General features: G+C 44.7%; 1 protein-coding gene across 3 annotated transcripts; it reads left to right on the top strand.

The window, feature by feature from the left end:
• The first annotated feature begins 5,824 nt into the window (after positions 1-5,824).
• On the top strand, positions 5,825-113,634 carry CREB3L2 (cAMP responsive element binding protein 3 like 2). Of its 3 annotated transcripts, none has more exons than XM_026511638.4 (12): positions 5,825-6,345; positions 68,729-68,945; positions 82,207-82,382; positions 83,760-83,847; positions 87,470-87,654; positions 89,656-89,802; positions 90,800-90,858; positions 92,139-92,207; positions 104,312-104,411; positions 104,699-104,825; positions 106,190-106,406; positions 108,062-113,634. In XM_026511638.4, exons 1-12 carry the CDS (start codon positions 6,244-6,246, stop codon positions 108,135-108,137), a joined length of 1,563 nt encoding a protein of 520 aa, XP_026367423.1. In that variant the 5' UTR covers positions 5,825-6,243; the 3' UTR covers positions 108,138-113,634. The 3 variants fall into 3 exon arrangements, with proteins under 3 accessions (XP_026367423.1, XP_057160316.1, XP_044244538.1); XM_057304333.1 differs by lacking the exon at positions 108,062-113,634 and adding an exon at positions 32,284-32,405 and having other exon boundaries at positions 5,829-6,345; positions 106,190-106,887; XM_044388603.3 differs by lacking the exon at positions 5,825-6,345 and adding an exon at positions 32,285-32,405.
• Positions 113,635-117,448: the final 3,814 nt, after the last annotated feature.

Below are 117,448 nucleotides of genomic sequence, written 5' to 3'. Positions count from 1 at the left end.
TTTATTGAATACTCAGATTGAAAGCATATGGATGCGCTGGGATGCCATCCTTCAAGGAGGGTTTTATTTTCATGATGTGAAAATCTGTCACGTGCCCAATTCTGGACACAATTTGTCTTAATAATTAGGATGAAGGCATAGATAACATGTAGAGCAAATTTGTAAATAGATTGGCACATGGAAATATAGTAAATAATATCACAAAAAATCAGGAAAATATCTTGTTGGCTTTGTACTTGATTTTTGTTTTGGGAAAATATGACTTCTAATCATTCAGGTACCATTTATTTATCAAAAACAGAAAGGAGGCTCTGATTCAAGATGGCAGTGCGGGAGAATCCTGAACTCACATTCTACCATGGACCCACTGAAGCTACATGCAGAACAATTTCTTCTGAAAAAAAAAAAAACCCCTAACTAGCTGAGTGACTCCTATACATTGGGCAAATAAGAGAAAACCCATATCAAAATGGGTAGAAGAGCAGTAAATGGCTACATTAAGAAACAAGGAAAATCCCAACTAAACAACCTAATTTTATACCTCAAGGAATTAGAAAAAGAAGAACAAATGAAGCTCAAAGTTAGTAGAAGAGAGGAAATAACAAAGATCACAGTGGAAATAATTGACACAGAGACTTAAAAGACGATGGAAAAAAATGAAACTAAGAGACTTTTTTTAAGATTAAAAATATTGACAAACTGTTACCTAGACTCCCCAAGAAAAAAGAGAGAAAACTCAAATAAATACAATCAGAAATGAAAGAGGAAATGTTACAGCTGATATCACAGGAATATAAAGGATCATAAGAGACTGCTATGAATAATTATATGCCAACAAATTGGACAACCTAGAAGAAATGGATAAATTCTTAGAAACATACAACCTACCAAGACTGAATCATGAAGAAAGAAAAAAAAAATCTGAACAAATTACTAGTAAAGAAATTTAATTGGTTATCAAAAACCTCCCAATAAACAAAATCCAGGACCAGCTGGTTTCATTGCAGAATTCTATGAAACATTTAAAGAAAAACTAATACCAATCGTTCTCAAAATTTTCCATAAAATCGAAGAGGAGGGAACACTTCCAAACTCATTTTATGAAGCCAGCATTACCCTGATTCCAAAACCAGACAAGGACACCACAAAGAAAAAGAAAATGACAGACCAATATCCCTGATAAATATAGATGGAAAAATCTTCAACAAAATATTAGCAAACCAAAGCATTAAAAGGATGATGCACCATAATCAGGCGGAATTTATTCCAAGGATGGAAGGATGGTTCAACATTCATAAATCAATGTGATATGGCACAGTAACAAAATGAAGGGTAAAAATCATATGATTATCTCAATACATGTAGAGCAGGCATTTGACAAAATTCAACATCCATTTATAAGAAAAACTCTCCACAAAGTAGCTATAAAGGGAATATATCTTGACATAATAAAGTCCATATATGACAAGCCCACAGCCAACATCATACTCAGTGGGGAAAATCTCTAAGATCAGGAACAAGACAAGCATGCCCACTCTCAACCATTTTTATTCAAAATAGTACTGGAAGTTCTAGCCTGAGCAATTAGTCAAGAAAAAGAAATAAAAGGCATCCAGATAAGAATGGAAGAAGTAAAACTATTGCCGTTTGTAGATGACACAATATTTTATATAGAAAATCCTAAAGAGTCCACCAAAGAACTGTTAGAACTAATAAACAAATTCAATATAGTTGCAGGATACAAAAATCCCACATACAAAATCTGTTGCATTTTTATACACTAATAATGAACTATCAGAAAGAGACATTACGAAAACAGTTTCATTTACAATTGCATCAACCAGAATGAAATACCTAGGAATAAATTTAACCAAGGAGGTGAAAGACCTATAACTGAAAACTAAGACATTGATGAAAGAAATTTTAAAAAATTCAAACAAATGGAAAGATATTTCTTCATGAATTAGAAGAATTAATATTATTAAAATGTTCACATAACTCAAAGTGGTCTACAGATTCAATGTAATCCCTATCAAAATTCTAATGACATTTTCCACAGACATAGAATAAACAATCCCAAAATAGGCAAAGCAATTTTGAGAAAGTAAAACAAATCTGGAGGCATCATGCTTCCTGATTTCAAGCTATATTACAAAGCTATAGTATTGGCATAAGAACAGACAGATCAGTGGAACAGAATAGAGAGCCCAGAAAGAAACCCATGCGTATAAGGTCAACTAATTTATAACAAAGGAGCTAAGAATATACGATGGGGAAGAGCAGTCTCTTTAATAAATGGTGATGTGAAAACTGGACAGCCACAGGCAAAAGAATGAAACAAAACCACTATCTTAAACCATACAAAGAAATTAACTCAAAAGGGACTAAAAACTTGAAGGTAAGACATGAAACCCAAAAAACCCTAGAAGAAAACATAGGTGTAAGCTCCCTGACATTGGTAATGTTTGGTTTTTTGGATTTGACACCAAAACCAAAGGCAATGACAGCAATAATAAACAAATGTGGCTACATCAAACCAAAAAGACAACCTACCAAATGGCATTAAATATTTGCAAATCGCATATCTGATATGGGTTTAATATCCAAAATATATCAAGAACTGGGGTGCCTGGGTGGTTTAGTCAGTTAAGCCTTCAACTCTTCATTTCAGCTCAGGTTATGATCTCAGGGTCGTGAGATTGAGCCCTGCATCAGGCTCTGTGCTAACTGGAGAGCCTGCTTAAGATTTTTCTCTCTTCCTCTCCCTCTGACCACTGCAGTTACACACACTCTCTCTAAAATATATCTATATCTATATCTATATCTATATCTATATCTATATCTATATCTATCTATTCGTACATACATAAAAAATGTTCAACATCACTAACCATCAGGGAAAGGCAAGTGCAAAACACAATGAGATATCATCTCACACCTGTTATCAAAAACACAAGAAACAGCAAATATTGGCGAGGATGTGCAGCAAAAGGAACCCTTGTGTACCGTTGGTGGGAATGTAAATTGGTGCAGCCACTATGGAAAACAGTACGGATGTTACCCCAAAAAATTAAAAATAGAAGTATCATATGGCCCAGGAATTCCACTTCTGGGTGTTCATCTGAAGGAAACAAAACCACAACCTAGAAAAGATATCTGCAGCCCCATGATCACTGCAGCATTATTTATAATAGCCAAGACATGGAGGCAACCTAAATGTCCATCAGTGGATGAATGGATAAAGAAAATGTGGCGTATATACACAATGGAATATTATTTATCCATAAAAAGGAGGAAATCTTATCATTTGCAACAACATGGATGGACTTTGAGGGTGTTATGTTAAGTGAAATAAGTCAGACAGAAGACAAATACTGTATGATCTCATTTATATATGGCATATAAAAACAAACACAAAAAAACTGAATGTATAAATACAGAGTGTTCAGATTGGTGGCTACCACAGGCAGGAGTGGGTAGGCAGAATGGGCGAAGTGGGTCAAAAGGTATAAATTTCCTCAGGTATAAAATAAATAAGTCCTGGGAATGTAACGTACATCACATTGACTATAGCCAGACGTTGTGGTGATTTTTTTGCAATATATACAAATATTGAGTAATTATGTTGTACACCTGAAACGAAAGTAATTAGTCAATTACAATTATATGTCAATTATATCTAAAAAAAAAAAAAAAGAAAAAAGGGGAGCAAGTGCTGCTACTTTTTAAGGATGACAGAGAAGCTGGGGGAAAAAAGTCATCACACTTGCTAAGTCCTAAGAATGAGAGGGAAAAGGACAGATGCTAGACTCAAGTGTAGAACAAGAAATGAACTGGCGAGAAGTCTTGTGTACACTGAATGGAAGAAGGAAACATTAAACAAAGGAGGATGAAAAAACTCACCATTAGGGATTGTGACAGTGTTTTTGGAGTACAGGTAAATTTCATCAAACATTTAGGGCACCAACTATTATATTACTTATTTTATGAAGAAAAAATTTAGTGGCTTAAAACAACATACATGTATTACCTTTAGTGTCTGTGGGTTGGCAATCGGGGTGCAGCTTAGCTGAGTCCTCTGGTTCCGTCTCTGAGAACGTTATAGTTATCTCCAGGTTCACCTTGGGGGTGGGGGAAGGAATCTGCACCCAGAGTCACTCACATGGTTTTTAGCAGGATGCGGTTGCTTGTTGGACTGAGGGATTCATTTCCTTGCTGGCTATTGGCTGGACGTCTCCCTCAGTTCCTTGCTATGCCGGCTTCTCAATAGGGCAGCTCACATGGCAGCTGGTTTTCCTTGGAGCAAGGAAGCAAGAGAGCAAAAGAGATCAAGCAAGTGAGAAGCCAGAATCTTTCTTGAAAGCCCATTACTTTTGCCGTATTCCGTGTTTTGAAGGCAGTCCAGCCCACACTGAAGGTTAGGGAGTTACACAAAGGTATAAACACCAGGAGCCCGCATAATTGGAGCCATCTTCGAAGCTACCACATGGGGCGTAACTAGGGGCTGACTTCGTCAAAAGCAGAAATGCTTGATAGATAAATGTTTGTATCCCAACATTAAGGAGGATGTACATGTTTCTAACTTACTCATGTTGAGGGTTATGCTAAAACGATGTGGTGAAGGAGGGAGCTGATTAAAAAATGAAAATCAAGGGCCAAGAGAAAAATGAGAAACCTATTACACAAAGAAGGTACATGCCCATAAACTGGAATTTCTACTCAATATTAAAATATTCTCAAAAGTCCCAGGAGATAGGACCAGAGAAATGGAAGAGTTCATATGACAATCTGCTGCTTAAGACAACAGAGTTCCAAGACCTTTGACTGACCCCACTCACCAAGAAATACTTACAAAGGAGAGGAATACTTAATTTCTGAATGTGCCACTGAAAGAAACTTTTAAAGACAATTGGCAGACTCCTTTATATTTAAAATGAACAAACTAATTAAAAATGCCAAAAACAAAATGAGCAAATTATATTTTCAATGACTTTGTTTCCCTTAAAGAGTGAGTCTAAAACGGAAGAAAAATCACAGTGTTGGGGGACGCTTACCTGACTGAGCCACCCGGTGTCCCCGAATTCAAGGTCTTAACTCACAGCTCTTTAGGATCTGGAAAAGCAAGCCATTGGCTTTTATCAAAAGTGTCTGCAGAGTGAATTGAAAGAAAAAAAAAAAAAAAAAAGCGAAGCCCATAAAAAAACATGTCAGGAGAAGAGCATAGCAGGAGGGCGAAAATGTGATGAACAACCTGACAATTTGCTAGAACTGTGCTAGTACAAATTCATGCACAATGGGGAAAATTTATATTTGTGAATATGTAACTTATTTTTTAAAAATCTCGAAACTCAAATGAGCTAATCTACATTAAGAAAATGGTTAAGACCATATGTAAATATATACTATTTAAGACAGTATATAAATCTGCCCACACAGCGGCTCTCTTTCCTTCCAGAAGCGCGCGCTAACTTTTGTGGATTCTAAGCAAAGGTATTGAGTTCACCCTCCCTCCTTTATGAAATGTATTCTTGTCGCTATTTGATTGGCTATTCCTCCCAGGCGCCCCTTAATCATTGGCTACAGTTCCAGTCCATCACTCCCAGACTCAAGAACTCCATTGGTCCGCTGCCTCAAAGAGCGGTGGCTGGTTTCGCTCTGGCAGGAGTTCCCCGGTGACGCCAAAGGCGCTCCCCGCCCACATTCCAAAGCCTGGGCAGAGACTTCCCGCTGCCCAGCCTTTCCGGGCGGGACGGGGCGGAAAGCCAGACTTCTGATTGGATAGGGCGGGCGAGGTGAGTATCCGATTGGTCACTGCCCTAGAGGGAGGTGGAGTCATAGTTGGGACCTGGAGCCGAACTGAGGAACCCTGGGGAGTCTCAAAGTTTGTGTCTGGAGCGGTAGTGGAAAGTGGGCTTATTGCGAAGGGATTTTTCTTGGGATGAGAGCTGATCTCCTGCCTTCATTTTGGATAAGCGCCCTGCTTTAAGCCCGTTAGCCTTCAGCTAGATCCCTGGACAGCCTGTCTCCCCCGGCAATTCTCGATTTCCGAGGACACCGGACGGGAGCCCTTGGCAGTACTCCCTCAGGCAGAGCAGAGAACGTTTTCCCTTTTTAAGTGCATAAGCTTCAGGCACACGCGCACGCACGCACACACCCCGCGGAGCCGGACCTTACTCTCCGAGGCGGCTCTGCCCGCTCCCCTCCTGCCCTCAGCATCCTCGGCCCAGCGTCCCTCGGACCAGCATGGAGGTGCTGGAGAGCGGGGAGCAGAGCGTCCTGCAGTGGGACCGCAAGCTGAGCGAGCTGTCAGAGCCCGGGGAAACCGAGGCTCTTATGTACCACACGGTGAGGACTCGGCGGGGCGGGGAAGGGGTGGCTTGCAAGGGGGAAGTATTGTCATTAAAGGAACAACTGGGGACAGGGACCTGGGAAGGAAGTATTCGGGAAGAGACAGGCATGCCCACGATGAGGAGATCTAGGGAGAGGTGTGGTTTTCCCCTCTGAACAGGTAAATGTGGGCCGCTGGCCCTTTTAAAGTTCAGTAATAGTAATGACAGTTTGTATGCCGTTGGCAGTTCATATCCTACTCCCGAGTCTTTTTCACATCTGCAATATCATTAGCTCTTGCTCTCAGTATTGTAAAGCAGAAGGGGGAGGTGGTGGAGAATAATATGCCACTGTTGAGTTTGCTACTGATTTTTTTTGGAAGGCTTTAAAAAAACTAAACAAAGTAGGCATTTTCTTTCCTTCGCTGTCATATTCTCTCTCTCTCTCTTTACTTTTTTGTTTATATTTCAGGAAGTACACGTGTGTGTGTGTGTGTGTGTGTGTGTGTGTGTTTTGGAAAAGCCCCTTTTATATTAGGAGAGAGGCTACGTTATTTGGTTTCTTTAGCTGTACAGCCAAGAAATCTGCTTCCTCTCTCTTCAGAGGAAAGCTCAGCAGAGCATGGAAAATCTGAGGCAGTTGCATATTTCAGAAAAGCTTTGGAGAAGGTGGGAAGGCTCACCAGTTCTTTGTTCAGTCTTATGCCTCAGGGACCCGTTTGGGGATTGAACTGTCACAGGACTACTGCACATTTCTTTTAGAAGTTTCAATTTCGCATTTTTGGTATTAAATTTGCAAAATGAAATTCTGTTTCCAACAGCCAGCAATGTTAATATGATTTTATGTGAGATCTGTTTGTTTCTTATAAATGCAGAAGTTTGTAATGAGAGAGTGAGAGAGAGAGAACGCTAATGGGAAAACGAGAAGCCTGGCCGTTTCCCCTTCATGATTTTTTTAAGGGGGTCAGTGCCAGGATATTTGAAACTTTTGCAAAATGGCCTGCTGGCTCCACCTCCTTGGCCTTTGCCTCTGGTTGACGTTATTTTGGGAAAAGGGATGAGGGCCTCCCAGTGATTCCCACCCGAGCATTTGTGATGGCTGAGAATGGCTTGTGGAAAAAATGCAGAGTGCAGGGCCGAGAGGGAGCGGTAGTTCATGCTGGGGCAAAAGCCAGATGTGTAGTGTGATCTGGGTTTTGCTCACTGAGGCTTTCCCTGAGGAGACCACGTGGGCTGCATTTGGACTGAGGGCCCAGATGTGCTTCCTGTTGTCAGTACAGAACTTAGAGCCCATTGGTCCTCAGATATCTTCTGGTAATTGGGTGCTCCAGGTGTTTCTACTGACAGGGACTGCATTTTAACTGTGTGTGTGTGTGTTGGGGGGAGCAGTTCTTCTCTTTTGTTCTTAAACGTACTGTGAAAATGTGTCATCCAGCAGCTGTGGCATGAATTATGCACAGGCGTACATACACATTCCCTTTCAGCCCGTGACAGACTAGGATTTGAGACGCTACCTGTGACTATGACATTGAGTCCAGACAGAGCAGTTTGGACTGGCTCTAATTAAGATCTTTATGCGCAGTTTCAAGGGTAGAGACCTTACATTCCTTTTGGTGTTAAGGGCTCAGTTTGTGTAAGTTGTTGTGATGAAGCAGTGATGTGGGATTATTTTTCTTCTCATTTTATTTAATTTTTTTTTTAACGACTTTTATGTCTACACTTAGGGATGTGTCTCTCCTCTGGGCGGCTCACTCATATAAAATGCCACTCTTCCTTGCTCCAAGTCATTGCCAACACACTGTGTATGTGAATTAGTGTTGAAAGAGGTATTGCATTTAGTAGCACAGACGACTGGATTATATTCCTTCTAAACTAAGGGGAGTTTGGCAGATTTGAAAATAGATAACTTTCCCATCTGTTTCTTGAACTCTGTGGGGTATCCAGTTGCAGAGCTGGTTATTGCAGCTATTTGTCCAAAATGTGGAATAGCCTGACCTCCAGGTCTAAATAGGGATTTAGTTACCACATGCATGATTGCTAATGCCCTGTTTTAGCAAAACCCGTCACCTGCCTGATTTTAAAAACATAGAAGGTTCAAATTGCCTGAGGCTGGGATTGTACCGTCTCTGGGACTTCTGTGAACCATCAGGAGCAATGTTTTTCTCATTTGGTTAGTTGTAAAGGAGACTTCTTGGTTCAGAAGGACAAAGGCTTAGAGGGGACAGGACAGACGTCTGCGAAATAATGAAGGACACGGATAGAATGAATATGCACTTGCTTATTAGATCCTAACTTATTAGAGTGTTGGGCTTCTTCTTGAAGCTTAAAAAACAGTTTCCATACAGATGACAACATATTATTTTAAATCAGTGAGTAGTACTTTTATGAACACTGTTGTTTTTGGAGTATGTACAGGCTAAAAGTGGGTTTAGAAAAGATGGCGGATCTAAAAATGAGGAGTGTGTCTCTTTTCTGGTTTGAAATTATTGTGAGAAAACTCGTTCCTTCCCCTAAACCTTCCTGGATGCTGGAGATTTCTAACACATATGTCGTGTTCCTCTAAGAGTCTGTGCAAATTACATTTCTGGGAATTCGTTGTGGGATTTTGTAATTTAAAGAGCAAAACAGGCTATGCATTTTATCTACTTATATATACACAGCTCATATTCAAAAGGATGCTCAAGAAATGGATACTTGTTTCTGGCAAGGGAGCCTGGGGATTGGAAGTCGAGAGAGAGAGCCGGGGTGAGGGAGTTATTTACATACTGTCCCTTTTGTACTGTTCTAATTTTTACCTCCTGAATGTATTTAGAAAACGTAAAATTAAAGCTTAAAGGCACCATGTAACACTGGACTAGAGGTAATTTTGGTCTGAGTCTCCCTAGGGGAAGAGGGGATCTGGTGCTCCATTAAAACTCAACACTTGCCAAGTCAGTGGAGGCCTTGTGAAAAGAGGAGGAAGCAGGAGCGCTTGGTGGAAAGGGGCTCTAAGGATGGAGGATTAACCGTCAGTCTGGGTCTGATAAACTTTATGATCGTGGTAACTTTCTTATATCTCAATTTAAGAATCTGGAAAATAAGGATTTTTTTTTCAATTTTTGCAGTGATTTTAATCTTTGTAAAAAAAACTCTACAATAGGAACTACGAAGTTTTCGCAAACATAATGGCAGACATTCTGCTTGTTTTCAAAGCTCTTCATATAAATCCAGTACTTCGTAAGTTTGTTTAGTGGTTATGCACTAAAATTTTATATCTAGTTGGTGCTTAAAGTGAAATGACTGATTCCAGATAGTGAGAGGTAGAGAGTTAAGGGGATGTTTAACCTGCCTGGTATCCGGATGCAAAGGTCATCTGGCTTCCACATCTGTCACTGAGTGCTGGGATGCAGTTGGCTAATGTCACAGGCTGGTGGTTTCCCCTTCCTCCTGGCTGGCTCAGCGACTCCTGTGGCTCCAGTGGGATACTGAAGCTTTTGGGTTGATGTTCCACCTTGGAGACAACTATTGTTGCCCTGGTCAGGTTCTGAGGGGGAACCTGGGCTCCTCCTGGCTTGAGAAGATCATTACTTGTCATCTGATCTCCACAAACTGAAGGATGAGTAATGAGTTCTAGTAGGAGAATTGCAAAGCAAATATACTTTGTCTTCAAGGCCCTCACTTCACCTTTCTTGACCTTTGTTTTCATGTTTTCCTCCCTTCTTGGACCCCAAGTACTCACTGTAATGGTATTCTCTAACTCCCCTTAAATTTTGCTCTCATGAAAGATTTGATGAGCTTACACTGAATATTTAAATATTAGTAAGGCTTAACATATGACCCCTAAATGGGCATTTATATTTAACAGTAATTACTTCAGCTCAAAAGGTTGGATCTCTAAATGGAGAACTTAAGGCAATACCTAGGTTGTAGGGGAAGAATATTTGGGGAGTCGAGGGAGCGCTCACTATTCTTCTATTCCATATATGTGGCCCTTATTCATAAGGCAACCAGCTACCTGTCTTGCTAATTATCTATGATCTAAAGGATTTTCAATGGCTTTGACCCATTATATTTTTGTCTCTGAAATTGTTCTCATGGTGATAACACAGGTTGGGGGAAGGTAGACTCAGGCACAGCTCTGAAAGATGAGAGGGCAGTACTGAGTTTTGTGCTTGCCCTCTTTCTTGAAAGACCCCCAAATAATAATGTTGTGTGGAAGCAGAGTTGTCTGATGAGAAGCTGATCTTGCAAGAAATGAGACATTGCTTCTAGATTAATAATTGCATTAAATTATAATGTTTGCAGCTGTCAGTAAGTGAAATTGATTCAGACTGCTATACAATATTTAAATTATTATGTCATGTCATAGGAGGCCTAGAAGTATAGCACCATGTTTGGATGATTCGGCAACTCCTCTATTTATTTTTTAAAAGATTTTATTTACTTATTTGACAGAGAGAGAGAGAGCACAAGCAGGGGGAGCAGAAGAGGGAGAAGCAGGCTCCCCACTGAGCAGGGAGCCTGATGCGGGCCTGATCCCAGGACCCTGGAATCATGACCTGAACTATAGGCAGATGCTTAACCGACTGAGCCACCAGGTGCCCCTGAGCAACTTCTTTAAATGCCATCCATCTATGGGCAGATTTCATCTTTGGGTTGAACGCAACCAGAAAACAGCTCATTTCCAGATGAGTTTTGGGTGTTGGATTCAAAATGTCAATATCCAGAGGAAAAAGAGAGGTTAAGTCTTCCCTTGTCCCTTTTTAGGGTGGAAGAAACTTTTTTCAGAAGCCCACCTGCTGATTTCTCTTTGAGCTTCAGCGGCAAGGATTGGGTCACTTGACCATCTTAAAACCAATGGCTGGAAAGGGATTTACATGATTGGCTCAGAGTAGTCATTGAGGGATTGAGGAGCTGTTGGTGGCTCAATCAGCATGTAATGATCATTAGAAAAATTGAGTTGACAGTCCTTTCTTTAGTGTGTTTAACCAGTGGCTGTTTTCCTCAAAGAGATAGGCTAGCAAATGGAAAATATTTTAAAATCCACAATAATTAGCCTTGGAAATGAAAGATCAAACCGAGTCCTGTGCCCCTTGCAAAGCTGTAAGAGTATTATTTAGCTGTGATAATAGCACCCAATGAAGGAAGACTATAGACACAGGACTGGCCTCTGAAATGCACAGAAAGGCTATCAGGGAGGAGGGTGTGCTGCGGTGTCCCAACCCACTAACTAGGAAATGTAGAATTAACTATATTATCTGACCCATCTGTATCAGGGTCAAATATTGGGGCCGGAGGTACCTAAGGAAGCCTGCAATCATGCTTATCGTGCAAGCCAAGAATGCCTTGTTTTGATCGAGGTCCACACAACCTCAGATCAGCAGGTGGAAAGCTGAATGTCAGTTTTCAAAGAAGCTGTTGTTTTTTCAGTTGCTTATGGCTATTCTAATATTGATAAGCCCGTGTGTGCTAGTTGGCATCTTGAGCTGCCTGCCTCAGCCTGGCTAGGCTCTGACCCATCTGCTGTCTTGGGCCAAATGGTCCTCGGCCTTGGTGGGGCGTCTAGTAGGGTTTTGGGCCTACGGCTGTAGGATGTCTGAATTGTCCAAGAGAGTAATTTTATGGATGAGGGGAGTGTTCATGTTCCCGGCGGCGGCAGAGTCAGGATTGAAAGAAAATGATGAGACCCATGATCTTTGGGTCAACCTTGAGCCTATTCCTCTTCCTCCCTGCTCATCACATGCTCACCGTCTCTTTCAAATGAAATTCTAAGTGACCTCGATTTTCCCTGTAATCGAATCCTATGGGTCATCTACGAGGTACATTGGCCTGTTTTATCTACGAAGAATCTGAGGCCTAGACCATTAAGGGGATTTGCTCAGCTGAAACACAAGCTCCTTGAGGACAGGGGACATGACTTTGGCTTTTCTGTATTCCCATGATGCTTAGCCATGTGCAGGATACTCAGAGATACACAATAATTCCTTGATGCCTAATTAAGTGGAGTGGAATGAGGCAGTCTTGGAGAATGGATAAGCTTGCTGGTCTTGACCTCTTTTGTTCATATATTTTTTTAAACTCTGAATTCTTGTAAATGCTTCTGGAAATCTGAAAATTTAGTGTGAAAGCGACATGGGTAATTCAGCATCAATATCTTTTCTTGTTTAGTTTATGGAGAACAAGGTGGGAGCGTGGGTGATTGTCGAACAGCCCTGGTCTCCACTGGAGTGGAGGGCAGCTTGGAGGAAAGGGTGGGCTTCGGAGCCAGGCAGATTCGGTGTCAGGGGTCACTGGTTCTCCAGTGACCTTGGGCAAGGTACCTCACATATCACTGCCTGGCCCATAATAGATTCGCTTCTCTACTGTCTCCCCTGAGTGAACTGTCTTCTCTCTGGGGAAGAGATGCCCCGACCTCAGGAGTCTGACATCACTCAGGAAGCATGGGGGCCTGTTATTAGTCTCTCTCACACATCCTCATTTCCTGTCCTCCCCAGCTCCTACCTTCTGCTGTAAACACAGGTCTCTGCCTTGAACACATGTTTGCCAGATGCTGTTGCCCCTTCTTGCTCATTTTTTCCCCCTCTTGTTTACTGCCAGGTTTTCTCAAATAAGTAGTCAATACCTACTGCCTGCACGTCCTTCCTTTCTACTTACTTCTGCACCCTGTCAGTTCTGGTTCCCACTGTTGCTAGAAGCTCCTGCAACTTCTCTCTAACCACTACATCTAGTCTTCTCTCTGTCCTAACCTGCTAGGCCTCATGGAAGTAATTTCGCAGCATTGACTACAGGTCATTTTTGCTTTGGCTTCCATGATGCTCTGGTGGGCTCAGCTTTTCCTTCTTCACTGGCTTCCTTGCTACCTGTGAAATGTGAGCGTTTGGTACTTGGCCTTTTGTTCTTTCTGTACGCTCCCCTGGGCTCCTCTATCACCTTTAATACAACTGGTTCTCAGATCTTTGTATCTATTATTTGTCTACTGATGAAAAGTGGGAGCTCTTTGGTATAACCCAAGATTCTTCTGGGCCCTCATTCTCTCTGGAAGAACTCTGACTGGGTAATCCTTGAATCTTCACGACACATCACTCTAAGAGTAGGGGACACTTTGAACCCCCTTTATCACTGCACCTCATTTATCTCAGGGAATGTTTACTGACTCAGCTCTCCTGCAGTATCAACCCATGAGAAGCTCACAGGTCATCACGGGGACGCTTCTAGAGTCAGTGTCACCCATCAGATGCGAGCTGTGTTTTGGCTGGGCTTGTGCTTCTTCTACGGGTTTGAGGAACGCTTTGTGGTGTTCCGGGGTTATATGTCCGATTTTTTCTAGGACTGAAGGTCGATGCAAACATCAGACATAACTTCTTAGAATCATGTACCATATATTCCTCTGTTTTGTATAGCTGCCGTCGAGCTCAGTTGCCATTGCCTCATGTTGAACTGCCTGCCTCTGAATTGCTGTCTTCTGGAGTAGTTTATTTACCTAAACTGTGCTGACGTTACTGAAGAGCTTTGAGGTTTTTTAAGAATTGAGATGGGTTACTCTGAGCCACCCACATTCCTATGCCTGCGTCTCATTAGAAGTTTCAATGGCGGCTCTTGGAGCAGAGTTTTTCTTTGGCGCATCAGTCATTTTGTAGTGTGAACTCGTCGTGTTGCAAGTTGCTGGACATTCTGGGTCTCCCTTTATCCGGCTGTAAAATCCTATGTTTGTATCACACGGCCCCGGAGGTTTTTTTTTAACCCCATAGTTCTGTTCTGGGTATCCTGCTTCTACCTTTGAAAGGCTCTCAGCTTTAAAAAATGATTTAAAACACCAACAAGAAGATTGAGTTGATTGCCTGTATCATTGGGGCAACTCAGTTGGCAGATGTTGTGTTGCATTTTATAGCCTCTCTTTCCTGACTCAAGACCTTGCTTCAGTAGAACCCAGACAAAATAAAGAATGGAAAAACAGAGAGGCACAGAGAGGTAGGAAACATTTTTTTAACATCAGGAGAAAAAAAAAAAGTCCTCTTCAGACTTCTTGGCAATTAAGAGGAGTCTGGGGGAAAAAAAAATCCACAAACAGTTTCCTAGTTGTCTGAGTGGAAAATCCTGGTTTTTAACATTTCATATCTTGGAAATGTCTGAATAGTTTTTGTTTAAAGGGAAATTCCTTTTGGCTGAGAAAGAGCCTTCAGGATTCAAACTGATAGGGTGATGTTTTTAGAAAACTTGGAGGAAATAAGGATTTGTGATGAAAGCGCTTTCTCACTGGCCAATTGTGTTAAACAGAAATTCAAATCCAAGGTTACCAATCATAGCATTGTAAAGGTTGAGCTATTAACTCCTTCCTTCCCGTGGCTTCCTGTCCATGCATCCTGGGGAAACTTCTCTCATAGCCGGTCCTTCCTCCAATTTGAGGAACTTAATGAATTGCTTTGCTAAACCTGTACGTGTTCTAGGCAAGAGGATATAAATTCTTGACCTTGTGGCTCTCCTGGTTGAGGGGGAAGGAAGCTATATAAACAAGTCATTAAATACCTGGTGTACATTTTGCATTAGAGCTGTATTCAAAGTATTTCTGGAGCACAGAGGATGGAATGACAATTCCAAAGGAGGTGAAGAGTGTGGGAACACATCACAGAGCAGGTGATATTTATAGCAGGTCCTGACATATAAACAGGAGCTCTCTAGGCAGTGGGAACAGCAAGTGGAGAGTTGGAATGTGGAAAATGTCATGGTTGATTCTAGAAATCCCAAATAGTTTTATGTACTTTGAGAGTACTCTATGACAGGTGTTGGGAGATATGATAAGATCATAAAAGGTCTGCATGCCTTGTTAACCATTTGGATGTTCTTTTGTGGGCAGTGGAGTGGGAGGCTGCTGGGCCTTTAAGGAGAGGGACAGGAGGAAAAATGTGTTTTAGAAGGGAAACCCTAGTGGGTATGAAGAGTGGATTGGAGGGTAGAATTAATGGTGGCAAGATGATCTGTGGCTGGCTTTTTCATCCATGAGGTTGAACAAGACACTGCGAGGTCCTTGAACCTGACAGAGAGGAGCACACGAATAAGCAAGGGCTAAGAGCTAGACTGGGAGACTTGGTGACCTTGGGGGATGGGAGGGATCTGGGAGGCCTCCTGTTTTCTGAAGTGGCAGACTGAGTTGGCCATGCTTCCAGTGACCTGAAAGGGGATATTTAGACGTGGAATGAGTTTGGTGGGGAAAATAATGAGTTTGCTTTCAGACATAGTGAGTCTGATGTGTTCATGGAACCTCCAGGAGCTCTGTTTCAAAGGCACTTGGGAACTTGGGTTTGGAGTTTGGAGAAAGGTCTGGTCTGCAGGTGTAGACTGGGATGTTGCAAGTCTAGTGGGGATCAGTGAAGCTCATAGCCCGCAGAAGCTGGTCCAGGGAGGTTAGCTGAGAGTGAAGAGTGAGGGGAAGGCCAAGGACGGAGCCCTGGGGGCCCCAGAAGGGTTGGCTGGGGACCAGGAATCTGCAGATGGGACTCAGAAAGAACCGGCAGGAAAATGTGGAGAAAATCCAGGAAAATCCCATCACAGGAACCAAGAGAAGAGCTCGTTGCTACAGAGTGGTGAAGATAAAGGCTGAGTATGGCTTTCACCTGGCTTCAAGGACTGTGTGCAGGTCGGCTCAGCACAGCACCTGTGTCTCAGGGCCACAGCAGCCTCCCCGTGGTCTGAGCCCGTGGCACGCTCTGTGGCATTGTGTTTCAGGAGCGGAGGCCTGGCTTCCGGGCAGGAGCGGAAGGCCGACGGACAGGAACTAGGAGTAAAGAGGCATGGTGGATAAATAGACAACACTGCCTCTTTCTTTCCTTTGTTTTTGTATAAACCTGAAAGGAATCCTTAATATTGGCCTTGGAGACTGTCAGGGTGCCCATGCCCTTTTATGAGGGTACTTTTTTCATTCTTCTCTCTAGGCTGAGACAATCTGTCCCTGGATGTCCTTCTGGTTCATGACTAGGAGTTTGTGCATGTGTTCCTTTGTGTACATGTCATTTCTGGCCTTGGGGCATACAAAAGGCTGGTTTCTGGACTTTGACACCTGTATGAGAGTGTTGGGATTTGCCAAATGCCTGTAAGGTTTGAGCCTTTTCCTTTCTTTATTTCTTCTGATTCTTCCCATGAAAAAAGTATCGGGTAGACCCACTGATGACCAAAGATGAGTTTGATCACAGATACACCAACAGTATTCAATAGGAAAAAAAAAAAAAGCTAAATGGCTCCATTTTTGTATGATATACTAATAGGGGCAGGTGAGGACAAATGGTTTTGTTATAAGGATAGGAGTCTGAGGGTTTTCCAGTGGAAGGAACATTAAAATAAATGATGCAGCTTCAAAGGAAATGTGCAGCTGCAAGAAGTGCCTGGGTTTCAGGACCTGCAAAGGGGACTCTGGCGGGACATCCTGCTGCCCTCCCCGGCCCCCTGCATGTCCCCTGCACGCTGGGGCTGGCTCCTACCTTTGTTCTCTGCTGTGTGGGCGCCCTCAGTCCTCCGTGGTCCATGAGGAAGAGGCATGGGAGGGGGAGCTGTGCAGCCAGGACCCAGGGCCAGCACAGGAGGGGTGAAGGAAGAGGGAGTGGGGAGGAAGGAGAATTCCGCTTCCCTGCTGCCCAGGGAGGAAGCAGGTGGTCCCTCTCAGCCCGCCATGGCGCAGACACCTGTGAGGAGACACGAAGTTTGGGAACCACCCCCAATTCCAGCTGCAGTGTGGGGTGAGTGGTCTCTTGGCTGACCGGGAAATGGATGATTTTTTATCCCATTATTTCAGTAACGAAACATCTTATGCATTGGAAGTACCAATGTGTACAAACTTAAAAAAATAGACCTAATTTTTTAGAATAGCTTTAGGTTCACAGTAAAACCGAGCAGAAGGTACCGTGAATTCCTGTACACCCCCTGCCTCCCCGCACCGCACGCAGCCTACCCCCCTGGCGACATCCCGCTGCTATGAACTTTGGAACATGGATTCGTAAGCTGGGATTACCTGTGGCAGCTTTTGATTTTAACTTGGCTTTTTAAAAAGTATGTTGACTAATTGAATTTAAGTAAAAAAAATAAATAAAATCAGTCACAGACAAGGTTCCTTTTGTAGTCCAACAAGAGGCCAGATTGTCCCACAAGGGCCTGAAGTGTGGGGGGAGGGCAGTATTTTGTTTTGTTTTAATAAAATCTTACATCAAACAATTTAGGAGCAGACCTATGGATTTCAGTAGAATACAATTAAAAAGTTAAAATATGGTATTTCCCCCACCCCCAACTTTCCATTTACAAATGGGGTAAAGGACGCTGTCCTTTGGGAAAAAGGGTGGGATCGAGAGGGGAAATACCATATTTTTTTTGTAACCAAAGTGCCCAAAGCCCATCTTTGTAGCTGTGACTTTTAACTTCCTACCCTTCCTACCCTGAAATGGTATTCATTTCTGAAGCATGGCCAGGAGTTGTTTTTCTGGTTCTGCTCTGGATTTGCAAGTTTTCTTTCCAGGGCTCTTGGCAGCCCATGACCCACATTTGGGAGCAGCTGGAAGGCCTGGCACTCTGGGCTGAAGAGGCGGAGGAGAACCGAGCCCAGGTGGACACAGACCTGCCCCCCTTGGGCGCCAGGGCATCGCTTTCTTTTGAAGGTACCCACCAACCCCAGCCGTCTTGAGCGGCGGCATTTTCGTGTGTGATGAGAACGAGAAGCAGAAAACTAGCAGCCAGAAAACCATTTGGTGTTTCAGCTTGTTTACATATTTGGAAGATGAGGTGGGTCGAAACCCAGTGTTTCCTTCTGATTTAAATACACACTTATAGGAGGAAACTGAAATTAAGCCTGGGCCAGCTGAGAGGTGGGATGCTTGAGTAACTGAGCGTGATGAATGTGCAGCTTTCTCATTCCTACCCTTCCTCTTTCTGGTGTGGGATTCTGAAGGTCCCGATGTCTGCCAATGGCTCAGCCACTGGGGACGGGGGCTCTAGAAAAGACAGGGATTTGGAGGCAGCACGAACTTCATAGCCCTTACCACCAGCAAGCCATGATTTCTTCAGTGCTTCCAAGCCCTTTGTTGGCCCGGCACTCATGGGCAGTGATGTTGTCTGCCGGGTGCACCGAAGCAGTGGGTGAGGCTGGTCACAGCCCAGGGGTCCGTCCGCTCCAGCCTCTGCCTGGGACCCTCCTTAGACACCCTGGGTGGGGAGCTACCAGAACAGTCCTGGGCACAGCTTAGGTATGCAATGCAATATCTGCTGCTTGAGTGAACGAATCCGTGACTCTGGGCTTACAGTCTGGTGCTAACACTCCTCCTCCCTTCTGAGGCTAGCTCACAGGCCATGAGCAAGGGTGAGTGACAGGGTATGAATAATGTGTCTATCTCCATGCCTGGTGTGTGGCCACTGCTTAGGAGATAGTAGTTCCCTGTGCTCCTTTTTTTTTTTTTTTTTTTTTTTTTACTTCAGTAATTTCAGGGATGCCGAGGAAGAAAACCCTTGCTGAGTTCTAAACTTCAGGGGAAAACAACCAACCAAACAATAAAGCCTCTCTAATATGACCTAATTGTATGTATGCACGTATGTGTGTGTGTGTATTTACTTTCTCCAGTTTTATTGAGATATAATTGACATCTAACATCGTGTTGTGTAAGTTTAAAGCGCGCAGCATGATGACGTGATATGTGTATCTATTCAAAATGATCACCGCGATAAGTTGAATTAACGTCTGTCACTTCACATAGTTGCAAATTCATTTTCGTGGGATGAGAGCTTTTAAGATCTCTCTCAGCTACTTTGAAATATATAATACAGTGTTGTTAACTATAGTCGTTGTCTTGTGCCCACACCTCCGGAACCTATTTGTCTTATAACCAGAAGTTTGCACCTTTGACGCCCTTCACCCTAATGTAGCCTGATGGACTGTGACCAGACATTCGGGGGGGAAAAAAAACCTCAAAGTTTTTTTTAGTTCCTTTCTGAATCTTTTTAGGCTGAAGGCCTGGTATCGCTTTGCACGACTAAATTCACACTTGGATTTTTCAGGCACCTGCTTCTGCAAAACTGAAATTGTTTGGAGGTTTTGAGGGGTGGGTTGGTAGCAGGTGTTAACATTTTTCACATCACAGGAGGGAAGGCTAGAGGGGTCTGGCCCATCCCCTGTTCCTGCCATCCCTGAAGCAACTATTTATGAGCGGGTATGAAGATCATTTGCAGTGTTTTTCTAATAGCGGGTATGAAGATCATTTGCAGTGTTTTTCTAATATAAATAACATTTCTGGCTAATTGTGAGATGCTGAGGAATACATTAGCATGAGAGTGGGAAGGGAACAGTAAGCCTGGGGGAGCAGCCCTGTGGGGCCCAGCTGTAGCACCAGGGAGAAGCCTGAAGGGCTCTCTGCTTGGCCCCTTCCCGGGGCTGAGCAATTTTGAATGCTGTTGATAAGCTGTAGCAAGTGGCATATAAGCCCCAGGCTCTCTTTCTGACCCCTGGCCTGACTGCATACAGCCTTTGACCTTCCAAAGTAGTTGATGTAAGGACAGCTGAGCGAAAGAACCTGCCCAGAGCCTTCTTGGGAAGCAGGTTCTAAGTTTGTCTTCCCTGCCTGCCTTTTATCTGGACTAACCAGCATCCTATCCAATAGAAGTTCCACAGAGATTGCGGCATATGAATGGACCCCCTCCCATAATGCCTTATTATTACTAATTTCAGTAGGGCTTTGGGAGGGAGCTGCTAGAAACCTGTGCCCAAATCGCCACCCTCTCTGGAAGTCATATGTCTTCTTTTTAAACAACAACGACATCACCAAAATTGCCGGTAATGGGGCTGAATGCCAATGGGAGAAAATCCTTAGCTATAGAGGCTAGCAAATTTGAATGAGTTACCTGATGGTTCTTCTCTGCGGAGCTGCATGACTGCAAAGCAGCTGGCCGATTGGGGGACTGGTTCGCCCTTTGCTGGTTTTTCATGAGATGCGGATGACTTTCACGACAAGTTCGTTCTCTGGTATTTGCCAACCAAAAGAAAAATATCCTGGTGGGTAGATTTATTTTTCCTCCTTGCCCTTTTGAGAAACTACTACTACCTATGCCAAATTTGCTTCTCAAAAAAAAAAAAAAAAAAAAAAAAAAAAGAACAAGAACCGAAGTTTCAGGATTGGAACCGTATATGTCTCTTAGCTTCAAAATACACTAAGTTAAACATTAGTTTAGCTTTATGAAGCAAGAAGTCCTGAGCCAGGCTTTCTAGGACCAGTGTAGTGGTTGAACAGTGCTAGTGGGTCCCAGGATTGTGTCATGTTTTCATCCTGCCATCTTTAGCAGGTAGACCTTTGTCCTTCTGGGCATTGCCTCATGATTGCAAGATGACTGCATCACCTCCAGCATTACATCAGCTTTCCTGACAGGAAGAAAGTGGGAGGGCAAAGCAGAAGGGGGTACTACCTGTATTTGATAAGCCAACGCTTGCTCTGAGGTCCCAGCAGGGTTTTGCTGGCTATCCCTCACTGTCGCAGAGTGTCCAGGAAGGTGAGTGGTTTAGCGGGACGCCTTGCTACTCTGAACAAGATGGGCATGCGATGGTGAGGAGGGAGGACAGGATGGATACTAAGTGGCCAAGCAGCAGTGTCTGCCTCACTACAAAATAACACTTTTCCAAACTTATAGGATTGTAGATCCCATAGGGTCCTTTGATATGGCTGAGCACAACCCCTTCATGTCACAGATAAGGGAACTGCTTTGTTTCCTTTCTACTTCTCTGCTCAGTGTGCCAAACCCCCCAATTGTGCTTTTTGGCACTCCTGGGCTGAGCGGCTCGTCCCAGATGTATAAACTGTGCCCAGAATGTGAGTGGGCTGTGAAGTCCCTTTCACCAGGGAGGAGAGTGGCAGGGACACAGGCGGTTTGTATGTGGGAATCAAAAGGTCTGATTATGCTTTCTCAGGAAAAGCAGCTGGCCAACAGAAATTACTGGGTGCCTCTGAGTATAGAACCTGGAATCTAGCCTCCTGGAATGATCACAAAAAAAGAGAAGCTCAGCCCTGCCCTTGAGGAGCAAAGCCTAGCAAGGCCTCCAGAACCACATGTGTAAGACCCAGCAGAGACTCAGGCTAACGATGAAGAAAAGCCGTGGCGGACGGGGGAGCCAGGCCAGGAGGGCGGCTTGGAGGAACTGGCCGTGAGCAGGGTTGTGTAAAGGCCTATCATTTGGTGGAGAGCAATGGTGTCCAAAAGCAGTGGTTTGAGAGTAAGCAGCTTTGCCTGGTTGGAGCCATTTGCTAAGGGCTGCCTGAGGCCTGCTGTGTTCTTTAGAAGAGTGGCCTGAAGGCAACCCTGTTTATGGACTCCTCACAGGGGGAGGATGAAGTTTGCCAGATTTATTGGGATGTATCTGAAAGACCACTAGCTCTGTAGCAGCTTTCCCTGGATTTTTCGGTTTCAGTCCTCTTCTTCCCTTCCCCCATCTCCCAGGACCGCCTGGGAGCCCTGATCTTTCTTTTCTGCCCTTACTTCTGTGCCCAGAATGTGAGTGGGCTGTGAAGAAGCCCACTTCTTTGGGGACCCAGCCAGTCTCCTCAGCGCTGGATCTGTGTGCCTGCTAGTGCTCTGGAGGGCGTTCTCTGCTCTTGCCTCGGGGCATGTGACAGGAGGCAAAAATGAGGGGACCGGTGTCTCGAGCTCTCCCACCCCACAATGGAGCAGGTGGACAGTGTTTTTGGCATTGAGAGTCTCTAGGAGTCTTAGCTTGGGCTGCTGCCACAAAATACCATAGACTGGGTGGCTGAAACAATGGACATTTATTTCTCCTGGTTTGGAGGTGGGGAAGTCCAAGATCAAGAGATTAGCAAATTCTTCCTGGTGATGGCCCTGTTCTTGGCTTTCTTTACATTGTGTCCTCACCTGGAGAGAGCGAGCCCTGGTGTTTCTTTCTCAAAGAACATTAATCCTCTCATGGGGGTCCCACCCTTATGACCACCTCCAGATACCATCATACATCAACATATGAATGTTGGGGTGACACAGTCTGTAGCAGTGAGGGTTCACTAGAGTTTCATGAGGCTCCCAAGTGACAAGTGGTGGTGACCAGAGCAATGTGCTCTCTGCTGAAAGAAACTTATGAGAAGTGAGCACCTGTCGAGTGGCGGTTCTGAAGCGGGGTCCGTGACCCAAGTGGGTCTGGGAACCTCCTGAAATGCTCTCCAGGACATTGAGGTATATGCAAATGTGTGTTTTTCATCACATTATGACCCCCAAAATGTTAAAGGGCTAATGTCCTGGAGATCGTGGAGGCTGAAAGTGATCCGGTGTGTGCACAGTGGTACCCCCTGCCAATATCCTGTGTGCGTGGCTGAGAACCATTGCTGTGCTGCTGTCCGTCCCCCAGAATGTTCCAGAGAGGCCCTGCTCCCGCTTGCTGCTGTGCGGTCACTAGACCCTGACCGCTGACAGGTGAGCTTACCACCCAAGCACTGAAGAGAGCTTCCCTGCAGGCAGCACAGTTTGTTGTCTTTTGTCTTCTTGGGAACAAACTCCACCCTCCACTGCCCGACGCTTTTTTGGAGATGCATAAAAATGAGTAGTTTACATCATAAGCCAAAAAAAAAAAATCTTACTTATTAAAGACATTTCGTAGTATTCTCAAGATACTGACTCAAAGCAGGCAAAAGTTGAAGCTGTCTTTTCTGACCATAAATGGAGGGCTCTGGCTCACATACTCATTCATGACACCCAGTGCTAAAGCTAGCTCACCCTTACTTTGTTCTCCTCCACTTCCTGGTCCTCCCTCATTACGAATTCTCTATGTCCATCTTGAATGTTATTTGACCTCATATTATAGGTTTCCTTCAAGCCATTGAAATCATTTTTGAAACATGGTTAACAGGAAGAAATTTTAGAAGCACAGACCTTTCTAGAATCTGGGCTTAGCCGAGGGCTGGCTCACTCCTGACCTGGGTACCGTCCCTGAAGTCACAGAGGCATCGCTTCCTTTTCCCCATCCGGGCCCCTTCTTCCTGTGTCTCTTGTTCCATTCTTGTGCTCTTCGCTCTCGTCTTTTCTTTCTCTCATCTAGGCCCCCCTTTCTTCTCTGACTGTGCTCTGACTCTGCCACTGTTTCTAGAGCTTTGCTCAGTCCTGACAGCAAGTGGACCCAAGAACTCAGGGTTTAAGAACATTGCCTCATTGCAAGGACTTGTGGACTCTGGCCAATGATGGCATTCTGGAGGGGGTCACAATAATGCTGTGCGTTGTGAAGGGTCTTTGGCCGGGGGGTGGGGGAAGTTGGAAACTGCAGAGTTGACTTTCCAAATGTCTGGGGCAGTTAGGGATCCAGGAGGGGTTACACTGTAACTGGGCCAGTGTATAAATAAAGAGCACGAGTAGCCAAGAGGCGAGCTAGTCACTCTTACACGTCACCGAAGAATTGTTTTGGTGAACAGTGGAAAACTTCTGCCCTATTTTGCCTTTCTTGTCTCCTGCCCCTGCAGTTGAAATACCGAGAACTTCCAGCCTATGGCTTTACCGGTTCTAGAGCAAACATGAGCGAGTCAGTTAGGTATTTTAGGAGCCCGCTCTCTTGTTTGGGAAATCTGATCTAGGTTTTCTATTTACAGGTGTCTGTAATGCTTGGGGGAAGCCCTGAGCACCAGCAGCCCCTCCTGCCCCTTTCTCCAGTTGTGTTTATCCAGGCCTTGGGGTGTGCCCTGTAGGCTGAGACCTTAACTAGGCCTCTGGTCACTTCTGTGGCTGACCCCGCCCCCGGGTAGCTTCAGGCCAGATGAACACCCTGGAACTCTGAGCCTCCAGCTGTGACCATCCCACTGCCTAGAGCAATGGTTTTTGATCTTGGCTACATGTTATAATTACCTGACAGCTTAAAAAATATTGATGCATGGGTCCCAGCCCAAGTGATTCTGATCTGATTGGTTCTGGGATAAGGTTTGGGCAGCAGGACATTTTAATAGCTTCCCTAGTGATTCCAAAATGAAATGAAGGTTGAGAACTGCGGCTTGGAGCTTTGCTACTCGAAATGTGGTCCAGGGACCAGTCGTATCAGCATCCCCTGGGACTTTGTCACTGACCCATTATCTCAGCGCCTGTGCTAGACTTTCTGGATGATAAGCTGAAGATCTGCAGCTCCTTGGGTGATTCCCATGCGCCTTCCAGTTTGAGAACCACTGGCAAGGTATCCTGCTGCCCTGCTGTGAGGCTGATTGGAGCCCAACCCTGACACACCGCACCAAGTGCTGATGCCAGGTCAAGCCAGATAGAGCCCAGGAAACTGACTTGGCCCCCCATAAGCTCCTTGGGGTTCAGTTCTACATCTGGGTGCAAGGGTCTGGGCAGCAATCCTATTTTGAAATTAAGGTCCAAGGGGACTGGCTGCAGCCTGTGCTTTGGGATCTCTTGGCCTGATGGCTTGACCTCGTGACACTTCGCCTAGTCTCCCTGGGAGAGTTTGCCCTGCCCTAACCCTGGGGTGGAACTAGGAAAATAAAACTAAAAACTGAAGTTTCAAGATAATGAATAAAACACGCTCGAGCTGGAATGACTGGACCAGAGATGATGGGTGCACAGCGCCCATAGTGTTCTTCCCCCTGCTCACCTCAAGCAGACACCTGCTTTTGAGCCCCACTGTTCTCCCTTCGCAGCTTGCACTTGACCCTCGCCCTTCTCAAAAGGGCATTCCAGGCAGACATTGCCAGTTCCTCAGGTTGTGCGCTTAAGATGCAACTATTCTGAATTTCCTTTTTCTCACAGTAGCATCAGTTACCGCTTGTATTGTGACTCTTCAATTTCATTGCACAACTTCTGAGTTCTCAGTAACCTCTGAGAGGCCACCAGCACCTCTCCCCTCATTTTGCCACTCTTTCTGGCCCTCACGGATGGTCAACTGAATGCTCACGTCTCTGAGATTGTAATCCATGTCTCCATTCCACACGTCTTTCTCAAGCAGCACTCTGTGCCCAGTGCTACAATGGGCTGGGACTTGGGGAAGCACGGACTAGTGGGGACCCAGCCCCTACCTCAGCTGTAATACCCCTGCTGCCCTTCTCAAACAGTCTCATTGCTTGTCATTCCTCATCATTTGGTGGGAATAGCAGTGGATTAGGTCATTCGGCTTCCTGTTCCCAGTGTCAAGGCCTGACCAGTGTCCTACATTCATTGCCTGTTCCCTGCTGTTGGAAAACAATGTGACCTAACTTACTAACCTTCATATAGCATCAGGGGTGACCCTTCCCACCTTCCTGGACCATCAGCCTTCATGTTGACTTGAGCTCAGTGGTCAGGCGGGTGGAAATCGAAACTGTCAGGGAGTGAAGCTAGTGTCGGGGGTCCTAGGGAGCAGGAGGGACTGGAGAGACTGGGGGAACTCGGGACCTGTTCATAAGAAGCAGCAGTCACTCAGCCCCAACAGGCTGACAGACAAGAATTTAGACTCAGAATTGGTAGGTACCTGACTTTAAAAGAAGCTAGAAATAGAGACTTTTGTGTGAATCTCTTGCTTTTAAAAAATTACTCCCCTACGTTCTGCCAATAAATTAAAGCTAAAAACATAAAGTTGGTATTTTTTTTAAGTTCTAATTGGCTTTATTAAGTGATTCATGAATCAGACAGCATTCCATCTAGCAAATAGAGAGATACTCCCAAAGTAGATGTCTTTATAGGCCATTCAAAGATAAATCGTGGACTCTCCCCAAATCCACAGAAATCTAACAAATGCTCCAACCTGTATCAGCTGTGCTGAGATTGTCAGATCAAGCCATGGCTCTCCAGTGTTCTGCTTTATCTGCATTTCATAGAAAGAGTACTGTTTCTGCACCCATCTGAAATGTTGCTGGAATTAGAACCAGAAATGGCATCAGGACATTTTATTTGTTGTGTCCTGACTGCTTTTTAAGCTCATCTTTTCCATTGCTCAGTCTTTTTTGAGAGAGATTATTCTATCTGACCTTGATTTCAGTTTTTCTGTAAAGTGCTTTCAGATTACAAAAATGTGGCTAGAAGTCAGGTAATTACATTTTGGGTTCGTGGAGCTCAATAGTCTCTGATTTAATTTTATTTATCTTGGCCTCATTTGCTTCATTCGTAAAGTGAAGTGATAATACCCATTGACTTCACAGGGTTGGTATGAGGATTAAATGAGATTTTTTTAAATGTGGAATCAGTTTGGAAAATGTTAAGAGTGCTCCCTGATTCTAAAGTATTAAGTTCAAATTAAAAGACACTGCGGGATATTGCTTCTACATTTCTTAAGCAACACCCAACGAGGTTTATTGGAGTTGCTACATAGGATTGATTTATCTATTTGTTGTCTTCAACATGAAATTAATATCTAGGCTTTTCTGATATTGCTACTAATTATTTGATTAGATGCCCAGTGGGTTATACCAAGGCCCTTCTCATGATCACTACTTGCCATTCCTTTTTCTGAACTCCTATAGGCATTATTTATCCCTACAGTTTTATCTTGAAATTGTTGCATCACCGACTCATATGTGGGCTCTAGGTCTCTGAGCAGAAAGGGAGATGTTGCTGCTACAGTAGCTGCTGCCACCAAACCATTCTCCACCTGGGTTGTCTGGACTGAGAAACCTAGGCAGGGTTTATTGCTAATCCTCGTCTTCTTTTTGCTAGATTTTGAGAAGACCTGCAGCCCCTCTCCCTGCAGCCTTCTGCTGTAGATAGGACGCAGTGTAAGGAGGAGAAGGAAACTGGCAAGGATGGAGGGAGGTAGCTGGTCAGGGGTGATGTCCCAGTGTGTAAGCAAGTTCAGGGAGTGTCTTTAGACCCAAATTCTCCCCCCCCCACTCCCCCACTCCCTGCTATGGCCTTGGTTCTAAGAGAATAAAAGCAAATCTTTCCAACCCCTACCTCCACATCTTTTGCCCTTTGTGTTTGTTGTGTGTGTTGGTGTGTGCATAGAGGAAGGCCAAGCACTGCAAGCTGCATAGCCTGTGAAATTCTTTTGTCTCCACCCTCTGGCTTGTCCCACTCGCACTGGTCAGGGCTCATGGGAAGCAGATACATTCTTGCCTATCCCTTTGCCTACATATTTGAATTACCTGAAGAGATTTTTTAAAAAATACTGATGCCTGAGCCCCACTTCAAGACTAACTGAGTCAAATATTTCGAAGATAGGGCATTGGCATTTTTAAAATAGTTCCCAGATCAGATTTGTATTTATACTGAGGTCTGCAGTTTATTATGTAACACATAACAAATAAAATGGGGTGATGGATGAATAGATTGGCAGACAGATTAGTGATAAGGCAAGAACAATAAAATGTTAATGGTAGAAATCTAGGACGTAGGCATATAGTGTTCATTATAGAATTTTTTCAACTTTGCTCTGATTGATATTTTTTAAATTAAAATGTTGAAGGAAAAAAACAAAACAGCCTCCCACACTTCTCCAGATGATTAATTTGGGGTCGATGCCACTCAAGGCCTGATGTTTGAGATGCGTGGAGAGAGACCACATCTGTTCTGTGCAAAAGAGTGTCGGGTCACCAGGTCTGAGCACAGGCCTGGTGGCTGGGTGGCCATTGTATTTTTAGGAAAGGGACCCCAAGAAAGCCCCAGAAAGAAAGTAGGTGAGAGCAAACTCCTGTTTGATAAAATATCCATGTTGAACCCTTGATTAATTGAAATTCTGAGTGCCATTAACTCACATATTAGCAGAGAAAAAAAAATAGATGTTTTTGAAAGATGCTGATTCTTTTGTAGGAACATCTGGTTCTTCCGTGTGGGAGCCGAATCATCTTGGAGCTGAGAAGCCACTGAGGGTCATCTGGTCCAGCCTCCCACTCTGTGTCTTTCTCAATGGCCTGAGCTGAATTGCGTTTGATTTGTGCAGCTGGGCAGAGTGATTCTAAGGTCCCTGTTTGGAGGGTGAAATCACTTTTAATTCTAGCAAATGAATATAGTTTAAAACAGCTTTCCTAAGAGGAAAATAAAAGCTGTTTTGTGCAAGGCTTGACTGCCTCTCTCTTTTCCTGCTATTTTACAATTGGACGTTGAGGCAATGGGAAGAGAACAGTGCCTCACGGAGAGTGTGCCGTGTGCTGCCCGGGGTTTTATTTCCCACTGAGTCATGGGGCCTGGTCCTCCCTGAAATGTGCAGAATGAAGTCTTTTTCTCACTTCCCTGCTCCCCAAACTTCATGCTGCTTTTACAGAGTAACAGAAGCAAAGGCCCTTCTGTCCTGCCTGTGGCGTTGGGGAACAAACAACAAAGACCCTTTAAGGGAGGGAGCTGGGGCAAGAGTCCTGCACATGTGAGGTTACAGTGTGTCAGCCAGCCCCCTGGGAGCTGTAGCCAGCGTGTTGCAGAGGCCAAAATATGGGACTTGTTTGTGGGTTCCCTAAAAGAAATACCCTGCCGATTATGAGTCACTCTCAGCCCCCTTCCCAGAGCCTCTGGGGCTCCCAGAGAACTCAGACAGTCTGTTCTCCTGGACTTTTTGAAGCTTTGATATGGATTAAACTCCTGCCCAGTCTGTCTACACAGCTAATGGCCTTGTCGAGCCTGATCTGTAACTTCTCTTTCGGTTTCTACACCTATAAAATACAGAGAAATATTAGTCTCCCAGCCCTTTCAGCTTTTATAGCAACTACTTTTTATAATGCTTCGCAGTGTATATTCTACGTTATCTCCTTGGAGTCAGACAATCTTCTAAAAGGGTTTGAGTATCTCAGGGCGTGATGCCTAAATGTGACTTCCCACTCTGTAATCTTTCCTCGAACAACTTCTTTTGCCTCAATTACCATCTACATTATGATAGGCCTATAATTTACATCTCGAGCCTGGATCTCTCTCTAAGACCTGATTGTCCAGTTGCCAGCTTGCTTGTCCACTGGGCTATCTCAAAGATTTCTCAGTGAAGTATGTCGAACACTGAACTTGTGATGCTTCTCTCCCCCAGGCTCTACGTAAAACCTGTTCCCTATCTCAGTGATGGGTGCAGGCACTCATCACATCCTTGACAACCCTTCCCTAAACCCTCATATTCGGTCTGTCACTCAGTCTCTTGTGGACCTTCCCTCCTAAATGTCTTGACTTCGTCCACTTCTTCCCATCTCCTTGGCCTCATTAGGACAAAGCTACCCCCATCTTTTACCAGGACCTACTGCATAACCTATCAGCCATTCCTCTTGCATCTATTTTGTCTTCTCCTTCCCATTATCTCCAGGTCTAGGAGAAATGTTTTCAAAATGCAAATCTGCTTGGGTCACTGTCATTCCTTAAGCCCTTCGATGGCTTTATATTGTTGTTATGATTTAAAAAAAAATCCTAAGAAGGCCTACATCTCCCTTGTGGCTTGACCTCTGTACAGCTTTTCCCTGGCAATCTGTGCTCCAGCCCTAAGAATTCCATTCCCTTTTTTAAGTGTTTAAAATCTATTTCTTCCTGCCACAGTGCCTTTACACACACTATTCCCTCTGTCCGGAACACTCTTCGCCTCTCCCTTTGCCCAGTTAACTGCTGCTTATCTGTTGAATTGAGCTTGAGCCTTATGGAAACTCTCCCTGCTCTTGGAGATCTGGTTGCCTTTATTTCAGAGGGATTATAACATTTTTGTATTTTCTGTTCATTATTTTGATTGATGGTCATCTTCTTACCCATTACTGTAAGTTCCAGTAGAGCAAGGATCTGTTTGCTTCTCATCACCATTATACCCGAGCACCCAGCATGCAGAAATATTTGTCCAGTGGATGAACCCAGTGAGGGAGATAGGACAGGTCTTTTTATTCACTTTTTCTTTTTTTTTAACGAAAGAGGATTTTTTTTTTAAGGCAGATTCTTGGCATTTTACTTTTCTTTCTAATTATTTCTATTTCTTCACTTTTATTTCTAATTTTATAATATGGATATTTCTGCCTCTCATCAGTTCCTTCCTCTATCATTCCTCATTCCTAGCTGATTCTAGCTTTGCTGCTGCAGAGTCAATGATGAGCAATCATTGGTCTGGAAATGCTCTTCAGAACATACAATGCCAACTCATCAAATGTTTTTAGATTGCCAGTCATCTTGTGAAAACTTGCATAATTAACTACTGGAGAACTAAACTGTGACTATGGATAGGAGAGTCATTAATTAAAAGCTCTGTATGGATCATTAAACAATGAAAGTGGGCTTCTAAGGGGAGGATTTTGAGACTGAATTATAAAGCCACAGCTGACTGAGACCCCTCTTGCCATTCTCCCTTTTCACCTGCTTGGCATTATGAAAAATAACCTGTCTCTGATGGGGTTCCAGATACACCATACTGAGTGTCTGAGCATAATAATGTATCTGGTGCCCATGGCCCTATGCTCCTACTTTCTTGGTCATAAGCATCTTCTATTACCTTTGGCTGCTTACTCCCTCTGAGGAACAGAGTAGACTAACTTGCCCTAGGTGTGCGTTCTTCTGGTTTCCAAGGGACACGTGGATCTCCACTGTGTTGAAAGAGAATGGGCACCTGTGGGTCACTGGCTAGGAAACCGTGTTGTGTGTTCCTTGTTGTAGTACTAAGCTGATTTAGTAAAAGCTTATCAACTTTGAGCACACACTCACTGTGAGCTTGTGGATTCAGAGAACACCCAGGATCTCTACCCATGAAGAGTCAACTCTTCTACACAAGGCAAAAAATGGGAATAGGGCTCCCTGTGACTAAGTCCGCTGTAAAGCTGAGGAATTTCAGATCATTTTAGTCTTTCATATAGGTTATTTCTTTAACTTTCTGGTGTGTGTGTGTGTGGTCGTGTATTCTCATACATAAATATTTTTGCGGAGACTCGAAGCTTCTATCCTGTGTTGGCAATTGGGGACACTCCCCAAACCAATAGGAGAACTTTGTTGCCATGGTGTGAATGTGGGAACTTGCTAGTGTAAAAATCCTTCGTGTGTTGATTGACGCACAATGTATTTATTGAATGTATTAAATGTTACGGTGTTTAATTCCCCTAGGTAACTATAGGTTCATAATCAAGGTTCACATCTGCCCATATTCATTATTTTCCTTTTTTAAAATCAAGAATAACTATTATTATTATTACAGAAAGAATATTACCCTGTTACAGTTATGGAAAAAAAAGACATCTCTCAAAAACTCATTACATTTCCCTAAAACAGCTGTAAATTTTTTGTTGCATTAGCGTTCAGACATTTTTCTATGACTATTTCTTTTATATAGCTATAATTAATATTCTTCATATAACTTTTGTGTCATATTCTCTTACATCCAGTGATAGACATTTTTCTTATTTTAATATTTACCTATTACTTTTTTTAAAAAATTCCAGTATGATTAACATACAGTGTCATATTAGTTTCAGGTGTACAATATAGCAATTCAGCAGTTCTATCCATTACTCAGTGCTCATCACCATAAATGTAATCTTAATCCCCTTCACATATTTCACCCATCTCCCCACCCCCGTCTCTTCTGGTGACCACCCGTCTGTTCTCTTTATTTCTTACTTATCACTTTGTAATGCCTATGTAGTATTCATTGCGTGTATGTTTTGTATTTCTTTTTTTTTTATGTTTTGTATTTCTTAGCTAATAGTCAAATATTAGAATTTTGGTGTTTCCTCCCTCCCTTTTTTTCTCTTTTAAAGAGGTTTGCTTAATTTTTAATTAATAATATTAGAAAGGTGGGAAGAGCCAGAATACACGTTATAAACATTCCATGGGTTTTTGCGACTATCCAGAGAAGTCCATGATTAAGGTCAGAAGAACGTAGGGTCAGGTGGTTTGCGATGGGGAGGGAGACCCTGAGTATTCTGAATGCGTAAGGCTTTCTGTTCTTTGTGCTCCCACATGTCAGAGCATTGCCCCAGAGAGAGCGGTTTCGGGTTCCACAGGGTCTGCAGTTCCCCTTCGTGTCTCGTGTAACAACCTAAATGTCTTCTAAAACCCTTTTTTTATATACAACTCAAATTCTGGGAATGCACGGGCAACTGTGGGCCTCTATGTAGACTTCATTGTTTTCTATTAAATTTGTGTGTTTCAGTATTCCAGCTGACCGAATTCGGGGACTCCGTTCCTACCGATGTTGGAAGCGTGTCCTATTCTAGGCTTTTACGAAATACAGAGATTTCTGAAGTATCTTCCACTGAGGCACACAGTTCTAAAGTAAGCGCGGCGTAGAGGTGGATATCCGCCGTATAACAGTTCTGTACGCTGGAGAAACAGCTCGAGGAGAAATCTGTTCTTAGAACAAGGCACATGCTGTTGGTTCCAGACATTCTTGCTGGAGGATACAAAAGTGGTGTTTAACGGCTGCTGGCCCTGCGCCCACTCTCCAGCCCCAAGGAATGCGCTCTGTCTGGGCCCGCACTCTCAGTCATCAAGGGCAGTTACTGTGGGGAGGGGAGAAGCCAGCCCTCCAGGTCCCCGGCCTGAGCTTTTCTTGCAGAAGAAGGAATCTGTTCTGACTTTGGGCTTCCCACCTAGCCCCTGCCCCTGCTCCGTAACGGCCCTGCTTACAGAAGGAGGCTCATTTTTCTTTCTTACAGTTGCTGTTTCTTCACTGCAAGTGCTTTACCCCGAACGTAAAGTTAAACACAGCGTTTATAGAAAGCTTTCTTTGGTAGGGAGCTGTCACCCTGTTCTCCCATCACAGACGTGATCTGTGGATCCACTCCAATATCTGCGGTTTTTGGCACATGCCATCTTTCCGAAATTGCTTCTCTGTGTTTTACATAGGAGGAAGAGAGAAAAAAAATTCTACAACAAATTGTCTATCCTTTGGGATTCTGTTTGGGCAGTTTAAGTGGGGATAGTGTTATTTTGTCCTTTCTCATATTATTATGATGATGATGAATTATCTTTTGTAATTATCATGAATGATCTCATTTAACTCTTTAACCCCTTGAGTTAGAGATTATTTTTGGTCTCATTTTACAGGTGAGGAGACTCAGGTTTGAGGAGGTTAAGGAACTTGCTCTGCTTATCCATGGTAAATGGTGCGTCCACACAGGCAGCCTGAATCCAGAGATCCATGTGCCCTCAATCCCCACGTAACAGTACCTGAGGAACTTATTGGATCAATGCACATGTCCTGAGGCTAATGGAAGTTTCGTTTCTTAGGTTGGGGCTAATTTATACTTTTTTTCCCCTAAACTTTTTATTTTGAAAAATTTTAGACCTGCAAAAGGGTGTAAAAATAGTGCAGTGAAGACATATATCCTCCAACTAAATTCACCAGTTATTAACATTTTACCATATTAGCTTATCTGTGTGTATGTGTGTGTGTGTATGTGTGTGTGTGTTGTTTTGTTGCTCACCCTTTAAAAGTTAGTTGAGACGTTATGACATTTCGTCTCTGAGTACTTTATTAGCAGGTGTTTGAAGAACAAAGACATGCTCCCGAACAACTTCCTATCACTCAAAACAATTCAATGTCGGTGCCCTGCTGGTTTCTAATGTGTCCATGTTCCAATTGCCCCGGTTTTCCCCCCAATGTCTTTTATAGCTGGATTCTTTTCCTATCCAGGGTCTGATGAAAGATCAAGCATTGCTTTTACGATTTGTAATTCCTGATATCAGGCACATTCTCTTCTCAGACTAGGAACAGTTTGCTTTGGCTGAACTGGGAAGACCAGGGATTGTGCTGCAGGTCCAGACTTTCCTGTCCCTCCTGACTAAGCAGCCTCACAAATGTCCTTATTTGACATGTGTTGTTTTACTGGGCAGCATGTAGTCGGCTTTCTTCTTTCTTCCTTCTCTCTCTTCAGTGCTATTTTTTTTAATTCTCTCTTCTCCTTCCTTTCTCTTTTCCCTTCCTCTCCTTTCTCCCTCCCTTTTCCCCATCCCGTATGATAGATACAAGACTTGTTCTCGTGCATCCTGATGACTTTGTGCTTCATCTTGGAAACTGATGATGTGGCGGGTGGGAGCTGCCAAACTGGATATACTTATAGGCTGGGACAGAGATCAGGTGATGAGATTAAGGGGGTGTACAGGGATGGGGCAGGGGCAGACCTAGCTGTGGACCTTATTGGAGGAGGCTGGGATGGCACTGCATGAGGCTAAGAGGATGGATATAAGGGTGGCCAGCTCCGGTACAGGGAAGCATCAGCTATGGAGGACAGGGAAAGGATGGGGTGTACCAAGATGGGGTGGAAATGTAGTAGGAAGACGAGGACTTTGAGGTCAAGCAGGCAGGTTAAAATAGCAAGGCTTAACTGGCTGGCTGTATGATTTTGGTAAGATTATTTAACTTTGGTTTGTTTGGTTTCTGTTTTATGTATTTATTTATCTTTATTTGGGTATAGTTGAATTATTTAATTTTTTAAGTCTCATGTTCTTCACCTACAAATGGGAAGAGTAATATCTGCCTTGTGGTGTTGTGTTGAGGATTAGGCATAATGCATGTTAAAGCAAAAATCCTTCATTTCAACACACTTGGTGGTCAGTCAACAGTAGCCATGAGGTATTTACATGGTGTTGCAACAGATGGATGGAATACTCCAGCGAAGGGAATTGCAGGTAGGTGATGGCTGTAAGTTCGTGCAGGTGGCCAGTGTGTGGCTGATATTTCAGTGGAAGAAGGTCCTTTGGAATGGAGTTCAAGTTCCTCTTACTGGGAACTTGTAGGCAGGTAACAGTGATCAGAAGCCAAACTCTAGTTAGAAGCCATGGCCTTTGGGATCTGGAAGAGAATCCAAGTGCCAGCACCAAACTATCCCATCAGGTTCAAGTGAATAGCAAGGGTGACTTGCTGCTGAGCCAAGTGGAGAGCATTTCTTGTTTGAGATTAGCATTAGGGAGGAACCAGGGTAGGGAGTGGAGCCACTCAGGCAGGGGAGCTGGAGCTCAAACCAAGTCTGGCATTTATTCTGTCTTAGATCTGCTATTGGTGTGATGATATTATATTAAAAAGGCTCTTCTTTCCTGGGTACTTGGCCTGAAATTGTCACTAGGTAGGTGATGATACCTTGATTATGAGTTCACCCAAACTGCTGGGCTGACCTACATTCACTCCCCTTCTGACTTAGCTTGAGTTGCCATAACAAAATACATAGACTGGATGACTTAAACAACAGAAACTCATTTCTCCCGGGGCGCCTGGGTGGCACGGCGGTTGGGCGTCTGCCTTCGGCTCAGGGCGTGATCCTGGCGTTGCGGGATCGAGCCCCACATCAGGCTCCTCCGCTATGAGCCTGCTTCTTCCTCTCCCACTCCCCCTGCTTGTGTTCCCTCTCTCGCTGGCTGTCTCTCTCTGTCAAATAAATAAATAAAATCTTAAAAAAAAAAAAAAAAGAAACTCATTTCTCCCAGTTGAATAGGGGGAGATGGGGAGGGTGGGGAGACAAAAGGGGGGGAGAGGGAGATGGAGGAAGAGAGAGAAAGAAGGAGAGAGAAGGTGAGAAAGAAGGAGGGAGAGAGAGAGGGAGGGAGGGAGGAAAAGAGAGAGGGAGATCAACACAGAGGGAGGGAGAGAGAAAGGGAGGGAAAGAGAGAGTGAGATCAAGGGGGAGGAAGAGAGAGAGAGTGTATGCAAAGCAAGCACCAGGGAGGAACTCTCTGGTCTCTTCTTATCAGGGCATTAATCTCATCAGGAGGACCACACCCTCATGACCTCATCTTAACCTAATCACTTCCCAAAGGCCCCGCCTCCAGATGCCATCACATTGGGGGTTAGGGCTTCCACATAGGAATTTTAGGGGGATACAGATATTCAGTCCATGGCAACCTCTTTCCAGGCTCCCATTCCCAGACTCTTGAGAGTCTGTATGTAAGGAGAGGTGTCACCTCAAGGAGGGTGCTGTTCACATGTAGCCTCTGGAAGAAGGAAAATGATCCTGAACCACAGTCCTTGCAGCTTGTCAATGAAAAGCTTTTTCAGGGGAGCTCTAATTAACTCTCAGATTACAATTTTCTTTTTTTTGCCTCCAATTTTCTTTTTATGATTTGCTAATTTGTATTATTTTTTACTCTAGAGGCATGAACCTGAGGCACAATACGTTACTGCTGATTCTTTGTGAAATCTCCACATTGAACTTTCTGTAGTTAGAAGTGATACGTTCTCCCTCTTCTCTCCGAAAGATTAGCTTGTTCCAAGCTTTCTCTTCTCTATCTGAGCCAGGATTAGAATCAACATACACCTCTTAAATATTCACATTCAACACCAAGGACACAGCCCCTCCTTTCTCCTGAGAGCTGAGCATCAGTGAATTTCCAGTTTTCTTTGTTGACTAAATTTGCTTTTGTTTTTACCTGCTTTCTGAAAGAGCATCAAATTACAACCTAAGCTTATTAGGACATGATTTTTTTTAAGTATTTAAACAAGATATATGATGAAAATAACATATTTTACAAATTATAAGCTAATATACATTAGGATATAACTTAAGAAGATGCAACTAGCCCTATGTTTTCACTTTCTGGAAGAATTTCATGTCTCTCCTTTTCTCTGGTCTGTGTCCTCTTTGGCTCCTTTGACTTGGTTGGCTGGTACCCCTCCGAACCTCAGCTCCCAAAGTCCCTAATCCCATCAGTGAATGTCATGTGCCTTCCCTGGAGACCAGTGGTTCTCAACATCTGCTCCGTGGACAGCAACAGGATCTGACAACTGGTTAGAAATACATATTTCTTGGCCTCACCCCAGATCTACTGAATTAGAAACTCAGGGGTGAGCCCCAGGCATCTGGGTCTTAATAGACCCTCCAGGTGATTCTGATACATGTTTGCAGTGGACTGAATATTTATGTCTTCCAAAAATTCATACGTGAAAATCCTAACCCCCAATGTAATGGTATTTGGAGGTAGAACATTCTGGAAGTGAATAAGATTTAGCACCTGTGTAGGGGCTCCTGGGTGGCGCAGTCAGTTGAGTGGCTGACTCTTGGTTTCTGCTTGGGTCATGAGCTCAGGGTCATGAGGTCAACCAGGCATCCAGCTATGTGCTTTGTGTGGAGTCTGCATGAGATTCTCTCTCCCTCTCCCTCTGCCCCTTCTGCTTCGTGCTCTCTCTAAAATGGATAAATTAATCTTAAAAAAAAAAAAAAGATACAGCGCCCATATAAAAGAGACTCCAGAGAGATCCCTGGTCTCTTCTGGCATATAAGGATGCAGTGAGAAGTTGCAGTCCATGAGGAACGGGGCTCTCACCATTTCCTGAATCTGCTGGCACCTTGATCTTGGACTTCTCAGGCTCTGGAAAATAAATTTCTGTCATTTGTAAGCCCTCCAGTCGGCTGTATTTTGTTACAGGGACCTGAAGGGACTAAGTGCAGAATTTCTGCCCTAGGCTAGGTGACTAGATTCAGTGGACTTACCTTCCAATTGCTGATTTTGGCATAAATAACAACATTTTGTTTTGCTCAACCTCAGCTGCAGAATTGGACAGGGTTAGGTGGAGTGAGACTTCAGAGGTCATCCTGGTTACTTCACTTCATTTTTCTGTCTTTCATGGCTTTTGTTCTCCTGTAATGAATATAAATGTATTTCTGTGCTCTGTGTGTATATGATGCGTGTTGGGAGAGAGGGAAGAGAACAGAGTTTTTCTTTTCTTTTCTTTTTTTTAAGATTTATTTATTCATTTGAGAGCGACAGAGAGAGCAAGTGAGAGCACAGCAGGGGAGAGGGTCAGAGGGAGAGGGAGAGGGAGAAGCAGCTCCCCACTGAGCAGGGAGCCCGATGCAGAGCTCGATCCCAGGGCCCTGGGATCATGACCAAAGGTGAAGGCAGATGCTTAATTGACTGAGCCACCCAGGCCTCCCTCAAAGCTCCTTTTTATAGGGAAACTGAGTTATCTGAAGAGGGTGTGCTTGGTGGAGTCAGCAACGGTCTGAGCTGTTGTGGGGCGCTGTGCACTGCAGTGTTCCCTGACCTGCCTCTGATTTTGGAGACCATCGCGTTTCCAGTGTCTTCACAAAGGCCATTTCCCTATCGATCTCTTTTCCCCTAGTAGATAATCTCTTTGGTGGAACTGGATTTTACTCACTACTGATTTGTGAATCTTTGTAATCAGAAAGGGTGGCCTTGGAAGAATTTGGAAGCAGGTTTTGCAGATAATTCAGTGTCCGACTACTTTGCATATCACGGCTGTTCCCCTCCTCCCCTTTACTGCAATGAACTGGTTTTTCTCGATGGCTTAGAATTCTTGTATTTGTCGAGTCCGTAGCCCCAGGTGCTCCAGTGTTTGCGCGGAGTGGTGAGAAGAATAAACACCCGAGGAAAACATTCCCCTGTCGACAAACATGATGGATTTGGTTGTGACAAGTGCTTTGGGAGCCTGGGTAGACAGACTTGCCAGTAGATTTAAGTGAGGGTTTCTTTAACATGGTAAATTTAAAGGGGATAAGAGGACGTTTAGACTTTCTAGGGATCTGTTTCTGCTGAAAGTAGTTTGTGGCAAATTCTTATTTAGATGTTGCCATTATTCCTTCATATTTATTTTTTCTTTCTTTCTTCAACAGATATGCCACACACAGCGAAATAGGCTTAAAAAAAAAACCTACGAAAACTAAGAGGGGAATGACCATTTGTATTTTAAGGTTATCAAAACAAACCTAGTAACACCTGAACATAATTATTCCTGGATCAGAAATTTAGGGAGGAGAATTTCAAAGGATCCAGGGATAAAAATTAGATAAGCTCTGGGGCGCCTGGGTGGCTCAGTCGTTAAGTGTCTGCCTTCGGCTCAGGGCGTGATCCCAGCGTTCTGGGATCGAGCCCCACATCAGGCTCCTCTGCTGGGAGCCTGCTTCTTCCTCTCCCACTCCCCTTGCTTGTGTTCCCTCTCTCGCTGTCTGTCTCTATCTCTGTCAAATAAATAAATAAAATCTTAAAAAAAAAAAAGAAAAAAATTAGATAAGCTCTATGACCAAGGAGTCTACTATAAATTTAGTTGATGGGGGCGCCTGGGTGGCGCAGTCGTTAAGTGTCTGCCTTCGGCTCAGGGCGTGATCCCGGCATTAAGGGATCAAGCCCCACATCAGGCTCCTCCGCTGGGAGCCTGCTTCTTCCTCTCCCACTCCCCCTGCTGTGTTCCCTCTCTCACTGACGGTCTCTCTCTCTCTGTCAAATAAATAAATAAATAAAATCTTTAAAAAAATTTTAGTTGATGAAGGTAGAAGATTATTTAAATCCAACCTATGAAAAACCATGAACAATAAAGCAAAAGAATGTATCTAGAAGATAGAAGGATTGGTGCCTATTGGAGGACAAATATAAAAGTTTCATGGACTGTTAAAAACCAGTTTAAGGAGGCGCCTGGGTGGCTCCGTCTGTTGAGCGTTTGACTCTTGGTTTTGGCTCAGGTCATGATCTCAGGGTTGTGAGATGGAGCCCCACGTCGGGCTCTGGGCTCCTTGTGGAGTCTGCTTATCCCTCTCCCTCTGCTCCTCTCGCTCTCAAATAAATAAATAAATAAAATCTTTAAACAAACAGTATAAGGATTACCAAAATGAAGCATGCATTACAAGAAAACTAGAGAGAAGTGAGTACAATATAAATTTTTGAAAAGCCAAGTTTGACATTAATTTCTGGAAAGCATCTACAGCTGACTATGGAATAGATCCTTTGTGAATAGAAAGAGAGTGGTGCTGGCCTAGCGGTAGAATAGGTTTGCTAAGAGGCATTCAAGAGAATGTAGATTCTGGCTTAAAACCAAAGAAGAGAGGAGTCTTTGGTTGTCTCTGTTCCAGTCTTTCTTATCAGCAAATTAGAAGATGACATAAGCCATGTGCTTATCCAGGCTTTTGTTGGGGTAGAAGGTTCTGGAGTGGGAAGGGGAGGAAAAGAGGGGGCTGATGTGAAGGAGGGAGGGGAGGAAGGGGAGATGGAGGGCTGAAGACCCAAGGGACTCAAAGCAGGAAGGGACTACTTATCTGTCAGAATCCATGTTCAAAATTACCCTGGGATTATTCCAGTGTAAGAGCAAGCAAGCGTGTGAGCGATGGGCATGGTGAGCATGGAAGGGGTGGGAATGTATTTATTGAATAAATATTTATGGAGCACTTACTTGGTGCCAGCTACTGTATTCTGGACTCTGGGGATGCAGCAGGGAATCAAGCAGACAAGGGTCCAGCCTTCCTGGAGCTGTCATGCTAGCGAGGGAGGTAGAAAGCAAACACATCTGGAATTTCTCAGGCGGTGATAGTGTTATGGGGAACAGAACAGGTGGGGTGGCTCATTTACCTGGGGTAGTCAGGGAAGGCTTCTCTCATACTGTGGCATTTGAGCCCGAAGACAGCACTCAACCCAGGGAGGGTGGGGAAGGTAGTTCCTGAAGGTGTGTGCTGGGCCTGGGGGAGCCCTGCGGAGGGCTGATGTGCCCAGAGCAGACTGAGCCAGGGGAAGAGGGGGCATGACGCTGGAGAAGATGGAGGGTGGAGGGCCCACAACGGAGAGCCGGGAGCCAGCTGTTCAAGTGAGTGACAAGATCTGAGAGTAAAAACTCAGAGTCCCTACTGACAGTCTTCAAATAAGTTCCAAAGTTCAAACCACAACCATCCAGCGAAAGTGATGAAGGAGGCAGCTTTTAGTTCTGCATAAGCGAAGTGATTCAAGCTGCTAAGTGTTGGTCTATGTGGTCTTTATCTTTAGAAGTGCTGTATGCAGTGTCCCTGCATTGAGACGGGTTTAAATTTAAAAACCTCCAACATCCTTTTTCAATGTGAACATTCTGCTTCTTCCCCCTTGGGGAGCAAGAGTCTCCTGACTTTGGCCCGGCCCGGATTTTCGGTGGGATGGCACATGGGGAAGCAGGGCAAGGGCTTGGCGGTGAGTGGGGATAATGGGGAGGAGGAAGGAGGGATGGAGACAGGTTCACGGAGGCATGGAGAAGCCGTCTGAGTCTGGACGAAAGCACCCAGAAAAGTGAGGGAGTCTGGCCTTGGGGGATGGGTGGCTGGCAGTGGGAGCCCGAGGAGGATGTCATCCTAAGATCAAGCAACAGAGGCCTGGATGGTGTGTTAGCCGGTAGGCAGTGGGGGGATGAAGGATGAGCTTGAGAAATTTCCAGGGACAGAGCGTAGAGACTGCAGTCAAGGTGGCAATCCAGAGGCTCGTGAGGTGTGCCCCGGGCAAGATAAGGAAGAGCGTCAGTGCTCCAGGGACCAGCTCACCCCAGAGAAAGGCGGGACCCCAGTGTAGAAATGGGGTGGAGGGGTGGCGTGACAGAGGAGTGACTCTAGAATACCAGAGCCAGAGGTGAGGCCTAGCAGCTGGGTCCACAGAAGCATCTGAATGTCCCGTTACAGCAAAGGTAGGAAGGAAGGACCTCCTCCAGAGAGGGCGAAGTAGGCAAAGGCCGAGAGACCACCCGGGCTCCCGGGCCCTTGGGTGGAGGGAGTGACAGCTGACCCTACCAGAGAATATCAGACCGTGCTTTGCTTTGGCAAAAAATGGTGGTGTTCTTTCCCCAGTTTTGATTCAGGGGACTGAACACACTTTTCCCCAAACTGCTGCCTAATTATATGCTGGCCCGATCTCAGGAACACTGGAGGAATTAATTTAAATCGAAACGATTAAGGGCAGTTGAAATTTTAAAATTCTCATCTCTCTCCTCTGGTTTATAAATAATTTGGAAGAAGGAAATGAATTTCATGAAGAGCATAAAGATTTCATTTGAACATGTAAGTTTCTTACAAAAACAGTAGGTGTACTTTTTAAGGCTACATTTCTTTCTTAAATAAAAGTCAAATAATAGTTTACTTGAGATTATATTTATTTGTTCGTTTAAATAAAACCCATGTTTGACTTTAGTAGTGGTTGTGTTGTGGGAAACTGTTCAGGAACATGCGCCATTAGCCGGGTGCTTTTCTGTGAATTTCAGGTAATTGCCCTCCTGATGCCGTCGCAAGTGTGTGCTTTGGGTTCAGAGACCATTGGTTCAATGATGTCTTTGATCAGATAATTCGATAACAAGCTAATCCTAACCATCTTCTATTTTTGCTGCTTTCTCTCTCTTTCTCTAAGTCTCGGAAAGGCTCTGGCCAACGTCAATAAAGTTCCAACTTTTTAGGCAGACTTGCAGTTGGCACAGCTGCATCTTTTTCGCTCTCCACCCTATGTGTGTGTATATTTATTTATTTTTGCATTTATTTATAGTCACTGTATTTTGAGCCTGCGCTCTCATGAGAAGTTTATGTTATGAGCTCAGCACTTACTATTCCGTGGAGGCTGTGTTACATAATGGAAAATTCGTGAGTTATGAAATCACACAGATGGCGGTTTAAATTCTGTCTCCAGCACATTCAGACCATGTGACTGTGGCAAGTTACTTAACGTCTCTGAGCCTCGGTTTACTGCTCTATAAAATGGGTCTAATTGAATTCACCTAATGGGGTGGTTGTGAAAATTCACAGTATAATGTGTATAAAGCACCCAGTGAAGGGTCTCTGTCAGCGGAAGTTGCTGCTATTCTGTTGTTTTGTTAGAGGACTACAGTGGGGACACAAAGTAATGGGAATTATAAAAAGTAGAACCCTGCAATGTGGACAAGTAGACTTCTGAGAACGGCAAGGGAGTGGAAGTGAAAGTTATTGGGGTGACGATTTTATCATTCTATTTTCTGTTGCACTGGTAAGCGCAGTCATAAAATTACTTTAAGTTCTCTAAATATTATACCCGCTTCCCTCACCCAGTGGTAAAGGATGAAATTGACCAAATGAATTGGTCTTTAGGACTTGGAGTTTTCATCATGATTTCACTTGCCCTACTTTGTAGAATATTTGGGAAATTATTGGTCTGGTTTCCTGTCTCTAAGGAGTTGAATGCCATTTGGACATATGATTATCTTTTCTCGTTCAGAAAGTTTTGGAATATAGTGTATGACTTTTTGCTGCATAACAAATTAGTGACTCAAAACATACAACCATTTATTTAGCCCACATTTCTGTGGACCGACAATTTGGACTTGGCTTGCATGGGTAGTTCTTCTGCTGATGTCAGCTGAGCTCACTCATGAGTCTGTGGTCAGCTGCTGGTCAGCTAGTTGCTTCTGATGGTGGCTGGTGATCAGCCAGAGCAGAAGAGGAAGGGAGTGGTGGGGTGCGGGACCTGGGGTCAGTCATCCTTCAACAGACTAGTTCTGGCTTATTCACATGGCAGTTCATTTCTGTGAGGGAGATTGGGAGCGTCAAAGACTCTTAGGTCAAGTTCTGCCCAGCTTCAGAACTTGGACAATGTCACTTCCCCCACAACTGTCGGCCAACTCAAAAGGTTATTCCAGAATCAGCAAGTAGAGAAATAGAGACCACCTCTTAATGTAAGGAACAGCACAGAATGGAGACCATTTCTGCAACCCTTCCCAGATGAGGACTCTATGATCTTCATCGATAAGTCAGTTGTAGTTCCTTGGAGTCAACGGATTCTTTCTCTTAGGCTTTACTTTTCATCTTTGTTTTGTTTTTTCATGAATTAATATTTTCTTTTCTTTTTTTTTTTTAAGATTTTATTTATTTATTTGACAGAGAAAGACAGAGAGAGTGTGCACGAGCCAGGGGGAGAAGCAGAGGGAGAAGCAGACTCCCCACTGTGCAGGGAGCCCAGTGAGGGGCTCGATCCAAGAACCTTGTGATCATGACCCGAGCCAAAGGCAGATGCTTAACTAACTGAGCCAACCAGGTGTCCCATGAATTGATATTTTCAAGACTGAAAAGAGATGCTTAAGTTATTACTTCCCTTATATCTCGGCCAGAGCTCATGTTTGTAAAGTGCTGGCACCACCACCATTGACCCTGACCCTCTAGGACCTTCCTTGGGTTTCATCCATGACCAGATCCACTCACCCAAATCTAGGCAGTGGGTTGGCAGTCAGTTGGATGACCTGGCCGGAGGCTGCTCAAGGGGCCCTGGCTCAAGAGCAGATTATTCATTGTCCTTTGATGCAGAAGGTATGACATTCAGAAAAAGAGCCTCCCCACTTAATTAACTGGATCTCTTGGAACATTTAGACATTGCATTGCAGCAAATGCTAGGCAGATAAGGCAGTTCCTTAAATAAAGTTGTTTTGAACTCTTTTTAATCCATCCAATGATCTCAAGTGGCTGGGTTTAAGTAGTTAAAGATTTATTTTCTGATTATTTTGAGGGAATAGAAATTCCAATCATCTCCCACAGACACCAGCGATCTTAGTGGTTTGTCTACAAGTCCCAAACTTAATGGGATCCTTTTTTTAAATATGAATGCTCTTCTAATTTGTGTTAGATCACAAAGTCTGTTAGCTGTAGCCTCGGCCCTTATGCCTTGGGTAACAGGAACTTTCGGAATTGTCTCTGGCCTATGAATTTTAAACTCAACTATATTCCCACTGACCCCAAGGAACTGCATGATCAAGGAAGAAAGTAGAAGGATCTGGGAGCTGCCTGCTTCTCAGTGACCATGGAAGTTAGGCATAGTGATAACCTGGATTTAGGAGAAAACTGACAAGTGATTGGCTTGGTTTACAGCTCATCAGTGGGTCAGGCCTCCTACAGAGCATGCCAGACATGATGCTTTCACTTTCTGGGAGGAGATGCTGTATTACGATCATTATTCCACCCTATGTTACAGCAAAAATTAATAAGAACTCCTCTAAAATGTTTTGACTTATGGATCAGTGATTACTAGAGGAAATCTGGCAGAGGAAAGAGGTAAAGGTCATTGCATTTACCATTCTTCTTTTATCCAGTCATCTTTCTCCAGGCATGTTCTTTAAGATTTTATTTATCTATTTGAGAGAGAATGAGAGAGAGAGCATGAGAGGAGGGAGGGCCAGAGGGAGAAGCAGACTCCCTGCTGAGCCAGGAGCCCAGTGCAGGACTCCAGGATCATGACCTGGGCCAAAGGCAGTCGCTTAACTAACTGAGCCACTCAGGCGCCCCTCTCCAGGCATGTTCTTTAAAGAAAAGTCCTGAAGCAGGTAAATTGAACGGAGGGAGTAGGATTTCTTTAGGTTACCAAAACATTATTCACTTTCTGAAAATGAAGAAAAATTATCCATCTCCTCATGAGTTTAAGGCTTCTTTATTCGTTGAGGGAATGGCCTGGTTGTTTACCTACCTCGTGGGAGGTTGGGCTGAACCGACATTTCAGTGGGAAGAGTGACTTCAGAGTGGTGTGACCAGGCAGTCCTGTGGACGGTCAGGATCCAGCGCAGGAGGGCAGGGGAGGCAACAGGCTGTGGCTTTCATCGATTTATCAAACATTTATTTGGCTTCTGCCATGTCTAGGCACTGGGTTAGATCCTGTAGTCACGTCCTTGAAGAGCGGGAAATAGATAAAAAAGTGCATGAAGTACGTGCTAAATGCAGTAGAAGGAGTACATGTCAGGGCTCTGGCTACACGCTGGTGCATAGCAACCTGACTCCCAGGGTGAGTGGGAAGAGGCTGGATTATGAAGTGGGGAGGGAGGGAGGGAATTCCGGATGCCGGACCTTGTGTCCAAAGGCCAGGAGGAGTGATGAGTGCTGCGTGTTTGGGGAAATCCATGTCGTTAATGTCTGGCTAGACCAGAGCAGAGGCCCAGTGAGTGCACAGGCAGGCAGAACGGAAGACACACATGCTGAGAATTTGAATGTACACTAGTGGGAAACAAGATTAAATTCACACACACTGGTTTTAGAAAGACCTCCATTTTATAAGATGAATCCTGTTCTTCTCTAAAAGCGGCTCTTCAACAACTGGGTTCATTGAGTTTTGCCACTTTCCTGCAAGGGACAGATCCCTTTTCCTAGAAAAAAGATGACTAGGTTCATCTAGCCCTGGAGAATGTTCTTTCACCTTTTGAATGGTTTGACTTTTCCGGCGAAGCATTGTGCTGTCTGTACTGATCATAACATTTAGACCCTGGATTGTGAGCTACAAATTAAAATAATTGTCATTGTGATTTTGTGCTGTTTCAGTATGGCATTTCCGGGGTTTGACTTCTCTAGAGCTACTCAGCATGGCACGTGGATAGATTATGGAAACTATAGAGGGAAGTGGCAGTCTGAAAGGGGCTGAGGAGGGCTTGAGAGCTTATGTGAACAGGAAGGAGCTCTGTTTTGATCTGATGTTTTATCATTGAAAATGTTCAATTACATTGAAAGTGTACGCTTCTAGTTATATCTTATGCACCTCATACAGTTGCTCCTTTTTGATTTCATTTCCACTTCTAAGTAGGGAACAACTGGTTTACCATGGCCATCCATCATTTGCCTCCGAATGTAGGGTAGAGAGGTGGAGGACTGGTGTCTCTGTCGGCGACTGTCAGCGGAATGCTTCCCTTTAGAGTTTGTTTGGTGTCAAAGAAGAGCCCAGGCGCAGGGATCAGGGCGGGGAAGCTCCAGCATCACAGACGCCGGCTCACTGTAGTTTTAGAGCAGGGACCTGCGGAGCGGGGTTTCCTGAGTCTGGATTCCTTGTGACTCAGGGTGTTGAATGACTAAGTATGCCTGTGTTTAGGCAATGTCTGCAGTTTTCTTTCTACCCCTTTGTAGGTTGAGCAATGGTCCTGGTTTGCCTGGGACTGGGGAGTTGTCCAAGATGCAGGACTTGGAAGGCTAAAACCAGGGACTTTGGGGGCAAACTGGGGCAGCTGGGCACCCTCCCTCTGGCCCCCTGCCTGTCTCTCTCTACTGCCTCCTCTCACACGCAGGACAGTGAGCATGCCAGACACCTTTGTGCAGCATTCCAGATGAGCTCAACACATGATGGAGCTGGGGAGCTGGGCAAAACAGAACGGTCTGTGTTTCAAAACAGAGGTACTCCTCAAGTAGTTCGGACTGGAGTTTGGCTGCCTGTCTTTATAGAGGGCGACACCACCCTGCAACACCCTAATTATTTCTTGCTGGACATTTATGAAAATCGCAGGTGGGGGCCATTGCAGGCCCCATGAGCGGGGAGCATACGGGCACCCCTGAGGTGACCCCTCCCACCCCGTTCCACTCCTGTTTCTCTTGGGTGCGATCGGCTGTCCCCACCTGGAGAGCAGCTGTAGTTGTAAGCTGTCGATTGTGTCCCTGGGATTAACTTCCTAGTCTTTTTTATCCCCCCCCCCCAGGAAAATAATATACAGTTGGAGCAAATTAAGTAGACACTGAAATCATCTACTTTTGTCCCCCAAAGTTGTTCAGTGCTACAGGTCATTTCATAATTTTAGTTGTCATTTTAGCTATCCCTCCTGCATCCGCAGAACACATGCGACCTGTATCTCAAGATCAAAGGGCAGAATTCTCATTATGCTCGTGGAACTTCAGAATCCCACACAGAAGCCTGTGCTATGGGCCTCTCAAGATTTTGATCTTCTTTCCATTAAGAGTGAATGGATTTTTTGCTTCTTATGATTCATCAAGAAAGTTCCATTTATCCTTCCATGTTTACTGCTCACAAACCCCTGCCTCTTTTTCCTCCTGGCGAAGTTACATGACTGTGTGATGTGACTGGGCTGTGTGAAAACCCGGGATCATATAAGCATCAGGCAGTTGCCTAGAAACCATCATGAAAACAGGATTAGGTAAAGCATTTTTTCTATATTACAGCTGCTTTCTGATTTCAGATGCGATGTTACCAATAGCTCAGTGCATAGACCCCTTCATGGCCTTAAAACACAGATAAGTGAAAAAAGAATTTCTCAACAGAGATAAAATGATTTTTCCATAGTCACAATTCCAGGTGCTCACCAGCAGCCCAAATCTCCCCTCCTCCACAGCCCCTCTTGTACCTCCCTTTCAGGGGGTCCATGTGTTGGGGATCGTTGGCACGGGTTGAAGAACGTTAACATAAACCAACAGCTAGTTTCACACGCTATTATTCTTCCAATAGCCCCTCAACCTCAGCCAGACTGGAGTGTGTGCAGAGAAGTTAGGAGGCTTTTGCAGTAATTTAGTCATGAAGAAGGAATGTGTGATGTGGAGTAGCAATTAATCAGCTAAGTGATAAGCAGGTCTTCCACAAAACAGCACCAGTGGCCAATGCCACTTGAAATCGACTGCACTGAGTTCGAACTGAATCTCTAACGCTGAACCCTGCTGTCTCCCAGGAAATTAGTCGGGACGGAGTCAAGGACACAGAGGAGTGTACATGGACAGGACTTATGAAATGACTGACATATTCCTAGACTCCTGGAATAAGATAATGGGTAGATAAATGATGAACACTGGTTTGGGGTCAAAGGAGAAGAAGGAATCAGGAAAACCCAAGAGTCAGTAAGTCAGTAAATATTTATTGAGCTCCTCCTATCTGGCCCTTCCAGGTGTGGTGGGGGGTGGGTGGGGGGGTGAGGTGACTGTGAACAATGAGCCACTCAGGCTCTATGTTCTAGGGAGGGAGCAGGGGTCGGGCAATACAAGATGGACCAGACGAATAAATTAGATAATGGTAAATGCCATGAAGATGATAAAACAGGGTCCGTGACTACAGTCGAGGAGACACAGGCACTGCTTTTCTGGGCTAACATTTGAGGTGAGGGGCTGAGAATCTGAGGCCTTGGAGCAGTGTCCTATCAGCCCTGGGGAAGTAGGGCAGGAGGCTGAGTAGACGGTAGGGATAGAAATCAGAGCACGAAGAGAACCTTTGATGTTGCTGGACTGTAAGTCCCATCCATGTTAGGAGGGTCATTTTCAAGTTTCTCAGAAAAGTGAATCAAACCTCGCCAGTCCCCCAGATGGTTTTAATTACGTTTGGAAGTGTTGCCTCATATTGGATTAGTCACAGAATTGACAAGAAGGACTTGTATTTTTCCCACTGATATTAATGGGGGGGATTATTTTCCACTTAGAATTTTATTTTTAAGCCACGAAAATAACATTAGTGAAGTTGGAGAGATAAAGACAAATCTTCTATAATTCTGCTAACCTAGAGGCACTATGACACTACTTTGTATATTCCCTCTCAGTCTTTTTTATGTAATATATGATTTTAGATAGTTAATCTGTGGCTCTTTAAATGCCTAGCAGGCAGCTTCCCTCACCTCCTCAAATTTATATTCTGTGCTTACAAATTTTAATGACTAACTCTAGTCCATTCTCGTTTTGGGGCAAGTTATGTTCTATAAAGTCCTTTTGAACACTGAGTCAGTAGGTACCAAATCACTGCTCGTGGGCGAAATATAGGGTTATGTTCCTATGAGCCTCTGGTCACAATATTTTCATTAACCGATTAATACCTACCTTGTTTTATGTGTGTTTCTGTATAAAGACACCTTATTTAATATTTTAAAAAATTCATTCGCATTGAACTCATGCCAACAGCACCGTAACTCATGCCTGAATGAAGCTTACCTAACACACAGGGCACATCACAGCGTTCTTGTGCTTAGAAACACTAGCCAGCACTCCAGGACTGCCTTTGGGGGCCATTTTAAATAGCAAAATTACCAACAAAGAGCATGTGAAAAATGGGGCAGTAAATAGTCTATGAAAAGGACACTTAGTTATAGTGTGAGAGGGGGAACAGAAAGGCAGAGCCACAAACTCAGCTGAGAACGTGCACTGCAGTAAACCCAGAATGTTGCCACTCTGCGCGTAGTCGCGAATGACTGCGACAGCGCCACAAGTATTGATTGGGAGATTATAAATAAATGTTGGCAAGTAGGCGAATCCGCAAGTAGGGAATCTGCCTATGACGAGGATTGGCTGTGTATGCTGTTGTACTGAGTGGCTTTGCCGTGATTAACTGAACCATAAATGACTCACTTTGGAAAGGTACCAACACACTTCTCTGGTGTTTGTGGAGCCTTCATAATCCTTCCTCACTCTCCACCCCAAACAAAACCAATCCTGAAAAAAGCACTATGAGGGAGTAGCTCAGAAGCATGCGGTAGGAAATAGCCCTCTGAGTCTCAGTGGGGGATAAGGGAAATAATTCCACCTTCCATTTATCAGGGCTTTTGCATTTGCAAAGTTCTTTGATGTGTCTATGTAATTTGATCTTTACAGTGCCCCACTGAGGGAGATGGAATTGTTACCTTCATTTTCCCAGGGGAAAAAAAAAAAAGAATGTGAATTGATTTAAGCATAACCTGACCTTACCTGTCTTTCTGAAATCACTATCAGGTGTTTTGCCTTCAGCAGAGGCCCAGAGAGTGAGTCTTGTTCCTTTCTGTGATCCCTGCCAGCTTGGTGAGAGTAGATATCCCCATTGGAAAACACAGTGGCAGTCATATGGCCCACAAATGCATGACACCATCCACCCACATTTTTACTGTGGAAGATCAAGGGGCGTGTTGGAAAGAATGTAGTTTTCACAGTCAGAGAAATTGATTTTGATTTCCTGACTGCCCCTTCCTCAGCTGTGCGACTTTGGCTAAGTTGCGGAACCCCTCTGAGCTTGCCTGTTTTCACTGATGAATTGGGGATAATGATAACACGTAACCCACATGTTTGTTGTGAAGATTGAACAAAATAATATATTCAGCCACGCTCCTCATTATGCCTCTGATGATGAGAACTATGTTGACAAGGAGAGAGATCCTTAGAGAAAATCAATAAGTAATCTTGACAGTGACCTTTGCTTCTTGGCAACTCTGCCTGGAGATAACCACCCTCACCAGCACCATTATCAAATAAACAGTGTACATTGGTTTCTGCATCAGTACGTCTAAGCTCGCATCACTATTTAATCTTCTGTGACACATTACTTTCCCCTAGTATAAGAAATATAAATGTTTCAAAATAAACATTAATGAAGTCTTCCTTAGATTTTTTCCTAATCTTGACTGGGATATTGGCAAGCTTTATGTAAGTGTCGGCTGTTGAATGAAATGATAGAGGAGGCTTGCAGATATCACAGACCCAGGTAAAGCAAGTGATGTGGGACGAGGTTAGTGCAACACGGGCACCCATTTTGTTGATGGGAAAAGTGAAACATAAAGAGGTGACTTGAACAATAAGATCCTCAAACCAGATAAGGTGTTCCCAAGCAGCCAACCTTTGAGTCTACTTCACTAGGATTGGGGGGGGGGTCTAAAAAGATCCCCTTTATTCTGATAATTTTGCAATTACATGAGAATATGTAGGTCCTTCATAAAATGTTTTGAGATCTAGTTTACACCTGTACAGTGTAGGTGTATGTTTCTGGCATTATTTTTTTTAACTTCTGTGTGACGTTAGCAAAAAGATGGAACCCAACTGCTAGAGTACTCTCATAAGGTCACCATGACCTTATGGGGGTCATGTTGGGGGTGACGGGGTCAGCAATCTGGATGTTAAAGTATCAGTCTAAGTGGCTATTTTTTTCTGAACTTTGATAGTAGGTATCTCCCCGAGGGAAAACATTTGTTTTTGCTGACTTGGCCTTTGCGATTACCCTGAGACCAGTGATCTTTGGACACAGATGTGAGCTATTGACTCATTTCTCAACTAAATAGAGGGGCACCTTCATGTAAAACTTGTTTGGGACCTTTTTCCCATTCTTGTGTGAATGTCCCATTATATTTCTGATGACTCATACACAGCCATGCTTAAGCCTAGGACGGAGTAACAAAGCTGACATGGGCAATTTCCAGGGATCGTGCTGGTTTTCACGGTCATCGCCAGAACTCACGTGAATGGCCACTTTCTCATCATGTTGTACAGGTCACAGAACAAAGACAACAAAATGCATTTGATATACCTTCTAGGAGCTGACAGTCTAAGACAGACACATGGTTGGTAAATGGTCAGCTTGTTTTCATGAAGTTATTTTTCAGTAATACGCGAATATTCATGCCTGTGAATTCCGTAGGAAAATTCAAACTAAGGAATTCTTGTGTTGAGCCCAGCACACATTTGAATAGTCAAGAGAACCCTCTTAGAAGTAATATTTACCTCTACTGATTTGTGTTGCTCCAAGGCAAGTCAGTATTCTATTTCCTTCTGTTACTGGCAGTGGGCACCTACAAACAGTCTAATAGTGAGAAGTCTACTGGGGAACTTAGACACTGAAATCCCATTACATTTGGGTTTTTTTTGCCAACTCTATAGTGTATATTTATAGGAGATAGAGAAGCTGCGGGTAAGTTTTGATCGCCACTATGCTGCTTTTCTGGCTACCAGCAAGACAAAGCTTAGGCACTAGCCGAGAAAAATAGTTTGACCATGAATTGAGTTTTGGCATAACATAGTACCAGCCTCAATCATGGACTACTGAGCATGTTTTAGGCAGCCCTAGTAGGCCTTGAGCTGCATGACAGCATTTCTGTATCTCCAGAATTCAGCGCAGTTGCCAGATACAGTGAATTTTGAATATATCTTAGCTGAGTTAAAGCTGAAGAGGTCAGGGATGACTGGGTGACTCAGTCGGTTAAGGGATTGCCTTCGGCTCAGGTCATGATCCCAGGGTTCTAGGATCGAGCCTGCTTCTCCCTCTGCTTGCTGCTCCCCCTGCTCCTCTCTCTCTCTCTGACAAATAAATAAATAAAAAATCTTAAAAAAAAACCCAAAAAACTGAAGAGGTCGGAGAAAAGGGTAAGACCTAGGAGCAAAGAGACCTAAAGACATCAAGTGACACAAAAGCATTATCTTGTGAGGTCCCTAGCGTGAAGCCTAGGAGAGGAATTGTTGAAGTCAGATGGGTGGTACCTGGTTATCCATGGAGCCGGAAACCAGAACAGGAGGGCCTGGGAGAGAAGCTGCAGAGGGGAAGGGCCCCAGAGCTAGTTAAGGTGCCAGCTCAAATGCAAGTCAGGCCAGAGGGAAGCTGGCACAGTTGTAAACCTCCTGCAAAGACAGGGCTGGGGAGGGAAGCAGATGTGGAGATGAATATTCCAGAAGCTACACCAGCCAACCCAGGCTGTGACTAGCCTTTAGTTAACATAGAGCAAGAAATAGGTTCTAAGTAAATGTGTCTATTTTTTTATTTCAAAAAACTCGTTCTCCTTCCTCCTCTTGGTTTCCTTGTAAAAGTTTCTTTAAAAGAAAAGAGTCAACTTCGTCTTGGCCAGGAAAAAGAGACTTATCCAAACCTAGATCTGTGGTCTGGGAGGCCAGGTATGAAGTCATAGCTGCCATCTTGGCCTGAGTTCCCAGAAGGAGAGAACAGAGGGAGGTGAAGCAAAGCATCAGATTCAAGAAACAGGGGTGGAGTGCCTTGGACAGGTCAGGGCTAGGGCCACCCTTTTCAGTTTGAGGCCGACTAGAAGGCTCACAGAGTCTCCAGCCCCCACATTTGTCCTCGGGATTGACTTTTCCTCCACAAAAACATCTTCAGAGATGTGGACAAGAAGAGTGTGGGCAAGGGAGTGGACAGACACATAGCCAGTGAGTGGGTGTAGTAGTTCTCTATTGCTACATAACAAATTACCACAAATTTACTGGCTTGGAACAACACCATGTATTTTTCATGGTTTCCCTTGGTCAGGAGTCTGGGCGCGACTTCACTGGGTCCCCTGTTGGCAGAATTCAGTTTCTGGCATCTGTAGGACTCTTGGTGGCCTGCAGGAAAATCTTTCGGACTTCTAGAACCTCTTTGAGAAGGCTTGCCTGATTAGGCCAGACCTACTCAGGATAATCTCTCTTTTGATGAACTCAAAGTCAGCTGAATTGGGACCCTAATTATATCTGCAAAATTACCTTTACTGGAGTGCCATCATATTCCCATGTCATACAGGCCACACTCAGGGGAAGGGGATCTTATAGGGTGTGTACACCAGGGAGTAGGAATCTTGGGGTCATCTTAGAATTCAGCCTCCCACGGTGGCTGAGAGAGAGTGATTGGCCAGTGCTGGTCTATTCTCTCCATGTAGCAGACCGTAATTTTGGAAGGGGACATGGGGCTGGAGAACAAGGATTGAAGATATTATTTTAGGGATTTTTGGCTGGTGGCCCTAATTCATGAGAAAACAGAAACCACTACTAAATACAATCTAAGGATAAAAGCTCCCATAGTTGGGAGATGTTCTGGGCCCACCCTAGTGAGGGGATGGTGAATAAAAGAGAGCTCATTTTCAGGTTTGAGATTCTGTGGCATACAGAGTTCCCCATTGAAACTGTTTTTGAAAACAAACCGTTCATGTTCACTAGTAGGTAGCCGTGCTTGTTGGAGAAAGACCCAGTTGTGGGGCCTGTTTGTCCTCAACATGGAGGACAAAATTGAAGACATTTCTGTGTATTTAACATTTAAAGTGCCGGGGCGGGGGGAACCCAAGTCTGTGAGTTGGGGTAGTACTGTTCTTACAGAGTGGTCTTGTAAGCCTGCGTCTACCAATGGGTTATTATTTTTTTTATCAGGAACGAAATAGGGAAAATCTGCCTTCTGGGCAGACAATGTTGTCTCTAGTTAGCTCTCCCCACTGTTCTTTGTTCCCTGAGGACTATTTAATCCAGGTCTCACTTAACTTGATTAAATGGAGTCTGTTTTTAAAAACAAATGCTTCCCCCCATTATAAACTCATAGATTTTCAGTGTAGAAAATATAAATAGGAATAAACAACCCACATCTGTTGCTGTATATTACTAGTTACACATCTGTTACTAAGCAGAAACTTGTCAACATTTTGTCAGATAACTCCCCAGATGTTATAGCATTTGTAGATAATTCTCTACAACTGAAAAATAAAGGGAATTCAGTTGTTATGTTTGCTCTTTGATATATATATTTTATATATATATTTATATATATATTTTTATATATATATTTATATATATATTTTAACATTTTAATGTATTCCCAAACAGCTTTCTACAATAGCATTTTAAGTACCTACTTACTTAGATTCCGTACATACCTTCATTTATGGAAACAAACTCACAGGGGCTATGTTACATTTCAGATAGATGATAAATACCAAGTCAGGGTTATCCGCCTTCGATCAGTACATCTTTCTTGGTGGTCGTGATCCTGTTGTTTTCACCCCGTGCTGCCTGTGTTAGGGGCTCCAGTGTCATTGACGGAGCGCTTGCTGCTTGCAAGGGCAAAACTTGTGCTTTATATTTACTTTTCCCCTAGTCCATCCCCAAGGTTACTTGTAAAGTTTTTAAATACCTCTTTTGTGAGCACGAAGCCCTAATAAGCAAACCACTTTGTTGAGACGGGAGTATTAGCACTGGCACAGTTTACTCATTTTACTGCGCGGTTGCAGACATCGCGAGTCAGCAAGGTGCCCCTGCCGCACCTTCGTTCCACACACAGAGTCTGTGTGCAGCTGTGTGAGCTGCTGTTTTTCTTTCCCTTGCCCTTCTCAAGGGGCTGCTGGTGGCACAAATCTGTTTAAACAAAGATGAGCCAAGGATCAGACTTTAAAAGCTGGAGATTTAGCCTATTAGAAAACTGAGCTTTGCAAATGTTGAGAGTATCGAGGATTCGTGGGGAGAGGGGCAGTCAGATATTGGTGGGTGGTTGAGCAGTGGAGGGAAAAGAACTCAATGACCCAGACAGCCATCAAGACAACTTTTGACCTAGTGCCGCATTTCCCGTGAATAATGAAAACAGACCCACGGAAGAACCCAGATGAGCATAAACATCTTTCATGATCTGGCTGAGTCTACATATCACAAGTTCTCTTCTTTGGCTTTTTGAAATACATGGTGGATTGGTTGTGTCATGATGGGGAGTGAGAAGCTCCTAGCATTTAGTGTTCGGGGGCCTTGGAAGATGTCGGACAATTCCAATCAATGGAGAATCTTTTTACCTAAAGTAACAACATGGTCTGGTTGAGAACTTCTAACCACTTCACAATGTTTGGTTTCTTATAAGGATTGGAGCAGAAAACATGAAACTACAGCCGTGAATTCTTCTGGGGCTTACGAGAAATTGTCTAGTCCTTTCTCTCTCTCCCCCATCTCTCGGAGTGGTTCTGCAGAGCTAAAGCTGGAAGGATATTGGTCCACGCGAGGGAGTATGGGCCAGGGAAAAGGAGTACAGCACTTTTTAGGTTAGATATTTCTCTCCATGTGTACTTGGGCTGCAAAAGTTGAGTCATTTTTTCTGATAAAATCCTGTCTGGTTGTTTGTCTCCTAGGCCAGCTGTTCAAAGGCAGGAATTAGCCAAGTACCGTCCAGCTGTTAGTTCAGTCATCCTCAGGGGTATGAATTCTTTGCCAAAAGAGCCTCAGAAAAGGCCAGAGAGAAGGACTTGCAGGGAACACTGACTCAGGCTTGAGATTTGTTTTCAGGCTGTTCTATTCCCCTCGGTGAGGGGAAGCAGAGGCCGCCTACATCATAACTGATCTCAGAAAGTCAGAGCTGCAGGAGGCCTGGGAGACCAGCTGGTTTTACTCTTTTATTTTGTATTCTAAGAAAAGAGACCCGGAGAGGTTAAATGACTTGCCTGAAGTTACAGAGCCAGGTTGTGACAGAGCTAGGTCTGAACCCAGACCTTTTGATTCCAAATAGAGCATTCCTTCTACTACCCCAGCAGCTGCCCTTTGACTTCTTATTTTATTTATTAATGAAACTTTGCTGGCTTTCTTTCCGAAACATTCCCTGCCCCCACGAAAGCATTGCATCATTATTACATTTAAACCTTCTGTAATTTCTGAGACCGTTGGCTTCAGGCATAAGGGAAAAGCACCTTTTATGACGAGGGAGCAAATGCTCCCTGTTTGTGACTCAGTAAGCAAGAATCCACTCCTTTTAAATAATGAAAAAACTGTAGAAGCGTTGCCCTACATTGTCTTTTGGGAGAAAAATACACAATTAAGCTGTTTAAGTTTTCACATGTGGTGTTTGCACGTTGTTTCCCCGAGGGACTGCAAAATATCTTCAGTTTGCTTATTCTCATAACAACCCTGAGATCGTTACATTCCATTCATGGTCTTTCTTAGAAAGAGAATGCAGGCTCTCTTTTTTTTACCTTCATTAGACATTCTCCAAGCCTTCTGAGGTCAAATGAAGAGGAAAGGCAGGATGGTAGCTATGTGACGGAATATCAGCCTGGTGGCCAAAGCCCATAGACGGATACCATTTGAAGCACCTGGAGTTCATTTCCAGAGCAAGACTTGAGAACCTGAAAATATCCATCTTGGAGAAGCTTTGGCTGGCTGCTGTTGGCAGTCAGGGCTAGGTGTCTTTGAACATGTCCAGGACATTTTTTCACAACCACCTTGCCCTATTTTTCTTGCTTTCTGCTGGCTTTGTCATGGCTTCTCAGTAGCCCCCTGGGTGATGATCTCTTTCTTCTCATCGGCTTACTTTGGGTTTTCCAGACCTTTCCTGTCGGTGCCCCACCAAGCGAACACTTAATAATCCAGTTTGGTGGTGACCAATTCTCTCATAAAAGTTTGAGTGAGGCGTTTCCATGAAAATTTGCTGGATTAAAATGAAAAAGCACTGAAGAAATATGGATGTAATGATGTTTCTCCATAATTGCGGTCTGTGGTGGAATATCAGGGTTTAGGACTGGAGATGTGGGCCTGGTTTTCAAAAGGGGAAGAAGAAGATATATCAGTTAGGAATTGATGGACTGAACACCGAGCCCCTTAGTAAGCGAATGAACAAAACTAGAATCTGGTATGAGATCACCAGGAATAAATGAACCTCACAATCCTTTATAGTGTTAATAGGCTGATAGATCGGAGAAATGCTTAATAATTTGTCCCAATTTCAGCAAAGTCTGTAGTAATGATAACAATGAGACAATATTTATTGAGTTCTTATTAGTGAAAGAAACTGTTCTAAGTGAATAAACATCAAGTTTTGCTTTTAAGGATGTGCCTTGGCGTCTCTTAACTTTAGATTCTTCATTTAAAATAATGGAGCTTGGGGCACCTGAGTGGCTCAGTCGGCTAAGCCTCTGACTTTTGATTTCGGCTCAGGTCATGATCTCTGGGTCATGGGATCAAACCTGCATCAGGCTCCGTGCTCAGCTCGGAGTCTGCTTCTCCCTCTCCCTCTGCTCCTCCCCTGCTCATGCTCTCTCTTTCTCTCTCTCTCAAATAAATAAATCTTAAAAAAAATAATGGAGCTTACCTTTCCAGTCTCTCTCCGATCTCACCAGTTAACAGAGAGCTAACTAACTGGTGGTTCTTCACTCCTCACTGTCCCAAGATTTCTGTCCTGACCAAGCTGTTGAGCTCTTGGATTCTAATAACATTTGGAGATAGAAGGGGGTTCATTACCTCAGGTGGTTGGGTTTCCTAAGAGGTGGGAACGTGCAGGAGCAGACATCCAACAGGTGTCCCACTCCCAATATTTGCAGTTGTTAACTGGCCGGTCAAGAGGAGGTAAGAAATAACTATGTGGGTGACTGTAGCTTTCATGTTCATAACCCATTCATGGTTCTCAGCCAATTTTTATTTGCCATACTTCCATATTATATCTGGATCAGACTATCTACGATTTTTTTTTAATCTTTGTGACAGTTTTGAAAGGCAGATTGTACTTTTCTAATTTCAGATGGAATAGAAAGCATGAGTGATTTGCTCAAGGTTACTGCTAAAAATTACAGAGCTGATCTAGAATACATGTGTTCTGACTCTTGACTCCAGTGGATGGAACACTCCTTCACATGGTTAAGAGCCTCTGGTGTGTTTCAGCAGGCCAGCATTCCAGGGAGGTGGAGCATGCCTGTGAGATCTGACAGAGCAAAAGTCTAAGTGGCTTTAAGCCAGAACTTACCTGGGTTTCCTAGTTTGGCAACCCGTGGGATTCCTCTTGCTCTTATCTGGGGGTGAAGTGGTACCTCCTGGCAGTGAGTCACTCCCTGTGCATTTGAACAAGAAGGCAGATAGTATCTTGTACTCTTGAAGCACTTTCCCTTTTTCCTAGCCTGGCATTCTAGGGATGAGATGATCTTGGGAATCTGATGGCGTATCTGGCTCATAACTAAATAAGGTTTTTTTTTTTTTTTTTTCATGAGTACTTTATGGCTCCTTTAATTTTTCACACCTGATATCCTTGGCATTGGATCTGAACCTTGAGACAGAATTGTCCTACTGCAAAACATATGTCCTATTCAAAGAATTCCACGAAGGAAGTCTGTGGGATTCTTCAGTCATTTGTTTGGTGATCCCTATGACAGTCACCGTCTTCCTGGTGACAGAATCAAGAGTGTAAAGATTTCACATGTTGCCCCAAACCTCAGTTTTCTCAAACTAAAATGACCAGATAGGCCCAGATTATTTCCAAGATTTCTTCAAGTTTCATCAGTCTTATGATTTGGAGCCTGTTGTCAGAATCAGAAGTTTTTCTGGAATGGCAAAATACCAGATTTTAGTTGTTTTAAGGTAGGTCCCAAGAGAATAGAAACAATGAATATCTTATGCCTGCCTTAGAGTTGAAGGCCCTGAGGCAATGCCCTGGGTGTTTGCTGGTGAAGACTGGAAGGTGTGTGATGGGGCAGAGAGATGGAGTTGTTTTCTGTTGAGCGTGGAAGGCACCTGAGAGGAGGAGGAGTTCTGTCTGCAGAGGAGGCAGGAGACACAATCAGAAGACACTGGCCAAAACAAGCCTCCCAGCTGGCTTATATAATGAGAACACGAAAGGGTAAAAACTGCAAAGTGGAGGTAAGGCAGAGAAGGAGGATTATCAACAAGGGATAAAACATCAATTAGGAAGAAACTTCAGAGAATTTGGGAGACGGTGAATAAGAAATTTAAATCTGCTTTAGCTCTGTGGGGACTTTGGACTTAGATTGCATTGTGTTGGGGATTTTAAGTGTGGGAAGGTTGAAAGTAAACCTGTTGGCTTTGGCATGTGGTCTAGATCAGGTAGAGAGCCCTGCCGGGTTGTCGGTGTTGCCGCTGGCAATGTGGTGGCAGAATCTGGGCTTAGGGACTGCGAGAGGGAAGTAATGGCCGTCAAGATGGCTGCCGCTCAGCATCCCAGGTCTCTGTGGCTCCACCGCGGATGGAGAGAACAAAATGGCAGATTCTGTCCTGCCTCCACCTCGGAAGGTTGGCTTGATCATGATTTTGAATTTGTTGTTGGGGAGATTCAGCTGTCTGTGGTGGCAGAAGGAAGAGGCAAGAGAAAGACTTGAGGGGATGGTTTGAGTTTCTTAAAACAAATCAAAGAGGACTACCCCATCTGATATGGATTATATGTTATTTCTGGAACAGCTCTGCCTGCTCTAAAAGGATCCGAAGAATTTCCTCCCACAATCTGAGGGGACGTCCTGGTCTCAGGCCCACATTACAATTGAGAAAGCATTTGGCAGTCAGGAATCTGGTTGCTGAGTTCTCTGTGTTAGTGTTTGGGAGGCAGCAGGCCATGCTGGAAGTCAATGGGAACAGAATTGGAAACCAGGAATCCTGAGCTACTCCCCTCTTCTCCACAGCCCCCCATCCCCACCTTCTAGATAATTCTTATCTTGTCAAGACCAGATACAATAATGATGTGGAAGTGTTTTGTCCCGTGTAAAGCACTATGCATTTGACATGGCCTATTATTATTATTATTAATTATTATATTTTCTTATAATTTTTATTCCTGTAGGGACTGGTTAGATACTGTTAAACCATAGAAAGAGAGGCCTTCTACCAGGCTAAGCCTGGTTTGGGCTCTGAAAGAACTTAAGAAGCACATTTGGGGGCATTTGCTGCTATACATATAAACGAACTAAGAAGTAGGCAGATTGAATTTCTTTGTGCTAGTTAACCCCAAATCTTTGAGCTCTCCTTTGCCAGCAGGAGCCACCCACAGGGTGTTTCTCCCTTACTCTCATTAGCTGATTTGTTTGTATAAAATGAAATAATGATTTTTTTTCACCTCAATCATTAAGCAAGAAGACTTGCTATAGACCATCAAGATTGGATTGCATTTGGAGAAAATGCATCATTACTCATCCTAATGATGAAAAATTATGTCGTTTAAAAGGAATTAGTATTGGTGCATCTCCCTGGAAACAAATATCACATAAAAATTCATATTTACATAATAAATAAATTAGGGGTTAATTTTTTTTTTTTACAAAAAATAGAATACACCCTACCAATGGATTTATAATAGGATTCCTTTACATAGACATTCCCCAATGCCTTTACAATTTGACTAACCTATTTCACATACCTTTTATTTTTCACAAAGAAAGGCACATCTGGATACTACAAACCAACGGTTGGGTGTTTGGGCTCTTTAAGAAACAGTTTCTGCTACTGCTTGTGAAATGTCAGTAAAGCATATATCACTTTACCAAAAACACTACCCCTGCCCCCCTCCACAAAAAAAAAACCACCATTTCAAACTGCCTGTGTAATAAGGATTTCTAAAGCTCAACCCCACATTTCTTTATTTAGAGAAATATGTATTATACCTTAATATTGGAACCAGCAAAAAACTGAGTGCCCTTGAAGTTTCACAGTATTAGGGTTTGATCTGTAAGCCTTTTTTTTTTCTTGTGATTTTGACAGAATAGCCAGTTTTCTCTCCTACTAGGCGTCTCGCTGTATCCTGTTTGCAGGGCAAGACCCACTCAGGTCTAAGGAACACTCTCCTTGGAGGTGGCCTCTGGGAGAGTGAAGAGGAGAGGGCGTTCCCTCCCTCCCTTCCTCTTCCCTCTTTCCCCCACCCTCCTTCCTTTCTCCTCCCTCCTCCCTCTCTCCCTCCTGTCCAATACTGGCCAACTGTGTGTTTTACTGGAGGGAAACCTTGGTTTCTAAAGTAAATTTGAGGTGTGCCCTCAAAATTATTTCTCTGCATTTCTTTGAGGCTTTGGGAGTTGTCAGCTTGCCCCTCCCACGTCCCCTATGTCTGTCCATGGCTCCAAGTCTTTGAAGCATTCTGTGCTCTGGGCAAGGCTCCTAGCTGCAATTTTTCACTAAAAGCCCTTCTTCCCCTGCCTGTGAGCAAGCCTTGAGCCAGATGTGGGCAGCCAAGGCAGCCTCATTCCAGGCAGGAGGCCTGGAGAATAGAATCTTTGTTGGGCGCATTCACTGGAGCCTGGGGCAGGCCTTGGGCCCCCTTGCCTCTTGAGGGGGCTGCCGGGTGCTGCTGTGAGTGGGTTCCTCCCATGCCTCCTCAGCCTCACTGCTCTGGGCAGGGTACCACAGGGCAAACCTTGTTTTCCTAAGTTTTGAAAAGCTTTTGCATTTTGTATTGCCGTCGTTCACTCTCCCCACCCCCTGAACACACACACACACACACACACACACACACACACACACACACACAGAGTTCACCGACAAGGAGACTGAATCCAGAAGAGATGGTGTGACAGCCAGAGAAGCCCAGGGCTGGGCCTGGCTGCTCATGTTAGCTTGAGCGCAGGAGATGCCTGTTGGGCCCACCTCGGGTGGTAACTCATATGGCATCTCAGGACAGTGATCTCTTTATAAGACGACCCTTGTTCATCTTATAAATAAGGCCAGTGCAGCACCTTGCTCACTGTATTTGTTGCCGCTCACTGTATTTGTTGAAAGAGCGAAACTTCGTGGTGAGCAGAAGTACAAGGAAGACGGCTCAGTAGCTTGATGCATCCAGTTACTTGAACTCAAGAATTATGAATCCTTTGTTTTTCTCCTCCTCCCTTCTCCTCCCCCCATGACCTCAGTTCTTGGGGCAATTGTTAGCAGTGCGAGGCCGCCCAGATTGTAAGCCACTCGTTCCTTGGGCTCTCCTTTGACAACTGGTTAATGACCTACAAACATAAGGTCAGTGCTGCAGACTTTGTTTTATAAAGTAAGTCATGTATGTCAGCTAACGCATTTCTCTTAATTTATCTGATCTGTACACGTGGATATACGTTTTAAACATTCGATGACACTTCTTTCTAATTGTAGGGAGGCCTAGGTTTTAATTGAGATTTGTTTACTGTTTACTGGGATAGAATGATAATAAATGGAGACAAGAGACAGTTGTTGAGGGCATGTGATATGTGGTCTGTACTGGGCTCTGAGTTTGCATCTTGGTTATGGAGTTTATAAGGCCCAAGGGCAAAGGGTTTAAGTAACTTGGCAATGAGAGAGACATCAAAGAAGAATAAAAATGTGTCAAATTAAGAGATACTTATTCGCAAGGACTGAAGTTGGTCAGGGAAGTAAAATATCTGTTGCAAGCTATGTCTGTCTAGGATGACTGTAAAAGAAATAGATTCTTTTTTTGGGGGGGGTAGTTTCCTAATGGATAGGAAAATCAAAGGATATTCTAGAAAGAGCACTGTGAGAAGTCAGCGTGCAAGAACAAACGCCAACATCTTATTGTTTTCATTTTTATAGTTTTTTTTTTCTTTTTCCCTAAAGAGCTTTTTAAAAAATTGATTGCTATGCCAGTGAAGTGCTGGGTGTATCACATGCATTATTTAACTCAGCCCTCACAACAGGAAGCTGGTACTGTTGTTCTGGTCACTTTACGGGGGGAGCAAACTGAAATTTAGAGACCTGAGGTCCTCTAGCACAAGCCCATACAGCTAGGAGCCAGGATTCAAACTCAGAGCTGTCTGGTTCCAGAGCTGTATCACCCAGTGTCATACGGAAACAATTAGAGTTGGAATGAAAGTATCATGGGTTAGAATCAAGGGAGACAAGACTTTACAGGACAGCTGGGGCCAGGCTGGAGGATATTAAATGTTGCGTCTTAAATAAGGAGGAGATGAGACCTTGACACTTCTTAAAGCAAGTTGCCAAGGGCCTTCTTCACTGATATGGGTGAGGAACACTCATGTCATGAGGCAGGGGTTCAACCCTGTCAGGAGGTTTCTTCCAACCTGGAGATTCTATGATGGGACCGTGAACCCTTTGGCAGGTGTGTGTCTCTGTCATCGTTACTGCTCCTGTCCCGTGGAAGTGACGTAGGAGCCTCCCCGTCTAGCAACTCCCTGGCACGTTTCTACAATGAATGTGGAAGACCGTTTGTGGTGGACGAGGGGATGGGCTGTCGGTGAAATCTATGTGAATATTTTTGCAATTCCAGCCCCCACTACATGTCAGCTTTGGTGACAGGCTTCAGCGAGGCAGCGTTCTGTACTAGAAAGTGCGTGGACTTCGGAGCCTGTGGCCCCAACCGTGGGCAACGTACCTGACTGCCCCAAAGCCTCGTTTTCTCACTGGCAGGTGGGCACATGTCTGCTTATAGGATAGCACCTCGCTCACTTCCTAAAAGTCCAGTATGTGAAGCACTTCTCCACCAGAGGAGGTGGCCTCTGGTTCTGTCCACATTGTCGTTGACGATGAGCAGCCGCTTCGTGTGTTATACCGGAGAGAACTTCTCCATGCAGTTGGATCAGGAAGCTCAGACACCTCATTCCTAGAAGAAATACCGTGGGGAAAGTTCAGTCAGTTTGGAATAACGCGACCTTAGTTCAAGGCCTAGCTCAAGCAGTTGGCAACTGAGGCCTTGTGAGCTTTGATTGAGGGGAGAGCTATGAAAATACCTTGTGAATCCAGAGAGCTTGTCTAGACTTTTGGGCAGAGTGACAAAATGCTATTATGCCATGTCAACTAAAATTTCATAACCCTTGGACTCACACGCATCGTCCTTTGCTAAAGTCTTTGCAGGATCCAGGAAGACTCCCTGTTTGAGGAGGTTCATTTTCCTCTTTGGTTTTTGGCCTCCAGGACCACATGTCCCACTCTCGCTGGCTGCCAGTAATGACGGGCCAGTTCTGGCCTTGTCCCTGCACCAGCGGTGGGATGTTGGCCTGTCCGCTGAGTTCCTGAGCCCACAGTTGCCAAGGAGACCCAGCTGGAGCTGATCTGCTGGGCTGAGTCACAGCATCTGGTTGGGACAAGTTGGGACAGTATCTTTTCTATCACAAGTATCCCCCTGGGACCTACTCAGTGCTCACCACCTTGCCAAGTTCCTAGGTGTGCATGGAGGTCAGGCACAGTTGGTCCCTTCTTCTGAGGAGGTTCTTTTTCCAGAGAGGAGGTTAGCATAATGCATTCAGTAACAACTGCGAGTTCTTCAGGACTGCTATCATTTAGGGCTACTTTGTCTGTCAACGTGATAATTACTACAAAACCCAAAGTAGGGGGAGTTCAGGGATGGTTAGCAGAGTTAGAGAAGGTTCATTATTGGTTATTCGGGGGATGTTCACGAAAACACTCATTACTGCTGCTCAGGAGAAGGAAAATGGTGTCAGCCGAGTAGCCCAACCTGGCGGCTTCCATGGGAAATCAGGGCAATCAAAAAGAGCCTTGCCTCAGGGTAGAACAGGATTCCAGAGGTTTAGCATGGTCAGCACAGCTGGTCAGAGTTGACATTGCCACTCAGGGGACAGAATCGTGGCTGGGAAATACAGGGACTGTGAGTTCAGCTCTCGAGTTTGCATTTTAATTTTGTATTACTTATTTTGTCTTTTGTTACCTGAATGTTGGTCTTGAATTCTGTCAGATACTTGCAAAATATTCACCATCAGGCAACCAGGAAATTTGTCTTTGGGGACCCGCTTAGGGAGTCGGTCCCTGACTTCAGGTTGTCTTATAGTCTGGAAACCTGGATCCCAACCTTAGCCTTGCATGTGTTCTGCTCCTTGCTATGCGCAGTGTGGTCTATGGACCAGCAGCATTATCTGGGAGCTGGCTAGAAATGCAGACCTCTAGGTCCACCTGGACTTGTGGGTCACCATCTGTGTCTTTTTTTTTTTAAGATTTTATTTATTTATTCGACAGAGATAGAGACAGCCAGCGAGAGAGGGAACACAAGCAGGGGGAGTGGGAGAGGAAGAAGCAGGCTCATAGCGGAGGAGCCTGATGTGGGGCTCGATCCCATAACGCCAGGATCACGCCCTGAGCCGAAGGCAGACGCTTAACCGCTGTGCCACCCAGGCGCCCCACCATCTGTGTCTTAAGGTGATTCATCAAAGTGTGAGAAGCACTGGCCTAAATGGCAAGCTCAGGAAAGGCATGGCTTTTCTGTTGTCTTCTTTATTATGTCGCATCCCCAGTACCTATTTCAGGTTTAACACATGGTGGCTGCAATAGCCATGAGTCTTCCTCTGACTTGGGCATATCTCAACCTCTAGGGACATTGTAAGCTTCTGGGGAACTAATTGTCAAGTGGGGCATGTGGGGGTGGGGGAGGTGAGTGGGTTGGGGTTGACCTTCAGTGGTTGAAAAATGGAAGTGAGCATTAGAAGCACAGGTGGTGGGGGCGGTTTTCATACGGATGCTTTTGAACAACTCAAAGCCTCTGAAAGTGGGTCACAGGATTTGTATTTTTTTAAAAATCTTCCCATCATGTTCAAGAATGTTTATTATGTCACATATCATAATCACATATAATAATAAGATATTTAAATATCTGTCAAGAAGAAATAGATAAAGGAGCACCTGGGTGGCTCAGTCGGTTAAGCGTCTGCCTTTGGCTCAGGTCATGATCCCGGGGTTCTGGGATCGAGTTCCGTGTTGGGCTCCCTGCTCAGCGGGGAGCCTGCTTCTCCCTCTGCTTGTTGCTGTCCCTGCTTGTATCTGTCAAATAGATAAATAAAATCTTAAAAAAAGAAGAAATAAATACAATGGAATACAAATCAGAAGCTGAAATGAATGAAATAGAGCTGCATGTATAAACATGAATAAATCTAAAAAATGTGTTTGGAGAGAATAATGTTGCAGAAGGATGTGTGAGGGATGGTACTATTTATTTAAAGTTTAAAATGTTCATATGTATGTAATGGAAATATGTATACGTGAATGGGGATGATAACCAAGTTCAGGGTATTGGTTAACTTTCGGAGGGAGGAAGGGAAATCGGTGGGAGCTTTAATAGTCCCTTCATGTTTTATTTCTTAACAAAAGAAGCAGTAAAAAAATGTTGCAGCAGCAAATATGGAAAAAAAAGGTTTTCCCCAAAAGAATGAATACATAATTATTCATGGTACTGTTTCTATACTTTTTCTGAATGTTTTCAATATTTCATTATAAAATGACTAAAACAAAAGTCTCCTGGTGATTGTGATGCAGGCAGTTGACCTTTGGGAATTCTTGCCTTAGATGTTTCTAGGAGTTTTTCAGTTCTCAATGTGTTTGTGTGCAGAGAACTCTCCCCCAAGCACCTCTCTTATTCTTGTAGATGGCTGGTGCCTATCAGGCTGTGCCCAAGGCCTGTGGCTTCCCTGTATTCTGTCCCCGTAAGATGCAGCCACTTCTCATGCTGGTGATGTTGGCGAAACCCATCAATCTAGCTCTACTTTGAGGACCTAGCCTACAAGGCCCTCTTCCCTGTTGTCTCCTTTTCTCCTTTATTAAAGGAGAAGTTCTGTCCTACAACTACCGTAATCTTAGAGCTCTAACCTCCTGCCTTCCCATCCCCAAGGTGCATTCATTTTCAGAACACCTTCACTGACACTCCAGTGGTAGGGCTTTGTATCCAGATGGATCCCAAGAGTTTTCTTGGCCTACCCTGAGCATCACCATTTGCAATCAGTTCTCCTATTGCTGTATGTGCTTTTGTAACTTCCTTTCTTACCCAAAGTGTCCCTGAAATTTAATCAGTAAGGATGACACCGATTAGTCTGTGACTCAGGGAAGGTTAAGAAGGAAGAAATGGCTCTGGCAGCTGGTGCCAGAATGCACTTTCAAATTTAATTTAATTTTGTTATTATTATTTTTAATGTAGTCTATAGCGGTAGTTCTAAGCCAAGGATGATTCCCCCCTCCCTGCCTCCAAACCAGGGGACATTTGGCAGTGCCTAGAGACATTTCCAGTTTCTAAAACTAGGGGAGTGCTACCAGCATTGAGTGGGTGCTAAACATCCTATAATGCACAGAAAAACCCAGCCCCCAATAACAAAGAATTATCTGGTCCAAAATGTCACAGTGCCAAGATTGAAAAACCCTGTTCTCCACATGCTCACACCATGCATATCCCCCTGTCAGTGAGGGAGAATATTGGGGGCTGTACCTCCGTTAGTGTGGGACCGTGGAACAAGGGTACAGGGGTCCCTGTGACCATGCGTACAGACCATTCCTGTATCATCTTCACTGCATGGTGTGGGCTAGGGAGTCAGTGGTTGTTGGAGATCTAAGAAGAGAAGAGATTAAGGAAAAACTGGAGAGGAACAGAGTCCAGGAGGTGGGGAGAGCAGAGGGAAGCTGCCTCTGATGCCTTTGCACTTGGCACCTTGCTATTAATAGTACCCTCATGCTATAGAAATACAGGATAGCATATTTAAAAATATTGCCACTGAAAAATGTGGTAGAGAGTTTCAGTGATGACCTTTGGTGAGTTGTGCTCTGCCCCCACTTGTCTGCGTTGTGATTTTGCCATTCGTCTCATGAAGAAGTGGAGTCTGTTTTTCCACCCCATGCATCTGGGCTGGCCTTGTCACTTGCCTTGACCGAAAGAATGTGGAAGGAGTGTGATGTGTGACTTCTGAGGCCATTCAGCTTTGTTTTCCTCCCTGTTAGAGCATTTCTGCCATCATGTGAGGGATCTCAGCCTGACGCAGTCTCTGAGAAAAGGGTCCAAGCATTCGGCTGGCCCGGCCCCGCGTAGCTCCCAGCCAACCTTCCAGCTCAGTGACACATGAAGTGAGCTCGTGTGCCCAGCCGGTCCACAAAGTAGTGAGGAATAATAGACTGTGGTTATTTGAAGCCTCTACACTTTGGGGTAGTTTGCTACACAGCAGTAGGTAACTGGACATTGTGCCTAAGTGACTTCATCTGAAGCAACGGACGATGTATTTGCCTTAGACTATCGTGTAACTATCAGATCATGGTTAAGAGTTCTTCCTCCTTTGTTTCTCGTAGCACTTCTCGGAACTCCTGGATGAGTTTTCCCAGAACGTGTTGGGTCAGCTCCTGAATGACCCTTTTCTGTCCGAGAAGAGCGTGTCGATGGAGGTGGAGCCATCCCCAACATCCCCGGCGCCTCTCATCCAGGCCGAGCACAGCTACTCCCTGTGTGAGGAGCCTCGGGCCCAGTCACCATTCACCCACGTTACCACCGGTGACAGCGTCAATGACGGTAAACCCAGAGCGGGGGCAGCACCTGGGACCATGGCATCTTTGTCTCTGAGCTCCTTGGGGGTGTGGAGCACGTGTTACACTCTTGTTGGCACCCACTTTAGCCGCGTACCTAGTCCATGTAAAGTCCAGAGCTTGGGCTATGCAGAAACGCAAAGGGGCGTGGGATGCATTTCTTTACCCCTCGCTGGGTGCTCTGGGAACTTGCCATCACTGAATGGTAGTAGTTGCTTTCTTTGACCCTGTGGTTTGGGCAGCAGAGCATCCTTTTGCAACTCAGGTTGGCCTCTCTGGTTGACAATTCCAGGAAGTCCGTTGTTTTAAGAGGTCATGTCATTTTTTTTTCAGAGGAAGAGTTTTTCTGACCACTCTTCTCCACAGAAGCGTCTTAGGCGTTCTCTTAACCCATATTCAGTATGTTCTCTTGACCACATGTATATGAGATCTTGGTGAGCATTCCCAGGGCACCTAGCATTCTTGGTGACCTTTTCTTGCCCACCATCAATGCCATCAGTATGGTATTTGTTGAAGATCTAGTTTTCTGGGCTTTAGAGTATTAAGCAGTTATGCCATTTGTCTGTAAAGTGACTATCTTCCATGTCTGAACTCCTTTATCACATATTATCAGTGCCTTAAAGTGTAGCCGTTCATTCACCTAGTGGTTCTTGAGTTCACAGGTGAGACATTGAAGGAAATATGAAGAAAAAAATGTGCACATTGCTTTCCTACAACTTATCATGTGGGGAACGTGAGAAATGAATACAACTGACAATAAAAATGTTGAACATATGCTAAAGGTGGTGATGAAGGTGATGTGTTCTGCAGGCAGACCTCAGTGTAAGGTCTATGTCAGTGACTAGTTAGGGGCAAACTACTTAATATAGTCAAACCTCAGGTTCCTCAAGTGTGAAAGGAGGATAAAAACAGCATCCACTTCATGTCCTGTTGTGAAGATTAAACATGCGAATCTATGCCAGCACCTAGCCTAGGACCTGACTCATAGTAAGGATATTGTTCTTAGCTGCTGTTGCAATCACTATTATTCCAAACCAGGAACTATAAGAGGATAGCAGGACCTTAGGTAATCAGGAAGTTTTTGTGGAGGATTTCTCAATTTCCCAGGCTGTGTGCTCCAATGAAATATGATAGTGGGTTCCTACCCGTCAGACTTACTGTTGGATTATTTTCTTTTTGTTAGTTTATTCTTCATATGTCTGTTAGATTCAGTGAATTTGCTTTAGATTATAACCCTTAAGAGGGCAGGGACAAATTACAAAGCTGATGGAGCTGGTTGCTTAGGACTAACGAATGGAAACATTTCTCTGGGTAGTAGTTAGGATACTCGTCAAGTCAGGACTCCAAGGAGTTATATGGGATGAAGGTATAAAAACATTCAAGAAGAATGTTCACTTTTGTTCATAGTCATTCCCTATTGCAAAATCTCAAACAGTCCTCCATTGTTCATAGAATGAAGCCGACCTCACAGCATGGCTCTGGAGGCCCTTCAGGGGCTGATCCTACCTCCCTTCCCCACCTTGTCCCATTGCTCCCTGTCTGCGTGGCTCTGGCATTGACTTCTCTACTCCATGCTTTACACTGCTTTGTCTACTCTGCGTTTCTGTTACCTTCTCTCACCCTCTTGTCAACCTCACTAGTTAAATTCTCACCGATCCCTCAAGACTCAACTCAGTGTCATCCAGTGTCTGACTCTCCCATCTGGAAGTTGTCAGCCTCTATGTTTTCATAGCACTGTTACTGTTTATTTGTTTATTTGTTTCATTTTTGCCATTTTTGTGGAGACTATTATTACACTTGTCCTTATATTTCAGCCATGATTTATTTTTCTGTTCTCTTCTCTATTTTGAGCTGGCTGCAACCAAGTGTGATTATGTGTTCCTGGTACTTGCTTGGCACATTGAAGGTATCTGATTTGAATTAATTGTGCAGGAAGTTGTTAAGGGAGAAGGTATGGAAAACTGAAGCATGTTCCACATCTCTGGTGATGGCGTCAGGGAAGACACCTGTTCTGTTCTTCCATGCATTGCTTGCTCGCTGATGATGCAGATACCCCGGGCTGTGTGCATTTGATCAGGTGGTATTTCTCGGCTTATAGCAGCTGTCTTGTATAGAAGCAAGCAGTGCCAAGGAGAAGTAGATATTTTATAAATGCTGTATGATTCACTCTTAAAATTCACTTCATAGCAATTTATTGAGTAATTACCTTGTACTTAACCTGACAGGGATTGTCCTAAGCGTTGAGGGTGAAAGAGCGAACACAATGAACAAAGATCTCTGCCCTTGTGGAGTTGACATTCTAGGAGATAGAGGTGGAGTAGAAAGTAAGAAAAGGAAAGAAGTAAAATACATGGTTTATTAGATGGTGATGAGCGATATACAGAAAAATAAATCAGAAAAAGGGGTCGGAAATTTCTGGAGGGGGTGGGCAAGGGTCTTAGTCTATTCGGTCTGCTTTAACAAAACTCCCAAAGACTAGATAGCTTATAAGCAACAGAAACTTCTTCCTTACAGTTCTAGAGCCTGGAAGTCCCAGATTTGGGTGCCAGCAGGGTTAGGTGAGAGCCCTCTCTAATCGCAGACTTCCTGTGCTATCCTTACGTGGTGGAAGGGGCGAGGGAGCTCACTGGGGTCTCTTCAGCTGTTTCTATTTGTGTGGGCTCCACCCTCATGACTTAAGCACCTTCCAAAGGCCCATCACATGGGACATTAGGATTTCAACATAAGAATTTGCGGGGAGCGCAAACATTCACCCCATAACAGGGGAGGAGGAATTGAAATCTTAAATAGGATAGAGGAGCCAAGGCCCTTCTTGGAAGGTAATGTCTGAGCAAAGATCAGCAGGAGATGAGGAAAAGAACTAGGTGTCTCAGGAAGAGGTTTGTAGGCAGGGGAAACAGCAAAAACAGAGGGCAGAAGCTGTGGGACTGGAGTCCTAACCACAGAGCCACACTTACAGTGAGATGGTTAGCGTCTGTGGAGTCGTCAGCCATTCTGCAGCCTTGCTGTTCTAGAATATGCAGATTAGAGAAGACCTCAGTGGTCTAGGCAGATTGACTTTCCCCTTCAATTCCATGTATGTTTGTTGAACACCTGCTGTGTGCCAGGCGCCATCCTACATACTTGAAGGACACAATAGTGAAACTGAGATCCTACCTCTAAGTAACTCAGGGTCTAGTGAAAATGCCGTGTACCCCAGTACTTTACCGGACAGAATATAAGCAATGTCCCAAGGGGAAATGAAACTGTAGGAGTTCAAAGCGGAGGGAGCATGCCCAGGGAAGATCATAGGAAAGGTTGCATGAATGAGGCAGAGTTTACGGGGGGCCTTGAAGCGTTGAGTAGAGCTGAAACAGTGGCAGTGGCTGGAGGGAAGCAGAGGGAGGCCTGAGGGCGAGGACATTGATTCTTTTAAAACAAGATCTCTAGTGAAATCACTGCAAATAAGCAGGTTTCTGAAAGTTCAAGGTCTTTTTCTCTTCTATGATGAAACTATTTCTCTGTATTTTAATTGTAATCAATAGAAATGCAACATAAGGGAACTCGTGAGTGCCACCTGTGCCAATAGTGTTGGGGAGAAAGAATCAGTGAGTCTTTTCCAGGAAGCCTTTCTTATCATTGGGCCAAAGCACGCACCTTTCAGTGCCTTCCCCTCGTGCCTTGTTCTGTTTGTAAATCCCGGGCTGCAATAGGGCTGTGCTAGTCATTTGCTGAGAACAGTTAATAGTCAAATACATTTTGCAGAGGGTTCCCGATCCACAGTTCATGTTCAGATATTAGTATTTCTCTGAGTTAAAGCCACCCTTCTCAGCCAGCAAAAGCTCTTGTATCAGTAGGGAATAATGAACAAGGAGAGTAACCGTTTGGACGTATGAAATCAAAGTTAGACAGTATACATGAGTGGATGGGGAACTTTCCCCGGGAAAGCTTTGTCTGGGTCTTAGCTTCCAGTATTTTTCTGAGTTTTGTGTGAAGGGGCAAATGTTTGGGAACAGAATTATTTTCTTCATTTGAACCCCAGTTTGCATCTGCCTTGAAGAAGGACCAATCCCAAGGATTCCCCCTTGTGCCACGTGCCCTGTCAAGCAGATCCCCTCCCTGTTGGAGAAGGGTGGTAGCTCTTTAGGCAGTGCGTAAGGGGGCAGCCTTTAAAAATTGCTGTTCACATTTAATTTAATATTATTTTTCTCTTGCATTGGGAAAACAGCTTAGCAGAACTACGAGTCCTTGTTTCTAGTGATGGATAGTGAGTTAATTATTTCATTATACATGGGAAAGCCAGTGATTCAGATCTCCTTGTCCAATTTTCTTTAGATTAAGTGGAATTCTTCTGTAGTTGCCTCTAAGCCTAAAAGGAAGTGCTATACAGTTTGAGTAGACCCTGTCCTTGTTTATTAGGATTGTTCTCTTTCTTTTTCTCCTTCTTACCCTCTCCTCTTCTGTCTCCCACTTCTTCCTTCTTCTTTGTCTTTCCCTATTCTCTCCCTGCTGACTCTCTCTTCTCCCCCTCCCTCCCTCCTTGAATCCCAGGCCAATTACGGAGAGCATATGTAGGTGCTCTTATCCTATTAACTTATCATGGGACGCAGATGGACTGTAGACCCCTAAAATTGTATACAACATTTTGGGCTATCTACATTTGTCAGTTTTTCTGCTGAGAGCATCTATACCTTTTTTTAGATCCTCAAAAGAGTCTGTGACCCCCCCGCCCCCCCCCCCAAAAGAGGTTGAGAAACACTGGTCTAAGATTACATAGGAGTCATCTATCTTCAGGACTGAATTTGACTATAGACTTCTCTGAAACACTAGTGCTAAAGAACTTCATGTGGGCTCAGCAACCACAAGGGCCAGCCCTTAGAATGTGGGCTCGGCCTTCAAAACCACCAGAAAGACATCCTGCATCCAGCTCGTTCATTTCTGTCCATGATTAGGACTGTTAACCATATGCCAGGCAGGGTTTTCTGTTCTACAAAAACAGAGAGAGAGAAGGTTATAAAGAGATAAGCAGAAACGTCCAAGTAAAATGTCTGTGGATATTTTTATACTCTGATGGGGAAAAAAGTTCATATTTGAATGACCAAGTCTTGCTTACCACATGGAAGGTATCTTCATGAGTTGCTCTATTTTAGTCATCTTCCTTTGTAATTAAATTGGGATGCTAGGTATTCATTTGCTTTGTTTTTCAATTTCTGTCTTTTTCCTAAAGAAGAAGCTTAGTAGTGCTGGAGTAAGTCTGTTCAGGGAGAACTAGACACGGCCACTATCCTCCCAGATGATATAGGAACAAAATTAGAACATACGTAAAATACCACCAGATTCAGCAAAAAATGTACAAGTATTAAAGTGATCTAATACAATATTTCTACCACACAAGAGCCAAGGTAGCTTTATTTTGGGTGGAATAAGGAATTGTAACTGTGGCTGTTCCAGGTTTGAGAGAGAGTGGGACCAGGGACATAAATAATAATTATCTTCCTTCTGATTAAGCCAGTTGGGCTTTTAGCGCTGGTAAGGGCAAGGGATGGCTGGGTAGGGTGGCTCGGTATGGAGACCCTAAATTTATGGAGCTGTTTTCACAGGTGGGAAGGAAAACTATAGTCTGTGAGCCAAAGATGAGCAGTGCTGCTGGTAAATGTGAAGCCTGGTGGAAACCAAGACTTGGGTTTTTTGGGGAAACAGATTTTTAGGAAAGTGGGATGGTGTTTTGGGAAAGAGTAGAAGAAAATGATGTCGCATGGCTGGTGATGCCAGAGCACAGGAAGATGTGCCTGGACATGGGTCCGTAATACAGGGAGGAAAGGGAAGGTGTATAATGTGCATGGCAAAGAAATAATGGGTTTTGAAATAACTGGATGAAGCCCACAGCGGGATTAGCATAGGATCCAGTATGCGGAGTAAAGGGTAGAGATGGGTCATAGATGATTGGGTTTGCAGTGTGCAGTGTTGAAGACATCTTGATGTTGAGATGTTCCAAGGAGGTGAGACGTCAAAGAAAGTCGCAGAAAGACAACGAACAGCTGTATCTTCATCCCATTTTGTTCTAGCTACCGGCAAGAGCATCAGTCAGTCAGAGCCATTGTAGAGGGGTAGATTCAGGGGAGGAAAGGAAGTCGTGTTGCTCACCTACCCACAGAGAGGAACTGGGTCCTCTGATGTGGGTGGGCTGGGGATTCAGAGGTGGGGTTGGACAAGTAGAGGAGGAGTTGTCGTCTCTGAGTCTAGCACCTGGGCTATGACAGAAGCTCTTTTCCTATTCATCGTCTCTCTTGGTATCGCCTTTACTTTCTTTTTCTAACAGGCAAAAAGGATAATGAGGCTTCCCCCTTAAAAAAAAAATAGAAAGAAGGAAAGAAAGAATGACTTCTTTGTCTGCCTAACCCCTAGAGTAGCTAGAACAGCAAACCAATGAGCACATCCATCTAGCAATTGAAATTACGTTGGGTATTCACGCGCGAGTCATCACTTTGCTTAAGGAAGAGAAGTGTACAAGAGAGGTTGTTTTGTGTGTGTTAAATAAATGTTTTGAAGTCAACCACGTGTTCCGAAGATATTTATTGAATTCATACTCTGAACACAGTATCCTCCAGGAGGGCCAGAGCAGCTAAATTCAGAACACCTGATAGTCTGCAGCGTCAAATTGCCGAGATTTGAACCTGGACCCTGCCACTTACTAATGGCAAGTTGCTCAACTCTCGTGTCTCACTTTTCCTGACCTTTAAAATGAAAATAATGATAATAGTACATACCCCGTACTGCTGTGGTGGGGATTACGTAAATTAACGTGTATTAAATGTTTACAACAGGGCCTGGCAATTAGTAAGCACTAAAGAAATCTTGCTGTCTTTAAGCCGATGACCGCATAACTAAATACACAATGCACCAGGTGGCCACGTAAGAATGACCAGAGTGAGGGGGAGAGGTTCTCCATGCGCAGGCACAGAAAGGACACGGAGTAAGGGAGGTGTGCGGGAGAAAGCGTGGTGATCACAGAGGTCCGTCTGATACATGGAAACATTGAGAACAGTGCCTGGCACATAGTGGACACTGAAAACATTTCAGCTAGTATTCATTGGTTTCAACGTGGGACTCTTTACCTCAGGAACATTGGATTCTAATTCTATACAAACCAAGGTGAGAAAATAGCAAACACAAATATTGCAGTTTTTGTAGTGGCTAATTATGGGCTCAAAACACATTAATTGACTAAAAATCACTTTTGGCTAGAGACCTACTTAATCATTGATCTGTTGAAAGCAATATACCAAAGTGGCAAAGACAGCAGGCTGTGAATGCCAGGTGAGCCCCACCGCAGCTGGGTAGCTTGGGGTGAATTATTTAATCTCTTAGGTTTCTTGTCTAGAAAATGTGGGTAATAGAATGCCTGCCTTACCTGGCTGCTCTTAGGATTAAATTAATATATGTAAAGCTCTTAGAATAATATGTAGCATATAGTAAACACTCACAGTGGAGTGTTTGCTCTTTTTACTGTTTTCACCCTTCATCATATCACTCATGACTGAAGGTTATTTCAGGGTCAAGGCTCCCAGGGAAAGGACCATGGACAGACAGGCTTCTAACTTTCATTTGGACATCGGGTGGGCTGTAGTTGAATAGGATTCTGACACATTCAGCTCCACTCTTGCCGTTCTCCCAGCCTCCAGCACCCAGCCTTACCATTTTTTCCTTTAAGAGCTTTTTGCATCAAAAACCAGTCAAGATTTGCCAACTCCTTTGAAAAATTTCAAAGAGCAAACACAGTTATCAAACGCTGAGGGATTTAGATGAGGCATACTTTACAAAAATTTCCTTTTCACGTTAGCCCTGTTATACAAATAGCAAATGGGTATCTGTGTGTCTGTATCCTATAAGTGGTCCTTGCCCCATGTGATTTCACTTTTTAAGAATATATACGCACACACTATATATACATATGTCTGTATACATATATAAATATATATAACATATTTGTAAAGATACTGCCCCCTCCTAATTTAGAGTTGAATCTTTTTTTTTCCCCTCTTCCCGAGGAATCAGGATCTGTTCAGTGCCGTTATTTACGCAGTACATATGGAAATGATTGAGGATGTGCACTGTGGTGTTGCCTCCACATTGGCTTCAATTCTGTGTCTTTTCTAGCCCCTTCGGCACCCTGCTGTGTGAGTAGTCTTAGAGTTTAGCCCCACTTCTCACAGCAGCTCCATTTTGTCCTTGGATGGGAAGGACTTGCTCACCACCAGGAGATAGTGGCTTGTTTTTATTTCCTTGCTGATAGCTGAGTGGTGATGCTGAGGAAATGTGCCAGTTGGGTTTGACCTCTGACAGGAAGCTGTTTATAAATAAAATCAGATGTTATGGGGGTTGTTCTTCTTCCCGCAGTATGCACTACTGACCTTATTGGGTGATGTTTTCCTTCTGAAGTGAAGCTTAAAAGGCATGTAAACACAATTTAGGAAAAAAATAATTTTTTTTTCATTCAATATCTGAGCATCAGGTTTTAAAAATTAGAGAGTATAGAGTGTATTGACTCTTGTTTTTGTAGTTTAACTCAATAACTCAAACATCTAAGGATAATTCCAGTTCTAAGCCATGGTGGCTCTCCTGACCTTTTTGCCAGTAAAATAAAACTACAAAAATAAGGTCAAGTGGAAAATTGTAATGCATGTTCTGTCCCTTTCATTCTACCCTTTGTTAACCCCCTGCCTCATAGGTTACATTTGTCATTTAGTTTTCTCTGATTTGATATTTATTTCCAGTGAGGAACAGAGGACAAGTCAGCACTTAGTAGTTTAGGATAAAAACCCTTTTCTCTAATGTCAACTGCCAATGGAATGCTGTTCTCACCAAGCTTCGTACTGGCTGACTTTGTTCACATGCAGTCATTTATTTTCTGATGTAACTGGTGGATCTAATCAGTTGATCTACAAATTTATTGATATGGTTCCCAAATGACGGTTTAGAGGAATTATTACGGCAGGTAGGTGCAGCTATTTTGTTGCAGTGGGTTCTAACGTAATGGATTGAATTTCTTGTATACACATTCAGCTAGATTGTATAAGCCAGCTATATTGCTTCGTAACGAACCACCCCAAGACTCTAACTTTAACTACAGTCCTTTGTTATTATAGTCATATGTCTCTGCCTTACCTGGAGGTTGGCTGCTTTAGGCGGGGGACAGTTGAGTGATTTTCCTAGGTTGAGCCAGATTCACTCACATGTTTAAGGCTGGCTGATCTTGGCCAGGCTCATTTGGGGGGCAAACTCTGTTTTACATGTCTGCCCTCCTTCTCCTGGGGTCAGTAGATTGTCCTGGCACATCCTTTTCATTAGGATGTCAAAAGTACAAGTGTGTAAGTCCAGTTGTGCAAGTGCATTTTAAGGCTCTACTTGTGTTAGGAAGCTAACTTCCCTTTGGCCACAGCAAGTCATGTGGCCAATCCAAGGTGGGGATTAGTCCACAGTGAGAGGGCATTGCAAAATTGCATGGCAATGGGCATGGATAGAGGGGTGAGTATGGACCTGAAGCCAATTATACAATTTATAACAAGCATGAAAGTACTCATTGACTGTTGTTGAGTCTAGGGACTCTGAATGGGCCCCCCCCTTGAGCCACTGGGGCTTCTATCTAATAATTACCATCATAAAGCATTGTAAAATAGAGCAGGTAGAAGCAGGGACAGGGTATCCCAGTACAGGAAATTTAGAAATCATATAAAATCTAAAGAAAAAAAAAAGTCATTCATGTTCTGAATTATTCTCGAGATATTTTTACTATTTCGATATACTTCCTTTCAGCCTTTTTTCTATCACTTTCTTCATTAATAGTATATTAAACTTATGTCCAGATTTTTTCTTAATATTCTACAATAAATCTTTCTTTGCCTTGTTATTAAAAAGACTTTGTATATGGGGCGCCTGGGTGGTAGAGTCGTTAAGCTTCTGCCTTCGGCTCAGGGCGTGATCCCGGTGTTCTGGGATTGAGCCCCACATCAAGCTCCTCCGCTATGAGCCTGCTTCTTCCTCTCCCACTCCCCCTGCTTGTGTTCCCTCTCTCACTGGCTGTCTCTCTCTCTGTCAAATAAATAAATAAAATCTTAAAAAAAAAAGAAGACTTTGTATGTGTAATATTACCATCCACATAAATGTTCCACATATGGATGCATAATAATTGGTTCACCTTGCCCTTGTTCTCTCCTGTTTTGCTTATTTTCAGTGTCTTGTGATTATAAATAATGCTACAGTAAGCATATCTGTGCATAAATCTTTATTTACATTTTTAGTTGTTTCTTTAACAGAAAAACTACTGGTCAGGAGTGCAGAGATCTAGGACTGCCACTCTTTCACTGTGTGATCTGGACCTGTGTGTCAATTTCCTCATTATAAAATGATCTATTTGAGCTTGATGGCCTTAAACTTCTTTCCAATTCAAAAATCATCTTCAAGTTAGAGTTATAAATTACTTTATTGAAGTGGAAGCATAAAGGCAGCACCAGTTTTTTTTTTTTAAGATTTTTTAAATTTATTGGACAGAGAGAGACATAGCGAGAGAGGGAACACAAGTAGGGGAAGTGGGAGAGGGAGAAGCAGGCTTCCCGCTGAGCAGGGAGCCTGATGTGGGACTCGATCCCAGAACCCATAACGACTGAGCCACCCAGGCGCCACAACACCAGTGTTTTGTCCTCAACAAAGCTCACAGGAAGAGAGGCAACTTCCTTGGGCTTCTCACTTGGAAGGGTTCGGTTGTCTTTGAGAGAGGAAGTTTTGCATTGTCATTTAAGTATCATTGCTCGTCCTTCAGTCTCCATTCCTGATACAGCAATGATTTTATATATATCATATATATATGATATATATAGGACACTGAGCATTAAGAAAATCAACTATCTTGTCCTGTGTTTGCGGATGGCTTAGCTATACTGGAAGAACTGGTTGTATTACCTGTCTTCATTTTGTCTTATGGTTTTGTATTGCTTTTTGTTTATTTTTGCCTTTTCTTCCCCCTGTGAATTAAGCTTCATTACAGCAGTCATAAGTGCACAGCCTGGGGATCTGGCCTTACCTCACAATTTCCTGGTGTGACCTTTTCTCAGTAATGCCTCCTTACTGTTAATTTTAATATATACTGAGGCTGTATTGCATCTTACTATCTCTCTCCCAGTCTCTGGCAGGGATTAATACTGCTCAGTGTGGACAGGCTGTAAGTGTTGACTTCCCAAAGCAAAAGCATCCATATGTCATTGTTGAATAGAGAAAGTGTAATCTATGCCCTCTGTCTCTCCAGCTCTTCCCCAAATCTGTCTTGAGTGTGTCTTCCTTGCCGATGACAGAATTTTCTAGTTCTCAAGCTCATTTTGGGAGAGGCATTAGAATCTTCTTTTGGCTCTTCATCCAATTGCTCTCTCAGTTGAGCGGGGCACCCATCTGGCCAGCAGAATTCTGTGTCAAAGTACAGTGTGGTCTCTCTCTCCTCTGGCCGCCATCAAAAGGCCCTTTGTTTCCTCCCCCTCCCCCTCGGCCAGGATGTGGTGCGCACCCCGTGAATGATGGAAATTCTCCCATCACAGCACAGCACTCAGCAGCTTTATAGAACCAGTTCCAAAAGCAAAACATCTTCAACCAACAGAAGTCTTGCCCATCTTTACTTTGCCTCAGGAAATAAATCCGGGCTGGGATAATTCATCAAGTCAGTTATAAACTGGATTTGAGGGGGGAGGGCAAATCATTTTCCTTTGTACATGTGAATCGAATGTTTTCTTGGGTTTCAAGGAAGTTGCTTAGGAAACACAATTTTAGTAATTGTGAACTTTCGTTTTTAGCTTCTTTGCCCACTCTTTCCCCATCTCTAGCAGCTCTAAATGATCTTCATGTACCTTTCCTTAAGAAAGCTTGAGTCCGATTCTTGAGCATAAAATCATCTCCTAATGGGAACGACTTTGCTCTTCTGTGCAGTAATGGTTCACTAACTGTGTGTGTGTGTGTGTGTGTGTGTGTGTGTGTGTGTGTGTGTGTTTAAACATTTTCATAAAGCAAGGAACGTACCTTTGCTTTATTTTAGCCCCATTTTAGTAAACACGGTTTCAGGTGAGGAATGCTGACTTTGGGAATTTCAGACTTGTTTTTTCTTGTTCTGCACCTGTTTGCAATCTCCTTGTCTTTTCTCTTCCTGTCCATCTCCCTCCTTTTCCAGGGCTGTGCTTGGCTAGTAGCTCTGAAGTAATTTGGTAAGAAACAGGTGGACGTCAGCTCCTAGAAGAATGTGCGTTAAGTGTAGGGGTGTTTCTGTCTGTTCTTATGCCTTTGTCCCGATCCCCAGGCCTGTGATCACCATGCAAGCCAGTACTGAGCCAACATTCACACTCGCCAAGATCCAGGTCTTTTCTCTAGATATTTGGTCCGTTTCAGTAAAGGCAGATGTTTGACACAAACTCTGAAGTTTCGCAGAGGGCTAAGTAAAGTTCTGGAAGTCTAGGTCAGGCTTAAGGCATAAGTGGGGTCATAGGGAAACTGGCGGACAAAAACAGAGAGTGAGAAGAAACTGAAAAAAAGAAAACAAATAACTTTCCACTGGGACAAGAATAGAGCCCACCCAACCATGGTCCCCAGTCCTCTCTCCTGAGACTCTGGTTATACCCCATTTGTTTCTTAATTTTAAATGTACTTATTGGGGCACCTGGGTGGCTCAGTTGGTTAAGCATCCAACTCTTGGTTTTGGCTCAGGTCATAATCTCAGGCTCGTGAGATCAAGACCCGTGTCAGGCTCCATGCTCAGTGGGGAGTCTGCTTGGGATTCTCTCTCCTTCTCCCTCTGCCCCTCTCCTCGCCACTCTTTCTCTCTCTCAAAATCTTAAAAAATTCTACTTATTTTTAAATAGATAACACAGTTATTTGGTTTGAAAACCAAAAAGTGTAAAACATCACACATTGAGATTCTCCCTCCTGTCCAATTCCCTGTCAACCCAGTCTCCTTCCTGCTCTGACCGGGAAGGCAGGTTTCTTTCTTTTAAATGGATCCTCGAGGTTCCTTTGGGCACGCTTACACTCAAGCGGATACAAGTAAAGATTCTTACTTCGCCATTCATTTCTTTATCCATTTATCTCCTCTCTCACATCCTCACCTTATTTCCTCTTATTCTACTTTAGGTAACTTATGGTTGGAGCTCTTTTTTGAGGAGCAAGATCAGTGGTCATTCGTTTTACTTATGTCTGATACCCTGACCAGATTCATACATGTGCTTGTCTTTTTCCCATAGATGAAGTGGAAAGTGAGAAATGGTACCTGTCTACAGACTTTCCATCAACAACCATCAAGACAGAGCCAATTACAGAGGAGCCGCCCCCAGGACTTGTCCCCTCTGTCACTCTGACCATCACAGCCATCTCCACCCCTTTTGAGAAGGAGGAACCCCCCCTGGAAATGAATACTGGGGTATATTCCCTTTTCTTCCCTACACACACGTTGGATCAAAAGACACGGATCCTCATTCTCCAATAAGGCCTTTAATCTTTTTGGAGCTAGTGGCTCTAGGTGTCTGCGGATATGTAATTGCATATGTATGTATGTATATATCAAGGGTATGTCAATTTGGGATCAGCATCGATTATATCACTTCCTTTAAAGGCATTGTTCAGAAAACGGGTAGCAAGTCTGATTTCATTTTTCCAATGATTGTTGTTACAAAATTAAGATAAATAGATGGATATCCATGATTTAAAAAAACCCCACACTCCCCATGGGATTGATTTCTAGGCCAGTGGGAAGAGAGGGGTTAAATGATGATGTGGTCCTTGGCTCGTATTCCGGGGCTGATGGAAATGTCGGTCCTGTGTGATGTTTTCCTTCCCTCGTGCAGTGTGAAGTTGCCCTGACCCAACTCAGGGATCTCCCACCTGCCAGCTTTTATTGTATTGCACATAGAAACATACGAAATCGGGCATTTCTTCCTTGTTCGATTCCATGCCTACGTGCCTACTCCACCTTCTCTCCAGGCATTTCCAGTGTCCAGTGATGGACCAGAATCATACGCGGACGTCTTCTTCCAGATATTGGAAGCCGGTCCTGAGTTACCTAAAGTTCAGAGCCAGAGGTTTATAAACAATGACTCCACTGATGTTAAGTCAGATCTCCTCTGAGCATGGTGACCTATCTACCTATACCTTTGTAGGAAGAGGTCACACAGAAGCGGTAGAGCCGCCAAAGCTTCGGCACACACATGTTCTTAGCACTCTTTACATTCCATCTTGGAAAAGATGGGGGACTGTGGACAGAGCCCCTCGGCAGCTGCCTTCTAGAATGCCTTTCTCATTCGCTGCCCAGATCTGTTCATTGCCTGGGCTCCTAGAGCGTGACTTAGTCTCCTTGCCCCACGAGATGTTAGTTCAGTTGATTTTTTAGTATGTAACTAGGAAAGGTCAGGGTCTTGGTCTTGCCCCACTCACAGGCCAGAGACCTTTTCTTCTTTCTGTACCGAGGGTTTCATACCGATGTTGTCAGTCCTGAGGGAGCCTGGAGGGAACGCACGCAGCTTGGTTCAGGCAGCTCCTGCTGTAGGACACCTTAGGGGAGGCCTGTGGCCCTTTGGGATCCCTTGGGTTCGGCGAGCTGAAGTGCCGGGTTAGTCAGTGAGAGAGAGGCTAAGAACGAAGCCGTCTCCCTGTCAGAGAAGGAGCCTGGTTGGGCTCAGCCCAGCCTCCGCCAGCTCCGGGAAGTGGGGCCGCCCATCAGACTCTGATGACACATGGCTCCCCTGGGGTCCCTATAAGTTTGTTACTGGTTTTTAAACACTGTGTGAAATTCTTCCTACAGGTTGATTCCTCGTGCCAGACCATTATTCCTAAGATTAAGCTGGAGCCCCATGAAGTGGATCAGTTCCTCAACTTCTCTCCTAAAGAAGGTCTGTCAACTCTCCCCGCCTTCCTTGGGGTCCCCGGATGTCAGTGCTCGGAGAAAGGGAACGTGGGAGAAAGTGCTGCGATTAATTTGTACCAGAGGCATCGCCTGCTTTCTGAAATAGCTCTGCTCTTTAAAACCTTAAGTACAAACATTGAAAGTTAAATTGTAATTTCCCTTCTGTGTTAGACACTTGAATCTTTTATCTAAATATGCATATATGCCGAAGGCTTTTATGCTGAATCTTGTATTTTACTTTTAGTCCTAGCAGGGGTGGTTTTTTTTCCCCAAATCTTTATAGTCAGCTATGACTTGGGTGCTGAGGAACAAGGCAAGCGTTGCCCTTCCGGGTGTGAACGTGTGAACCAAGCCCCGTTCTCTGTGCTGCGGTGGGGAGCAGTGCAGGCCGGGAAACAAACTTCCACAAAGGCACCTTGCCTGTTTAAAACAGCCTTTGTAAAGTGAATTCCCAGTTTGTCTGATCATTCAGTGTGCTTAAAAGTTGATTTTAGGTGACAATAGTTGCAAGGAACCTCTTCCCTATTTATAAATTAGTTCATGCATCTCACTGGGCGTCTTGCCATCCATTTAGAACAAAATCATGTCATATGCTAAGTTGTCATACTTTCCGCTTTTTCTTTCTTTGTGTCAGTTGCTTTCTGACTTCTTCCTCTTGTTCTCAGATGAAGCCCATAATTAGGGATCCCGAACACTGACCCCCACCCTCCAAAGTGTCATAAAGTCGGAGGAAGCTTTCTTTGCCTTTTTTAAAATTGAGATACCCCTGCGTGGACCCTCTGCTTTTAATTTTGTGCCTTCGGACCTGCCATCCTCTTCCTTTTTATTTTTGTCTTCGGGGCGAGGTTGGAAGGACAGTTCATTAGTGTGGTCAACAAAAAAGAAATCTGTATGCGCGTTTGTCGTAGGAAAGGCCTCTGTGTTACCGTGTTCGCTTGATGTGTGCGTGTTACAAATGAGCAGTTCCCGTAAATCATAACCTCCTTCATTCCACTAGAAACGAACTCGGGATTTTATCTGTGACCATTTAATCAGGGTTGGTATTTGCCTTTATTATCAGTAAGAAACGATTACATTTTTTTTTTGAAATTGACAATATCGACTAGAATCCATATATAGAGAGTATTTCTTTCCACTGAGTGTTATCCATTAGTGCCTTTCAGCTTACGTACTGTTCTAAAGTAATTCCTTTCATTTTCATGAAAACTATCAAATACATCTTGCTCTTTTAGTTTACGTTGCAATATGCTTCAGAAAGCGGCCCAGCCATAACAATCCCTTAGTGGCTTCAGACTCTGGGATCAGTGGAGGAGAAACATTTCAAGAGTAAAGTAAGTGGCAGGCCGTCCTTCCTCGTTATCCTAGATAAACAGAGAGGAGGAAATTCAATATCCTTGTATGCAGTGGAGCTTCTAGGCAAAGTAGCTTGTTGTCCCCAGACCTTTCAAGTAATCTGAGACTGGCATTTCAAATGATATTTAGAAATCTGATATCGAGGCACCTACGGCCAGGTCAGTAGGTCTTAATAAGGAGAAAAGAGGGAATTTCAGTTTCCCTCGCTTGTCCTGTCATGCCATCTCTGTTTTTTGTGGAGCACCTTCTGCTTGGAAAGGAGAAAAAGTATTAGAATAACTTGGATGGTGCTAAGTGAAAGGGCCAAGTAAGCTCTAGATACACTTGGCTCGTTCTCCAGAGTGTAACAGCACAATTTGGCAAACAGTGGGAGCCCCTAATAGGTTTTGCTCTTGGGTTTGGGTTTTTTTTTTTCACCATTGTTAAAAGATAAACTAAGGCATATTAAAATTTTTAGAAGTCTATTTGAGCAAAAGGGTATTCAAGTTGGCAGTGCCAGACCAGAAGTGGTTAGGAGCGTTCCGCCAATGGGAGCTCAGGGAGAGACTTTGATCCTTTCCAGAAGTGAAGTCAGGAAATTATTGATTGGCTATCGTTGAAAGCCTGGTTGGCTCTTTGTGATTGGTCATCCTTAGATTTCTATTTGGTAACCTTGATGCATCTACAGGCATAGATTTTGGTTTGCTGTCATAGACCACGGCATGAAAGCCACCTCAGTCCAATGGCCTCTTTGTTTAAGCCATTCGACACCTTGGTTAACACTCTCAGGACACCGTTGTGGGGGGGCACATATTTGAGGCCCCTGGAACTGTTGGCAGGGATGTTGGCACTAGAGATACAAGGATGATTTTAGAATATTCATTAGCTTACAGAGTACCCACAGACTCTAAAAAACCCAGGGAGCTCTTTGGCAAGACTTTGTCAGAGAAAAAGGGAAGCATCTAGTGAAAGGTACTATGTTAGAAAAAGAGGAAGAGAATAAGAGAAGAAAGAGCTGTGTGCTGTAAATAGCGGGGAGGAGGGCAGGAGGGGTGGCTGGGAGGCACATTACCTGTTACCTCGGATGTTCAGGTATTTCAAGGTATTTCAACCTGCAAAGGCAGCTCTGGGTGGGAACTCATAGGTCAGTTGTGCCTCTGAAGGCCCTTCCAACCTCGGGCAGTCTCTGGTTCCAGGAGAGAAGAGGAGGCGGAAGCCTTTCTGTGGCCCCAAGTGCTTCTCCAGCTGAGCTGCGGCTTCTATGCTAAAGGGCTCTATTGTCTTCGGGGCCCCCAAGGGGTGTGGGGTGAAAGGCTTACCCAAGGTTATGCCCCTTGGCTCGGTAACAGTGGCAGGCTCTCAAGGCATTCTGGCTTAGTGGGAGTAGAAAGGAGACCAGAAAAAGGAGAGCTCTTTTGTCAAAAAGGTTGAACTCAGAGTGGATTCTCCCTTCTGGAGCCCATCCCTGCTGCCCTGGAGATGTGGGATTGGTAACAGCAACTGTGGCTCACAGGCTCAGCGGACAGCGTGTCTGTGACTCCCCGAGGAGAGGCGAGTCCACAGGGAGGGACCGTGCAGCAGCAAGGCCCCCAACACACACAGACACACACACACACAGACACACACAGACACACACACAGACACACACACACACACACACACACACACACACACACACACACACACTTCTTTTCCAGTGCCTACCTACCTATCTACAGATGGATTTAGGATTTTCTGAAGGAAGAATGCCTGGCATCTTGCCTAAGGGGCCCTACCGTGCACATTCCTTCAGAAACAAATGAGCTTTTCTCAAAGCAGCCATTGAGAATGCTCTTGGGCCCCAGGTTTTGCTAATTTTTTTTTAAAGTACCTAATCCATGGACATGTTTACAAGCCAAACGATAGAAATGATATGAAGTGAATATGGTGAGAAGTTATACCGACACTACCACGGTCTACCCTAATTTCCCACCGCCCCTAAGAGGTCATAATTTTATTAAGTTCTTATATATTTTCCAGCGTTTCTTTATGCAGAGACGAGCAAATATGAACTGTATTCGCCTCCTCTCCTCTTTCACACAAAAGGAGGGCGACTTTATACACGGTTCTGCACCTCGATGTTCGTCCTCCCCGCTAACAGTATCGGTTAGAGATCTTTCCATATCAGCACATGCAGACTCTGACCCGAGTTTGGCCGTGTGGACGTATGACTGTTTAACCGCCCCCGAGTCCTGCTCCGTTGCTGTCTGATGGATGAAATCTGCTCTTTTCCTCAGCCTCCGTGGAACACCTGCACTTACCTCCCACCCCTCCCAGCAGCCACAGCAGCGACTCAGAGGGCAGCCTGAGCCCCAACCCCCGCCTGCACCCCTTCGGCCTGCCTCAGACCCACAGCCCCGCCAGAGCCGTGGCGCGGGCCCCCTCGGCCCTGTCCAGCTCTCCTCTCCTCACAGCGCCTCACGTGAGTATCGGCGGCAGCCCCGGACGCCAACCCTTTCCCTTTGGTCACTCGGAGCTTCAGGAGGAGTGGGTGCCCTTCAAAGCCACTTGACTTTTGTTCTTGTAAGGAGGTCTTGGGTTGAATTGCTAAAACATTTTTTAAGACCTGCCTATAACCTCACCATGCTTCACGCCGTCCTCCTTCTTTTCCTGTGCACGTTCTAGTTATTACTCGTATGTTTATTTTACACAGATGGGAGCACAAGGGATAAAAAGGTTGCGTGGCCTTCCTCCTCGAAACCATGTCCCAAATACTTACCATCCATATAGATGATCCTGTGGCCTACAATAGGAGATAACTTATTTTTCCAAATAAATAATCTTTGATGAACTTCAGACTTTGAGATTAAATGTTTTAGTGTCGAAAGCTCAAAAATATAGTTCAACCCTTTTTTTTAAATCTGTGGTACAACTCCTAATCCAGAGACTCAGGTTAGAAAGCATGAGTCATCCTTCATCCCTACCGTATATAAGGGCACCTTTTTCCAAATAAAAAGAGGGACAGATAATTAACATTTTACTGTTCTGAAGGGTTCATTGATTTCTGTGAAATCTGAAAATTCATAAAATTATTATCAAACTTAATGAATTTATATCACATAGAGAAAATTTGAATGAGATGAGGTATTTAAAAATTCTATAAGAACCATCTATCAATTAATATAATTTTGACGATTTAAAGTCAGTGTGTCCCAAAGTTCTGGATCTATGGCCAGGTTAGGAAATCCTCCCAATGTCACACCCCCATAGTGTGTTGTTTGTGTTTCTTAATTAGCTCTTAGTATCAAACCCAAATACCTCTACTCTGTACTAGGCACCTTGACCCTTCGCTGCTTCAAGAACTTCTTATCCATTCTAGACAAAGTTGCATCTTCAAGTGCTTTTGAGAATACTGCCTTTTGCTTGGAATGCCCTCCTCTCTCTATGTAAATCATCCCCTTCCTTTCAAAAGGCCCAATGCAAGTCTCCTGTCCTACCCTAAGCCTTTCCTTCTCACACACTCATGTGTCTCTTTCCCCAGATTTTGAATGCACCTTGAGTTAATATTACAGCATAGTATTTAATTGCCCTCGGACTTTCATGTGTATTAATTCAGTGTCAATCTTGATCACAGGCCATGACTTGAGAGATGGTTTGTTTGGAGAGTTCCATGACATTTAACGTGGGGCTCAGACGTAATCGGGGCTCAGCTTCTTTGACTATGTATAAACACGTCATTCCAGTGCCTGGGTGGCTCAAAGCATCTGTCTTTGACTCAGGTCACGATCCTGGGGTCTTGGGATTGAACCCAGCATCGGGCTTCCTGCTCTCCCTCTCCTTCTGCCCTTCCCCCCTGCTTGTGCTCGTGCTCTCTCTCTCTCTGTCAAATAAATAAATAAAATCTTAAAAAAAAAAAAAACCCACATCATTCTATTATGGGCTAAATGAGATGAGCTACAGTCCTCATCTTCACTGATGATGGACAACCTGGGACTGTCCTGAAGCCAGAGACTTCCATGGGATGTGCCTGCAGGTGTATTTCTGAGCCCTGGCCCTGTAGCTGTCATTGGGGGACAAGTAGTGACCCCTGGTGTGTGGAGAGCATCTTGCAAGATTGTGTTTTCAGGAGAACAAGGAAACTCTTTCACCAACAGAGCTCCAAGTGAATCCCCCATCACTCCAAGGCCATGAAATCTCGAGAGATGTGGGAAATGAATCCTGTAATGTCACTTTTGATGTTTTAGCCAGTGGGGTACCTTCTGGGAACTGATAGGTGGAGGTTTCTTCACCCTTTCCCTCGATTGATAATCCTTGGGTTGTAACAGTCGCATGAGAGTGCGGTCTCCATCTTTGCTTCCACTTCAAACTGCTCGGTCTCTCACCCGAAGCAGATGAACATCCTTTTCTCCCAGGTGTTTGCAGGTTTCTTGAGCGTGCCCGGTTGTTCTGCTTTGACCCTTTTTCTGCCCCTTCATCTGCACAGAAACTGCAAGGATCAGGCCCACTGGTCCTGACTGAGGAGGAGAAGAGGACCCTGATCGCCGAGGGCTATCCCATCCCCACCAAATTGCCTCTAACAAAATCAGAGGAGAAGGCTCTGAAGAAAATTCGGAGGAAAATCAAGAACAAGGTGAGCCCTTCAAATCCAGGTGCTTCCATGAGCAGAGACCAGAATTAAGCCTGCGTGCCTCCACTCCCCCTCTTCCCAGTGGCCAACACTGGCACATCTCATGGCGGGGGGGGGGGGGCAGGGGGACAAGGCTCAGCCTTGCCCTTCCCCTCTGCAGGGAGTAGGAACACAGTCACCACGGACCCCTGTGTTCCTCCAGTCCCTCCACCCGTACTCTGGGTCAGTGGATCCCAGAATGGGTGTGCATGCTCCTTGGTGCCCAAGGGGATCCGTTCAGGGCTGAGAGGAAAACATTAGAACTCCCATTAATTTTTTTTATCTCAGCCTTTTAAGTTTCTGTTTTACGATGGACAAAATATTTCCTTCTGGTGGGCATGTATGTAATTTATAAATAAACATAAATGCATTACGAGTGTTTACTGGGTTTTTGGTTAAAAGAAAATTCTGTAGTCCACTGTTCTATGCTTGGATTCAGGAGTCTCCTAGCCCTAGGTCCCTACAGTGCAAATCAGGGCTGGTGAGGCTGAGGGGCATGGCTAGGGCACAGACAGGCCAAAAGGCAGGAGGCAGAGAAAGAAAGAAAAAGAGTGTTCAGTTGTACAACTCTTAGTCCACGTGCAGAACTGGTAGGGCGCTCATGTCTGATCAAGCCCAGCCATCTTCGTGTATGTGTTATAGTCGAGGCCCACCGAGTTGAAATCGTTTAGCTAAGACCGTACAGATGGCTTGTGACCCATGTGTTCTGACTCAGGCCTGCCGTGCCTCCCACGCAGGGCCCAGTTTGGTGGGAACAAGTGACCACACAGGCTGTTGAAACCAGGGAGTTCAGAAGGGGTGACTCACAGATGAGCCAGCAGATTATCTAAATAAAGAGTGGCCACAAAAATGAGCAGGGCCTGGTGATTTCTGTGCGAACAGACTCCTCTCTTCCATGCACACCCAAGGGACTTACAGAGACAGCAGGAAGCTAATCCTTGTTTCTCCCCTTCTATCTCAGATTTCTGCCCAGGAAAGTAGGAGAAAGAAGAAAGAATACATGGACAGCTTGGAGAAAAAGTAAGCCTCCCACGAAACCGGGTGTGTTTATTGGGTGATCTGCGCAGGGAAATGGGAGTGCGCAAAGCTTCTGTTTTCCAGAAGCAGATGAAGTTCATTCTGGCCACCATGAAACCCGTTCGTTCATCCGCTGTGTTTTGCCTGCCACCTAGTGGTTTTTAGAGGAGGAGGCTTTCTAAGTATGGCCTTAAGTAAAAAATACACTCCGTCTTAGCAGGTATTTGTAGCACGCTATTTCTAACCAAAGTAGGGCCTCGAAGTCTTCCTTTCAAACAAGTGCAAATATTAACATTCGTTCGCATTCCTGGAACTCTCCTCAGAGGAGAGTTTCAGCCGAAAGGAGCAGTGCTAAGGAATCCCTCACGCCCCAGAGAAAGCGCGTAGGCAGTGCAGTGAGTCAGGCTGGTGTTCTATACTTTCCGTCCACTGTAAGTCATGCTACAGGCTAGCGACTTCCCACAGAAACACTCGAAGGCCACTTTTGTTCTTCTGAATAGTCCAAAGTATCAAGAGGGCTGTTAGAAAAACATAGAATGAAATACAATTTTGTATTAGCCTTAGAATATAGTTCTCCAGCCGACCAATGAATATCATTTAAGATGGAAAGGAGGCCCCTGACCCAGAAATGAATCTTCCCGTGTGTCTGGGGAGAGGAGGAGATCCTGGCTGGTTCTTGACATTCCCACTGAAAGTTAGTGTCTCTACATCCTAATTTAGGTATTGGAAACTGAGCATGAAGTAGTCCCATTCTGTTTCATTATTTTCTGTAGGCTTCCAGGGTCAGGATGGTCTTTAAAGCCTCTTGGGGGCATGCATGTCCCTGCAGCTGGATTCCTTGTCTTGAGGCGCTGGGTTTTTGTCCTCCCCTCTTGTCTATCCCAAGCCCCTTGGCTCCCTATCCGTCCTTCTGGCCAAGAGTACAGCCAGCAGCATCCAGGTCCCTGTAGTATGAGGAAGATGAATAGCAGGCACTGAGAGCAATAGGGACGAGGTGAAAGAAACCGAGGTTGGAACAGCCTTGAAGGACTACATTTTGTACCATCCCTATTCATTTTCTGGTCCTGAGGCACCTGTTACTCCTCTCTCTCTCTCTCTCTCTCTTTCTTTTGTCTTCTAACCTTTCTTCCCAACTCAGGCTGGCCAGGCCCTCTCCCTCACTTAACTAGACTAGCTGATGCCCAGTCCTCCTTCTCCAAACTCCACCTGCCTCCACCCCAGCTCCTGGCTTCGTATTTGCTCAACTGATACAACTAATTTGCTTCTCTCTCGCTCCTCCGTAGGGTGGAGTCTTGTTCAACTGAGAACTTGGAGCTTCGGAAGAAGGTAGAGGTTCTGGAGAACACCAACAGGTGAGTGTCACTGGAGTGAGGAGCTGTTCAAACTGCCTAGTGGAACATGGGGGGAAAGAGAGGACAGATCCAGGACCAGCATGGGAGGAAAGTGGAGGAGATCACGCTGAAAGCATAGTTGTGCGAAGGTGCTCGGGACAGCCATACTCCACCCACCTGTTCCTGTTACACACGTGCACTTGCACACACACACACATGCGCACGATCTTTCCTTTTCCTGAGATACATGGCGGGAAGCTTGGAGGAGAATAAGGATGCTAAGTTTGATTCTCCTGAAAATGACATTGAACTTTAGAGGTGGACAGGGAGGGACTGGCCACTTCATCGTCACTCAATTTTAGTAACAAATGGTGTTTATTTGTGAAAAGAAAAGAGGAAACCATGTTTGTTTTTTAAATTACTGTTTATAAAAATAAATGACATTTCAAACCCATTTTAAAAATTAACTATAGGACAGAGTGAGTTAATGGGCTCTTCTAGCACTTTCTTGTCATATATTGTTTTTAGCACATCACAGATATTAACTCCTTTAACCTTCCAACAGTTCTATGAGGTGGTCCTATTAATATCCCTGTTATATAGAGGAGATCACCGAGACTCAGAATGGGTAGGTGATTTGCCCAGTGTCACACAGTAAATGCTGGAGCCTCAGTATAGGAGAAGCATATCTAGTGTTATCCTGGGTCATACACAAGAGAAAGGGGTTAAGGTATAAGGTTAAGAGTTGGAGAGTTTAATCCAGAATTCGTGTGTGTGTGTGTGTGTGTGTGTGTGTGTATGTACACGCAGTGCCTACTTATGCTTTAAAAATTAAAATATTCATTAGTCAGGGGATCCTGTTGCCCTTAGTTGTTACAGATCCGACAATGCAAGTAGAGAAAAATAGACTTTTAGGTAAGAAAAATATTACTTAATCATTTTAAGGCTTCGCATTAATGCCTAATAATGATTTTGCAGTTGTTAAGGGATCAGGTTAAATCTATTTGACTGTCATTTGATAATAATGTCAAATTTGGCTCCCATCTTCATGGTTTGCTGCTCAGGCAGCAGGCTTTTCTACTCATAAGTTAAAACTACCGTCAATGGGAACACTGGCCATTGTAACCCCACTGGGCTTCCCTCTGCATTTCTGGGAAGGTATATGATCAAATAGCAGGTCAAGGGCAGTCCCCTCAGGTGCTCGGCACACAGATGGCAGAGGAAGTAAACACCACCCACTCCAGGTGCTCTCACCTTAATCCCCTGCGGCAAAGGAATTAGAATTAGAATTCTGGTTTCATGGTTCCCTGTGGCCAACAGTCTCCTGAGGCTTCGCCCCTTCTTACTTCCACCTTCACTCCTGCCATAGTGGATCTCTGGGTCCTGAACCCCTACCAGAGTCGTGTCCCATCTTGTTAGCATCCTGAACGCCCGTCCTAGCACTCGCTGTTGCAGAAGCCCCATGCCCCATGTTCACGAGTGGGACAAATCCACACCCTGAATTGGTGAAAAGGGAAAGAGGAATTTATCCAAGATAACCTTAGAGTTTGGTCCCGGTTCCTCCTTGTCTAGGGACTCCGGGTGCCAGGTCTTCTCCCAACCACACGGGGGCAGCAGAGGTGCAGTACGGGCTGTGCTTGGGGGCGCCGGGCGCTTGTGATTAGAAGTGCTCTGCTGAGGGGCGCCTGGGTGGCATAGCGGTTAAGCGTCTGCCTTCGGCTCAGGGCGTGATCCCGGCGTTATGGGATCGAGCCCCACATCAGGCTCCTCTGCTCGGAGCCTGCTTCTTCCTCTCCCACTCCCCCTGCTTGTGTTCCCTCTCTGGCTGGCTGTCTCGATCTCTGTCGAATAAATAAAATCTTAAAAAAAAAAAAAAAAAAAAAGAAGTGCTCTGCTGAAAGGCCTCTCCTCCCCTCTCCAGGCTGACTGTGCTGTACCATATTTTTTAAAAAAGATTTTCTTTATTTATCTGAGAGTGAGGGAGAGAGAGAAAGAGAGCATGAGCAAGGAGGGAGGGAGTGGGAGAAGCTGACTCCCCGCTGAGACGGGGAGCCCAATGCAGGGCTCGATCCCAAGACCCTGAGATCACCTGAGCCGAAGGCAGACGCTTAATGGACCGAACCATCCAGGTGCCCCCAAATTTTTTTAAAACTTAAAAAAAAAAAAGCCCCACACATGTAATATATTCCTCATTGCAGAAAAAAAATCAGAAACTACAGTTAAAAAAGGAAAAAAATTGCTATCTTTTCACCCAGATATATTTATATTTTTAATATTTTATACATATGTATTTATACACATACACATCCTCTTTTGTTAAGAACATTTTCCTTCTAACAGGATGCAGTGGACATATTTTCATATTAGTGTATTTCTACAGAATCCTTATTTCTATCAGAATCTGATAAAGAGCTATCCTGTGAGGAACACTGACATAAGGTGCATCTGATTCTGTCACAACAATCTGTGTTTTGCCATTATTTTTCTCTCTTTAAACAACAGCCATAGTGATTTCAATGATACCAGCTAGTATAGAATAGGAGTTTTGGGAACATACGGCGTGTTTGAGCTTGGGGTCAGCATATCTCATGTTCTTCCCTGGGAGTCAGTGATGATTTTCCTCTTTTCTTCCTCACGGACTGTGTGGAAATTTTCCCCAGCATTTGGCCTATTGGAACCCCCACTGAGGAAACAACCTACCTCACGCTGTTGGTGCCCTGCTCTGTCCCTTGCCTGCCCTGTGAGTGGTCTCCTCCTGCCCAACTCACCTCTCCGGGCAGACAGCCCCTCTTTTGTGGTGGTAATGGCTGGCAGTTGACTAATCTGTCCTCTTCCCATCGATAAGCTTAGCAGGGGACTCCTGGGCTCATAATTTCTAAGTAATTTTTAGTGCGTTTTAGCTGGAGAGGTCAAGAAATGAAAGCAGTGTTTTGCTCTTGTTGAGACAGGGAGGGTGGGTCTGTATTCCCGCCCGCGTCTTCCCCTCTTCGAGGGCCTCGCCTTGCTCAGAGGACACAGTACCAACCACAGTGACTATAGTGTAACCTTGGCAATCTCCCACCCTACACCTGTCATGTGGAGTTGGTGGTTTGGGCATGTGGCAAGGGAGACTTTTGGTCCCTTTGCTCACATAACACTGCATCAGTGACGTGGTGTTTGAACTAAGTACAGGGCTGGGCCTAATGAACACACACCTGTGTTTGTGTTCCTGGCCATGCTTCTTGGATTATTGTCCTTTGGAGGTGGCTGGACAGACAGAGAACTGCTGTACATGAACAGGATCCTGCGTCACTCGAGTGGGGTGGGAGACCTTGGGCGCCATTATGTCATATGACATGACATGGTGGGAAAAGGGAGTGGATATTTCCTTGTTGACCAAATTAAAGGAAGACTATTTTTACATTTTACCACTTCTGTGTTACACCCCACAAAGGACTTTTCCATCTCTCTAGATGAAAATGAGCGTTCCGATTCTGAGTCAATCCTGAATCTTTTGGTTTACACTGGACTTAGCAGCAGCCACCTAGCATAGCGGATTGTTGGTTTCTAGTTAAAGACCCCATTTTTTGAGCTCAGAAAGCTGGAAGAGGATGAGGATGGAAGAGCAAATGAAGAAATGCTCTTAACACTTCTGCAGCCTTACCCGGGAGCCTCTCGGAGCAGAGCCAAGCAGTGTGAAAGCACCTTCACACTCGCTCTGCTAAGGTGATCCACTAATTGCGTGCCATCAGGAAATGTGTGAGATGAGAGAGAGACAGTTTCCCAGGGGGCCTGTCTTCCTGCGCTCAATCAGGAAATACATTTTCACTTACACAGTCTGGGTGAGGCCCGTGTGTGTGTGTGTGTGTTGCTACTGGACGATCATGGCTCTCCCATGCTCCTCACTCACTTCTGTGAGCTACAGGCTCTCTGGACAGCCCTACCCTTGTCCCATTCCAGAGAAATCCTGCGCAGGTGACACACACCGCTCAGCCCAGCAGTTTTAGGTGTTGGTGGTTCAGTTGGCTCCTCTCCTTTCGGATTTTGCTCTGTTGCCCCTGTAGGGCTGTGAGCCACAGGTCCTCTCCTCCCACCCTGATGTGTGGAGCCATTTGTGGAAACTTAGACTTGAATTGCATGTTAGCAGAGACCATCTAATTTGACTTTGACTCACTTCATTTTATAGAAGGGGAAACTGCGGCTCAGTGAGGTTCAGGTCATCCAAACATCTAGAGGTAGTATGGGGACTAGACCTCAGCCACTTAAGGTTTAAATTACTCCATACCTTGATTTTTCTTCTGCTGTGCCCCTTTCTCTTTCAAGGACCACTGCCTTTCTCCAGCACAGGGCTAACTTAAACCTGAATAGGAAGGCCTTGCTTTGGACCTGTGTTTTCGAGGACCCTGCTCTGGCTCACCTCTAGCCACACGTCTCTCCATGGGAAGAGTAGTCGGCAGGCCCAAGGCCATGTTTGCATGCGCAGCTCTCACTCTACCCCTTCAGACCCCACCCTGGTACCTGGGATTCTGGAATTCCCTGCCCCAAGGGCCTTGGCCCATCTCCAGGGCCTGTGTGGATCTCCACCCCAAGTCTCTTCTTCGAAGGGTAGACCAAGCCATGAGGGGGCCACCCCCTAAGCTGATGGGTGTGTTGGGAGTTTGAACCTTGGCTGCTGTGTGCCTGAAATCCTGCATGGGGTATCAGGTCCTATCAGCTGTAATCCTAACTCCACTTGTCTTGTTCTTGGAATCTCACACAGTTCCTGGTACAGGTCTTTCCAGCGAAGTGCACTGGGCTTTCACTGTGTTCCACCTCTCATTTGTTTACTTGGCCTCTAAGGCTGTGCCCATTTGCACCACACACTATTATCCTCTTCCCCGGGTTCCCCTGTTCTCTGTAGATTGACTGTCACTCCCGATCCCACCCGCTGCTGTACACGGAAAGACCACTGGAGTACTGGTGAATGATGCAGCCTTCCCCTCTGCAGACCTTGATCTTGCTTTAATTCATTTTCATTTCTCTGTTATCCATAACTTCCGGCTGTGTGAAGAGTAAAAGCTTTCTTTTCAGGTGAAAATATTTCAAACTCAGTGGATCTTTGGGCACCAGACAGAGTTCCCCAGAGAGACTGGAAAGGCATTTCAGTATAATTCTGTGGTTAAGTCAGCCGTTCCATAGCCCCAGAAAATGTTCTAGAGCTCTTTTGTTCCTCGTCCTGGGGAAGTAGGTAATAGAATATTTCAGAAGTATCCTCTGGTCCCTGCAAAACAAACCCTTTGTGATATAGCAAGTACCCAGAAAGAGGAAGGAGAAAATGCATCCTTGGTTTTTTTGTTTTTTTGTTTTTTTTTTTTCCCCATTTAGGCCAAAGCCCATGAACAGCCCTCAAAGCTGAAGTAAAAGATCATGAATAAATATTATTCAAAGACTAGGGTTTTAGTGCCCTGTGATTGCCCTTTATTTGCATATGTCACACTTCAGTATTTATCTTTATTTATTTATTTATTTATTTAAAGATTTTATTTATTTATTCGACAGAAATAGAGACAGCCAGCGAGAGAGGGAACACAAGCAGGGGGAGTGGGAGAGGAAGGAGCAGGCTCACAGTGGAGGAGCCTGATGTGGGGCTCGATCCCATAACGCCGGGATCACGCCCTGGGCCGAAGGCAGACGCTTAACCGCTGTGCCACCCAGGCGCCCCTACACTTCAGTATTTAAAAGTCGTGGAGATGGTTCATGAGTCTCCTTTCATCTTGTTATGCAGTGTCTGGAACTTTGGATTGTGTTGCACTCAATCGCAGCACCTCCCCACCTCCACCCCGGGACTTCGAGGTAGATGGTTTAGCTCTTGGACACCCTCCTCCTAACCCTCAGAAATTTAGAGACAATAATTCTAGAAGACCAGTGTGGGCATGGGGTGGACAGGGGGATTCAGGTGGGATTTTTTCCTTCAGAGGAACACGGATGCTTGGCTCTTCCATCATGAAGCCACCTGATATCCACCCATATATAATTACTGTGCATGTGCACGCTAGCTAAGTGGCACTTAGACTTTTCGATTGTGATCATTTTGCATTTTATGTAGTGACCGAGACATCCCATGGGAATGTATACACCACATGCATAACCAGTATGAGGGCTTCACAACCGAATGCTTATTTACTATGGTGATATCCTCTGCTACCGTGTGTTCTCGTTGATTGTTTCATTAAAAAATTCACCACTGACAACCCAAGTGTTTTCACAACCCACTAATGGTTCATGATTGGGAATTTGGAAAATACTACTCTGAGAGTTCTGTAAGGAGGTGAAAAAAGTTCCTGCATCTCTGTAGGAGGCTGACTTACCCAGAGAGTGCTTTATATGCACACACACACACACACACACACACACACACACACACACACACAGCGTAGCCCAGCTAGTCCCATTTCTCAGTAAGGTGTGTTCTAAGATTTGATGAAAAGTACATCTATTGAGAGGTCCTAGTTTGAAGCTTCTGGCACAGCAAAAATTGGGAACCCCCAGTTTATTCTTTCTCCTGGGTTCTGGTTTGTCACTCCAGTGGGAAATTAGGTGCCTGAATGTTTTAAGGATAACATGCAATAACTATGTGACCATTTCCTCTCTCTTGCCCTCTCTGTCTCTCTTAAATAAAGGAAACAGTAGAATACAAAATTAAATGAAAGACAAAACCACGAGGCTGTTGATGTATTTCCCAGTTGTTAGAAGAGTATGTCTCGCCCTCCTGGCTACTTTTGAATGTTTTGTCCAATTTCCCTTGATCCGCCTCCCGAGATACAGGGTGATGCTTTATTTTGGGCAAGGCTGGCAGCTGCCTTTAACTGCTCTTTTGCAAGGAACTGTATGAGGAGAGCCACTCAGTTTATTTTTACATCTCACCACAGGACAAAATCCACATTTTCAATCAAGAGTTGGATACTCCAATTGAACAAGTTGTGAAAAATCTCTTGGCCCAGATAAATGTTTGCTAGGAGTACTCCTTTCTCTAAATTGAGACCTTGCTCCCGGAAGCCCAAGACTTCATTAAGCCATAATTAGCCATGGTCACTGATGATTTAAAATACAGTAATAAAGGAAAAGTTTATCCTGGGCTTTGACTGCACTGTTGGGTCTGTCCTGTGGTTGGCTTTTTATAGCTTTAGTTTTAAAATAATTCTTCCATTTCATCGGATGGCTGCCTTTCCTTCAGCCAGCCCTTCGTGCAATCAGGGTAACAGCTGTCATCCACGCTCCCAGTGCTGTGGGCTGTGGCTTCTGTCCCAGGGGCATCAGGGAGAATCCCACATCATTTCAGACCAATGTTTCAGTTAGGAGGCCCCAAGCTTCCTTGGAAAGGGCTGGCTTCATCTGTCATCAGTGGAAAGGGACAGCAAGCGCTCTTGCAAGGTGTCTTTGCTTCCAGAAAGCCAGGGTACTCCAGGAGGGAGGATTCTCTCATTCTTTTGTTAGCTGATGAGGTTAAAGGAATTCACTCTGATTAGCCACCTAAACTCAGGACCGAGATAACTTGATTAAAGGTATGCAGCAGTGGTACGCAGATCTAAACTCAGCCAATCCCTGGTTCCAGTGCAGATGCACCAATCCTAAAGCCATACCGTCTGCTCTTCCAGTGTCCCACAGAGGGACAGGTCTTGTAGTTTCCATTTCCCTAAACAAAGCCCAGGTTTGACTTCCAGACACCTGATGCAGGGCAAGCAACACCCTTGATTCTTTTACCTCTCACTTGACATTTTATCTTTGGTACAGCCCGAGATGTGCCGGGAGATGTTTGTGTGCCCTTACTGTTTGTATTTGCATCATTGCCATGGAAACTTTGCTAGTATGTCTCTCATTGCCATTGGACTGATTTTTACTGTGGTTCTGCCATCTGTGGCTTGGCCCCTGTTGATAGTAACCTTTTCTTTTCTTTTTTTTTTTTCTCTTTTAGAGAGAGAGCTCGAGAGTGAGTGTCGGGGGGGAGGGGCAGAAGAAGAGAATCTTAAGCAGGTTCCATGCCTAGCATGGAGCCCAATGTGGGGCTCGATCTCATGACCCTGAGATCGTGACCCGAGCTGAAATCAAGAAACAGACTCTTAACTGACTGAGCCACCCAGGCGCCGCCATAATAACCTTGTCTTATCTAATGGTGGACATATCTCTTCATCACGCTCTTGTTGATAAGATGTTAATGTCACTGGGTTTAAGAAAAATCTACCTAACTAGGAGTTATTTTGGTTATTGATTTTATTAGGTTATTAACAAGGGTACCATGTTGTGGTGTGTTGGAAAGTCCATGAACTACAGAATCAGGTTTTCGTTTACATATGAGGTCTTCAATGTATGAGTTACATGTCTTTGAGATAGTTCTTTGGTATCTAGGTGTATGGAGTTCCTAGAACTCAGTCAGTGGGTGCTCCGTCACTGTTGATTTCCTTTCCTTATGACAAAAATGAGTGTTTCTGTTGTATGAATGAATATATATGAATTTCTCAGACTTGATTGGATCCTAGAAATCTGTTGAGATTTGGGGATGGATGAGCTCAATCACTTTCCTTGGGTGAAATCACCTGGCATTGCTGACTGATGGGCTTCAGAGTGTCATCATTTCCACCATCAGCTCAGTTCACCTTCACTGATCCAAGGAGGAGAAGCAGCCGCAAATGGCACATCAATCACTGTTGCTTTCAACCAACATTTCAAGTTAAAAAATATCTATTTTAAAACTACATGTTTTCTCATCTCAAAGAGTGGGATTATGAAGTGTAAGAAATCAGGGACCATGAAACAACTATTTTCATTTGCAGTAGATTCAGAATATAATTATCTTGAGTTCGGAGAAGATGTGCTGCTGAATGCCAAGTAAACTGCTATACAATTGGGAAACATCAAGCCTTCCCTGCTCACCCAGCCAGGTTAGATGGCCCGTTTTCCAAACTTGTAGCACTTTGCCTCTGTAGTCAGGGGTCCCAACCTGAGGCTAAGACATCCTACCACTGGTGTTGAGGCGTGTCTGGTCTGTGAGAGGTCTGCGTTCAGGGGCCACAATGGACCCTCCCGGGGGACTCTTCAGCCTAGGGAAGGGGAACCAGGCCTAGTGATCTCAACCAGAAATTTGAAGGGAGGAGTGATTTCAAGTAATTTGTGGATTTGGTTTTCTTGGTGTTCCACACTCTAAAGATGGGACAAGGAGCAGGGAACAGGCAGGAAGGAAGTGTGGGATGGTCATGGGTGAATAAGGTTGGTTGGTAAAATAGGGAATTGGTTTCACTTTAAAAGCACCTTAGGACTTTGGAGCAAAAGGAAATGGCTTGGGTAACATCTGGAAAGCCTCACAGCACAGCTGAATTTGGACACCTCAGGCTGCTGGCGTGCCCCTTGGGAGTTGAGGTGCCCCCCACCCCCACCCCCACCCCCTGTCAAAGGGGCAGCCATTGCTTCAAGATGTGGTTCCTCGGCAGCAAGCAAGGAAACTGGGAGGCCCCTTTCCATAGTCTAGCAGGCAATGGAAACATTAGTCAGTACCACAGAAGGAGGCCAGAATATGAGAGAAAAGGGACTGTGCCCTATGGTCAAATACAGGTCTTATCTATGGGCTCACTTGAATCTGCTCTAGGAATCCCAAAATATAGCAGAGAGAACCCAGTGAAGGCTTTGGGGCCAGCACCACAGATGGTGGTCAATAAAATGTAAGCTACTGCCAGCCACATCTTAGCGCTTCGAGAATGAACGCTCACCCAGGAAGTGGGTGTGCGTTAGGTCACTTAGTGCCTGGTTTTGGAAAGGCAGCTAGGCTAGCGGCTAAGAATGGAGTGCTCTTCAGAAGTGCCGGGAGAAGAGGAAAGACCCGATGAGGAAAAAACTTGCTGCATTATATGACCATTTAGTTGCAAGCTTTTTTCCCCCCTCTTTTTTCTCAGCTTTTTTCAATTGACAAAATGGTTAGATATGTAAAGTATACATGATGATTTGATACACACATACATTGTGAAAGGATTCCTCACGTCGAATTAATTAATGCATCTACCACCTTACATGTTCACCTTTTTTTTTTTGTTTTTCATTTTCCAGTGAGTGCATTTTAGTTCAACTCTCTTTGCAAATTTCAATCATCCAACACAGGGTGACAGAGTAGAGTTATTCTGTTGTAAGTTAGATCCTCAGACCTTATTCATCTCATGGCTGAAATTTGGTATCCTTTTACCAGCCTCTCTCTATTTCTCCCAACCCCCAGACCTTGGCAACTACTTTTCTACACTATTTCTGAGTTCAACTTAAAAAAAAAAATTTTTTTTTAAAGATTCCATATATAAGTGGTACCATAGGGTGTTTTTCTGTCTCTATTTGGCTTATTTCACGTAGTGTAATGCCCTCCAGGTTCATCATCCATATTGTCACAAATGACAGGCTCTCCGTAAGAGGAATTTAGAATAGTCATACTATCAGTATTTCTCAGCCTTGAGTAACATACAGAACACTTTTTAAAGAACATGTTGCCTGAATATACAGAAACCGGGTCCAAATGACTGTGATTATACTTCTAGATGACAATGAACAAAAAAATGTACAAGGTACTAAAAAGACCTCCATATTAATAGAATTTAAGTTAATGATATCGATTAATGGGATGAATGATATTGTTTTACTTAAATTCACCAGGACCACACAGGGTGGTGGTGGTGGTGGTGGTGGTGGTGGTGGTGGTGGTGGTGGTGTTTGGGGTTTTTTTTAGTTCAGAAGGCCTACATGTTGTGGGCTGCCCCAATTCTGTCCCGACTCTTAGCCAGCTAGCTGCCGATAGCGATATCACCCTATGGCCAATGTGTCCCTGCTCGGCTTAAACCCGGGGAGAACTCGTGTCGTTGGCGCTTGTCAGGGTGGAAGTTGCAAACTCTGGAAGCGAGTCTTCTAGTACTTGAAAGCTCTTCAGGAGGTAGATTGTGTCTAGAGGCAGGTTCTCTGGGAGAGCCCAGAATTCTGCAAATGAGTGATTTGCTGATGTTTCCCAATGAGCTTGTCTGGCTCTCTGATGTGACATTAGAGCATGAATTTTTTTGAAAATTTCTAAGACTCAAGAAAACGCATCTGCTTATAAAATCATTCCGCTTCACCCTGTGCCTTGGGCTTGGGGAAAGGGCTAAGGCAAGGAGGAGCTTCAGCTCTAGGCTGCTCGCACAGAATCATCCCAGACGCTCTGACTCAGGAGGCTGTGTTGTAAGATCCTTTTCTGAGGCTTGCAGTGTTCAGAATTTGCAAAGAATGTCACCATCTGCTCTTTCTGTGACCTGATGTCACATAAATCAGAATATAGGATTCTTATCCCAAACCCTTCCCTTTGAAGGGTATGCACAGTTGTCCAATTTTAGGGAGAGAGCAACTCTTTTTTGCTCCTGCTCCCTGTCTCTTCCTGGAGAAAGATCAGAGTCTGTATGGGAGAGGATGGTTTCCGAGATCCCTGGCTCTGAGCATGCGTCCAATTGAGCAGACGTCTTTGCTCAGTCGTATTTTGGCTTCATTTCTGACTGTAGAGATGCCATGAGCCTGCAAGGACCATGTGTGAGGTGCTCCTGGCTGTTTGCCTCCCTGCCATTCCTGTTTTTCCTCTCTTTCTCCTCAAGTTTGCCATCTGAGTGACTGTGGTTCACGGATACTGCCGCCATTTCCAATGACAGCCACCACCTCTGGCCACTCCTTCAGTTCTCTGCTTTTCTCCTTTCTTACGTCTTCTTCAGCATTTCCCTTCTTGTAGGTAAATGAATTCTCCTTGTCTCCTTGTACCACCATCACCTACCCATCAAAATGTTCTTTTCATTTTTTTGTTTTGTCTCAGTGGCTGACAGACAAGTCCCAGCATGTCAGGGATAATTTGAGGCATTCACCTCTTAGAACAGCACAAGAATGGGATAGGCTGCTAAAGTGGGGGCTCATTCCAAACTCTGGGAAGCTCTGTGACACTGGTGTTCGAAGGCACTGGTGTCCATATCTGGTGTCCATACCTCCCTGCAAACGAGACTTTCCCTTGGCACCGTGTTCAAATGCAGACACAAAGCTACACAGTTTCCCTGGGGCATGGGAGCAGAGGTCACCTGAAAGCACTCTCTTCTGACTCAGACTCCCTTCATGGCTTTGATTTGCTGTGTTTGCAGAACTCTCCTGCAGCAACTGCAGAAGCTTCAGACTTTGGTGATGGGCAAGGTTTCGCGCACCTGCAAGTTGGCGGGCACGCAGACTGGCACGTGCCTCATGGTGAGTTTCCCAAAGGGACAGCCGCGCAAGTGCCCTGCGCACCCCCCCACCCCCGGAGTCTCTAGTCTCTCCCCAACTTGCCACGTCCAGGTGGGGTCGGAGGAGCCGTGCGGCTTGCTCTGAGGCAATTTCTTTGTTCTGATGTTAACAGGGGGTGACCTGTTGGCGCTCTCAGGGCTGACAAAGGGGAGTCTGTGTCCCTGGACTTCCCGGGTGTTGCAGGGCTAGAGGTTTGCTCTGTGGATCATAGAATTGACAGCTCCCTGTGTTCTCTCCTCCCCCTGCAGGTAGTTGTGCTATGCTTTGCTGTTGCATTTGGCAGCTTCTTTCAGGGCTACGGGCCCTATCCTTCTGCCACCAAGATGGCTCTGCCCAGCCAGCATTCTGTGCAGGAGCCATATACAGCCTCTGTCGGTAAGTCGGCGCTCAGCAACTTGTAAAGCATCCTGTCATTTCTCCGGAGCTTTCTGAAAGCTCAACTTTCTGAAGGAAGTCTTGTGAGAAAGTCTTACCTTTAAAAAGTGGTAAAAGTGTAGCATCTCTATTGAAGGGAGAGAAGAGGGACCACAAGAGGGTCCCTTCTTGTGCCCTAACCCCCCAGGGCTGAGGCACCACTGGGAATTCTCTAGAGCTTGGCAGAGTACAATTTGCAAACTCTGGCTCTAGACTATGTTCCCTGGCAAATTCTGAGGTCTCCTTTTTGAGCTCAGATAGGGGGGAGGGATGTGGTTTGGGGCGGGGGAGTAGGTGGAGGGGGACATTAAGCTTTCCATGACGTTTTAAAGGAATTCCTGTGTTTCTCCTTCCGTGGAATTGTATGTTGCCATAGTAAGAATTCATGAAATGAGTCAGTCTGTCTTACAAAGCATTATGGCCAAGATTTAGAGAATTTAGAGACTCAGGTATTAGAGAAGAAGTGTGTGATAACCTCACCTAGATCCATGATCCCTTTTAAGTATGTAGGAAATAATGAAGTGGCCTGTGGGGATCATAATATATATGCAGATACAAATACATTAATAAGGACAAGCTTGGAATTGAGGGTACCGGATTTGGGGTAAGCACAGTTTTGCAGTTCTGAAAGGTCTCTGGTCTTCACCAGGTGGTTGTATGTCTGCCAGGTTTATGACAGAAATGCTAGCATTTCAACCACACAATTTCAGTGATCTCTTGGGAAATTCTTTTTTTTTCCCCTAAGGGAACGTATCTGTAAATTTAAATGAAAGCCAATGAGAGCAGAGTTTCTATGTTGTAGAAAATTGTGACAGAGCCATCTAGCTCTGCAATATCCTATAAAACAAAGAAACTGTCTCTGTCATTTGATTTATGGCTTTGGCTTTGTGGCTTCTCTCTGGTTTCTAAGTGAAAATGCAGTTTTCTGCCCTTGTACCTTCTCTCCATGCAAGACCAACCCATTGGAAATATTTCTTATTTTAGCTGGTCTGGACATCTCCAAGTATTTGACTCCCATTCTTCATGAATTGTTTCCCCCAGATGGTTATGGGTGGGCAAGGAGGGGAGTTTTATTTTCAAAGCAATGGGGGTGGCAGTTTGCTTCATGTTTATTTGCTTTTCTATTGTTCTTCCTGCACTGTATAATTGGTATAATTTTTCAATGCACAAAACTCTGAAACCCTGAAGCCTTTATGGAAAGCCAACTCCAGCTGGCACCCTCAGTTCTGGGCAAAAGAGCCCACAAATTGTCATGTGCTCCCGGCCTGGGCGTTGGGTGAGGGGTTGGTCTTTCACTAACACCTGTTACTTTGCTGTGTCCTCAGTGAGATCCAGGAATCTGCTGATCTACGAGGAGCATTCTCCCCCGGAGGAGCCATCCAGCCCAGCCTCGGCCGGGGAGCTTGGGCACTGGGACAGAGGGGCCTCTCTGCTCAGAGCGTCAGGGTTGGAGACCAGGCCTGATGTGGATCTTCCCCATTTCATTCTCTCAAATGAGACCAGCCTGGAGAAATCAGTGCTGTTGGAGCTACAGCAGCATTTGTGAGTCAAGGACACACAGATGCAACTCCCCTAATACAGTGAGGATGGGTTGTGAGTCAGCAACCAGGACTGTGGGGTGTAGACTTTCCCAGAGGCCCAGTCCAGCCCCTGGGCTCTTGCAGGACCTATTTCTGGGACCTGGGACTCTGGAGAGTCTCTACTTGCCAACAGCTGCCCTTAGCAGAGATGGGGGGTGGCGGGGGGGAAGACCTAGGATGAGTTGCCCCCATGTCTGCTTTGTCACTGGAGAGGTGGCCGTGGTAGCTCCAAGAAGTGGGCAAAGGGCTTGACTCCCTCCTTCCTCCCCTCAAAGCCTCATGAGTAAACATACAGCCCGGCCTTAGCAGTGTGCTTGCCTTGCAGATGCAGCCGTAGGACACCTTCCCTACCTTCCTTCCAACTAGAAATACCTATATGTTGTACTATATGTTCATATAGAGTTTTATGATTTATATATAAATAAATGCATTAATTATAATTATATATTTACATTGAGGGACATCATTTGAGAGGCGCTGTGCATAGACCTGATTCCATATTGAAAATAACACTGGGCTCCAATTCTCCGTGCATTGTTTCTTTTAGATCTTTAGGGGGGAGAGTCTTTTGGGAAACATAAAGGCTTATAGGTTGGCCGGATATTGTTATTGTGCTGGGGGGGGTTCCTGAAAATGCCAAACAGCACAGGAAGGAGGGCCTGCGTGCACACTCCTGGTTATGCATAGCGTGTTTGGTGATCTAGCTGAACTCACCCCTGTGCTTCCCAGAAATGATGCTATTCCAATGCAAGTGCTCCCACTTGAAGATTCTCCTTCAAATTCTGCACCTTTTTTCTCCCAAAGCTGTGGCAAAGGTTCATAATTACATGTATTTCGATATGTTTACACGATACATGCATATTTAACGTTTACTAGCAACTACTCCCTTAAGTACTATGCAAATGTTGTATATAAATCCTTTTAAATACTTGAAGAGGCTAGGCATTATTATTTGCATTATAGAGAAATTTGTAGAGGCGCCACTGGGAGCTATGGAAGACTCCACTGCTTGATTACGTGGCTCATGCCGCAAGTTCTCTCCCTTCTTGGCTCAACTATTCAGGGCCCCATTGAAATTCTCACTTGTTCTGGGACATCTCCTTGACACCAAAGCCCTCAGCCCTCCTCTGAGTGCCTAGAGACTTTCTAGGCTGTTATATAATTTAATAACGTGTTTATTTTCTGTTATATATTTAGTGTTATTTCAACTTAGCCTTTTTAAAAAAATTTATCTGAATGATTAGTATTCTAGACCAGGGACCAGACTTTATCCTTTTATTCTCTTCTTTCCAGAGTCTAGTGTAGGGCTAAGCATCCTCCATAGATACATTCACTTAAAGCAGTTTATGACAAATCAGCATCAAACCACCATGCTTACCCTCTGGGTTGGGATGTCTCCTCTTGGGTGAGCATAAAGGTAGGAATATGAATGAGCCAGTGGGCTGGTCGCTGGAGACTTTGGGAACAGAGGGTTGCTAGTAGGTGGGCAAAGAATGAGAACCCACTTGGGCCCTCCCACAAAATTGCAGTTGTGGAATGATTACATCATACTCCCAAGCGTGAGAATCGTACTTGTCGGTTGGTGGCTAAGACTCTTTCCTTTTGGTATCTTTCCAGGGTCAACACCAAACTGGAGGGGAACGAGACACTAAAAGTTGTAGAACTCGACAGAAGAGTGAACGCCACTTTCTAAAGAGGCTGTCTCCACCTCTCTCTCTCTCTTCACTCTGCTTTCCCGTCCCCAAACCACCTTGGTCATAAGCTTTTCCTTTTTGCCTTTGATCTGGACGAAGACAAGGGCGCACGGTCGTGGCTTTGGATGGGAGGACAGCCTGGGATTTCCACCTGCGGTGAGAGAGCACCTTCCCCTCCATCCCATGCCCCCCTGAAGAAGGGAGCCCAGCATGCCTCCCTCCCTCCTGTTTACTGCCATAGGAAATTATTTTAGGGTCGGGGCTGGGACAAGCAGGCTCATTTCTGCCAATAGTGCCAAAAAGTTACTGCCTGATTTTCATTGTGGGGTGTGACCACCTCTTTGAAGAAGAGATGACTCTTGTTCATGTGAGATCCCAGACGCTAACCACAAAAATACCAGGATGCCTGTTGGGATGTGGCAAAGCACTGACCGACGTCCTGCCTTCCTCAGCCTCTGTCTCCGGTGTGTCTGCCCCCGACAGCCCCGGAGGTGCCAGTGCCCTCAGTGAGCACCCTGCCACTCTGCCCCGTCAGAGCCCCCTCGTCAGAGCCCTCGCAGAATTGTCCTCCCCGCACTGGAGCGAGGGCTCCCCCTCCCCATTCTCAGGCCGCAAGTGCAATGCCTGAAAGAATCAGGCTTTTCTACTCCAGGCGAACCTGCCCCATCTTGTTGCTTATAGGGCATCCCCACAACCTGTGTCCCCATATGCCCATAGGTCTGCCTCCCCGGCTTCTCCTCCCCATTTGTAAATAGTATTTATTAGCTCGCTGAGGCTTCCCCACTAGCAACCACACTGAAAAGATCCGACGCCTCCCTCCAAACTGGCCTTTAGAGCTAGGAGGGCACCCTTAGCTCTGGGATCCCCAGTCCTCCAGATGGTGTTTTGTTTTGTTTTTCCATTTTCTTCCTCTTCCTCCTGCTCCTTCTTCAACTGGAGGTCTATAATTATAATTGGGAAATCCCCTTAAGCTTGTGTCCTCCTACAGAATGAAGTCAGAGGGAAGGATGGAGCAATGCCTTCATCGGGTCTGTCGCTCTATGGTCCAAGGCTTTTTCTGTCCTGTTTTCTATCCCCGTAAGAGAAGGGAATCCTTGTCCCCGACAACAGGCGTGTCGGACAACCTTGCTGGCTTGCCTCTCCACACCTGCTCCTGGCCCCCTCCTCCCAACCCCCCACACTTCTGCTTTACTCTCCTCTTCTGCCTCAACACAGGGGGTGGGCCTGAGGCCTGGGGTTGGAGTAGGTGACATTTGTGTATCCACAGTCTTACCTTTTATAGTCAGGTTTGGCTACTTTGCAGCTTACCCAAAGAGATAGAACCTAACCCCCTGACCTACTTTTTTTTGGTTTGTTTAATGATTAAAAGTAACTTTTGTAGTTCAAAAAATTCTTTCTTCTTTCATACAAATAAGAAATGGAAATTGCCTTTTTATTGTATAATGTAGAAAATTCCCTTTAAGTGTTTTCCCTAGCTTGTGAAAGATTTTGTGTAAGAAATTCGCTTACATTTTGTATTTTATTTTTAGTAGTAGCTAAAGGACCTTGAGCTTTAACTCCTCTCTCTCTCTCTTTTTGGTCTACACTGTCATTGAAACCTGCACTTACAAGGGATTAAGCTCATACCTAGGCCTTCCACTCCATATGAGATGCAGGATTTGGTGTCATTAGCATTTTTCCATCATACCTCGTAAGCAGATCCCTGCTTTGTTGGCCTAGGTACATCTGGGGCTCCCGGAGAGTGATTCCTTTTTCTCTGTGTCTCTCTGCTGTGGTGGAGAGAGTTCCAGACCAGGAGATGCCAAGTGTGTCTTCTTGGCCATGTGTAAAGCTGGATCGGGGCTGCTGTCTGCAGTCTCAGGGCCCCTTACATTGGCCAGGGAGGGCAGAGGCCGTGTGAGCTGTGCGGAAAGAGGGCTTACTAACGTGCCCCCTCCCCCTGCGTCTCCTCTCCATTCCCTCCTTCTCTTCTGCTCTAGATCTTCCTGGGCCTGGCTGGTGTCATGTAGCCATGGGCTGCCGTTGACCCATCCTTCTCTTTAAAATGCTGTGTAATTACCAGGCACAGGCACCCGTGGGGGCCTAAGAAGGTAAAAAAAATGAACTCTAGTGGTATTTGGTCAATGAGAAAGGAAAGGTTTTATATTGAAGGGCAGAAGTGTGAGCATAGGTCAGCCTACCCACCTGCTGTAGTGGAACCAGGTCAGGTTTTGAAGGCTCCTGGATTAGCCAGGGTGGGAAACCTGCTCTTCTGAAGGGGGCGGTAGAAGGGGGAAGGCCAGCAAACGTCCAGTGCCTGCCCTTAGTACCTTGAGGATTTTATTTTCTCTCCTACCTACCTTTGCCTGTCATCTCCCTCTCCATACCTCCAGACAGCAGGCTGTTTCCTCTGGGAAGCTATTCTTCCAGAACTCAAACTGTATCTGGAAACATGAGACATCAGCCTGGGAGCTCAAGTGGTCACAATAAGGGGGTTCCAAGAACCAGCCTTGTTGCCGGTTTGAGAGAAACCTCTGCCCTCCACTCCCTGCTTGGACAGATCAAGGGAACTAAATATTTAACCCTTTAGGAGGATGCCGTGGGGCCAAGAGGACACAGAGGAGTCGGATAATGCGAAATAATTAAGGGATGTGTGCTCGTTTGCTGTTCTGGGGGTAAGGCCAGGAATCAGTGGGTTTGCTTCCCTCCCATAGAGCAGTCCCATAGACCAGTCAGCGATGCGCGGTTAACCCTGAAGATTGCAAGTAGAGGCAGACGTTGGCTTCCCAACTTCAGTTTTGAAAACTATGAGACTGTCCGCATCCCCATAACCCATAAATAATAAATAGGCTCCTCATAAATACATTAATTCTATTTTTCATCAGGTGAACAGTGTTTCCTCTTCCCTCTCTTTGATTACCCTGGTGAAGGAGATGTCTTTGCACACATTCCGAGAACAAGCACTTTTTCACTGGGTGAGCCCCCGAGTAACCCAGACCCCCCTGGCGTGGCCCTTGCCACAGCTCTTAACTCCGTGCTTAGAAATGGATGCGGGAGATGAAAGGCCTCGGTGCCAGTTTCAGGAAGAATTTCTGTGAAGTGTTAGGACTCTGGAGCCCCGGTCACATAAAGAGAGTGTTATGTAAAAATCTGACAGCTGAACTAGGTTGCTCCTTTTGTGTGTGGGGGGGTTTGACACCAGCGTAGGCAAAATTAGATAACCTTTTGCTAATAGAAATGATTTTCATTCGGAGAGCTAATTTGTAGGTTGTGAGAGCAGCTTTTAGCTCAACTTATTTACAAACCAACTCTAATTCCCATGTTTTTTTCTTCCTAAATCTCTCAGTCGAGCCTGAATGCCAAAAGAGGGCGGTGAATCTCACGTGCCCTTAGAGCGGGAGTGTTGAAGTGATTCATCTTTATTCTAGCAGCGAGGCGGTGTCCAGAATTTTGGTCACATGTGTTTCATTAAAATTTTTCAACACTTCATGGCTCATGTCTCCCATGGCCTCAGACCAAGCAAAACCACGAAGAGAGAATCAGAGGCGCCTTGGGGCCAGCCCTTGAACACACACGGCCTATGGGGCGTGTCCTTGAGCATGACGCACAAATGGAGACATCCCGCTCTTTGCGGAGGCAATGGCCCATGCGTGCTGGTCTTGCTAACGAGGGGGGGGGGCTGGAGATGGAGGAGAAGGCTTTTGGCCTCCCCCTTGTCTGCATGAGTCACTGCGTTGGTTCTGTCGAATCCTGCCTTTGCAAAACCTTTATTAAAGACACCGGCTCTCCTGCTTGCGGTGCTGACGGGACCTGTGAAACCATTAGCAGGTAGTGCTCTAGTGAGAGCCTTTTCATTTGAGTGCTTTTCAGCCGAGACACTTAGGAGACATGTGATAGCGGAGCCCCTCTGGGGGGCAATTAGAGGAGCGAGTGGGAGGCTGTGAAGGAGCCAGAGACAGATTTCAGGTTTCCCATGCAGCCAGTCCGTCTGTCCGTCTGTCAGTCCTAGGAGTTTTCAGTTTTACTGAGGCAGATTTCTGTGTGGAGCCCTAGGAATTGTTGGTGAGTGGGGGGGCTGGAGAGATTTCGTCAATCAATACCTATTCAAAAGACAAAAGAGCTAGGTCTCTCTCTCTCTCTCTCTCTCTCTCTCTCTCACACACACACACACACACACACACATTTCCCCCTGCCTCAAACACTCATCTGCTTTAAATGTGCCTTAGAGATTTCCTCCAGGATGACGGAAGACTCCCCTGTCCCTGGGAGACATTACGGATAGCTGTGACGTATTAGACTGAAGCGAGCGTGGGGAAAGAACTTTTTCCAGAGGCCCCAAAATGGGTTCCTAAAAGTGAGCCACGATCAGATTTGCACATCAGGAGAAAAGAAATAGGGTTTTGTCCATTAGGAAAATCCCATGTTGTAGAACTGCAATCACATCAAAAAATGGCCAGCCTGGATTGAAGTTATGATCAATCCTCACAGCAGAGCATTTTCTCAGGGCCGAGGAACGTGGCCCATTCGAGGATTAATGCTGCATCTCTCTGTGGCCAAAGAGCCTGCACTCAGCCCAGGAAGAATCTAGGCGGTGTTTCATTCTGTCATTTTGGGCATCATGATTCAGGAACGCTTTATTTTTGTCTTGGTTTTGAGAAAGAAGAGAAATAGTATTTCTTGAGCACTTATTAAGTGCTGGGTACTGTGCTTACTAAATTTTGGCTTTTCATTTTATAGAGAAAACAGGGCAACAAGTTACTGGGAGACAGATAAACCACTAAGTGATATGGGAAGTATCCACTTTGTGGATTTGGTCAGGCAGATTGCTTTCTGGGAACTTGTAAGGTTGTCCGGGTAGGAAACACAGTGTCTGCTCCCTGTGCTGGCCCTGCCGTGCGACGTTCAGTTCTTTGCTTCCTGCTGGAGGTATTCACCCGATGCTCATGTCCTACCTTGTTCATCTAGTCTTCTGTGAATTCCATCTAGCAGGCTTTGCATCCTGGAAAAGAAAAAACCAGGGGATTTAGCTCCATTCCTCTGCTTCTGTCCATTGCTCACCAGCTAAGTGAGAACATGAACTTTTTGTACCACGGACCCATGGCCTACACTGCTTAGAGCCTCTCCCTTGCAGATAAAATGCTTTAAGAGTCTATGGAAAACACCAGCACACCTTGTTGAATCGTGAGGGACCCTATTTAAACAACGCTGAGCAGACCCCAGACTGTACTCAACCGTGAGCTTTAATGTCTATGCTGACAGGCTGGACTTCTCTCTTTTGTAATAGTTCTATAGACCAGCAGTGTTGAAGTCTACATGGATTGTGAGTCTATTATCTTTCATATTGTGCTGTTTTTTTTTAAATGGCTTTTTATTCTTTATCATAGCTAAGTAAATACCAAAAATTTTAAAAAAAGCTTTGTAGGGTACTTGTACTTAGTTTGGAAAAAAAAATGAAATTGTTATGCTTTTGTATTTCCATTTCTTGCGAATAAAAATATTTTTTCTTAATTAGTAAAATGTTGTCCAGTCTTTAACATCCTGGTAATCTGGTTTTAAAAGCATTTTGCTTTTCTGATGAGCATGGCTTTTGTATATGTGTACCTAACCGTTCTTTTCTGATTATCTAGTTGAACTGACAGAAGAGCCTCCAACCGGCAATTTGTCTGATATCTAGGACTGAAATCCAACCCTCCGTTGGAGGAATATTGAGAAATGTAATTGTTTTCTCAGTCACGGGAAGAAAAACAGCGCTGTGAAGAGATTTTTGCCGTCTGACTGCTATGTTCATTGTCTCCTGCAACTATGCGCTAACTAGATTACGGAATTCTTCCGATTTGATCCTGCTTTCCCCATCTCAGGATGCTGGGGAATGATGGTCTGGGCTGGAGCCAGGAGGGAAGGCTTTTTCTTCAGATGGGCAGCTGCAGGGAACGCCTAGCCCAGTGTCGTGCTCCAGAAATTCTAATGAAATGGTTGATAAAGGTCAACGCACTCAAGCAGAATCCTCATCATTCCATTGCAATTTCAGCCTTCAAATTTAATTTTCTCCACTCAGAAGAGAGAGTGGGGCTTCATTTAGCCTCAAAAAGAGTACGCAGGATGTTAAGAGATGAAGGCCACGGACTGAGCTTACCTGCAAAAAAAACTACTTTTTTTTTTTTTTTAAGTAGCATGCCTATCCTGCTTTAGGCTCAAGGGTGCATTAGTCTCCTGCTGCCTTTCCCCTCTGAGCACCTGGACCTTCTCTTCTATTCAAACACAAGGGGCCTCTCCCTGTAAAAGCTTTTAGTAAAACATTCTCCCTCTTTTTTTCTTACATTGGGAGCCGATTATGGAAGCCTCCTTCTCGACATGCTGGTATCTGTCCAGTGATGAGTGGAGGGGGCAAATACTCACTGATTTGAGAACATGCTGTGTTAATCATGCCTTTATATTTTCCGTATTCCTAATGCTTTGGCATCCGAGGCCTTGCTGACCCAGGAGGGACTGCCCCTCCCAGGGCTAGCCAGTTCCTAGAGACAGTAAAGGACTTGCCTGCAAGCCCAACTTTCACATGCACACCAACCAGTCCAGAGCCCATACCCCAACCACCCTGAGGGTCCACTTGCCCCCTGATTCAGTCCCCCCCAGGGCCCCGTACCAGACAACTAGAGACAGTCCCTATGCCCAGAGAGCCCACTGAGATTATTCAAACTAGCTGATCCTAAGCCTGCTTACCTTGTCTTGCTTGTTCCTTCTTGTAGAAACTTCAACAAAGGTTCTTACTGACTTTTCCTCACTCCCTCTGCCTCCCGACCGACCATGGGGCCTCTAGGGCATGGTGTCCTCTCTCCTCTTGGGACCTCTGAGTAACAAACTATCTTTTCATCAGCAAACCTCTCTTCATTTGGCAGCCTCACCATATCTGAATAAGAATTACCTACTTCTTTTTTTAAAAAAAAAAAAGATTTTATTTATTTATTTGAAAGAGAGAGAGACAGCGAGAGAGGGAACACAAGCAGGGGGAGTGGGAGAGGAAGAAGCAGTCTCCTAGCGGAGGAGCCTGATGTGGGGCTCGATCCCAGGACTCTGGGATCACCCCCTGAGCCGAAGGCAGATGCTTAACGACTGCGCCACCCAGGTGCCCCAAGAATTACCTACTTCTAAGAACACATTCCTTAGGCATTGGAATGTCAAGTTAGAGCCTGATCCCAGACTCGTGGGCATTCTGGGTTTCACAGATGGGCCTACTATGATTTAGGGCAAAGTAACACAGATTTCTTGTCTTATTTTACACTGGTCATCACTTGTGTTCCAGAGAAGAAACATGAGACCAGCAGAGGGTGGTGGTTCTTGTTCCCAGGAAAAGAGGTGAATCAGAGAGCAAGTGTCGAAAGTCCTAGTCCTGTGCTCAGGTTCCTGGGTGAATCATACGCCAGTATGGAGAACAGTGGGGAATATGGTGGGGGAAAGAACCCTTCTGGATTCAGGAGATAAACGTTTATGGATTCTTGAATAGTTTTATCAACTTGCTAGCTGTGAGGGAAAAGGAGGCACTTACCAAACACCTATTATGCACCAGGTGATTTTTATGTATTACCTATGATCTCATTTATTTCCTCTAAAAACTTTATGAAGGATATATGATTTCCCCCTTTCATAGTTGAAGATGCTGGGATGTAAAAAGGGTAAGAAACTTGCTCCAAGTCATACAGTAAACTTGCTGCAGATGAGAGATGTGAGCCTTGGTCTTCTCTGACTCGGAGTACAGAGTCTTCGAACTACACTGTGCTGTTTTTAGGGCTTGGGGATTTTTACTTGACAAAATACAGGAGTTAGCCTGTTATCAGAGATTGCAGACCTTCAGCTTGTACATAAATATTCCTGGTTTGGTCTCATGATGTTTCCAATATTTTAAAAATTGTCAGTTAACCTTTCAACATTCAAAGATTTCTTGTAACACCAGATTTCCCTTTTCTTTTTAAAGAGTGGAGGACCTGCTAACTTTAGATGCTGAGTAATGTGAGTGTTCAGTAGCATGGGTCGTCTGTGGGTGGCCACATGTTTCTATGCCTGGGCTGGTTCACTAATTTATGTCGCTTCCCTGGTCCTTCTGTCATCTGAATTGACAGGAAAGGGAATCAAGGATAAGACACTGTATTGATGACAGGACTAGGAGGTGGGAGGGCGGTCAGGTTCACCCCAGGGGACAGGAACTGAGAGGCCTGAGTAGGGAAGCAACCAGGCTACATCCTATCTGGGCGGGTGACACGCTAGCTGTCTAAGTCATCTATGACCCCTCCAATGGGATTGTTTTCAAGATGCCACTGCCATATTCTTTTTCCTAGAATTCTCAGGATTGAGTTTTAACTCGGATATACATATCTCCCTCGAAAGGCCCCTGTCTCTACAGAGAGGGGAAAAAGGGAAGATGGCTCATGTCAGTCATTTCCTAAAAAATAATCCAAGTCACCGTTTGAGAGGCTGGTTACACTTGACCCCTCGTTATTTGGTGAGCCCGGGCAGGTGGCATGAGTTGATGTTGTCTTCCAATGGGCACAGCTGTTGCTAGATCTTTTGGCAACTTAAAAGAAGCATTCTGGCCCCATGAGGAGCCCATGTGTTCTCCTCCTCCCTCTGTGCTGTTGTTTTTAGAGGGAAGAACAAAAATAACCATTGAGGAATACCATGAAAGCTGCCAGAGAGGCTGTTGTGCTCTTCTCCAAGAGTCTGTTTCAAAATGTTTAATGTTTCTTAAGTGAAAAGTATTTGGGAATTGGGGCTGCCAGGGTGTTCAGTGATGTCCTCCCCAGCATTACTGCAAAACAGATGGTAAGTTGAGTTTCCTGATGGGTGCATGAGACGGTCCAGGTGCTTGGGCTGGTTCAGAGAAAAACCCTCCCCCAGAGACAAAAATGTAAATATACAACCACCTACGTATTTAGAGACCACCAGGACAAAAAAGGTGTCCTCAAGCCCCAAAATGTTTCCTTTCTCGAGACTTGGTTATCATTGAAACGCTATCAATGGTTGATACAGCTTTTTATCCTGGGTTGAGATGGTGTAAATCGTAAGTAAATGCAGAAAAGAAAATATAGTTAACATAGTACGTGCAATTTTGCACACATAACTCCATGCAATCCCACCCCAAGGGGCAGAACTTGACGGGGGGTATAAGTTGAACTAGGAGGAGTGCTATAGGAAACGTCAGAGTTAGGGACGACACGTACGGCATAATGGGTAAGAAAGGTAGAGAGAATGCTATTGGAGCCAGTGGCAAAATTTTCCTACAATGCAATTGAATTTAAAAATATTGCAGTTATATTGTACATAGCTAAAAAATTAGGATCCT

Source organism: Ursus arctos, unplaced genomic scaffold (genome assembly GCF_023065955.2).
Source record: "Ursus arctos isolate Adak ecotype North America unplaced genomic scaffold, UrsArc2.0 scaffold_3, whole genome shotgun sequence".
NCBI classification, from domain to species: Eukaryota; Metazoa; Chordata; class Mammalia; order Carnivora; family Ursidae; genus Ursus; species Ursus arctos.
This window is presented reverse-complemented; position numbering and strand designations above follow the sequence as displayed.

Bases quoted from the DNA above. Each gene is read 5' to 3' on its own strand.
- CREB3L2 (XM_026511638.4), top strand. From the start codon at position 6,244: ATGGAGGTGCTGGAGAGCGGGGAGCAGAGCGTCCTGCAGTGGGACCGC. The intron at 82,383-83,759 runs GTATATTCCCTT...TTCTTCCTACAG, and splicing joins CCCTGGAAATGAATACTGGG to GTTGATTCCTCGTGCCAGAC. The intron at 83,848-87,469 runs GTCTGTCAACTC...TCTTTTCCTCAG, and splicing joins CAACTTCTCTCCTAAAGAAG to CCTCCGTGGAACACCTGCAC.